Below are 144,179 nucleotides of genomic sequence, written 5' to 3'. Positions count from 1 at the left end.
ACGGAGAACAGAGGCTTACTCCCGGTTAGTGAGCAATTAGCCGTGGACTACCGTGGATAGCGACCGTAACATTACAGTTTTTAATTATATAATTTTACAAGACTCTTGAGATCGACCATTTTGTTACACAGTTTTAGGTAAAAGCCACCCACAGCTGAATTGTAAACCCTTACCAAAACAATCACGTTACATACCAAGTAATACCATGGTTTGCAGACGTAAAATGACTATTTGTAAAATTAAATCTCCACACTTGATCATTATTCATGATCCTAAGAACAACAAACTATCTGCATAATTCTACACAATTGTAGGTAAAAGTGGGTTAGCAGAGGCCTATATCTGTGCACTGGGCATATACTATAGCTACAACAGAAAACTTTGCTTTTGAACTCTCGTAGCAGATACATCCACAAATAATCAGGCATACTTAAAGGTTGTGATTCTGAAGTGCCAGATTGTCCCAACAAAGTGGAACTGCACCATCTTTCTGGAGTAACCGTCTTGAAAATCCGACATTGGTTGTGGTTGTACTGCTGAGGAATAGTGGTAAAAATACATTTTAACCACTGATTCTTCAATTCGTCTGCCCAAAGTCCAAACAAAGATTTTTTGCTTTCACAGTGAAGAAAACTGCATCTTCTCGACATGGCGACAACACTAACCCAACTCATCCTGGCCTCGGCTATGACTAAGTTTGTTTGAGGGCGGCCAATGTAGCCCTTAGGTGGGCATTATGCATATATGTTATATAGTGACATAGATACTTTTTTATGGAAGAAATGGCTGGACTACAATCCAGCCTTTCTTGTAGTTCTTGAGCAGTGTTGTCTGTGGGAGAGTATAAATCAATTTTGTGTGGACTTTGTGCTTTGAAATTTTGCAGACCTTTTCACATGCACAAAGAGCTATGTTACACACTAAAGGAAAGGTAAAATCCCAAAAAGCATAGTAGGGCCTCTTTAATAGCAGTTAGTATTTCAGTCTGGTTTGACTATGTTTTTTTTTTTTAACATATTTTTATTTTATTTTACAATACATGTACAATACAGGATTTTCAGAAAAAAAGAAAGAAAACACACCCTCCCTAGTCCCTACCCCAACAAGAGAGCCATAAAGGTATATTCACACCCACTGAAAAAAAATAATAATAATAAAAAAAAAACACATTCTTAGTATTACTCAAGAGTCATTCCATTCTGTTCTAGAAAATGAAGGAACGAGTCCCAGATCCTGTAAAATATGTGCTTTTTTTGTTTGATTGAGTAAGTCAGTCTTTCCATTGCTATACAAGAAGACAATTCTTTGATCCAGAGTGATAAAGATGGACAACAAGTACTTTTCCAGTGTATGGCAATCAGGCGTTTCGCTTGCAATAAACACAGATTTATAAGCTTCTGTTCATGTATTTTCAAAAATAAGGCAGGTGGAAGTAGACCAAGAATACAAATTTTGGGGCAAACAGGGATTTCTTTAGCAATTATTTTAGATAATACACCGATTACTTCTTTCCAAAAGGATTGTAAGTGCTCACATTGCCAGATGCAATGAAATAATGTTCCTTTATGAGTTGTACATTTTCCACAGATATCTGGGATATTTGGATTGAATCTATTCAACTTTTCAGGTGTTATGTATGTTCTCATTATCCAATTATATTGGATCATTTTAAAACGAGTATTGATCGATAATGTTTGTGCTTGGAGACAGGCTTTTCCCCATTCATTTTCTGTAACATCCATTTGGAGATCATCAATCCAAGCCAGCCTTTTATGATTTGTTGATTCTTTAGAAGCATTAACAAATTGGCTGTATATCATAGGGTTTGACTATGTTTGCACAGTATTAGAGTGTTGAAACGCTTAAACACTTTACTATGAAACAATATGTTTTTATCTATGTGTGACCCTCAAGCTTCATCAGAGACATGTGAAAGGTGTCAGTAAAATATACATTCTCTCAAGCACTCTCTTAAGCAAGGCAGTGACACAGACTTGTGAATGTCACACAATTTTAAAAAGAATATCGCGCACCCGGTCCCCAATCGGCCTGATGAGGCGCGCGAGGGATAAAGGCGTCCGGTGACGATGGTTCGAGAGAGAGAGAATTACGGGCATGTCCGTCATGTGTGTGTTTGTGTCTTCTTTTAAGTTTATCATTAAATTATGATTTATGTTGACAAGCCGGTTCTCGCCTCCTCCTTGCCCATCATTAACTGTTTTACAAATATCTAGTAAAGTCACCCACATTTCCATCACACAAAACAATTTTGTTAAAATAATTACTTTTGTTTTATTAGCCTGTGCTTTGCCCTGGCGTCTGTGACAGTCATATTTTAAAGAAGCCACATCTGCAAGATAATCATTACTAAATTGCAAATAATCTTGGTGGATTGTGAGGATGTGCATTTCAACCCCACTGCATATCCTAATAAACATGTATGTCATACAAAAGATCCTGTCATGTTTTGACTCATTTGCAGCATATATATCACTCTGTCAGTGCAAAAAGTTCTTTCTTGCTCTCTCAGTAGTTTTGCTTGGTCTATATTACAGAGAGATTAATTTGTAAGATTATCTCACCAGAAAATACCCTGCAAGGCTTAAAAGCAAAGGCCTTCATGTCTGACAAGCTATTTCAGTGTGATTATCAGGAAGATTTTGACGCTATATACCACTTTGCAGCGTGGCTTCTTGTTGTGACATGTTTTGAGTCCTTCAGCCATCAAAGAAGGGAAATGACTAGGGAGACTGCATGCTCAATGCTAAGAGCATATTTATGTTTGAAGAATTCTTTCTATTATCTGATAAGAATATCTGATATGAACAGTCAAAATAGGGTTTTAGTGCAATATGTTTTACTGTTCTGCCAATACATTTTGTGAAAGCCTCAATTGCTAGAAGATGGACATTTTTACATATTCTAGTTTTACCCTCATCAGTATAGATCAGTACTGGACCCCCCTGCAGTTGCAATTGCAAAGACACCAATTTGTTCTGCAAGTATACAGTGCATACACTAATAACACTATTCTTGATGTGCTAAATACAGTCATGAGATCTTTACATCAATCATATAATGTTCTATGGTAAAGTATTTTTATTTGATTTTACAGGGACTTGTGAGTTAAGATCTAGATGGGCAGGGGAGGATCTGAGCAAGAAGACTAGAGGATGTGAACACAATCAATAACAAAGAGTCCTGGAATCTACGTCTTTTGTCCCAGGCCCTGTTATGAACTCAAAGCTTGGACAGCCCTGCGCGAGGCCACTACTGTGGCCACCTGTGAACCACAATTATCGCTAATTCTTGCACACATGCAAGCACATGCACACACACATACAGACTGGACCAATTAAGCATCCTGCACTCACCTCCATTCAGCCAGCACTAACAGCTTTGCGGTGATGGCAGGACGGACTCCCTCCCTTCCCTCTCACTCATCTATAATGACCCTCTGAGCAATGTGCATGTGTGTTTGTGTATGAGCTGAGAGGCATTAAAAGGGTTGCCAAGTAATTACCTAAACAACACATTCACCGCCCTACTCACTTAACAGACCTTGACAGAACTTGTGTTTGAAGTCAAGATTCATCCCAAAAGAATGTACCAATGTACAGCTCTGAAAAAAAAAGATCAGTTCCCCTTCTGTCACTCACTCAACCTCGTGTTGATGTAGTGACACTAGGAGTCTCTCTTGATAGCCTTGGTTGCCTCTGAACTTGAGAAAAAGCCAATGAAAAATTTGGCGAACAGACGCAAATGCCAGAGGAGGACGCAATATGGCTGTTCATTCAGATTTTTTCTTCGGAGCCGAGCGGTTGTTTGTTCAGCAAGCTGACGTTTCCACTACTGCTCGACTCACCTCTGCAGAGCTTTGCTGTTGGATCTTACAGCGCGTTACCAGCGGCTTTTCTCTTCTCTACCTGCCAGTGCAGTCTATTCCCCTGGGTGCTTGACAGTGCTTCTAAAAGAGCAAATAACCCCTAAAAGATTATTTTCTCTAAAAGAGTACACATTGGCGTTGAACGTCTTTTTAAAGATGGGTCTTTTTAAAAAGGCCTTTCCGCCTTTGTGTAGTTCATGAATTCAGCAGATATATCTCCGCTTCTGAAATTGTTTAAAATTGCCATTTTTGTTTTATTCTTAAAGTACTGACAACATTTCGCTAAAATTCTCAAAATAAAATATTGTCATTTAGAGCATTTATTTTCAGAAAATGACTTAAATATCATCATTGATCCTCCATCTGATCATCTAATCGTTAGATGGAGACCTAGCCACATTGTCTCGCACCCAGGCCCGGACTGGCCATTGGGAGCACCGGGACAATTCCCGCTGGCCTGGCGACTAAGTTGGCCTGCTGCCAGCCAGCGTTTTTTTAAATTTATTTATTTTTGTAATTTTTTTTATTATTATTATTTTATATTACTACCTTTACCAGTGATCATATTTGAATTCGTCATTCAAAACAATTATTATTAATATTAATAACAAGAAAAAAAAAAAATCTTGAATCTGTTAGTCTTGACTGGCATGGCTACGATTCGACTTTACGCCTCAGACAAACGGTTAAACAGAAAATGCGAGCAGCACCCAATGATGGAGAGAAAACGGCCAGGTGGAGCAGAGAGGGAAAGGACAAAAAAAAAGAAAGCACTCCAAGAAGAAGCAGCAAAATGTTGCAAAATTACTGACCTGTTCAGGGCTTCAAGTGCAGGTCAGTTTCATCTGTAAATACTGTACTTTTTTCTTCATTAACTTAGTATTGAACTGCTATCAAATGTAAGCGGTAGGGCCTGTCTAACGTTACATTCGTGGAGAAATCAAAACAAATGAGTGCACACAGAAAACTCACAGAAGAAATGTACTGAGGTAAAAATTCTAATTGTTGTTTTTTTTATTTATAACATATGATTTAGTTTAACATAACACAACTAAGAGAGCTGTTTTGCTGAATATTATCACGACTGAAAATGTTACATTGAATTTATTGTTCAATAAACAAGTAGCGTAGTTAATATTTATTATTAAGTTACTTACAATTTAGACACAAACCATATTAAATGTTTTTGTTCTATTTCACCGACTAAAATAGTTCCAAAGGAAAGCTACAGCAGCGCGGTGTTTTGAACGAATCTTTTGTATGAATGACTCACTAATTAAGACGGTCACTTGCTGCCACCTATTGTCGGTTTAGTTTAATGTTTAAGTATTGCATTTTTTTTAATATTCAAACATTTATTTAAAACATCAATCTCATAACATTATTTATTGCAGTGCACATTTTTTTAATTTGATGGGTAATAGCCCTATAGTGTCTTATTATTATAACTGAATTTATTGATCAAATGTAAGAATTTGACATGAAAGACGATGCATACATTTAATAAGATAATACAAATTTCCTTTTTTTATATACACTTATGAGTGAGAAGTAGAGAGGTAGAAACAGCTTTGGACTTCTAGAGTAAATGCTTGTATGTACGTTATGTGCAGACCCATTTGATATTAGGACTGCTTTACTTATAGGTTGGTTGTTTATGTTTTTATGTTATGGTCATACTGTGAAATAAATGTAATTTAGGGGGGAAAAAAACAAGGTTGTCCATGTTTCTAAATTTTATTTGGGTGCATAGGATGGCCTGGATGGGTGTAGGATTTCCCGACCTGAAATTGTGTCCCAGTCCGGCCCTGCTCGCACCCACTGTGAAATTTGGTGGAGGATCGGTGATGATCAAGGGGTGCTTCAGCAAGGCTGGGATTTGGCAGATTCGTCTTTGTAAGGGACGTATGAATTAAGCCATATACATGGCTGGAAGAAAACTTGCTTCCTTTTGCTGTGATAATGTTCCCCAACTCTGAGGATTGTTTTTTTTTACAGCAGGAAAATTCTCTATTCCACACAGAAAGGTCAATCAATGTGTGGATGGAGGACCACCGGATCAAGACCCTGTCATGGCCAGCCCAATCTCCAGACCTGAACCTCATTGAAAACCTCTGGAATGTGATCAAGAGGAAGATGGATGGTCACAAGCCATCAAACAAAGCCGAGCTGATTGAATTTTTGCGCCAGGAGTGGCATAAGATCACCCGTTTATGTGAAAGACTGGTAGAGAGTATGCCAAGATGCATGAAAGCCGTGATTGAAAATCAGGGTTATTCCACAAAATATTGATTTCTGAACTCTTCCTAAGTTACAACATTAGTATATTGTGTTGTTTAAAAATGAATATGAACTTGTTTTCTTGTTGTCAGAAAACACTGCATCTTTTTTGTTATTTTGACCAGTTGTCATTGTCTGCAAATTAATGCTCTAAATGACAATATTTTTATTTGGAATTTGGAAGAAATGTTGTCAGTACCTTATAGAATTAAAGAAAAATTTAAATTTTTCTGAAACACATACCTTTAAATAGTAAATCCAGAGAAACTGATAATTTTGCAGTGGTCTCTTAATTTTATCCAGACCTGTATATTTGAAATATGAAATATTTAGTTAATTCCTAGATTTCGTTATATAAACTAGTGTCTTTTATAGTTTATAAGTTTATTTTTAGTATAAATGTATATGTCTAATTTAATGTTGTTACCCTAATTGTTTAATGTCATCTGAATTAATTTATATAATCTAATTGCTTTATATTTAAAATTATTTTCGGTGTAGTTAGCAACTATTTGTTAGTAACTTGTAGTGTAACGAACAATGAGTAGCTTGATTGTAGTTAATTTGAAGTTATGAGTAGCTTGTAACTAAGGAAGCTACATTTTCAAAGTAGCTTCCCCAACACTTGTAGTCTGCATCACCATGTCGTAACATTAAGAGGCGTAGATCAAACAGCTAACTATGCCCAAAAAAAAATTTTAAATGAGTCTTTTTTAGATATCACATCAAAGATTTTGAGTGGGATTTGCAGCCTGTTTTTAAGACCGTGTAGCGTCTGAGCTTTAACCCCACCTCTATAGAAGAAGGCCAATGTCTGTTTCCAATTAATAGTGGAGGCTAGAAAAGAGCCTTTTAAAAGGGCCTGAGCATGTTTAGATGTTTACATTTTAGCCCTTCCCTTCAGGGCGCAGGCAGCTTGGATGCTGGGCTGAAGAAAAAACAAAAAAACAGCAAGGCGTTACCAGCGTCTTGCGCCACCCACTGAGCCCCTGATCCTATCAAACACAAACACAGGCCAAAGTGGTTTACTCAATAACACAGGCATGCCATAACCCTCTGCCTGCACAACCAGGTCATTTCAAGACAATCCTGTTTTATCTGTTTAATTTAAGTTAGCTGTTTGGAATCGTAAAGCAAAATTCCTGTTCTGATATGGTTAGAAATGTATTTTGGTAACCCTTTACCTTTACAATAAGGTTCTATTTGTTAACATTAATTTGTGCATTAGGTATCATGAGCTAATGAACAATACTTTTTCATTGCATTTATTAATCTTAGTTAATGGTAATTTATCGAAGAAGAAAAAAAACTATAATTCATTATATGTTCATGTTAATTCAAAATGCATTAACTAATGTTAACATATATAACTTTTAATGATTTATTTTATTGTATATTTTTATAAATTAACATTAACCAAGATTAATAAATGCTGTAAAATTATTGTTCATGGCATGTTAAATAATGTAGTTCACGAACAGTACCTTAGTGTAAAGTGCAACCAATTTTTGAAATACCCTCTAAACTTTAGAAACATCTCTATCGGAAGGAAATCATACACATTATTATCTTGGGTTTCAAAGTTGTATGATTCATGTAAAAATGTCCATAGATATGTTTTTTTTAAATATGTCATTGGTTATGAAAACAATTTAAAAGACATGCATATTGTCCTATATTAGGATTTAGCAGTAATGTCTTGCCTTCGTTCTGGAAAAAGAGATCTGGACAGTCTCCGGCCTGCTTCAAAAGCGCTCACACTGACCCCATTATAGGCGTATAAATGTGGATGCTTAAATCAGAGCTGGTCTGTATTCACATGTCATTGCCAATTCCTTCTATGGACTGTGAAAGGGACCATGAAGCTGTAATCTAGAGTTTATGTGTGTGTGCATGTGCTGTGTCAGTCACAGGCTCAGTGAATAAATCCAGAGCACAGTCTACCTCGGGTACTCGGGGTGGCTTGAGACTTGCCAGTGCCACCAGTTCTTGGAGAAAACAAATAATGTTAGATTCATAACTCTTTCTAGGTTTAAATATATTTTCCCACCTTCGCTTACCTATCTACATTGATTTGTAGAGATAATGTTTCTATCATGTATGCACGTATGTGAAATCATTGTTGTTTGTTAAAGTGTGTGTGCATAAAAGAACACAAAAAGAATAGAGGATGACAGAAAAAGAGTGTTAATGTTCATACATGTTAAACATGATAAAGAGTTCTTTCACAATTCAGGTCAGTATATTTTGCCCTAAATGTGTTTTCAGATGTAGAATGGTAATACCGTCTGGACCAAGGTTCCCCTTTGAAAACTCTTCTTTGGATTCCTGGATGACAACTGGTCCTGAATGTACTGATAAAGCGTAATCTGTTGTACTTCTCCCTGGGCCACCCAATTTATGTATTTTCTTATCTAACAAGAATGATAATTATATGATACTGGTCTCTGTCACAGATGAAGTCAAAGGAAGAACTTTAAATTATTAAAAAAGAGATGCTTGAAAGAAACATAGAGAATAGACAGATTGGATGATTTGATTAGAGACTAAACAAATGAGCTTGTTGTCCTCATTTACAGAGATGGGCCATGAAACATACAGTAACAGAGAACACTAATATTACTAAATTAAAGATGACTTATTCCTTTCTAATCTTTCCCTAATGGTAAGTGCTTATGTGGTTTAAAATATATATATATATATATATATATATAGTTATGTCGATCTCCATTATGACTGGTTGATTTGTGAGGCTGTCCATCCAGAAACTTGAAATAGAATTGGATTATTAATTTTCTTCATTCAGATAAATACACTATACACAGTGGTAACAATTGATTAAATGAATTGGTTCAATTGTTACCTTAAGTTGCTATTTCTACTTGATCTAACCCATGACATTAGTTTTGTTGGTGTGATATTAAATAATATTTTTTTCATGGATTAAAACCAGTTAATTTAGATGTTGCCACATGAAGCAGGTTAGGTTAACGTTGTGCAGTTGATACCTCAAGCAGCTATTTCTATATACCTGCTCTGACCCATAATAATAACTTTCATTGGTGTAACACAAATGTATTCAGGTTTATTAAGAAATGTTAATCATTTTTGTTTATTTCAATAAAACCTTGATTTAATAAAAGCTTGTTTTGTTATTAGAGTTTGGTGTCAGTGAAATATTACAACCTTTCTCTGAATTAGAAGGTAAAAGGAATGGAGTTTTTGAATTTGTTCTCAAAATACTTCTGTCATTTTATATCTGTACATCTCTCTTGGTTATTCCTTACTTTTCTGCCTCAAATCCACTCTCTGCTTGGAGCCCGGCGGGGACTAAGAAGACAATTTGTTAGTGGTCTGGCCTCCCAACCCTGAACGGCAGAGCTGCTTGCTTTGAAGTTGCTTTGAGAATCACATGCAATTACTTGCGATATAAACCATGTTCTTCTAAAGCACTCAACCCAAGATGAACACATCCTTCCTCCCTCTCTCGCTCTCGCTCTCTCTCTCTCTCTCTCTCTCTCTCTCTACACACACACACACACACACACACACACACACACACACACACACACACACACACACTGTGGGCTTAACATTTTCTCAAGAATTATGAACCGGAGGGAGAGTAGACAACTTGCCAAATACTGTGAATTCAAAAGCATATACAGTAATAAGGGAAAGAGATTTAGAGTTTGTTTGAATCACACCTTAAGAACATCTCACCTATTCCCTGCAACACTTGCAGGTAAAATCATATTGGTTGATTTTTTTAATTATAATTGTTTTATTTGCGATAAATGTTCAATTTGACATTTCCATTATTAAAATTATACTTCATAATATCACAGATATATATTTTACTGGTGATTAAAATCCTACTCATGACCAAAGTAAAGTTATGCACACTGATAGTACAAATCAGTGTTATTATGATATAGAAGAGGTGGTTTGTTTTGTTAAATACCTCCTTGGGATTCAGGACGCTCTGTCCAATGAGACAGTAAAAAGAGAGCCACATCCTTACGAGATCTGTTTACACCGGGATCAATGTTCATCAGCAGCCCACTTCAGTGGTTTCTGGAGTACTGAAATAGTTTGTACCTCAATGGCTCAATTTTGCTAGTTGGTATTTTTTGAGTAACTGAGCTGTTGAATAATGAGGTTATGAATAATAATTTAATGATGATTCGGTCATCATTATTTGCTCACCCTTGTGTCACTTTAAACCCATATCCATAGATTGTCCTTATACGGAACACTAAAGGATTTACATTAAAGAATATTGTGATCTCTGATTTTCACATAGTTGCAGTTGATTGTGATACTAAAAAGTAGTCTATTTAGCTTGTGCATCACTTTGCAAGTCTTCTGAAGGCATATAATATATTTAGGTGAGAAGCTCGTTCACAATGGCTGTCAGGCAAGCACTTGCAGAACTGGTGAACAGTTTTGTTTTCACAAGGTTTCCATAAGAGCCAAGCTTCTCTCATACAAGTACACAGGAGAGGAATGGTGGATGTTAAGATTTTCACTCTAAAACAACTTAAATTTCAGGTTGTTTCTCATTGTGTGCCTTCAGAAGACTAACCAGGGAACACAACATTCTTTAAATCATTTATTTTTGAGTAAATTATGACAGAATGTTCATTTTTGTGTGAACTATTCCTTTAAGATTGATTAAAAAGAGAGTGATTGCTGTGAGTTTTTCTTGCTCTTTTGGCAGGCTAATCAGTGCACATGTGCACAAATGCACTCAAAGAAACATATATACCCACCTAGTAACCTTATATATTCAACGTCACTACAACATAGCTCTCAAAGCAGATGGCACTTCCTGAAAAAAGTAGCTTATCCCTTAGTCCTCCTTTTTGCACTCTTATCTTTGAGGAAAAGTTCCTCTGACCCCTGACCAGACTCAGACCTCTATCAGCCAGGGTCATGTTTCCTCACCTTATATCTTTGTGCATCTTGCTGATTCAAGAAAGAAATACAAGTGCGGTCTGCCAATCTATTGTTGCTGTTTTGACTATAGTGCAACACTGGATTTTGTGTTTTTAGGCAGAGAGGAGCAAATCAGGCCATAAAAATAACTCACGATTGCAGACTGCATGATGACAGAAATGCAGGATATTTTTGGAACATAGGGCATTGATTATGACTTCATTTAGTTTTGAGCCAAGGTAAAAAAAAAGAAAAAAAGGCCTTAAAAAATGTAAAATGTCTTGTAGCAAACGCTCTTCTCTAACATAATCACTGGGGTAGCAATTTCAGAATGGGAGGTCAGGGAGTGTAAGGAACAAAAAATCTGTCAAACAGTCCCTATAGCAGTGTATGAGTGGAGATTAAAAGCTCTGCCAGAGAGGACCTGTGGGTGTCTTCTCAGTTCCTCGACAGTGAGACAAAGTATGTGTAGCTACTCAGCCCGGGAGAACAAGTGTGTTTGTGTATGGAACTGAATCCCTTATCTCCAGCCTGTACTGACGCCATAGTCTTCCTGTCTCAAATCTCTGCCATTGATTTACTCTTCTCTCTGCCTCTCCACCTCTCGCTCTCTCTCATCTAGTTCAGTTCACTCTGAGGAGCCCTGGCCCCTGGCACCAGTTTTCTCCCACTTCCGCTCTCTCTCTCTCTCCATGTCTGCCCTTGTCTCTCTCTCGTAGAGATTAGATATAGTCTTTATATCCACTGACGTAAAAACTGGGTGGCACAGATGCACTCAAAATCTATTATGTTGACAGGACACACCTGTCTCTGGTTATGCAGGTTCACTGATGAACACAAACACTTGTAATCTTCATATCTTGCTGTCTATGTTTGTACATCTCTGTCTCGGTTTCTCTCTTTAAACAAAACAACATATGTACATATGTAATTACTGTGTTATTGCAATAATTTAGTATTGAGATGACGAGGCACAAGATAACCTCATTTGCATTGACTGTGCTACACAAATGCCATGAGTGAAGTGCATGCTAAGTGAAGTACACTTTTTGTTTACTTGAATAAGTGAGAGTATGAGCACTATCTCTCAGTCTAGAACTTTATGGCGTGCTCGGTCGGCGCCAGGCATTCTGAGACGACTAGACTATACTACAATCAGCTGCAACACAAAGTGGCCTGATCTCACTGAGTTTCTCTCCCTTTCCTCTGTTTTTAGCCTACTTCCTTCCTTGGTTTCTCAAATATTCTCCTTTCACTCTCAGAAGCTACAGTAACAACTGGCATGTTTAAAAGACACAACAAAATGAGTGGAATGGAAACAATATTTGCATTTCTCCTCACATGCTATCTACAGTATGTTCAGCCCCTTTCCCTAATTCAGTCCTACTTTCCCTCTATGAACTTTCTTAATAAGAACTCTTAAGACCGATACTCTACATATGTACGTGAACACAGACGCGAGAGCTTCGCCATCGCATTGCCAATGCTCAATCCGGCTGAACATCCTTCATGTGCGTTCTTGCGTTAATATAACAGGAACAAATCACAGAACTCAAGGAAGCGAAAGAGTTACCTTCAAACTTCTGTCCTATTAAACTGGATGTGTTTAAGTAAGGTAAGGTCCTAAATTGACTTTAAATTAATTGTTCAGCAATATTCTCTTCCAACTATTGCACTGCCATGAGAGTAGAGTTGAAATAGATAACTCACCCTAGAATCTCACAATAGCGGCCCTTGCGGCAATGATGAGAATGCAACACATTGTTGTGTAAAGTTATGAATTGCGGTTTGACACATTTCAGAATGCAGCAGCGCATGAAATCGAACTTGCTTTGCAAGATGCGTCTGTGTTCGCATACTTGCGCAGAGTATGTTTCGGCCCTTATGGTGGTTTGCACACCGGAGGAGACTTTTCCCTTTAGTATTCGAACACACAAAAGTTACCCTTGTAGTGACATCATCTAGGGTCGACCATTTTTCTTCTGACTTAGTTTGCATATGCGATTCAATAGCAACAACAACTATTTTCATGCCAGAGCAAAGCACAAGTGGGCATCTGTGGCTGTATCCTCGCAACCAGTGTGCATGCTACAAATAGTAAACCTATAAGCTAAACTACATTTATGAGTAGCCAGGTGGTAGCTTCACTAGTTTTGAAATCAAGTAGCTTTTCAGTAGCAAATCTATATTTTTGACTAGGTAGTGGCGTAGCATTGAGAAAAGCTACATACTACATCATGCCTTGTACACAGTGTTTTGAAACAAAACTTAAGATGTCCGATCACAAATTATTTCGCTCTTCTGAGTCAGTTCTTTGAAATTAATTGGTCACACATGATAGGAAAGCGGTCTGAATCAGTTTGCGATTCAATCTGAATGACTCGGAAAGCTTGCGCTCCCGCTGCTGAAACATTTGTGCACACTCTCACATGCCAATAAGCTCACTGAGTATTTTATAACGTGGTAAATAAAGATGATGCTGGTCGCAGTTGATCTACACTCGATTGAAACAAAACCTGCAAATGTGTCCTATCGTCCTATGCCAGTGATGATGAAGGTCTTATAAATTTCAACATGTTTGCAGCTTGCAAACGACTTCTGTAAATATATTTTCCAACCAAAAGAGTAACAAAACACGTATTAGCCTACACGAAAACATATAGAAAAAATTCCATGGCATTACCATGTTTTTTGGCATGTACCATAACCTGGACACAATGGTAGGCTATATGAATATGGTAATCATATAGTGAAGTACCATGGTATTTTTTTAATTACCTTGAAGCACCATGTAAATAAAATAGTATGTGAATATGATAATCAGATATAAATTTACCATGGTAGTAACATGGTATTTTCTGAAGTGCTTTGAAGCACCATTCAAATACTGAATGGTACATAAATATGGTAGTTGTATTTCAAAGTACCATGGTATTACCATCTGATACCATCAGAAATCACATTGTTATTGCCCAGATGTACTCACACACACACACACACACACACACACACACACACACATGTTGTGTTTCCATGTTTTATGGGGACTTTCCATAGACATAATGGTTTTTATACTGTACAAACTTTATATTCTATCCCATAAACCTAACCCTACCCCTAAACCTAACCCTCACAGAAAACATTCTGCATTTTTACATTTTCAAAAACATAATTTAGTATGATTTATAAGCTGTTTTCCTCATGGGGACCAACAAAATGTCCCCACAAGGTCAAACATTTCGGGTTTTACTATCCTTATGGGGACATTTGGTCCCCACAAAGTGATAAATACACGCTCACACATACACACACACACACACACACACACACACACACACACACACACACACACACACACACAATACATTTGGCCTCTGATCAGAAGCTTCCAGTGCATACAGAAATACACCAGTTAGACACAGAATTACGGGATATATCCCCCTTTTTGCAAGAAATTACCAAATACCATCCCCTTTGTAAAAAACACCATCCCCTTTTACAATCCCCTTTAGATTTAAGTGTGTTATGTATTAGGCTACGTGGAACTAATCATGCCAGTAAAATATTTAATTCTCTACGTTTGATAAATAACAGAATTTAAATATTGGCGATTAGCCAACCAGAATTAGATTTTGAGATGTTTGGGGTTGCCAGATTTCAAAAGGTGAAATCCCCCAATCAGATATTTACACTTAAACAGTTTGGAAATATTCTGCCAGTGTGATGCTTTAGTTGTGCAATTGGGCAATCTTGAGCGCGCAAACTCTCCATCCATTGCAAAAAGGCACCAGATTTCTGAAAACACCGGCAAAGAGGTATGTCGGAGTTTAGCAAGGATGGGCTGACTTGTCCTTCTCAGTGTTCACAAAAAACTTACACCACTGAAAGTAATACAAGTTTTCAAACGTTTCGCGGACTTGCAGAAATGGCAATGAGTACAGTTAGAGGAAATCTTTTCTCTATCTTTAAAAAGAAGAGAACAGAACAGAGGGGTTACCAGGATATCATGTTTGGGGGGGCATTTGGCTTGTTTGGGGGGGCAACATAAACAATTGAAAAAATCGGCGCAAAATTAAGCTATACTACACACAATCTGTTTTAGTGCATATCTTTTTCTAAGCCAGGAACCCAGAGATAGGCACAGGACCCTTATTAGACTACAGGGCTTAAACTGGATTTTTGTTGTGTCAGACCTTACTCATCTGCTAGCGATGGAAAAATATGCACAAAACAATCCACTTTTAAACTGTAATTTATCATTAGATGCAGAGGCGTTTCCAGCATTGAAGGACATCCGGGGCTTAGCCCAGACAATTTTATTTTCACACTAGCAACCACTTCCCTGTAGTCCAAAGCTGGTGAGAGGGTATTATTTGAGTTTTGCTCTGGCTGGGCCTGTTTCTACAGTTCCTAAATCTTCCACTCTAGTACTATCCTCAACATCCTCTCTCCTCCCTGAATCATCTGTGATGCAAAAGAACAGATACAGCACATAACTTATTGCAAATCAGCTTCAAACAACTAATTCATCAAGTGCTACATATGTCAAATTGTAGACCAATACCATTGAAGAAAATGTATTGGGAAGAGCAGATCAGTGGGATTGCCCTTAGATCTATCATGATTCTTGAATTTTCATGTACATTAACATAAAGTCATCACAAAAGAGTTATATTATAGTGAGTAAAGTGAGGTAAAAAAATATTGAATATAAATAATTTATATTTTTTGACATAAATAGTCAAAATGATGTATAAGATCCTAAGTTAAAGCAATACATGAATGACTTTAGTCTAAGTTCATTGACACACTATGGCATCGAACTGTATATAATTCTCATCATCTCTATGAGAATAATTCATCTGTCAAAATCCTTTCATTAGGATCATTGAGATAAACAATGTTTCACTTTTAACTTTCTCTAAAGTTAAGTGACTTATTACCAGTTTCCATGCCTGATTCTGGCACAGCTGCTGCTCCTCAGTCTGTCTTTGCTACACTCTACACAACCATTTAATCAAATCAAAGTGTATATTTCCTACAAACTAATATCACAAAACAAGTCATACATACATTTTATGTTAATGCTTATTGGTTAACCTTAGCGAAAACAACACCTGATAAACAAGAAAAGTACGCTCCGAACGAGGCTCAAACCATGGTGTCCAGTGTGAAAGGTGACTGCGTTAACTCAGAGCTACCAAGCCACTAGATTAATGCCAAAGCACAATGAAATAAGGCAACTTATGATTTCGGGGGTTTCCATAGGCTTTTGTCCGGTTTCATATTTGTCAGTCAACTATTCAAAATACATTCGGGGCTACACTCAAAACAACAGATGGACAGATTATTTCTCATATTCTCAGGGGAGGCAGAGCTTATCCTAGGGCAGGCACTGCCTCCCCCAGCCTCCCCCTAGACACGCCCCTGGAACAGAAGGTAAGATATTGCTATGACAAATGTGCAAACAATTGTGAAATAAAAGACAAATAAAAATTGTGATTCAAAAATTGTCAGATTTCGCCCATAAAATGCTTTTGTGTGAAGAACAACTTTTTGCACCACTGTTTAAGCATCCTTCATATAAACAGACCAAACTTCCCCTAATAGTTCAGTTATTGTAACAGTTATTCTTTCATGATCATAATATGGATTTTATTCACAAAATTAATGTATATTATGGCCATGTTTAAGGGTCAGTGACATGAGACTCTTTTTTTTCTCCAGATCTATTAAACTAAAACTACATATTGCAATACAAATACAATTCACACTAAACATTTACTTGAATACACCTCTTGAGCATATTTTGAATTTTTTAATTCAAAGTCATATTGATATTTTTTTCTGAGGCTTAAAGCAAAATAAAGCAGAGTTTTTATATGGGAATGTGCTAATTAAATAGTTTAGTTTGGTTTGTAGAGGTAGTTAAAATAAAATTTAAAAATAGTGATTTTAAAGGTTGAACACATTGGTTTGTATAAGTAACACGTCTAAATATGAATTTACTTGTTTGTTTGTTTTTGTATTTTTTTTACGTGCACATATGTTTTGCACCTACTGTATACTTACACTGTATTGCACTAAACCGGAATATACTGTACCATGACGCCATCATATGTCATATGTCACTGTTGTAGCCGTTTTATGAACCAAACACATTTGAGACTTGTGTTAAACTTTCTAGATGTCATGGTTTATTTTTCAATTATTAGTTTTATTTGTATTTATGATCCAATTTGTATTGGTATTTTTCCACCTGTTGTCGAAGAGTGATATTTACGTCACTGCAAAAGGGGCTGGTGATTATATAAGAGGTTGTTATATAAGATTTCGATCACTTTGTTATTTTGATTATATTTTCGTTTCATTTGAAGTATAATTTGAATTTAGAAATATATGTTTTGCGTGTTTCAATAAATGAATAAAATTTTTAAAGCAAGAAAAGTGAAGTGACCCACTTGCACCTAGACTTAGTGCATACTTGCACGAAAATACCAAAACTTCATTGTCATGTCCACCGACTATGTTCATGTGACGTATCGCTTAGTGCTATTAGAATTGGGTCCACGGACTTTACACAGAGAGATTACATGCTCAGCCTATTTTAAACATGCAGCAGATGCTGAAATCAGTGGAAAACATGCTGAAATGCACTATAAACCAATTTATCATATTTATAATAGATTTCAATTACCCACTGTCAAACATTTGAATATTTATGTCTGTTATCCCATGAAAAATTTTATGTATAGTAATCCAGAAATAACTTTATTTTTTGTAAAGTCACACAGTACAGATGCGATGAAAACTAAAATAGTGTCACCCATTAAAGACAGGCAGCATATCTGCTCACCTCTCACACAAACACACGTGAAACAGGTGATACTCTTTGATACTTTGTTGGTTTTGTGTTATTTCTGTTAAGGACATTTTAAAATGAGTGCAATACTATGAGTAGCAGGCCAGCAGCTACAAGTTTGTTTACTCATGGTATCTGTCGACTCTGCATTTCTCAATGCATTGAGCATCAAACTAATTGACCAATCACATGTTGCACCACATCTCATAATCCCTCTTTTCTCAAAAAGTACTTACCCTAGAGTAGGAGCAAAAAAGTCCCTCTAAAGTGCCTCTACATGGCAAGGAGGAATCATAGTTTCTCATGTGCGAATACAACGAAAAGTACTAATTTGTAAAGTACTCAAAACTGGCTTTAGTTCCTGCAGTGGGAAAGGGCCTTTTCTGTACTATGTTCAAATGTTCTAATGTGGATTTCTGTCTTGATGTTCTTTTTATGAATTTGGGATAACAAAGATTTGCTCTTTTTGTTGCATTTCATGCTTTCTGTATGGTGAACAATGCCTCACAGCTGATGCTTTAAAGAATAGAATATTCCAGAGGGTGTTAAGTTTCTCATAAACAAATAATCATTTAGAGGGATTGTTCACCAAAAAAAGAAGATCTGTAATAATTCACTCATCTTCTTGTTGTTCCAAACACAAAAGGTCACATGTGGAGATAAGCCCTTAGTCACCATTCATCTTTGTTGTATGGAAGAAGAAAAAAGTTTGAGATGATGTTAACAATTTACAACTCCCTTTGTGTTACACGGAAGAAAGAACGTAATTTAGGGTTGGAGCAACATTTTTGAGTGAACTATCCCTTTCATTCAAGTCATGGAAAAACAGGGTTTTAAATAAGAGTGTTTTGGTAATTATCTTTCAAAACTGTTATTTACAGTGCCATTTCCAAAGGCGAAGACAATTTCCATCATGCTCTGCTGTTGTTAAGGATATTACATAGTGCTTTCATATGTGAACACTCCTGCCACGTAGATGCATCTATCTCATTTACACAGCAGACATTAATTTAGGGCTCTGGCTGTCTCCAAGTCTTAACCATAAATGAGGTTTTGCTTGCCGAAACTCTGTTTAGATTGCCCGAACCTTCCACTGGAGGCAGATTACACTGGTAATGTCTATCTGTAGCTATGACTTCCTGCTACCATAGACCACACCACTAGACACAAATCAGGTCAACAATACCATGTCCTGACAAAAATGTAAAGCAACATTATAACATCTTTACAATGTCTAATGCATGAACAGATTTACAGACAAAATATAAACTCAACTCAACTCATCCCATTCCTACTAAGCACAACTCAAGCCCATCTTAACTTAACTTGTCTCAACTAAACTATGGTTTACTTTGTTCTATTAACACTTAGACATTTCTGTAGTATTCTTGGAGTTAGTATCATCCATTACAAATGTACTGATGTTTGGAGTGTGAAACCAATAGACCTGACTGCCCCCCTTTCTCAACACTGTCTCCCCTCTTTCCCAAAGATCCATTAGGAATAAGGGGCTTGATGACATGTTGTTCCTGTTGGGTCTTGCTAGACCCCATCAACAGGACCATGGCTGTCCATACTGGGTTATTTTAGAAGGTGATTTGGTGCTGGTCTCTCTGTCTCTGCTCCAAAACTCTGCTGATAGATTATCTAGGAGACTTAATGAGAGTAGCTGCTATCATTAGCCTGACGCCAGGCTAAAACAGTTATCATAACTCCGTCTAATACTTGAAGGGAGGATTCTGCCTTTGCTAACAGGCACCAAATGTTTGCCATTCTAAATGTTTATTATGTGTACTAAGTATTATTCACCATAGTCACCAATATCACTGGGATTTTATCACACATTAAATAATCATTAGACCAACGAGAAATAATGTTTTATATGAAACATTACAGGAAAAATAATGGTGCCAAATCTACTGATAATTTATAATTATAAATTCATACTTGACTTCATACAATAATTTTAAATATGTTTTTTTCTTTAGGGCTGTCTTGAAAATAATTTAGTCAGCTTGAAAATTGTATGACTAAACACTGCTCTGCTCTGGGAGGTGAAAAATACTGAGACCAACATTTGAAATCTCACTTTTACATCAAAGTTATAGGCTAAACTAAACATTTGTTGTAATTTTATTGTCTAGACTGTTGTTATGTTGTTTTCTGTTATCCACCTTTCCTGTTGCTCCTCCTACTCTCCTCTCGCAGATACTGATGACTGCCACCTGTTTCTAACTGCACTCTTGATCCCCTTACCAGGTTAAATGCCCAAAAGACCTCTTACTCGGAAACCCAGAGATTTGCCTCCAAATGAGTGTTTCGTTCTTCTGCCCAAGATGGTGTTAAATTGTGTTGCTTTGTGCCACCTGAATTGTCAGTGTTGTGCTGTGCGCCTCGTTGACTCGTTGCTTTATTTCATCACGTTTATCATTGAATGAATGAGCTTTACGCCATGGACTGTACTTGATTTGGAGGTGGAGGTCCGTCATGGCCTGGGTCGGTGTGTCACAGCATCATCGGACTGAGCTTGTTGTCATTGTAGGCAATCTCAATGCTGTGCGTTACAGGGAAGACATCCTCCTCCCTCATGTGGTACCCTTCCTGCAGGCTCATCCTGACATGACCCTCCAGTATGACAATGCCACCAGCCATACTGCTCATTCTGTGCTTGATTTCCAGCAAGACAGTAATGTCAGTGTTCTGCCATGGCCAGCGACAAGCCTGGATCTCAATCCCATTGAGCACATCTGGGACCTGTTGGATCGGAGGGTGAGGGCTAGGGCCATTCCCCCCAGAAATGTCTGGGAACTTGCAAGTGCCTTCGTGAAATAGTGTGGTAACATCTCACAGCAGCAAATAGATTTTGAGTGAGAACTGACACTGAAAAATTTAAAAACAATCACAAATCTTGACATCAGCAGCCTACTTAGCGATCATGATTTCCAGTTTGATTACACTTTCTACCACCCTCTAGAGCTCTGTGCATACATAAAGCACTAGGAAGTGTAAATGAGCTTGAAATCATGATTGCCAAGGAGACTGCTATGGCAAGAGGTACAATACAAAGAATTTGTATTTTAGTGTATTCTCACCCAAAATCGATTAGAGTCATATTAATTACTTTTTAAAAACCTTAATTTGTGTTCAGCAGAAGTCTACTCTACATCAGGACTCTACAATGCCAGCGTTTTACTTGCATTTGCGTCTGAAAACTGTTTGAGAATGCAGAAAATTATTTGTGCGCACGATGCGAGTAACAGCTGAGCCAAAGTTATGAACTTATTATTGCAGCCTACCATCAGAATTAAAACTCTGGCTGCAAGCGGCCCGGGATTTACATAACAACTATGTTCGCTGCCCTTTTCTGCATATCGCGGTGCCATTTTGTGTTCCGTTTTGCATAACGCGGTGGCTCATTTTAGCTTATCGCGGCCCATTCGGCCATTCGCTTGGTTCTCCTGATGGCCAGTCCACTCCTTATTGGCCCCAAAGTGCGTCGGCCCACCGGGAAAATGACCGGTATGCCAGATTATCAGTCCAGCCCTGATTATAATTCAATGATTTATGGGAACGTGCATTGCATAACCTTTGCATTGGCTGTATGTGTAGACATATATAAGTAGGGGGTTTCAAGGTTAAAAGGTTGGGAACCACTGGTCTGGAAAAACAGTATATGTAGAATTGCTTCTTTGTGGTAGTTTATGTCATATAAAATATATTAACAATGTATAACTCCCTGGAGTCATGGGGTTGAATCCATGGCGTGCTGAGTGACTCCAGCCAGGTCTCCTAAGCAACCAAATTGGCCTAGTTGCTAGGGAGGGTAGAGTCACATGGGGTAACCTCCACATGGTCATGATTAGGGGTTCTTAGGGGCATGTGGTAAATTGGAGAGTAGCATGAGCCTCCACATGCGGAGTCTCCACGGTGTCATGCACAACGAGCCACATGATCAAATGTGTGGATTGACCTGGATCTCAGAAGCAACTGAGACTTGTTCTCCACCACCCGGATTGAGGTGAGTAACCGCGCCACCATGAGGACCTTGTAAGCAGTGGGAACTGGGCATTCCAAATTGGGAGAAAAGGGGATAAAAAAACAAACAAACAAAAAAACATTGTATAACTTTCATGAATAACCTATTAAGCATTATTGTATTATACAACAGTTAATAGACAGTTAAAACAGAAAATAAAGTAGGCTAATGTATTTATGAATGTATTTTTATGTCTTTTAATTTGAAAGATATAAATGTTGATGAACAAGCTACTAATCTGATAAAATGTGGCCTCCCTACAGTATATGTTTGTTAATGGCAAATGTAAGAATAAAGTGTCATCAGTTTATTAGTGGCTTAAGGAGATCAATCAGGACTGGTGTAGTTTGGTGCGGCCTGTAAGGTTAATTTAAGAACTTGAAAAAGATTTATCAGAGGAGACGCATGTGAAGAATCTTTTGTTAATGTATTCTGTAGTCATTTTAATGGATTCATGCTCTGTTGTGATACATTACCAGTTTTATTAACCTGAACACCGACTGTGCCACTAAATATCGCTAAGCGCAACATAGAGGTACATGTTGCTCCTTTAAGGGTTCAGAAACTTGATACTGTGTTTGCGCAACAATCAGCGCGGCTCGCAGCCGCCAAAGTGTCTAGACGAGCACATGATGGGAATCAACCAATGGCTCCACGGCTCTCCTCAGGGACCCGTGTGTGTGTGTGTTTGTGTGTGTGTGAGTGAGTGGAGTGAGTTAGTTAGTGAGTGTGTGGATCTGAAGAATAGAGTTAAACGGCGAAAGAAACAATCGAAGAATCCCATTAATCTCGCCCGAAACACGGAACTAAAGGAGCGGAAACCTCAAGTCATACCAGGTCCGTCTATCCTCTTGGAATGGCCACTTTTCCGTTGCAACACAATAATTTTCTTCCGCGGGAAGCATGTGGAATGTGAATACAAGGATTATACGGAGATCCATTCATGTGCTCAGCGTCATTAAACTGCTGCAGAGGGTTTGTTAGAGGGGGAAAACGAGTTGAGCTGCATAAAATGTCTGTTTCGGAGACCACATGCGAAAAGCTTTATTCTTTTTGAATATTGCACATTTCGCGTAGTCCAAACGTAAGCCGATTAATAAAGATTCTCATGTTGAAGGGGAATGTTTGCAAACTTGATGCACTGCTTCTTACATATTGCACTATTACCATTGCAGTCATCCCTTTGCTACAGTGTTGATACATTTTAGCCCCGGAGTCTAATGTTGGGCTTTGCTCAGGCTTTGCGCCGCTGTGCATGTAAGCACAGATCATTGATGTCGGACAGAGAGCGCAGGAGTGGTCGGAGTCTCCACGGGTCTGACCAAACATAGGGAAAAAACGAATGAAAACTGTTTAAACTGTCGTATGTTCAGGACGAGACGCACGGGTCTGGTTCGGCGACTCTGGAGAAGCCGTTTGCTTACCGCAGGTAAAGAGTGGGACGATGGAGGTCCGGACGAACGGAGTGACAGCAACCCGGAGAAAATCCCCAGAACGGAATACGCACCGGGAACCACTGGGGCCTTTTGCAGCAGACTTGTAGAGGAAAGTGGAGAGCCGGGGGTCCTTGTTGACCATGAGCGGCGTGGAAGCCCCCTGAGCGAGGACAGGACGGTGACATGCTGTTTGTTTAAAGACTTCCCTAGCGGTATTAGACGTACTTGTCTTGTGGACCATAGAAACCACAACAACTGTGCTGCGGAACGGGAAAGTGGTGCCGTGACCGAGCAAGAGCTGAAGAAGTGCACTTATGCGTTCCTGAAAAAGATGAAAGAGAAGTCTCTGAATGTTTTACTGGAGGCAGTGGAGTCTCAATGTGGGATGCCGAGTGTATGTGTTCTGGCATCACAGACTGAGGTGCGGGTTGGAGGTCAGCTGGTGTCTCCACAGTACCTGCTGTGTAGGCTGTTCCGCTGGCCCGACCTGCGGCTCTCCTCTCTCCTCAAGCCACTCTGTCATTGTCAGAGCTTCAAAGCAGAAGACAATCAGACACTCTGCTGCTGCAACCCCTATCATTACAGTCGCATCTGTGGACCAGTTAAGGATGGTAAGGAAAAGTATTTTGTTTGGTGTGAACGGCCCCTATAAGGCTTTTATTAACATTTTACTTATTTGTCTGAGTTTCAAGGAATATTCTGGGTTCAATACAAGTTAAGTTTAATTTACAGATTTTGTGGCATAATGTTGAAAATCACCAAAAAATTTATTTCAATTCATTTTCTTTAAAAACAAATTTTTGGTTAAAGTGAGGCACTTACTATGGAAGTGAATGGGGCCAATTTTTGGAGGGTTTAATGGCAGAAATCTGAAGCTTATAATTTTTTAAAAGAAATTACATGAATATTATTTGAGCTGTTAAGTTGTTTATAACTTTTGCAGTCATTTTGGGGTTTGTTGACATTTCATCGTCATGGCAACAAAGTTGTTAAATTGGCTCTAACTTTACACAGAAAAAGTTAGTAAGTGATGTTATCACACTAAAATCGTATTTCATATTGTTTACATCTTGTGGCTATACTTATAAAACAGTGAGTATTTTAACGTTTACGGATTGGCCCCATTTACTTCCATTGTAACTGCCTCATTGAAACACTGTTTTGATTTTTTTAAAGTAAAGGAGGGACGAGACTAAATTAATGTGGTAATCAATATTATGTCAAATACTATCTTCATTTATGGTTACGGTTATGATCGGAGCATAAATGTTCTTGATTGTTGTTTGCTGTGTAATTGAAGTGCACTATTGTTTCTTAGCTGCATCAAGTAACCAACAAAATGAAGTCTTTGTACTAGTATACATGTGATTTGACTTGAAGCGTGGGTGAATTTACTTAATGATGGGGAGGGGAGTTGGACAGTGATACTCCTGTTCAGGAAGTGGAAATATCCCTCTGGGATTCCCTCTGGGATTCTCAATTGCTCAGCTCCCTCCCTATTCACAAGAACATTACCCTGACATTGTGTTCATATGAACAACTCCAGCTTACGAACAGAATTGATTGTACAATTTGTGTTTTTAAGTTAATAATGTACTGTCTTTCCAAAAATATTTGAAGGCTGTTGTTCTCTACTGTTTTTGAACATTTTCCCCACTGTGAGGATGAGATGAGCCTGGTTTAGTGACAGCAAACCATAAAGCTAAAGAAATTTGTAAAGTCTTCATTTAATTTACTAATGTAGCTTTTAACATAATTAATTTCTCCTTAGTCTTTGTGTTTTACCGTGAAATTCTTATTCACAGTTTCAGCTAAATGTATTGTGTAATCATGTGAACAGGTTAATTTTGATTGGATTCCATGCATGGTTGACAAATGATTTCCATACCACACTGGGAACATTCCTATTTGCTGTAAATATTGCCAGACAAACTGTCTCAGTATAAGATCTATAGGTATACAGTTGAAGTCAGAAGTTTACATACATTTAGGTTGAAGTCATAAAAACGGTTTTTTTTTTTTCAACCACTCCACAGATTTCATATTAGCAAACTATAGTTTTGGCAAGTCATTAAGCACATCAACTGTTTATTTACAGTTAAAAATTATTTACAGACAGATTGTTTCACTTTTAATCGACTATATCAAATTTCCAGAAAATTATGTCAAGCCTTTAAACAATTAGCTTCTGTAAGGAGTTGTACTGATTTGGATGTGTACCTGTGGATGTATTTTAAGGCTTACCTTATAACTCAGTGCATCTTTGCTTGACATCATGGGAAAATCAAAAGAAATCAGCCAAGAAAACCCTAAGAAAACATTGTGGACCTCCACAAGTATAGTTTATCCTTAGGAGCAATTTCCAAAGAAGTTGTACAAATAATTGTATGCAAGTATAAACATCAGGGGACCACACAGCCATCATACCGCTCAGGATGGAAACACATTCTGTCTCCTAGAGATGAACGTAGTTTGGTACAGATCAATCCCAGAACAACTGCAAAGGACCTTGTGAAGATGCTGGAGGAAATGGTAGACAAGTATCTATATCCACAGTAAAATAAATCCTGTATCGAGATAATCTGAAATGCTACTCACCAAGGAAGAAGCCACTGCTCCAAAACCACCATAAAAAAGCCAGAATATAGTTTGCAAGTGCACACGGAGACAAAGATCTTACTTTTTGGAGAAATCTCCTCTGGTCTAATGAAACAAAAATTGAACTGTTTGGCCATAATGACCATCGTTATGTTTGGAAGTAAACGGTGAGGCTTGCAAGCCGAAGAACATCATCCCAACAATGAAGTATGGGGGTGGCAGCATCATGTTGTGGGGGTACTTTGCTGCAGGAGGGACTGGTGCACTTCACAAAATAGATGGCATCACGAGGAAGGAAATGTATGTGATATATTGAAGCAACATCTCAAGACATCAGCCAGGAAGTTAAAGCTTGGTCGCAGTTGGGTCTTCCAAATGGACAATGACCCCAAGCATACCTCCAAAGTTATGGCAAAATGGCTTAAGATCAACAAAGTCAAGGTATTGGAGTGGCCATCACAAAGCCCCATCCTCAATTCGGTAAAACATTTGTGGGCAGAACTGAAAAAGCATGTGCGAGCAAGGAGGTGTACAAACCTGACACCGTTACACCAGTTCTGTCTGGAGGAATGGGAAAAAATTCCAGCCACTTATTGTGAGAAGCTTGTTGAAGGCTACCCAAAACATTTGACCCAAGTTAAACAATTTAAATGCAATGGTACCAAATATTAACAAAGTGTATGTAAACTTCTGACCCACTGGGAATGTGATGAAAGAAATAAAAGCTGAAATAAATCATTCTCTCTACCATTATTCTGACATTTCACATTCTTAATATAAAGTAGTGATCCTAACTGACCTAAAACAGAGAATGTTTTCTACGATTACATTTTAGGAATTGTGAAAAACTGAAAAGATAAACTTCTGACTTCAGCTGTATGTGTGGTCAAATGATCATGTAGGCATGGATAGTCAGAGATGTGTTCAGTTTAGAGGGATGCTCATTCAAAAAAGCCAAAGTTGTGACCCAAGTCTCTCTATTTTCAGACACGCCCCCTCCTCCTTACTCCCATCTCTCTCCCTTATCAGAAAACAAGCCGCTGAGTAAGTAATACAGTTTTCTTCAGTTTAAACAAGCATCTGTTGATTTGTAATGCTTCTAAAAAAATTACCTACCTTGATGTGAAGTATGATGTTTAATCCCTTTGTTTAATTACTGTTTTATCCTGACAGTCCCTTTCTGAAACCTTTTGTGTCATCTGTGCATGTCGTGTTGTTGGAATGCAGTTAAATAGAAAAAAACTAAACATTTTCATCTGCCTATTTCTTGCAGATTCTTCCTTCCTGATACTGCCTTACACAGAAACTGAGGCAACGCATTCAATCAGTGGAATGTCACAAGACTATTTAGGTTGGTGAAATCTTCAGCAAATTAGTGCATTAAAAGTGTAATAAGTACATTCAGTCAGTGGTGAATTCTCAGGACCAGCAAAGCCTTCTCTGCTGGCCTAACATGACAAATAAATATTTTTAATTCTATCATTCTCAATCACTTTTTTGCATATGTGTTTTTAATCACTTTCCACTCTTAATTAATCTACAAACAAATAGAGAAAAACAAAGTTTATCCAGTCAGAATTTATTCCTTGATGCTTACAAGCAACGCGAGACAACTCTTTCACAAATTACATGGCCGAAGCAGTGTGTGAGTCTGAGCTCCACCCCGTCAGGCCTTCAGAATTTCCACAAAATCCCTCAGCAGTGCAAATGAATGAGCAACTAAAGTCAGTGTGTCAGATTCATCAGCCAATCAGATTGATTTATATGTTCTTGGTGGGTGTGGTTTTTAGGATATATCCCAGTCGAGGCCTTCTAGCTGGCCTTGAGTGACGCAATCACGCTTTAAGTGATGTACGTAATTTGAAAGTGAAGAGCATGAGATCTTGTTGACAAGTCGGCTGTCATCACCATTGAGAAAGAGATCCTTATGGACTGATTTAAAATCCACGGCCTGCCACTGCATTCAGTAACTACTAAGACTGATTGCTTGATATAATAATATAATTATTTAATGTTGTATGTATACTTTTAGGGATAGTTCACCCCAAAATGGAAAGACTATCATAATTTACTTCCCCAAATGTTGTTTTTAAACTTGTATGACTTTCTTTTTTCCATGGAACGCAATAAGAGATGTTAGACATTATGTTATTCTCAGTCGCCATTCACTTTTTTTGCATCTGTTTTCCATAAAATAAATATGATTGGTAACTGAGACTTTCATTCTGCATAACATTACTCTTTTTATGTTCCACAGACTAAAGAAAGTCATACAGGTTTGGCACAACATGAGGGTGAGAACATGATGATGAGTTAAGTACATTTTTGAGAGCTGCTAATCAATCACTACGTTTTCATGGCCACCAGAAAGTGGCTTATTGTGAGAAAGCAGTGTTTCCATTTACATACTTTGTACAAGTGGTGTACACTTTACGGCCATATACATGCAGCTCATTCAGTAAGCAGCTTTCTTCACAGCAACATAATTTCCCTGCAACCTTTGTTGTCCAGCGTGATATGCAGTGGAATTGCCCTGCAATAGTGGGGTTTGCCCTCTTACTTAAAACTCAAAAAATTCCCCAGTTTGCGAGTGCATTTGCAAACGTGAGTGATCGTCAATATTTTACATTGGTGTGTGTATATGGGTATAGTTTATATTGTATGTGATTTTCCCTCTGTAGCCCCAGAAATGTTTAATTCTTTCCACTGTTTTGGCTTGTTATTGGGCTCCATCCTATGACATTATTTCTCCGGTCTGTTCAAATGTGCACTTATGTGTTTACTTGGCCACATAAGCCAAGTTCTCCGGGAGAAACCTGGGTATGATAACCGCTTTCTCTTAATCACTTAAACAGCTTAAGGAAATTGCTGTTCTCCTTTACATTACATTTCAGAATGCCATTTTCTTCAAAACCCTGGTATAAACTGTTTTCTTAAAGGTGCAGTATTTTAAGATTCAGAAACCCTTGTTATTAATGACACTTGTGGCTGTTATATAAACTGCAGCCAGCTACCCTTTACTCCTGCACACACACTATAGGGACATGACATAACATACAAAGAGTCTGAACGTGATTCACTGGCATAATGCTGACAGATGAGGTAGCATAATTAAAATTACACCGTTATGATTGTATCACAAAAAACTTTGATACTAAACTAAAACTACTTTTTCTAGCATAGCATACTGATACACATAAACATCTACATACTACCGAACTATACCTGACAGTTTACTGTTGCACTGTTATGTTGCACTATTGTATGTTTTGTATGTCATATATTGTACTACGAATAAAAACCAGTATGTTTGCTTACTTTTATCCTGTATACCTGACTTTTAGTGTAAAGAGAAGGTTGTTGAAATTATTTGAAAGAAATCCCCTGCCGATGTTCACTCTAGTTTTCCCTCGATCATGTTCCCGCTTAGCCAGACTGGATTCAGTAGATGAATGTTTTTTGTTTTTATTATTGTTTTTTTTTTTTTTGGGCTTACTCTGAGTATGTGTAGGAGTCGGTGTTGTGCTGGGATCCGGACGTTTGCTGGATTCCATCTCTAAGATAACATTACCTAGTGTTGCAGACTGTTTTCGCTGTTGAATAGCGGATGAGAAGCTATTACTGTCTGAGGCAAGGCTCTCGGGAGTGTGCATAAACGTCACATCCTTTGGATTTTCCCGGCAAAAGCGACCCGCTCCTATCCCATGAAAATCAGTCTACAGGCTATAATAGGCAACCTAGGAAGTCCGGGAAGGGCACATTTTTTAAGTTGCGTTATAAGCCGTTCACACATTGGCAAAAAAAGGTGAATATTACATGTAAATTGTTACATTTTGCACCTTTAAGTGCATGTAAACGTGGTCAATATATCATGTTCAGTGAGTTATTAAAGGCTTATCCGTGTATTCGTATTTTTCTGTAAGCATTGGTCAGCAAAGCATTCCTCTCTCTACTGCAAATACTTAACAAACCTCAGAAAACATAAGAAGTCTCAGTGCTTATTTTAAGATTTTTAAACTATAAACATGTTGCCTAAGAGCAGGCATTTATTTTGTCATACTCTTTCCTTCTTTCTCTTGTTCATTTAGTCCTATTATGAAGCCAAATGCTTTTTGGGGGGTCTGGAGACTGACAGACATACAGTATGTTACTTGCTCTCTCTCTCTCTCTCTCTCTCTCTCTCTCTCTCTCTCTCTCTCGTTTATAGCATTTTTTTCTGTTGTGCTGAATACATGGATTATACTTCCTTCTGAGGATTCCAAGTTTCCATTTTTGACTGTTTGAATATTGTGCAGCAGATATCTAGAAGTGCTGTATGAAAATAGATTAAATAATATCATCTACCAGTGTTTCAGCACAGAGTTGAAACTCTCTGTAAATTAGATTATGAGCAACAATGGGCAGTTTTGTCAGGATGCTGACTGGGGACTCAGAGCGTCCTGCTCTCTTATCTGCTATGTCTCCCAGCACTGCAGTGATTACCGCAGTGCTGAAAAGCATTTAGAAGTCAGAAGACGGGGAACAAGATCCTCTTTTGGTGTGTCACATACATTCTTGCCTTCATTATATTCATGTTGTTGCTTCCTGCTGAGTTTTGCAATGCAGACCCTGGCACAGCCAGCAAGTCACATTTTAAAATAAGCTTTAAATTACAGGCATCGCTGTGGCTTTCCTTCTTCCTGACAGAGCACAGGCCAACACGCAATTTAACTAATGAAGTCCTGACTATCTTTGCAGAGATACTTTACAGATGTCGACAAAGAATTACTCTATAAATTGCTGGAAAATTAGTTGCTCCTGTTTCTGGAGGAACACTCATTCAAGGTGTTTAAGTTCTCGTTAATTTTGGCTGATTTGATGTAATGTGTTTATGTGGAAATTGTGTTTGTTCCTATCTATAGGAACTCTATGGATATTTGTCTCGTTAGTGTTGTGACAGAAACAAATCATTTTGCTTTCTCATCCTGACATGGGCTGTTAGTTTAATTTTAGATGGGGATCAATATGCAGTATATTCTCTCACTACAAATTCATCATTCAGATGAATGAGCTACTAAATGACTTCCAAAAAGTACTTCAAAGAATCATGATATGCTTACCCAGCCATACTGTAGATAAGGAATTGCACTGACTGCTGCCAGACTACTATGTTTTATATTTATATTTATGCATTTGGCAGATGCTTTTATCCAAAGCGACTTACAGTGTACTTATTACAGGGACAATCCCCCCAGAGCAACCTGGAGTTAAGTGCCTTGCTCAAGGACACAATGGTGGTGGCTGTGGGGATCGAACCAGTGACCTTCTAATTACCAGTTATGTGCTTTAGCCCACTACACCACCACCACTCCAATTTTATTACAATAAAAATGAAACACTAGGGTTATTTTGAAATATTCCTTTAGATGCACATTTAAAGTTGGCTTACATTTGGAACCAAGCAATTTCAAGTAGTGCTATTGTTGTAGAATTGTGAAAATATTGGAAGTGATTTAGAGTTTTCTGGCAGTTCTCATTGTGGCATTTTCATTATCACCCCTCTACGCTCCCTTAACCACTCGCTGGCTCAGTGGAAGGGTCTAATATGTGGACGGAGATCTAATATTTGGCACAGCAGGACAGCCACGACTCCATCCTCTCCTCCCCCCTCTAATTTTGTGGTGTTGGACTAGGCACACAAGTACCAAGAATGCTTTAGCAGGCATTAACAACTGTGCATGCATCACATTGCTTATAAGTAACATTGAAAACAAGATAGGTAAAGTTGTTCACGACAAACATTAATGTTGGCTTGGCAAAGCCTTGTCTGAAAGCTTAAACTAGTTTTAAAAGTTTTAAGTTAAATTATTATACAGACATTACAGTAAGACAAACGGCAAACTAGCTAGATAAACCAACATACTCTCACTGCGAAATCGTCCAGATTCGTACAACTTTTCTAAATTTGGCTAATTCGTATGATATCGTGTGACTGCACTCATTTGAAATCCTACGAATTGCGTCGCTAGACATCTGTGGCAGGGCGGAGGGTGGGGCCGGGTGGTGATTATACACACCCAGTCCCTTATCAGGCTAATCAAGCCTCCGAGAGGGATTAAGGCCAACCGCGGAAGATGGTGCAGGAGAGAGAATTTGTTTACGGGCATGTCCGTCGTTTGTGTCTTTAGTTAAAATTTCGAATTAAACTATTATTTATATTGTCTCCTCTTCGCCCGTTTATATCCCTTAACACTCCTGATAAGGGACCGAGTGTGTATAATCACCACCTGGCCCCACCCTCCGCTCTGCCACAATCGTTTCCATCTAATACCCAACAATTTCTTCAGTCACACACAACAGCTTCCTATCATGTTGACACACTCTACTGATTGGTTAAGTTTAGATAAGGGGTTTGTGTAAGGGCATAATATTAATAAGTTTGTCCTTAATGCCTTGTGTGCGAAACTCGCGCTTACATCCGCATTAGACATCCTGGAATTTGCACATGAAGTCATATGAGTTTATGTGAACAACATTGTGCGAAACCATACGAAATAGCCAACTCGTAAATTATGTACGACTCGGGTTGGATAAACCATCAGATAGATAGTTTGGATAGAGAGAGAGAGAAAGAGAGAGAGCAACTTAGGGTGTGTTCACACTTGGCAGGCTTGGTTCGATTAAAACAAACTCTGGTGCGATTGCTTTGTTAGTGCGGTTCATTTGAACAAATATGAACGCTGTCACCCGAACCTTGGTGCACACTAAACAAGCGAACCGAGACCTCCTGAAAAGTGGGTCTCGGTCCGCTTCCAAACGAACTCTGGTATGGTTCGATTGATATATGAAAGCAACATGGACCAAAGAAGTCTAAACCGACCAAAAACAGGAAGTAATTTGCCTAATACTGACCTCAAGCATGTAATGTTTCCCATTACATTTTGGTACTGGCGTCGGAACCGCTCGTCAGCTGTCCTTGCAGCATATCTTTGTTTGTGTGTACAACTGAGGAATTCCTGGTTTTGTTTTTTGACTCCTTTACACATTTTATTAACTCTGCGATTTTTCTCAGCTGGTAAAAATACCACCATAAATACATATATACATCCAATGAGTGCATTTCGCCAGCATTGTTTTGGATGATTGGTAAGTTCCGTCAAAAAATATATGTCATAAAAGATGTACAATCAGGTTGTGAATTTTTCCTGATGCCTTTGGTTTTGTACCGTTAGGTTCGGTGTTAAAAATGCCAGTCTGAACGCTAAACGAACCAGGACTAAATTTATCATTTTCATTTTTGGTCCAGACCAAGAGGACCAAGAGACCCAAACTACAAGTGTGAACACACCCTTAAACACATTAAAAGTGTGGGTTTGTTTACATTAAAAAATTTTACAGTTGCAGTTTGAATTACCAAGCATTCCATTGGCCCTTTCAGACATTCCATTATTGTAGGTTTATGGGATTTATCAAATTTTTATCATCTGCTGTGCAAAGAAAAGTAAGGTCGTTCAGTTTCAAAAGACACAGCACACTATTCTAGAACAGACTGAAGGTCTGCCAAGTTTGGTGGATATAGATTGAAAGCTCTAGGAGGAGTTAGTTTTAGAAATGTTGATCTTTGTACTGGGATTTTGAAAAAAATTGTCAAGCCAACATTAGTACGCAAGTAGAGTGTGACATTTCCTGCAATTGATCACAATTTTACCATTGTTTTCAGAATTTAACTTGCAAGGATTTGTTTTGCTTGTGATTAGTTCAAGATTTGTTTGAAGGATTCAAATAATGGAGACAGTTAAATATAAGACTTTTACATTCTTAACTGCATTTTTTGATGCCTTCTTGGTAGGTTTGTGCATTGTTTTTCCATCGTTTTGATTTTAAATCTAGAAAGAGACTAAAATGTATGGAAATTTCTATGGAAATTATCTTATTCTCCTTGACTCTGCTATCTCTCCCTCTTTCCCATGCCTGTGTTGATTTGTGTGTATTTGGAACCACACACTAAGTCTATGACGGGAGAATCAGAGATAACGATTGTGTATTTCAGAACCCCTCCTTAAACAAAACTTACTTCATTAACAGTGTGTCCTCTGCAATCTGATTGGGCCAGAGAGGGTTGAGACTGAGCAGAATGGAGGCACAGGCCCAGGGCTTTAGATCCTCTCTCTCAATAGGGCCTGTGAAGCAAAATAATGCCATCAGTCTGTGTTTGAGTTAATCAGATTGGATAGACTGGCGGCTGGGGGGTCAGGGGGTCGCGGGCCTTCACCGAGTGGTCAGAGAGCTGAATGCTGGCCCTCGGAGGGGGAGAGGGGGCCCAGAGGGAGGAATGCTAGGGCAAGAGTGGGGGGTGTTAGAGTCAGAGATGACAGATTTGGGCCGGTTAGTGGGGGTCGTTGCTTCTTCAGTTTCAAATCCTCTTCTGATAGAATCTAATCGAGATTTCGACAATACATGGGCTCTCTGTAATATTAAAAACATTATTTGTCATGACAGCATATTAGTGTAGAAATAAGTGTGGAAATACTTAGGAACACTATTTTTGGGACTTTAGAGGCTTTCAGAACTGCACATTCTGATGTTACTCTACAATAAACTGTTTTACATTGCTTATTATGAAGGAGTTTTCACAACATCTTATCGCATTTTTTGTGCTGACTTTTTTAACCAGTGAAGAAAAAAAATACTGCAGCTAGAAACTCATTTGTTGAGGAGGGAAAAAAATTGTTAAAGGTATACTTTACCCAAAAATGAAAATTCGGTCATCGTCATGTTGTTCCAAACCTGTATGACTTTCTTTCTTCTGTAGAACACAAAAGGAAATGCTGTGCAGTATGTTAGTCTCAGTCACTATTCACTTTTCACTTTTTTTCTTCCATATTTTGAGAGTGAATGGTGACTGAGGCCATGCCAAATAGTGTGAAAGTGGCCTGAGGCTGTCATTCTGCCTGCAATTTTGTTTTGTGTTCCATGGAAAAAAGATATAGTCATATTGATTTAGAACAACATCAGCGTTATGAAATGATAACAGAATTTTCATTTTTGGGTGAACTTTCCCTTTAAAATCTAGTTTTCTGCTGTGTTTTCTGTGCTATGGTATCCTTTAATGAAATTCAAGTTTCTTTCATTGTGTTTTCTCTCCTCAGATGCGAATATGTCTCCCTCCTCCCTGGCACAGAATCACTGGTGTAACGTGGCATACTGGGAACTTCGCACACGCGTGGGCCGTCTGTACCCAGTGCACGATGCCTCGCTTAGCATCTTCTTTGACCTACCTCAGGGTACAGGCTTATGCTTGGGCCTGCTCCCACTCTCTCCTCGCTCCACCTCCGTGCAGCGTGCCCGTGGCAAGATCGGACATGGCATCCTCCTCAGCAAAGAGCCAGATGGAGTTTGGGCCTACAATCGTAGTCAGCACCCTATTTTTGTGAATTCACCCACTCTGGAGCATCAGCCCTACATGAGTTTGACTGTGAGGAGAGTCATGCCAGGGTACTCCATTAAGGTTTTTGACTATGAGAAGTCATGCCAAATTCAACATCCCAGGGATTTGGCACACCATGAAGGGCCATACGACCCAAACAGTGTGAGGATCAGTTTTGCCAAGGGCTGGGGACCGTGCTACTCAAGACAGTTTATTACATCATGTCCGTGCTGGTTGGAGATTTTGCTCAACAAACACAGATAGCGTACACACACACACAAACAAATGCAAACACATACTGTACTCTTACCACATCCTGCACACACTCACTACATACACTCACAACCCCAAATGTAATCTATCTAAATTTAATATAAAGTTTTATATAAAAGTATTATATGGAATACTTGTAAATACTGAGTCATTTTTACAGCATAATTATTTATGTATGGTGCAATGTCTTTATGGATGGACAGAGGAAATAAAAACAAATGAAATGCACTTTGGATTTCTGTGTGTTGTAATGTGCCATTTTTACTATAGAGTTTCCTTTTGAACTTAGTTTTAGTAAATAATTGTAATATTTTCAATAACCACAGGATACATCTCTTAGGCTAATTAATAATTAGGTATTTTTGAAATGTTTGATGTTTATACTGTATGTGGAAAACTATAGAAAATAGCATATAATAACTATAATAATATGTATAAACAGGAAATCTGTGTATAGGTGTGTTGTCTGTTTGTTGCTGGGCTGCCGGATGAGGGTTGATTTAATTTCAACTCAGTAGATAAATCTAACCTTTTAATTAAGTTTCATCCTTATTATCAGTGCTCATCAAAATGATCACTAATTTACCATTAGATCTCTTAACTTTGATAACAGATTTGTTGTTTAGCTGACTTTTCATAAATACATTTGTATTATATGTATATGCCAAATGGAGAAAACCACAGTAAAATATTGGAAACACTATACAGTAAGGTTGCAGTTGTTAATATTAGTTAATGGCATTAGTTATCATAAACTAACAACAATACTTTAATAGCACTTATTAATATTAGTTAATGTTAATTTCAACATATAATACATAAAAAAAAAATCTAAGTTGTATCAAGGATAGTTAATGCATTATTACCTGTTATGAACTAACAATAAACAATTGTATTTAAATTAGGGCTGTCAATCGCTAAAAAATTTTAATCTAATTATTTACATGGTGTCCTGATTAATTAATCGCATATACAAATATTTGCTGAAAAAAGCCCCTCATATAACAATATCTCAATATATAATGATTATACATATTTATATCTGTATAAATATTTTAGGGCTGACGATTTAACACGTTAATTCAGTGCGATTAATTTTACAAAAAATAACGCTTTAAAAAATTAACGCCATTAATCGGAATGCCCCTGGACCGTAATAAGGAAGATTCCTGAGGAATGCAAGCTTGTAGTACCACCTGTTTACTCCAGAGGGCAGTAAGTGAAATTTCAGCTGTATGAGCAACGCGCAGTTTATACAGTGAAGAAAACAACATGCCGCAACGGCACATTTTATGTTTATGACGCAACGCACCCGAGACGTCTGACGTAGGTGTAAATTCACGGGCCCTTAAACAAGCCCTCATAATAAATCTCGAACTGATTGACAAATTCACTTGTAAAATGGATTGTTGTGAACTGTGCCAATGATTGACTTATGATCAATAATATGGTAGTAAACAATATATTGTATTCTAAAGCCGTAAAATTAATTGCACTGAATTAACGTGTTAAATCGACAGCCCTAATTTGAATGAATTAACATGAACTAAGATGAACCTATTGTAAAGTGTTACCAACATATTTTACATGTCAAGCTTCTGAGGTTGACATTTGGATAAAAATAATTTGTAAGTTCTCAATTGCTCAAAGTTCAAGTACTCAATTTTCCAGTGGAATATAGAATTTGTTACTCTACCATCTCAAAAATATCAGATAGTTTCCACAGAATACAACTTTTTAATTCCATTGTTGTAAGAACACCTTCATTGTGCTCACACATTACATTGAAGTTCAGATCTCTGCCTCTCCAACGTTGCAATGCACAACTGTTCTCTGTGGGTTCCGGGGAAACTTTCTTTTAGTGCCGTTGTTTGTTCTAGAGGGAGACCGCGTAGTGGCTAGCTTACTCAGCAGTCTGCCTGGCCCCACCTCATCCCTTTTAAAACAGGACTTCCAGAAAGCAACATAGACATTATCCCTGCGCCATGCTGCCCCGGCCGCCCAGCTCCAGACACGTTCTTCAGCCCTGTGAATGCCATATTATGACTGTGGAGACAGAGAAGAAAAAATGGCACCTTTGAACATTTGTATCTGTGCAGAGAAACGGAAAAATAAATAATTCAGGAAAAGGCCCCTGTGAATGGGCGCATTTGCATTTAGTAGGTTTTTCTCCCCAAGAGCTGATGCTGCTGTTTAGGGAGGCTTTGAATAGAATGTATTTATGCCTAATTTTTCACAGTTATCATGGTTCAGCAATTTACAGTGCAATCACTAACAAATAATACATGTTTTTATAGTCTGTTCTCCTATATAAGACTAAGCATGAATTTTTGCAGTTGTTTATTTCTAATTCATCTTATTTGTCACATTGTAGAAGCAGAATGGCTCTCAGCTGTGTTTCTGCATGAGGTTTCTTACTAGCTGTGATGTTTTTAACTCCATGGTGGGCTGACCTCACAGTGAACTGGAGTTTTGAGTGGTGATTTTGGCTCAGCCAATGCAGCTCTAATTAACCAAACCAGATCGTACCAGTTTGGGATTCATTTGAGCATTTGCAAAGAATAATCTAAAATATTTGCCCTTTTATATATGCAAACTAGTTTATATTCCTAAAGAATGTTTGGTCTACCATTCTATCATATAAGAAAGGGCTCATGGAAAAAACGGTAATTTCATTTAAAATATAAAAAAGTAAAAGAAAGAAAGAAGAGAGACAGACAATCATTGAATAACTTTAGGGAACTTTTGGAAAGTTCAGCTGATCTACCATATCGCCATACTTTTTAAAATGCCATCAACAACGTGCAGGTCTGTAAAATTAGTATTGCTTAGAAAAAAACTTTTGATTAAGACTCTGTGTACAACTGGTCTAAAACTTTGTTCTGTAGGTTTCAAAGGATCAACCTATGGGACAATAGGCCCTTAGGGAGAGAACTAAAGCATAATACACCAACAAATGGAAAATGGTGCCATAGTGATATGCAAGACATTTAATTACAGTACATATCACAGATGATTCATTTTTTCCTTATGGCCCCTTTTCCTCTTAATTCCCATACAGTCTCAAAAATGTGAAGCACGGTTGATGAAATAAGAGGAGACAGCAACATAGATCATTCTGTCATCAGGTAATTATCTAAATATAATATTCAGACGTTATTGTCTTAAACCGTTTTTTCTCCATTTAAATCTCTCACCAGTCAATACAACTATTTGATTATTTAAAGAACATGTATCTAAGAATGTAATGTGCCTATGTCTGTGATCTATAAGTTTATGTGTGTGTAGTGTCCATGGCGTGTAGACATATTGCTGTTTATTCCTAATCCTGTCTCTGTTTTTTTTCTTTAAGCACTATGTCTGTCAGCCACTGTAGTAATTATAGTGAGACTGAAAGCCTGGCTCAGGACAGCCCTCTCCTTAAACATCCTTCAGACACAACATTGCTAGACCCAGATCCTGGAACCATTTCCTACCCTTTCGCTTCTTTCAAAATCTCTCCTTCTTTCTTTTTGCTCTCATCCTATATCGTTCTTTACTTTATTTTCTTCCATGATTGTCTTCTTTCTCTGTCCTTCTATATGCAGACTGTTTTCTACCCTCTTTTAAATTTCAAAAGCATTTGAAATTATCATTGGATAAGCATCTGTCTAGGGAGGCAGTTTCTTTTTGTGGCTATTTTGCTTCCGAGTAAATATTATTTGACTTTGCTTCATCATAGCATTTTGAATTATTGCTTTTTTTATATGCTTGCAGGGTCATATAATTATATTTGTTAAAAATGCAGTACAAACTGTGTACTTTATGAATGAGTGAGCCACTGAAGACTGTTCAGCTTTTCCTGTCGATAGCTCTGCAGCAGTCAATATGGTCCCCATAGAGCCAGACACAATTCTGCTGTTCAGCTCCAGCATTTATCAGACATGGCTTCAGACAGGCCACAGTGATACATAAAGACAATCCATTTCTCATTTTATTCCTGATAGCCATAAAAATAAAATAAAAAACACTCAAATTTAAAAGCTCACCATTTACTAATTCTGTGGACTAATTGCCAAAAATGTGTCTATTTTTTTTAAAACCTACCTCCTCCCCAATTAAACAGAAAAGACTCAAATTATTCATAAATAATATTGTATATGTTTACAATATTTTGATGAATAGAATTTTTTTTATAATTTTCTTTTCTTCTCCTAACTTTGTAAGCATGCAATTCTGGTTCTGTTCACTCCATCTCCTTCCAAAAAGTCTTATTTTATTCCTTTAGATGGCAGCAAGCACTAGAAGAATTTTTCCTCTACACAGTTCCTCCACAAAATGAAGATCTGAAATGTAGGTGGCATGCATTTCAGACCTCACAGATGTGCTTGTCCATAGACATTCAGTCTATTTTTCAGTTCATGCACCACCCCCTTTATTTCATAGAACATCTCAGCCTCTGAGTGGACTAGAAGCTCAATCTAGCTGTCATTAGAAAGCTGAGATCCTCCCCTTTTATCAGTAGTCGATTTCTGTCGATTTGTTAAGTATGCTTTTCCTGCTGGACTGCATATTTTGTTCTGGACATCTAAGATATAACATTGGATTATTCTCTCAAGCAAGCTCACAGACAAGTAAAAAATAAATGTTTAGAAAACTGCATATAACATATAAAGTTTTTTTTTAGCTATTTGGGGCTTACAGCAGCAGTAATTGGCACAAGAAAGAGATGCTTGTATTTTATGTCTTACAAATATCATATTTCACTTTGTGATTCTTTTGAAAATCTTTCAAACTGTGGTAATACGGCAATTAAATAATCTGTGCATTGAGAATGAGAACTTTCAATTGATTTATGATTTGTCCATTTAAGTGCTATTTGAAAGAGTTCTATAGTCATTTAAATATTTCTACCACGTGACCTCTAGGTGGCGCTGATTTGTGACTTGAATGTTCTCAGGCCTTATTTTGTTATTTTATGTAATAAAAATGCAGAAGTGATGGTTCTTTATAAAACATTTAGATTTGAAACTTTCAAACGATACCCATATGTCTTATGTACGTGGAGACATGAACATGTAAGCTTAAATTTTTCATGGCATAGCGCCCCCTTTTGGACCCACTGGTGGATCCACAGAGTTTAAGAGGTTTTAACTGTAATAATCCTTTTAAAGTTTAATGTTCATCACATAATCTTTGCTGTCTTTTTTTTTAATTAGTTACGAACTGACTGAACTTGTCCATCATTCTCTGTGAACACGTGAACAACATTCTCTCAAAATATTTCTGCAGGGTTAGATAATTCAACATAATTCAATACAAGTCAAATGAGTTCTGTCAAGGACTTATGGGTTACACAGTGCCAGTACGATGTTAGATGAAAGTCTCTTATGACTGCAAATATTGTACCTGCTTCTCTTGTGCTATGTTCCATGATTGTAACTATTTTGAGCTTAAATATGTAAGGCTATCTTACAAATTAAAATTTTATTTGGTTTACATTTTCATTACATGAAAATTACATTGTGAATTATAATGTATGAAGATTTGTAATACATTCTTTTTCAATGAAATGTAGTGTTAAGATGCACTCTACCCCCAGCAAATACTCTTTCTCTCTCTTACTTCCTCTCTCTTTCTCTCTATTTTCTCACATTTGCTCTCACTCTCTCTCTCTCCACAATAGGATCAGATTTTCTCGAGTCTCCAGGAGGGCAGTCGGCCGGCAGACGTACTGGCTCCACACCAGACTGGGCATCCATACACAGCCAGACATTTTCTCATCTGTTTTACTTTCACTAGCCTCAGCTAAACATGCTTGTTGCTACAGTACCAAACATTCTCACATATAGCCTACATACAGTATATATATATATATATATATATACCTTATTTGGGATTTGGATTGGGCATCCATCCACACAATGCTAATTTATGAAGATATGAGTGTCAATATGAAGGGTAAAACATACATAAACAAACATACGAGGTACACGGTGCCAGGGTTTGAGAGTGTGGCCTCACTGGACAGAAACTGCCTTGGACTAGTTTGAACCACAAATTGTTGTCCTTGAAATGGGATAATAATCCTCAAAAACGACCACATAAAAAACCCTAGAAATTCAATTTTTCATAAAATGAACTAACATAAATAAGTTTTTACATGAATTCATGACTTAATAATGAGCTTCATTCTACAAAACACAATACATTATGCATGAAATACATTAATCTGTATCATTTTGTCAATACATGTTGTGAAAGTGAATCTTAAACATCATTCTTCTCACCTCTTTGTATCTCTCATCATCGTCTACATAATCATCATCTCCCTCAATGAAACCAGAGAGGAGAGCATTCCTTCTTAAAATGGCTCCCCATTCCTCTTTCTCATCCTGTCCTGTTATTGAAGCAGTATTTCAGTCCTGTCATAGAGTCCCTCATGGGTAAAGTGTCATAACTACTTAAATGGAGGGCAAGGCCTTTATTAGATTTTATTCTGTCTTCAATTGTCAGTACTTGCTGCCACCTAGTGGTGTCTTTACAAAACACATGTCAGTAACAACCTTTTGAATGGAACAGGACAGTCCTCTGGCATAACAATTTGGCTACCAGCCACGCAGCAATTCAATAATTTCCTGGAAGCAAGGGCGTAGATTCTAATATTCAAAATCAAACCAATAATCAAAACAAGCAAGTAACCCCCCCCCACCCCCACCCTTGCCTGGAAGACACATTAGATGTGAACGTTCACTGGAGCCAAGCAAACTCAGATGTTTTCCTTTGCCGTTTCTGCTTCCATTCATGAGGAGTTGGAGCTCAGCCCAAATAGCTGTGTGATACATTAGTGATTTATAACTGTGCTGTATTGTTTAATCTCTTAAATTATACTAGCAGGCACTGGAAATGTTTCCACGGTTTTTTAAACGCTGCCTAACCATGATGAATACAGTGCTTGGAGCCTTTTGCCTGATACATAAGTTGAACTACACTTTGTAATCAAATGGTTTGTCAGCAGTTTCCTTGGGTTTGAACTTTGAAATGATAGACAACTGATACTAGAAAGTAAATACATATGTTAGCCCAACATGCGTGTAGTTTTTATGCAAGAATGCATTCACTGAAAAATGGAAATTCTCTTATGATCTACTAACCCTCATGCATTCCAGTTGTGTATGACTTTCTCTCTTTTGCAGAAAACATATTCATATTTTTACACGTATATTTAAGCTGTGTTGGTCCATATGTAACGGTGTTCAAAATTACTGACAAATTCATAATAAGATTGGGACATCTCGCCATTGGTTGTTGCACCAGCATATTTGCATTTATTTGCATAGTTTACATAGTGGGGTGGTGCTATGTGATCCACAGCAGAGCTTCATATCTCTCGCTGTTGATGACTGAGCAACACTGAGCCACTGTATTTTACCAGCCTTTGGTTGTTTGTCCCAGGTCCAATAAAAGAGAAAGCCTTGAGTGACCATCCACCTGCTCTCAGAATGATTCTCTACACACACACCCAGTCACACATACAATGCAAGTGAATGTTTATCAGGCCTTTGAAGCTCTTAAAAGCAGATAAAGGCAGCATAAAAGTAATCCATATGACTCCAGGGGTTTAATCAATGTCCTCTGAATTGATCCAGTTACCAAAAGATAACTCCTTTTTCACTGTACATCTTGCCACTGCAATCTCTAAGTACCATCATGATTTCATGCTTGATTACACTTCCTAGTGCTTAACATATGCACAGAGCACTAGATGTTGCTGTAGGTAGTGTATTCGAGTCATGTATGGATTACATTTATGCTGCCTAAAAATGCCTTTTGGACCGTCAAACAGCAGCAGCATCATGGCACACATTTGATTTCATTGTATAGACAAACAGAGCTTAAATGTGCTTATATCTTCATTTTGGTTCTCCTAAAGAGGGAAAGACAATCATATCTGGGATGGTTTAAAGGTGAGTAAATCAAGAGAATTTTCATTTTTGGGTGAAATAATAATTTAACTAATGTTAACGAATGAAACCTTATTGTAAAGTGTTACCATAAACACTATATTTGAACACTAAGTAACTGTACATTTTTAGACCAATCAGCAGAAAAGTTTTAGAGGTGAATTGTATTACTTGCATTTGCTTCTCGAAATAAGGGCTTATGCTTAGTGATCACACTGTTTTGTGTAAGGTTCAGAGACTGTACTGTTCAGACCACATGTTTTCTCAAGTTATATTTTTAAAGACTGTTATTTCCTCTTAAGAATATTTGGAGTTCTTGGAATACACAAAAGTGTTTAATTAAGTATTAAAGGACGCTTGTAAAGCTGCCCTTGCTTTTCAAACCCCACCCAACAGAAGCGGAGCTCAGCCGAGTGCTGCATCCACTCACACTGAACTCACTCTGACAGGAGTTGCCGAAAACACTGCCGATTATTTAAGTGGTTGGGATTTGTTCATCATTTATATTTACCCTGAACTGAACGCTCTACAAAATGGATAACCAAAATAAATAAATATATTAATGAATAAAAAAATAAAAAAAAACATTTAAAAATGAATTTAGATGTGAATTTCCGCGAACGAGCTTCTAAAGAAAGTCTTCGCCACCAGGTGTCACTGAACATTTACAAGCTCGTGTATCCCTAACCTCCCCTGTGTTTCCTTATTCCTGGCAAAAGTAAGATTTAAACAAATGGTGACTTTGCTTTGCCTTTTACCAAACTGTGCTGTTTAAACTAGGCCAACATAACTGTAAATAAATCTGAAAATAAAAAACAAATAAATAAATACATAAATTTAGTTGTGGGCAAATGGATACTGTTTAAGACTTTGGGATTGGGTTTGGGGGACTGGTCTAAATCTTATGAATTTAGCTCACTACGTTTAAATAGTTCACACTTTTGAATTCATAATATGTAGCTACACCATTAAAAAAATAACTCAAATCAATTTAATGGAAATTTGTCACAACTGACATCTTAAAAACAGACTGAAATATTTGTTTTAAATAATGTTCTTAGGAAGTAAGAAATAAGAAGTAAAATACGCTTAACATTTTTCTTAAGTTAGAAAATTAGCAGAAAATAGTAGTTATGAAGAATTCTAGTCTTCAGTATGTGAATCTGGCCCCAATCTGTACTATTTATGTTGGGGCAGGCTAAAGAAAAATGACTTTTGTTTTTCAATCTTTTTCGTATCTTCAACTCTGCCTAACTTAAATGACAGGCCAAGACAGCATAGCACAGTGGCTTCATCACCATTTATGGTTTGCAAATCTATGTTAGATTTTAGTCAGCAAATGCTGACCCATGTCATTATGCTCTCATTATTTGTAACACTCAGTTGGCTCTTCAGTGTGACTCATGTGTGCTTAGACCAGCACGCATCACACTCAGCACAAAAGAGGAGTCATATCTGCAAGCCTTGAGCACACATCAGCACATAAATCATGATAATCCACACATGGGTGTAGAGTATGACCCATCAGACACAAAATATATGCTCTCCATGCTGATTCTGTAAGCTTTTAGTCCCATTACTCACACAGGTAGTAATATACACATGGTGAGTCACTACACGTTTTGCAACACAGCACACTACTACAATAAAATAAATCCAGAGTATCATATTACGTAACCCTAGGGCAGTGGTGGATTTAGGCTTGGGCGACATGGCATCTTGTTGAAGCGGGTTTTGCTCAGGGTACCATACAAGCTAGAACCAATACTGCCATGGAGCAGTGACGCCTGCAGCTGTGTGTACCATGAGCGCTCCAGCTGACATGAGAAATATTTACTCTCAGAATATGTCACCAATCATGAAACGTGTCCTGTATTACAGCTCACTGTTTTAAAAAACGAGCAATGCCCAATCTGTAAATGAATAATTCTTCACAGTATGCAAAATAAATCATATATTTTGCCTCTTCTTTTTTGTCTTCTCGTTCCAACAATGCATTTTACATAGACACGACAAATGCTGCAGCATTTGTTGATAATTGAATATGAAAAATATTGAAATGTTTTCCGTCGTGATGCATACAAGGGCTGTTGAAATAGATGGCTCTTAGTTTCTCTGTGGAAAGTTTGCAGATAAGAGATGAGCAGATAAGAGATGGGGGCATGGCAGTGACTGAGCTGTGACATGTTTAACTGACAAGATCTTCCTGAAGTCAATATTTTATAGGTGAGTGTGTTTGTGCATGCATGTTTGACAGGAGGGTTCAATTTTGGAACTGTCTGACTCTGTGGACAGATTGATGGATTTAGAAGAACAGAAATTTTCTGCCAGGAATTTTCATGTGGTTGACGTATGATGGCTTTCAACACTACACCATACTTATGTTCACCATAAAACCTGTCATATCACAACCAATGGAGCTGCAAATTTCTCAGGTTGACTCGTAAACACACACACACACACACACACACATGTTGTGTTTCCATGTTTTATGGGGACTTTCCATAGACATAATGGTTTTTATACTGTACAAACTTTATATTCTATCCCCTAAACCTAACTCTACCCCTAAACCTAACCCTCACAGAAAACTTTTTGCATTTTTACCTTTTCAAAAAACATAATTTAGTATGATTTATAAGCTGTTTTCCTCATGGGGACTGACAAAATGTCCCCACAAGGTCAAAAATTTCGGGTTTTACTATCCTTATGGGGACATTTGGTCCCCACAAAGTGATAAATACACGCTCACACACACACACACACACACACACACACACACACACACACACATGTTGTGTTTCCATGTTTTATGAGGACTTTCCATAGACATAGTGGTTTTTATACTGTACAAACTTTATATTCTATCCCCTAAACCTAACCTTACCCCTAAACCTAACCCTCACAGAAAACTTTCTGCATTTTTACATTTTCAAAAAACATAATTTAGTATGATTTATAAGCTGTTTTCCTCATGGGGACCGACAAAATGTCCCCACAAGGTCAAAAATTTCGGGTTTTACTATCCTTATGGGGACATTTGGTCCCCACAAAGTGATAAATACACGCTCACACACACACACACACACACACACACACACACACACACACACACACACACACACACACACACACAAAAATGCATAATATATATATATACAGTGGGTACGGAAAGTATTCAGACCCCCTTAAATTTTTCACTCTTTGTTATATTGCAGCCATTTGCTAAAATCATTTAAGTTCATTTTTTTTCCTCATTATTGTACACACAGCACCCCATATTGACAGAAAAACACAGAATTGTTGACATTTTTGCACATTTATTAAAAAAGAAAAACTGAAATATCACATGGTCCTAAGTATTCAGACCCTTTGCTGTGACACTCATATATTTAACTCAGGTGCTGTCCATTTCTTCTGATCATCCTTGAGATGGTTCTACACCTTCAATTGAGTCCAGCTGTGTTTGATTATACAACACATTCTCACACCCCCAACTCGTCACATATGGACGCTAGGGCAGGACCCCTTGGCGTCGCTTATTGACGCGCCGGGTGTACCTTTGGCGTCCGGTTTTGAAACATAAAAAACCAGTTGGAGGGCCATTGTAGCCTATTCCTTTTTATTTTTATTGATTGCGGTCTCGACTCTCGACCCATTCGCGGCGCGAGCTTACCCGAGACGTGACATTTCAACGCTACACGCTCCGGTTCGGAGATATGTAGAACAGCGTCATTTTACGACGTGTCCGGGATTTTAAACATCAAAAAACAGTTGGAGGGCCATTGTAGCCTATTCCTTTTGATTGTTATTTATCGCGGCCTCGACTCTCCACCCATTCGTGGCATGAGCTTACCCGAGACGTGACATTTCAACGCTACACGCTCCGGTTCGGAGATACATAGAAGTCTATCGGACTACCCTGCGCGTCGAAAAATGACGCCAAAGGTATACCCGGCGCGTCAATATGTGACGAAACTGCCCGAAGCGTCCGTATGTGACGAGTCGGGGTGAGAATGTGTTGGATTATACTGATTGGACTTGATTAGGAAAGCCACACACCTGTCTATATAAGCTCACAGTGCATGTCAGAGCAAATGAGAATCATGAGGTCAAAGGAACTGCCTGAAGAGCTCAGAGACAGAATTGTGGCAAGGCACAGATCTGGCCAAGGTTTCAAAAACATTTCTGCTGCCCTTAAGGTTCATAAGAGCACAGTGGCCTCCATAATCCTTAAATGGAAGACGTGTGGGACGACCAGAACCCTTCCTAGAGCTGTCCGTCCGGCCAAACTGAGCTATCGGGGGAGAAGAGCCTTGGTGAGAGAGGTGAAGAAGAACCCAAAGATCACTGTGGCTGAGCTCCAGAGATGCAGTTGGGAGATGGGAGAAAGTTGTAGTAAGTCAACCATCACTGCAGCCATCCACCAGTCGGGGCTTTATGGCAGAGTGGCCCGACGGAAGCCTCTCCTCAGTGCAAGACACATGAAAGCCTGCATGGAGTTTGCTAAAAAACACCCGAAGGACTCAAGATGGTGATAAATAAGATTCTCTGGTCTGATGAGACCAAGATAGAACTTTTTGGCCTTAATTCTAAGCGGTATGTGTGGAGAAAACCAGGCACTGCTCATCACCTGTCCAATACAGTCTCAACAGTGAAGCATGGTGGTGGCAGCATCATGCTGTGGGGGTGTTTTTCAGCTGCAGGGACAGGACGACTGGTTGCAATCGAGGGAAAGATGAATGTGGCCAAGTACAGGGATATCCTGGACAAAAACCTTCTCCAGAGTGCTCTGGACCTCAGACTGGGCCGAAGGTTCACCTTCCAACAAGACAATGACCCTAAGCACACCGCTAAAATAACGAAGGAGTGGCTTCACAACAACTCCGTGACTGTTCTTGAATGGCCCAGCCAGAGCCCTGACTTAAACCCAATTGAGCATCTCTGGAGAGACCTGAAAATGGCTGTCCACCAACGTTTACCATCCAACCTGACAGAACTGGAGAGGATCTGCAAGGAGGAATGGCAGAGGATACCCAAATCCAGATGTGAAAAACGTGTTGCATCTTTCCCAAAAAGACTCATGGCTGTATTAGATCAAAAGGGTGCTTCTACTAAATACTGAACAAAGGGTCTGAATACTTAGGACCATGTGATATTTCAGTTTTTCTTTTCTAATAAATGTGCAAAAATGTCAACAATTCTGTGTTTTTCTGTCAATATGGGGTGCTGTGTGTACAATAATGAGGAAAAAAATGAACTTAAATGATTTTAGCAAATGGCTGCAATCTAACAAAGAGTGAAAAATGTAAGGGGTCTGAATACTTTCCGTACCCACTGTATATATATATATATATATATATATATATATATATATACACTAAAATTACTATAAACTAACCCTAACCCACACCCTAACAGAAAACGTTTTGCATTATTATAATTTTAAAAATCATTATTTAATTTAGGCATGAAGTGTTTTTCCAAATTAGGTCATCCCAAAATGTCCCCAAAGGGAGGTTTTGTCCGCTTTTGCTCACTTCTGGGTACAAATTTGTCCCCAAACTATAACTAAGTACACAGGTATAATGTTTTTTATACAGAGCTAATAATATTTTCTATTCCCTCAACCTAAATCTCACAGAAACCTTTTTGCATTTTTACATGTTCATTAAAATATTATCATGGTTACATTTAGAATGTCACGTGGAAGTTCGTCCTTCGTTTTCGAAGAAGACCAGCTTTCGTCAACATCGTAGGGTAGGGTAGGGGAGGGGAAGAGAAGGGAAGATATGTTCATTGATCAGCAACATTGTGTCGTTAGTAACAAGTGTCCGACCAGCCCAATGCATGCTCTGAATATCCGGTTGCAGTGGGGGCAAACCGGAAGTGGTGCAGCAGCAGTGGCAATTGGGATTCGGGTTCCTCCTTTTCTTTTTTGTCGTTTTTCTTTGGCTACAGCAATCCGACTGGCTTCGAAGTTGGTGGCTCCTGATTTTACAGCAGTCCTCCAGGCGTTGCGATCCTTCCCAGTTGTTGGGGTCAATCCCAAAATCCTTGAGTGTTGTCTTCAGCGTATCCTTGTAACGTCTCTTTTGTCCGCAGCGTGATCGAGCTCCATTCTCCAGTTCTCCATAGAAGATGCGCTTCTTTGGTAATCGCTTGTCCGACATGTGTGTGACGTATCCACTCAAGCGCAGCAGAATTTGTTTCATTGACACTGGGTAGATTCGTTCTCTCCAAGACTTCAGTGTCTTCAGGATTCTGTCCTGCCACGTGATGTTGAGGATGCGCCGCAGGCAGTTGAGATGGAAGTGGTTCAGTTTCCTGGCGTGTCGTTGATAGACGGTCCACGTTTCCGAGCCATACAGCATGGAGGACAGGACGACGGCCTTGTACATCCGTAACTTCACAGACAAGTTAATTCCACGCCGATTCCAAACAGATGAGCGTAAGCATCCGAAATTGCAGCTGGCTTTTGAGATTCGGGAAATAACTTCATCGTCGATCAACACGTGTCGAGAGACGGTGCTTCCAAGATAGGTACATTTCTCGACGGCACATAGAACTTGATTGTTGATGCTCAATACCGGTTCTATGTAGGGTGTGCCTGGAGCAGGTTGATGCATCACAACTGTCTTTTCTGTACTGATTGCTAGTCCGAAGTTGTCACAGGCGGCGGAGAACAAGTCCAAACTTCTATGCATATCCATCGCGGTGGTGGCATTAAGAGCACAATCGTCGGCAAAGAGCATCTCACGCACATGTTCAAAGGAGACCTTTGTCACTGTTTGAAGCCTTCGCAGGTTGAACAGTTTCCTATCTGTGTGGTAACGGAGTTTGATGCCGGGGTTCTCATCTTTGTAGGCGTCCCACAACATTGCGGAGAAAACGAGACTGAAGAGCGTTGGGGCAAGAACACATCCTTGTTTAACTCCAGTGGTGACAGGAAAGGGTTCCGAAGCGACACCATTGTCGATAACGCAAGATAAGAGAGATGGAAAACTCTTGGCTGCTGAAGAAAGCAGAGGAAATCCAAGGCTTCGCCGATCACGGAGAAATGAAAAAATTCTTCAATTCAATCAGGGCTCTCTACGGACCTCAAGCGGTGGGCACTTCTCCTCTTCTCAGCACCGATCGATCCACTAAAAATCGCAGATACTACAGCGATGGGTCGAACACTTTCAAAGCGTGTTAAACCGACCATCGGCTATCAACCAGGAAGTACTGGACAGGCTGCCGCAGGTCGAAACCAACGATGCTTTGGATCTGCTCCTCTCCCTGGAGGAAACTCAGAAGGCAGTCAGACAATTGTCAAACAGAAAGGCGCCAGGATCGGATGCGATTCCGCCGGAGATATATAATAATGGACGCAGGGCCAAATTCCTCAGGATTTCAAAGACGCAACCATCGTCCATCTAAATCCAGCTCCTCTGGCGATTGACTCAGGACGCAGGGCCAAATTCCTCAGGATTTAGAATGTCACACACACACACACACACACGCACACACACATGTTGGTGCTGCTATACATATGAGGACTCTCCATAGACATAATGATTTTTATACTGTATGAATTATAGATTCAATCCCCTAACCCTAAACTAACCCTTACAAAAACTTTCTGCAAACTTTTGTTTTTCTATCAGGTACAATTGTTCAAGCAAAGCAATATTACAAATTATGGGTATATAAAGTCCTGCTAAGCATACCTTATTGATGTAACAATTTTTCCAGCATACCAAAGACAGCAAGCCAAATATTTTTACCTTTATTTAATTAATACATTATTTGATAATGCTAAAATGATAAAGTTTTTAATGCAAATATTAACTTCATGATTTTCACATAATTGGCAGTCTGAAACTAATGTTGGTGTTCTGCTGAGCTGCTCTGATCAACTTTTCAGCATCACTAATGATGAAGCCAGAATCGTTGCTATCACCCACCTGTCCTGAGCACATGGGAGCAGTAAACACTACTGATCAGACATAAGCTTCATCTTATCACTCTAACACATGTCCTCCACTGAGACATTGTTCAGCACCCTCATACCCTCTATCCCACCTTGTTCCTCCCCAGGGTCTCTTGAGTCCAGGCATCCACAATACCCTCATCAACCATCAGATTGTATAGAGACATTACTCATTCACACAGTCGTGCCTTTTGTGAGAGGCAATTCTTCAGACAAACACTTCCATGCACACGCTCACACACATATACCCCAAATCCCCCCAATTCTCTCTTAGTCCCATCTGCCCCCTGCCCCCACACACTCTCAACTACAATCTCCCCCAGGCCCTGGACTTCATCCCTTTCTACACACACAAACATACATCCACACACCCCAAAACCAGCTGTCCCTAGGCTGAAGCCCCTGAGGGAATAAACAGGTGCTGAATTTGTGCTGGCCACTGCAGTCAGGCAGGGTACGCATAACCTCCATCCTGCCACATGCTACTGCACATATACATGACAAACATGAACACACACACACACACACACACACACACAGGAACACATGTTGGTTGTCCTATCATTACAAGGACTTTCCATTGGTGTAATGGTTTTTGTACTGAGCTAATGATATTTTCTGTCACCAAAACCTAACCCTCACAGATGTTCATCAAAATATAATTTTATATGTATATTTAGCCATTTACACCAAAAAAACAAGGTATGTTTCCTAAGGTATGTCACGCTGTGCAGAGAGGGCTAATATTTTTATACATCAGTTTAGATATTGACCATAATCATGTGGGAGGACCACATGCTGTAAATGTATCTGTATTTAAAAATACATAAAAATTATATTGATTTAACCTTATTTACATTTGTAAAAAAGGTGTAAGAAAGCGAGAGAGAGATAGAGAGAGAGAGAGAGATTATGATTTTCTCATAAACCTGCACAACTCTTACTTAGTTCTTCAATGTAAAACATGTTTTTAGATGGTCACTGTGAGCTTTAGGATCTGCTGCTGAGTATTGTGAAGAATCAAAAAACTATTATGCTCGGTCTGATAAAAATAAATCGAATCAAGTCGCGTGGTGCCATGCAGGGGTCGGACGTGTGAATGACAAGCTCTGCACACTTTGCTAGTTTTTAGTTATTTTTATGACTTAAACCAGTAAGATTGAAAACACCCTGCAACATAACTGTTATATATTAAGATTTTTCTAGAATAGATTTATATCTATATAGTCCCTCATTTCATCTGTTGTTGATTGCTCAATTGAAAACATATTAGTCTCAGATCACACCCTGGTGAGTTTAGAGGTGTTGCCACATATGGAGAAAAATAAATCATATAGTTGGCTCTTTAATGTATCCCTTTTGCAAAATCTTGATTTCCAACAAATGTTAAAGGCTTAAATCAATGTTTATATGGAGACCAACTATTCCTCAGAATCCTTTGTGGCCGTGACCTGGGAGGCACTTAAGGCAATTCTTAGGGGTCGGATCATATGGAGTATGCCCCATTCATCAAAAACTTGTGAAGTTGGAAGGGAATATTAAAAGTGCAGGGGCAGAGCTGAAGCGCCGAATGTTGTCTGATGGGCTCAGAGAATTGACCTGATTGAAATACAGATATAATACTATTTTGTCACAGAAAGTCGAGTTTTGGCTGTTCAGGGCAAGACAGTCATGCTTTGAGTCGGGGACAAAGTAGGGAAGCTTTTGGCTACATATTTTTTGTAGTGTAAGATTATATATGTAGAAGAATTGAAACAACATATATCTGGATCTAGGAAAAAAACAGCCTTTCAGTGTGGAATGTGTCAACATCTTAAATCACAGGCCTTCACAAAAAAACCCACCCAGTTAAAGCAGACTTCTCTTTTGTAAGGTTACAAGTACCATCAGATTTTCACAACACTTTAGCCTTGCTAGATAATGCTGTAAACCACTTTGAACTGTGGTAACGTTTGCACCTGACAAATTAAGGATTATAGACTGATGGAACTCTTTAAAATCTGTGTAGTGATGTGCAATCACCTATGATTGATAAATATAATCTTTAATTTTGTATGATTGATCTCATTCTACTATGAATGGTAACTATAAGGTTTAACTTAATGAAATGCAATGATGTGTAAAACCAATATGATTTTGTAACCAGAGATTTTCATATTTTATTACCTACATGTATAATATCCATAAAAAACTTTTCATGTTTAGTATGTAAACATTTATTTGTGTATGAAGAAAAATCTGATGACAATGAATTTCATGTCTCTTGTACCATTTGCAAGATATAATGCTCATGATTAAATATGCACTATTTTTAAGCGGGAAATGTTTAAGAGTCTGAAACAAAGGACCATAACTCAACTGTCGGAAAAGACGGCCCAGTTGAACATGTGACTCTGAAAATTCACTTCTGATTGGCGCAGGACAACTTTGAGGGATGCGGCCAATTTCAGTTAAAATAGTTCCAAACAGGAAGAACATGCTCTCTTGCTATCTTCCTCTTGACTCTGCTCTCTGAACACTCTTCCTCCGTGTTTGCTCTTCCAACCACAGCACTGCATCTCGCTGGAACCAAACTCATGCCATGTGAGATACAAGGGAGCTCGGGATTCGAGGTCCCGCTAAAGCTCATCACTCTCTACGGTTCAAAAACCCATGAGAAGGCCTCGCTTCACATCTGACGTTACTATTCATACAGACAATAAATTCAGTCAAAAAGAGATCGTAACATCGATGGAACAAACTTTTGACCAAGCGCCAAGAACCTTTCTGAACCTTTCAGCGAACACAAGGAAACACCACAAAGACAAGCAAGTATATCTCCAAAATTGTTCTCAAAGTGCTGGAGACAACATTGTCTCAAAGAAGGATGAAATGTTTCTTAAGGCATTGTCGATAGACTCTGTAGAGTTCATCTTCACTGTACTGATTTACAATAACTGATTACAGTTATTTCACACGCTGTCACTACTCACCAACCTGTTTCATCATGTATATATGTGTTAGATTAAATGTATGTTTAGAATAGCAATAAAGTTTGTCTGTATTCAAAGATGATTTGACTGTGGTATATTAAATATATGGTTTCTAAAAGATTTAGCTTCAACGCTGTACCTGAATACGCGTGATATTATTCTCAATAAGCCATGAGAATAATACCACTCCAATATGTGAATTAATCATAATTCACTTATTAAAGCTAATTCCTTACAGTAGAAATTGTGAGCTGATACAACTAGACACAGTGTATTTCAATGGTGGAGAATCTATTAAAACAAATAATCTATTTATTTGACCTTCAGCTCTCACTGGATCGCTTGGCAGTCGAGTGTGAAGCGGCTGGGATGAAGATTAGCACCTCGAAATCTGAGGCCATGGCTCTCAGCAGGAATCCGATGGAGTGCGTACTCCAGGTAGGGAAGGAGGTATTGCCCCAAGTGAAGGAGTTCAAGTACCTCGGGGTCTTGTTCACGAGTGAGGGACAATGGAGCGGAGGTTTGCCGGAGAATCGGGCAGCGGGGCGGTATTGCACTCGCTCTATCGCGACTGTTAGTCACGTAAAAGAGAGCTGAGCCGAAGGCAAAGCTCTCGATCTACCGGTCAATTTTTGTTCCTACCTCACCTATGGTCATGAAGGCTGGGTCATGACCGAAAGAACTAGGTCACGAAGTACAAGCTGACCTAAATGGGTTTCCTCAGAAGGGTGGCGGCTTCTCCCTTAGAGATAGGGTGAGGAGCTCAGTCATCCGTGAGGAGCTCGGAGTAGAGCCGCTGCTCCTTTGCGTCGAAAGGAGTCAGTTGAGGTGGTTTGGGCATCTGGTAAGGATGCCCCCTGGCCGCCTCCCTAGGGAGGTGTTTCAGGCATGTCCAGCTGGGAGGAGGCCTCTGGGAAGACCCAGGATTAGGTGGAGAGATTACGTCTCCACACTGGCCTGGGAACGCCTCGGGGTCCCCCAGTCAGAGCTGGTTAATGTGGCTCGGGATAGGGAAGTTTGGGGGCCCCCTGCTGGAGCAGCTGCCCCCGCGACCCGACTTCGGATAAGCGGTTGAAGATGGATGGAAGGATGGATCTATTTATTTGTCATTTATCTAATTTATAATGGTTGTCGAACGCCACTAATTCCGTTATACATTTCCTTACCTAATAAGGAAAGTTTAATTTATTTCATAGCTCACACATTTCGAGACCCTAAATTCCCTACTAAATTTAGCATGCGTGCTAATTACCCTACATATAATGATGGTAAAATATGTGCAAAATACCCATTTAACTGACCCGTCCACGTCTCTAAATTATATATGTAATACCCAACAGTAGAGAGAGTCTTTTTCTACCATTCCCTCAGTGAAATCTGCTGGTGGTAAAATATTTACCTTGGCCATTGATATTAATAATGCTTTTAAATAATTCTATCTTGGTCTTTATAGTTCCACGTCCTCGCCTACTGCTGACGATATTAGAAACTTTGTGGAACCATTAAATCTCCCTAAACTGATGACTGAGAAAAAACATTGTTTTGATTCTGATATATCCTTAGAGGAGTTTGATGAGGTAATTAAGGCCTTGCCTACAGGCGCCAGGGCCAGATGGCTTTGCCGCTGAATTTTTTACATCTTATGATACAGAACTGGCTCCACTTTTGTTTGAAAATTATACACAACCATGACACAAGCCTGGATCAGTCTGATTCTTAAAAAGCATAATGTTTCAACCAAGTGTAAGAGTTACCATCCAATTTACCTGATCCAGCTAGATGTAAAAATGTTGTCACAAATTCTGGCTAACCAATTAAGTAAAGTTATGACATCTCTTATACATATAGATCAGTTGGGGTTTATTCAGGGCTGAAGCTCTTCTGAAAACATCAGGCGTCTCATCAATATCATGTGGTCAGTGGCGAATGGTAAGACTCCGGTTGTTGCCATCTAATTTGACATTTCAAAAGGCATTTGATATGGTAGAATGGGATTATCGTTTTAATTAGTTACTTTATAGACACTCGGTAGCGGCGGTACAAACAAATGGTTTAATTTAAGATTATTTTACTTTACTAAGATTGAATAGGGTCCCTGTTATTGTTCTGTCTTTTTTGTTCTGTCTATTATTCATCTCTGACCCCATTAGATCTATGCCATGCCTCCACAGAATTACTAATTAATTTTCTAAGTTCTCGGGATACTTAGTAACTAAGTATTGGTGTAATTGGTGTAAATCCAAAGCTTTGGCTCTGACAACGTACTGACCAGTAATGTATTTTCAGCCAGGCGTCTTCCAGTGGTCCAAACAGGGCATTTGGGCATTTTATTCCCAGCAAAATTGTGTGATTTATTTAGTGTTAATTTCGACCCTTTAATAAAAAGGTTTTCGATTGATGTGGGCTAGTAGGCTTCATTACATTTATCTATGACTGTGAAGGTTAATGTTATTTAAATGAATTGTATTCCAAAATTTAACTACCTGTTACAATCTCTCCCTGTAGATGTCCCCTCTCTTATTTCAAGCAATATGATAGTATAGAGAAGTCCTTCATTAGGAATGGTAAACATCCCAGATTACATTTCATTAAGTTCCATAGGCCGATTGAAAAAGGTGGGCCAGGCCTACCCAAGATTTAGTTTTATTATTATGTATTCGTTCTCAGACATTTGGCTCATTAGTCCCTTCCACCGCCCCTCCCTGGTTTTGTATTGAACAGGAAGTTCTTGCCCCTGTTTCACCATTGCAAAGCCTTTCTATCAAACTAATCAGAGAAGTTAAGTTACACCCCGGTATCTCGCATTTGCACTCAGTATGGACAAAAGTGTCAAGAGTGTTTAATTCAGACATTTATTTAAATAAAGTATAGGCTTGGTCTTAAAGACTGCTGGTGATCCCAATCAGAATATGGGGATACAACCCATGTTTTTTGGTGGTGTGTCATGATACAAGAATTATGGTTGAGAGTCCAGAGTTTTATGGGTGACGTATTTGGTACTCAAATCTAATTTTGCCGGGGAGGGGCAGTAGAGGGACACATGTTTGTTTAAATGTGTGTGTTGTAGCCTTTATGTTTTTGAATGTATACGTTTTATGTTTATATATATATATATATATATATATATATATATATATATATATATATATATATATACTGTATATACAGTGCATCCGGAAAGTATTCACAGCGCTTAACTTTTTCCACATTTTGTTATGTTACAGCCTTATTCCTGTAACGAACCCTGCCCCTTCGGTTCACCCTGAGCCCGCTAACGTGCATGCTCGTTCGGAGCCCGTGAGCTTTCACGCTCGTTCTCATGCCTCGAGATCTCCGGCTCGCACACAATCTCTCCCCCCGGGCTCATATACCCGCTCCCAATCGCCAGAGTATTGAATACACCTGCACTCGCCTCAATCGCCCCTTCATTCGTTTCACCTGCACCGCTCGTTTGTTCCCCTATTTATATCACAGCACATTCGTTTCACACCCGTTGGTTATTGTCTAGTTACCCCTTCACTTTGCCAGCACTAGTGTTCCCCTAGCTCCCCCTTGTTTATTCTATTCGTAGATATTCACTGCTTTCGATATCGTATCCCCCGGCTTAGACCCCTTGCTTTCCGTGACCACTCTAAAGTTTTGCCCTTTTGTCTTATCCTGATTCCCCGGCTCTCGACTTCACATTCCTCGACCTTTCTCCCCTCTGGATTTTCCCCACTGTACCTTCGCCTGCTTTTTACTTATTAAAACAGTATCTTGACTTACATTGTGACTGTCTCGTCATATGTGTGTTTGGGTTACAGAATAACCAACCTCACCGCAGGCAGTCACAATGGAAAACGCCGAGGATTTCAACAGCTCATTAGAGCGGATGTACACGGCACTTTCCGCCCAGGGAGCTACGGTCGGCCACCACGACCAAGCACTCACGGCTCAAGGACAGCAGATACAGGAGATCCTGCAGATGGTACGTGCGATTTCTGATCAAGTTTTGCCTGTTCCACCTGTACCTGTCCCTGTGTCCGTTGAAGTCCCCTCTGTGTTTCCCAGCGCCGCTAGCTTTCAAACCCCCGAGCGGTTTGACGGTTCATCGGACGCTTGTCAGGGGTTTTTGATGCAATGCTCTGTATACATGACATATCACCCCCTGTTACAAACTGACTGTGAGAAAGTGCACTTTATGATCTCCTTGCTCTCGGGCAAAGCACGGCAATGGGCTACCGCATTATGGGCCGCGGAAAGCCCTCTTTTATCATCGTACAGCCAATTTTTCACCAAATTGCCGTGGTCTTTAATCACCCGGCAGCTGGCCGAGATGTCGGCAGCCACCTCATGTTTTTAAAGCAGGCGTCGTGCACAGTCGCCGCCTACGCACTTGACTTTCGCACCCTTGCCGCGGGTAGTGGGTGGAGCGACCCTGCTCTGTTGACTGTATACCGCCTGGGGTTGAATGACCGACTCCAGATGGAATTAGCGTGCCGTGGAGAGTCACTGTCACTCGAGGACTATATTCAGCTCTCCATTACTATTGACAACCTGCTTCGGGACCGTGCTCTTCGGAGCCCCCCTGTCGTTCACGAGCCGTCAACGGCTCGCAACCCACCTAGACCAACTCCAGAGCGCTCTTCCCCAGCTGAACCCATGCAGCTTGGCCGCGCCCCTCTGACCCAGGCGGAGCGAACCAGACGGATGACGCTGAACCTCTGCTTGTACTGCGGCAACCCAGGGCACCGCGTTGATTCCTGCCAGCTCTGCCCACAGCGTGCTCTCTCTAGAAGCCAGGTGAGAATGTCTGTCTTCCTCAACATTACCCAGAAGCAAGTCTGCCTCCCAGTAACATTGAGTTTTAACGATGTCTCTTTTTTCTACCCCAGCCCTAGTTGATTCCGGGGCAGCGGGAAACTTTTTTAGACGATGGCTTGGTCCAGGAGCTGTCCATCCCTCTCTGTCCGGTCGTGCCACCCCTCAGAGTCAACTCTCTGGATGGGGCACCCCCTCAGATCGGGTCTCATCACCCTCCGGACCATGCCATTGTCCCTCCAAGTGGGCCTTTTCCACACGGAGGTAATCCAGTTTTTTATTGTGCACTCCCCTAGAGACCCTGTGGTTTTGGGCCACCCCTGGTTAGCGCTCCATGACCCCCACATTTCCTGGCGCACGGGGGAGTTGTTGCGCTGGACTAACCACTGCTTATCCCACTGTATTTCCCTCCCTGTGTCCTCCACCTCGGTAGAGAGCCCCGAAGTGGAATCCTCTGTTACCATCCTGCCTGAATACTCTGCGTTTGCGGACGTGTTTGCAAAGACTCAGGTTAGTCTTCCCCCCCACCGTAGTGTGGACTGCACCATTGAGCTCCTTCCAGGGGCCCCACTCCCCAAAAGCCGCGCCTACCCCCTAACATTACCAGAAACCAAGGCCATGGAGGATTATATCGACGAAGCACTCAAGCTGGGCATCATCCGGCCGTCCACCTCCCCGGTGGTGTCCGGTTTTTTCTTCGTCGGCAAAAAGGATGCCGGACTTCGCCCCTGCATCGATTACCGGGCCCTGAACAAGGCCACCCTGAAGTTCGCCTACCCCCTACCTCTCATCCAACCGTCCCTCGAGCAGGTCAGTAAGGCGAAGGCCTTCACGAAGCTCGACCTCAGGAATGCGTACAACCTCGTGCGCATCCGCAAAGGGGACGAGTGGAAGACGGCGTTCATCACCACTAGGGGGCACTATGAGTATCTGGTGATGCCGTACGGCCTCGCCAACACCCCTTCAGTGTTCCAGTCGTTCATGAACGACGTCTTCCGAGACATGCTAGACCTCTTTCTCATCGTCTACATCGACGACCTGCTGATCTACACCGCCACGCACTCTGAGCACACCGTCCATGTCTCTAGGGTGCTGCAGAGACTACGAGAGCACGATCTGTTTGTAAAGGCTGAAAAGTGTGCCTTTCACCGCCCCTCCGTCTCATTCTTGGGCTATGTTCTGTCAGCAGGAACCATGGAGATGGAGACCGACAAGGTGGCTGCGGTTCTGTCCTGGCCCGAACTGACCACACTCAAGGAACTCCAGCGGTTCTTGGGCTTCGCCAATTACTACCGGCGTTTTATTAAGGACTTCGGCAAAATCGCCGCACCCCTCACATCCCTCACACAGGGCAACCCTAAGTTTCTCACCTGGAACGCACCCGCCCAGCAAGCCTTCCAGGCCCTCAAGAAGGCCTTCACGACCGCACCGGTCCTTCAACAGCCTGACCCCACTCTCCCGTTCATGGTGGAGGTAGATGCCTCCGAGGTAGGGGTGGGAGCTGTACTCTCCCAACCCCACGGGACTCCTGCCAAGTTTAACCCATGTGCGTTCTATTCCCACAAGCTGTCCCCCCCCGAAGTGATCTACGACGTTGGGAATAGAGAGCTGCTGGCCATCAAGCTGGCCCTGGAGGAGTGGCGCCATTGGCTGGAGGGCTCGAGGTTCCCCTTTGTCGTCTTCACCGATCACAAGAACCTCGAGTACCTCCGAGCAGCCAAGAGATTAAACCCTCGACAGGCCAGGTGGGCAATGTTCTTTACACGGTTCAATTTCACCGTAACCTTTCGTCCAGGCTCCCAGAACCTCAAGGCAGATGCCCTGTCTCGCCTGTTCGACCGGGGCTCTGAGACCCCCGAGTCAGAAACCATCCTCCCCACATCGTGCGTCGTAGCACCCGGTCCAGTGGGAGCTGACGGAAGCCATCCTACAAGCTCAAGACGAGGAGCCCGCCTCCTCAGACTCCCCCAACAGAGTATATGTCCCTACTGCCATTCGCCCCCAGCTCATGCAGTGGGTACACACCTCACTTTGTTCTGGCCACCCGGGGATTACCCGGTCCACCCAGCTACTCGCTAGGAGATATTGGTGGCCCTCACTCAAAGACGACATTTCTGACTTTGTCCTCTCTTGTCCGGTTTGTGCCCAGTCCAAAACGCCCCGTCACCTTTCAGCAGGCCTCCTCCAGCCGTTGCCAGTGCCTGACCGTCCATGGTCCCACATAGCCATGGACTTCATCACGGACTTGCCCCCTTCCGAAGGCTGGACGGAGATCCTTTTGGTCATTGACCGGTTCTCCAAGATGTGCCGTCTCATCCCCCTGCCCGGGTTGCCCAACGCTACACAGCTGGCCGACCTGGTGATCACCCACGTTTTCCGTAACTTCGGCATCAGGAGATCACCTCTGATCGGGGTACCCAGTTCACATCACGCTTCTGGCGAGCTTTCAGCGACAGGCTGGGTATCCAACTCAACTTCTCCTCAGGATACCACCCTCAGACCAATGGCCAAACAGAGCGCCTCAACCAAGAGGTAGGCAGGTACCTGAGGGCCTACTGCGCCCAAAACCAGGGCAGCTGGCACACCTACCTCCCCTGGGGCCGAGTACGCCCAGAACAGTCTGATCAGCTCATCCACACACCTCACCCCCTTCCAGTGCGTCCTGGGCTAACAGCCACCTGTATTCCCGTGGGAAGCTAACCCCAGTGACGTTCCGGCGGTGGATGCCTGGGCCCAGAGAAGTGCCCAGGTCTGGAGAGCCACCCATGACCGGATACAATGCTCTGTCCAAACCCAGAAGGCCAAGGCAGACCGCCGACGCCATCCTGCCCCCCTGTTCCATCCGGGCCAAAGGGTTTGGCTCTCCACCCGCGACATCCGCCTCCGGCTCCCGTGCAAGAAGTTAAGTCCCAAATACATCGGTCCCTTCAAAATTATGTCACGTATTAACCCTGTCACATACAAGTTACTTTCACCACCCCGCTACAAAATTTGTCCTGTGTTTCATGTGTCCCTTCTCAAACCAGTGCACTACAGCCCCATGTTCCCACCCACGGCAGCCCAAACACCCCCTCCACCACTCGATGTCGGTGGTCAGCCTGCCTATACAGTCCGGGCTATACTTGACTCCCGACGTCGGGGAGGCGAGCTGCAGTACCTGGTCGACTGGGAGGGTTACGGACCTGAGGAGCAGTCGTGGGTGCGATCGAGAGATGTCTTGGACCCAGCTCTTAAACTGGACTACCACCGCCAGCATCCCGATCGCCCCGCACCACTTCCTAGAGGTCGCGCTCCTCGCAACCAAGCGCGGCCGTCAGGAGCTGTCCGTAGCAGAGGGGGGAGTACTGTAACAAACCCTGCCCCTTCGGTTCACCCCGAGCCCGCTAACGTGCATGCTCGTTCGGAGCCCGCGAGCTTTCACGCTCGTTCTCATGCCTCGAGATCTCCGGCTCGCACGCAATCTCTCCCCCCGGGCTCATATACCCGCTCCCAATCGCCAGAGTATTGAATACACCTGCACTCGCCTCAATCACCCCTTCATTTGTTTCACCTGCACCGCTCGTTTGTTCCCCTATTTATATCACAGCACATTCGTTTCACACCCGTTGGTTATTGTCTAGTTACCCCTTCACTTTGCCAGCACTAGTGTTCCCCTAGCTCCCCTTGTTTATTCTATTCAGTAGATATTCACTGCTTTCGATATCGTGATCCCCGGCTTAGACCCCTTGCTTTCCGTGACCACTCTAAAGTTTTGCCCTTTTGTCTTATCCTGATTCCCCGGCTCTCGACTTCGCATTCCTCGACCTTTCTCCCCTCTGGATTTTCCCCACTGTACCTTCGCCTGCTTTTTACTTATTAAAACAGTATCTTGACTTACATTGTGACTGTCTCGTCATATGTGTGTGTGTTTGGGTTACAATTCCAAAATAGATTAAATTCATTATGTTCCTCAAAATTCTACAAACAATACCCCATAATGACAATGTGAAAGGAGTTTGTTTGAAATCAGTCTGGGCTCTGGCTGGGCCACTCAAAGACATTCACAGAGTTGTCCCGTAGCCTCTCCTTTGTTATTTTGGCTGTGTGCTTAGGGTCGTTGTCCTGTTGGAAGATGAACCTTCGCCCCAATCTGAGGTCCAGAGGTTTTCATCAAGGATGTCTCGTATTTCATCTTTCCCTCAATCCTGACTAGTCTCCCAGTTCCTGCCGCTGAAAAACATCCCCACAGCATGATGCTGCCACCACCATGCTTCACTGTAGGTATGGTATTGGCCAGGTGATGAGCAGTGCCTGGTTTCCTCCAGAAATGACACTTGCCATTCAGGCCAAATAGTTCAACCTTTGTTTCATCAGACCGGAATATTTTGTTTCTCATGGTCTGAGAGTTATTCAGGTGCCTTTTGGCAAAATCCAGGCAGGCTGTCATGAGCCTTTTACTGAGGAGGGGCTTCCATTTGGCCACTCTACCATACAGGCCTGATTGGTGGAGTGCCGCAGAGATGGTTGTTCTTCTTGAAGGTTCTCCTCTCTCCACAGAGAAATGCTGGAGCTGTGTCAGAGTGACCATCGGGTTCTTGGTCACCTCCCTGACTAAGGCCCTTCTCCCCCGATTGCTCAGTTTGGTCGGGCGGCCAGCTCTAGGAAAAGTCCTGGTGGTTCCAAACTTCTTCCATTTACGGATGATGGAGGCCACTGTGCTCATTGAGACCTTCAATGCTGCTGAAATTGCTGTACCTTCCCCAGATCTGTGCCTCGATACAATCCTGTCTCGGAGGACCACAGACAATTCCTTGGACTTCATGGCTTGGTTTGTGCTCTGACATGCACTGTTAACTGTGGGACCTTATACAGACAAGTGTGTGCCTTTCCAAATCATGTCCAATCAACTGAATTTACCACAGGTGGACTCCAATCAAGTTGTAGAAACATCTCAAGGATGATCAGTGGATGCACCTGAGCTCAATTTTGAGTGTCATGGCAAAGGCTGTGAATACTTATGTACATGTGATTTTTTTATTTTTTTTTATTTGCAAAGATTTCAAACAAACTTCTTTCAAGTTGTCATTATGGGGTATTGTTTGTAGAATTTTGAGGAAAATAATGAATTTAATCAATTTTGGAATAAGGCTGTAAGATAACAAAATGTAGAAAAAGTGAAGCGCTGTGAATATTTTCCGAATGCACTGTATATATATATATATATATATATATATATATATATATATATATATATATATATATATACCACAGTTAGTTCCGGTCCTCGAATCTGATTGGATGAGAGACGTTCCATGAGCACTGATGGAGTGTCAACATCAGCACTCAGAGGCTTTACTGTGTGTAACACACTGTGTTGATGCTGTTCTAAACTAAAGTGTATCTGTAAGGAGTTACTGGCTTTATTTCTGAAATTACATATGTTAGCCAGCAGGTGGTAGTAAAATATATATTTTTGTGTGTAATATGAGCCAGTTGGTGACGTAAAGTGAATCTGTTAGTCATTGTTTATTTTAATGTTCAGGGTGAATGGTTGTAAGTTATATAGAGTGATTCCAAATATTCTGTTATTTATTAATGTTTTAATATGTTATATGGAATCAATAAAATTGTTAATAAAAAAGCAAACAAAAAAAATATGAATCTAATCTGAGTAGTGCAGGCCCTTATTTTTCATGTTGTATGTAACAGCTGGCCCTTGGCTGCACACGCTTCTGTTGACACTTCTGACATAACCTCCCATTGGCATATGTTCATGTTCATGTGTGTGCGCTTCTGTTATTGGTCAATAATCATAATATACTGAGAAGAAAATAAATATCAGTCAAAAGTCATGTTAAAAAAGTCTTACATCAAAATAACACATAATTCCATCTTTATCAGGCTTGTGTTTATTAAAAATTACCTAAAATGTTCCCTCTACAATGTTCAGCCCTACCATGTACTAGCTAACCTTTAACACAATAAAGTGCATCAAAGTCTCTTACATAAAAAAAATAGCTGGTGGTCATTACCTTTACGAAAAACAAAAAACGTTTTTGAGTGTTTCTTCTATAGCAGGCAAATGCATAATTGCATGTCATTGTCTTGCCTGCAGAACTCTGGGTTACGAGGCACTTACAATGGAAGTGAATGGGGCCAATCCATAAACGTTAAAATACTCACTGTTTCAAAAGTATAGCCACAAGACATAAACAATATGTGTGTTAACATGATTTTAGTGTGATGAAATCCCTTACTAACCTTTTCTGTAAAGATATAGCCAATTTTACAACTTCGTTACCATAACGACGTAATGTCAACAACCCCTAAAACCCCAAAACAACTGTAAAAATGACGATTTAAAAAACTTTACAGCTCAAATAATACAAAAGTTTTTAACAGAAGAATTATTGTAAATGCTTTTATAAAATTATAAGATTCAAATTTTTGCCTTTAAACCCTCAAAATAATTGGCTCATTCACTTCCATTGTAAGTGCCTCACTGTAACCTCAATTTTTATTTCTTTATAAGAAAAGGAGAGGCATGTGAAAATTAATTGTTATGGTAATCAACATTATGCCACAAATGCTGCTGATTTAGCTTAATTTGTACTGAACCCGGAATAGTCCTTTAACATAGTTAACAACATTAGTTAACACGAACTTACCATGAACAATACTTTTACAGCATTTATTAATCTTGGTTAATGTTAATTTCAACATATAGTGATACTATAGCAAAATAGTAAATAAAAAGTTGTATATGTTAACGTTATTTAATTCACTATTAACTAACATTAACTACCAATGAACAATTGTATTTTTTTTTATTACATTAACAAAGATTTATAAATGCTGTAAACAATATATTGTTCAGTGTTAGCTCTTGAATGGAATCTAAATGTAAAGTTCGACAACAAATAGGAACAGCAATCCTGCGAGTTTTCAGAGCTGATATTTGCATTAAAGGCAGACTTCTTAACAATACGTCACAGAGAGCCGCAGCACACAGCACAGCGGAGGGCTTTAAACTCGGCTAAACCTAACTTTTAACCCATCGAAATGTGACAGCACAAAATGTACGCTATATTACAAAAAGAAAAATTGAGTCAAATCCTCGCTTGAGAGTATCTGTTTTCTTATCCCGAAAATTGCGGTCCAGACGTGTTGGAAGGGACTATGTTTCTGTGCGGAGTGATATGAATGGCCCTTTGGTTGTAATGCGGCACGCGCGCTATGCATGATGAGCTCGAGAGACAGACGGAGCTTAACCGACTGAGCGCTGAACTTGAGACTGTGTCTCAGTCACGGCTCAAGTCCTTCTCCCGTTTCCGAATTTTGTTATCGAGCTCTAAACGTTTTTATTCTGCTTTAATATCCTTGGATTACACTGAAGATAAAAGTGTCCCAAGTTTCTCTCCGAGTTGCGTGAGAGATTGCGCGCGAGAGGAGGAACGTTCAACTGAATCCAACATGTCAATTTTACCGTTCACTCCGCCGATTGTGAAGAGGCTGCTGGGCTGGAAGAAGGGAGAGCAGAACGGACAGGAGGAGAAGTGGTGCGAAAAGGCCGTCAAGAGTCTGGTGAAGAAGCTGAAGAAGACGGGACAGCTGGACGAGCTGGAGAAAGCCATCACAACTCAGAGTGTCAACACCAAGTGTATCACTATACCACGGTGAGTGCGGTTAAAAACATGCCATCACTCACAAGGTGAATCCACCTTACTGGTGGAAACATCGCTTTGTTGTTTAGTTGTGCTGTTACTGTCGTGCTTTTGGCAGAAGTAACCCAGATCGGACTGACGGATCTCAGACGGAAGCAGAAAATCCTTCAAACAAACAACGCAGTGAAGTTTAAGAAATCAGAAGAGCCCAATCAATATGAAACCAACTATAAGAGCCAGTGATGTTGTTTCCTGCATAGTTCATAATTCAAACCGCTTCTCCATCCAACCCGTGTGTGTTTTTCTGCTTGTGTTGCATTATTGAGATATGACACTGGGACTCTCCTGCCGCAAGTTGATTTATTGTAACGTTATGCTCTCCCGTGGTTTTATAAGTACACATTTGCCTTTTCTGGGTTGTCATTTACTGTCTGATAAGGTTGTATAACACGACCTTAATCTGGGATGCGCTGTAGCTGCTGTATCTGGGGTAAACGGTGTGTAATTAATTTGATTCGGGCTTTTTATTTTGGAAGCAGGCTGTTCGGATCTGTTATTCTTCATAAGCGTGTGTGATGGAGGTTCTTGTTAGAAGTAGCTTTTTTTCCCCACTCAGTTTTGCAATGACTGGTTAAACTTGTTATGTCACAGACTGCTGCTGGCCAACTGCTCACAGTCCTGCACATACGAGCCTCTGCAGTTCAGCTTTAGGGCACATGAACGAATTGTGCTGGCCCAAAAAATCTCAGCACTTCAGTTGATGATCAAAGATCCAACATCTTAGTTGTCTACCTGACACTTGATTTTGAAGACTCTCTTGCAGGCTTGACTGAGCTTCTGTCCTAGTTTTTGGTAAATGCTGCTATTTGGTAATATTTGAGAAAATATTGGTACATTTTTCTCAGACAGACTTGCCTGAGGAGGATATGAATGGTACATACAGATGATTTTTTCATTTCCATACACACAGAAGTCTGTACGTTACAGAGTAACTGAGAAATTAACTTGTATTGCATGTCAACTCAATAGATTCTAGACCTATTCACATACATTAATGACTGTCAGACCCCAAGGTCTCCTTTCAAATGCTGTGAATTAGGGCTGGACAATATGGCTACAAAAAATTATATCTCAAAATGTTTCAGCCTATTGACAATATTTGATAGGCCTATATACACTCACCTAAAGGATTATTAGGAACACCTGTTCAATTTCTCATTAATGCAATTATCTAATCAACCAATCACATGGCAGTTGCTTCAATGCATTTAGGGGTGTGGTCCTGGTCAAGACAATCTCCTGAACTCCAAACTGAATGTCAGAATGGGAAAGAAAGGTGATTTAAGCAATTTTGAGCGTGGCATGGTTGTTGGTGCCAGAAGGGCCGGTCTGAGTATTTCACAGTCTGCTCAGTTACTGGGATTTTCACGCACAACCATTTCTAGGGTTTACAAAGAATGGTGTGAAAAGGAAAAACATCCAGTATGCGGCAGTCCTGTGGGCTGAAAATGCCTTGTTGATGCTAGAGGTCAGAGGAGAATGGGCCGACTGATTCAAGCTGATAGAAGAGCAACTTTTCCTGAAATAACCACTCGTTACAACCGAGGTATGCAGCAAAGCATTTGTGAAGCCACAACACGCACAACCTTGAGGCGGATGGGCTACAACAGCAGAAGACCCCACCGGGTACCACTCATCTCCACTACAAATAGGAAAAAGAGGCTACAATTTGCAAGAGCTCACCAAAATTGGACAGTTGAAGACTGGAAAAATGTTGCCTGGTCTGATGAGTCTCGATTTCTGTTGAGACATTCAGATGGTAGAGTCAGAATTTGGCGTTAACAGAATGAGAACATGGATCCATCATGCCTTGTTACCACTGTGCAGGCTGGTGGTGGTGGTGTAATGGTGTGGGGGATGTTTTCTTGGCACACTTTAGGCCCCTTAGTGCCAATTGGGCATCGCTTAAATGCCACGGCCTACCTGAGCATTGTTTCTGACCATGTCCATCCCTTTATGGCCACCATGTACCCATCCTCTGATGGCTACTTCCAGCAGGATAATGCACCATGTCACAAAGCTCGAATCATTTCAAATTGGTTTCTTGAACATGACAATGAGTTCACTGTACTAAAATGGCCCCCACAGTCACCAGATCTCAACCCAATAGAGCATCTTTGGGATGTGGTGGAATGGGAGCTTCGTGCCCTGGATGTGCATCCCACAAATCTCCATCAACTGCAAGATGCTATCCTATCAACATTTCTAAAGAATGCTTTCAGCACCTTGTTGAATCAATGCCACGTAGAATTAAGGCAGTTCTGAAGGCGAAAGGGGGTCAAACACAGTATTAGTATGGTGTTCCTAATAATCCTTTAGGTGAGTGTATCTCGACAATTATGTATTTGGTCTAAAATGGCTCAAATGTGATTTTGCTTTTAAATCAGATAATTTAATCTAGACAGCCATTTTAGACAAGTAAATTCTATATTTTAAAGCCATTTAATAAAAATGTATACACAAATAATAAAGGCATGTTTGCCCACAGTTTTTTACTAACTGAACACAAGGGAGAATGATATTTAATAATTTTCATCGACATGCAGTTTTATATTTATATTCAATACACATGTAAGCTTGATTAGTATTGATATATTTTTACTAAAACATTTTTGTGTATGAACAAACTGCAAAAACTTCACCCATGTTTTGGAACCCAGCTGAATATTGCATAATACTAAAATATTATTGGGGGACTTAGTCAAGTTTATTATTATAATATAAAACTGAATTATCATTATTATTTTGAGGATTAATAAACACTCACTGAGTACTTCATAAGGTACACCTGTACACCTACTTATTCATGCAATTATCTAATCAGCAAATCGTGTGGCAGCATTGCAGTGGATAAAATCACACGGATATGGGTCAGGAGCTTCAGTTAATGTTCACATCAACCATGAGAATGGGGAAAAATGTAATCTCAGTGATGTTGACTGTGGTTTGATTGTTGGTTCCAGACGGGCTGGTTTGAGTATTTCTGTTTCTCCTGATCTCCTGAGATTTTCACACTCAACAATTGCATTGAGTGTATTTCTGTCCTATTTACTTAACCTTGGAGCTTATATTTTGACACTGAAAGTGCTGTTTATTTGACAGTTTACAATGTTCTGCATCTGGTGAAATACTGTCATCTCCTTTTCTGTAGATTTGTATAATAACTTGTAGAGGTTACTAATGTTTGGAATTGCGTAAATGCTTGAACCTGCAGTACTTTGATTTCACAATGCACTTGAACTGCTCTGAGAGTTCTGAAAAAATCATGAGCCCCATGTGTGCACAGATCAGTGCATCACCGGATTATTCTGAAGCTCACACAGACCACGTATATCTGTCTTTATTTAATTGCTGCCTTTTGCAGTTTAATAATCACATATGACCATTTTGCCATTTTGATGTCACTTTGATCATAGTGCAGCACTGGTGGATCGTGAAATGAGTCTACTGAAGCTCTTTATGAAACTTAAAGTTTTCAATTCTAAAATTTCAATTCTCTCATCATTTACTCACCCATATGCCATCCCAGATGTGTATGACCTTCTTTCCTATGCTAAACACAAATTAAGATTTTTATAAAAATATTTCAGCACTGTAGGTCCTCACAATGCAAGTGAATAACTACCGAAAATGTTAAGCTCCATAAATCACATAAAGGCAGAATAAACATAATCCAAACGAATCCAGTGGTTAAATCCATGTCTTCAGAAGTCATATGATAATTGTGGGTGAGAAACAGATCAATATTTGAATCACTTTACAATCAATCTCCACTTTCTTCTTTTGTTTTTGGCGTTTCACATTCTTCGTGCATATCGACACCTAGGCAGGGAGAAGAATTTATAGAAAAAACTTAAATATTGATTTGTATCTCACTCACATTTATCATATAGAGTCTTATGGATTACTTTTCAGCTACCTTTATGTAATTTTTGGTGCTTAAAAATGTTGGTACTGGTTCACTTGCATTGTTTGGCCCTACAGAGCTGAAATATTCTTCTAAAAATCTCAGTTTATGTTCAGCAGAAGAAAGAAAGTCATTCACATCTGGTATGGCATAAGGGGTGAGTAAATGATGAGAGAATTTTTATTTTTGGGTGAACTGTCCCATTAATGACTAAATAAAAAGCACAATATATACTCAATATTGTGAAATACACAATATTGGTTAATTTTATATTGTCAGCAATATAATCTCGATTATATTGTGAATATTCTATATATATCGCCCTGCCCTAATGTGACTGCAAGGGTCACAAAATCTCAACTCTTTAATCTTTAGCTTTATAAATAAAGGTAGATGTTGGTGGTTAAAACAGGAGCAATAGTCTACACAGAATGACTAAAGTATGATGGGAACCTTATCAGAGAGATTATTCATGTGTTTTGACACATTTGGGTTGTATGACGAAATTTACAGTATTTCCTAAATTGAGTTGCCTGACTAATTGTAATTACAAACTAGAAGGTTCAGTAATTACGATCACATCACTTACATATATTTCACAGTTTTATAAATAGACTCAGAGTCCCTTGGAGTATTCCTTCCCAAGCTTGAAGTTTGCATAATTGTGTGGTGTTTGAGAGCCGAGCAGATGCGGTCGAAGCCTTCAGCGCTGTTGCTTTGGTTGTTGTTTCCAAACAACAGATAGCTCAGTGAAAGCAGGGCATCCAGCCAGAGATCAGGCTGACTCACCCTTGGCTTGAAGAAAGAGAGAGTCTGAGCCTGTGGCTTTGTGGTGTGACACACTAGTTCTCCACTGGTGAAGCTCTGTGGTGACAAAGATATAGTATTTGAAGACTCAGTTCTTGTTTAATTCAGATTGGCTTGATGTGAATGGGGATTAAATGCAAAACTGTCATAAAAGTGAGTATAATAAAGCAATAATCCAAAAGAGGCCATGCGCTACAGTCATTTTGCCACAAGTAAGGGGTATTCTCAGGGTAGGCATAAAACAGCTTTCACTGAATGGTGGCCACAGCAACATGAAAAATACTAGAGATGCACTGATGCATCAGACAAACATCGGCAGTAGGGCCGGTTATGAAATTTGGCTGATGATTAATTATCAAACAAATAATTACGATTATGATGATTAAAGTCAGTATGGAGAAGAACCATGACAGGGATCATGTAGTAAAAATTTGTAATAGTTGACTTCAGAGTATGTTTTAGCATAGTTTTTTTGTGTGCTTTTTTCAGTGCATATTATGTGTGTTTTTATTGAAACATAAATAAAAAAAAAACATGCTTTTTATTGGATCGTAAACTGAAAAAATTGTTTTTGGTTTAAACTTGAGTCTTTTTTGCTTTCCATGTTGCTGGAGTAGTCACCTGAATCAGCAAGGTGTCTTTACTCCAGTGCAGGGCTCTATTCCTGGCCAGGTCTGCCGACAGGAGCCTTCATATCTGTGAGGCAAAGCTCTGCCTCACCCTGCTGGAGGATCCAGATTCCTCACTCACTGCTGCAGGCTCCCAGACACACTCAATTCAACTTGCTTCAGGCCACAAAATCATGTCCTGCCCGCACATGCAGCTAACACTGGATGCCTGTCCCAGCCTGTAAGAGATTGAGAAAGAGAGAGAGTGAAAAAGAAATATGAGTGTAAATGCTGATATGATTTGAGTGGAATTGAACATGGAGTTCAAAAGAAAAAATGGGAAAGCGGAGATGGAAGACAGATTAAAATCAGCCAAGGCAGGATACGAAAAATGTAATTATTCCATAGTCACACTTCCTTCTCCTTACTTACACCTGTTGAAGCCCCATCAGTCTCCACATCGACTTCCTGAGAGGATGTCTGCTTCACATGTGTATCTGTGCCGTGTCTGAATTCTGAGATGCCTGTTATATCTCAACCCACTGTCTTTGTTTGCTTTTGCACTCTCCTAACAATGCCTTCAAAGACATCTGAACTGTGAATAAATCCTGTGGCCCATTGTGTGGGCGCATTGAAACTTTTCCTAAACATGTCGTCTATCATCAAAAAGATTGCATGCCCTGCCATTTATTTATTATTGTTGGTTTTTAAAACCGAAAGTGTCTGTGCTTTGAAGAGATGTCTGGCTTTGAGTCTGACATCCTGAAACTCTATACAGTATAGGCACTTTGATAAACCTTGGAGATTGGATGTCATTGGCTTGTAATTGATGTGCCGAAGGTTGTTTTATTATGACCAGGATAATGCCTTCAAAGCGCTGTGCGTCTGAGGGAAGTGAATCTGTCTGATGATTCAGAGTATTGTGTGGCAGCTGATCGAAAAGAGTGAAAGACAGCGTGACAGAATTTCACAACCCTTTGAAATGATGGCTGAAACTAACAGTAGAGAGATACTGTGTTAGTGACAGACACCATTTGCCTCAGACCTGTCATAGTTGTTTTTACAGGCACTTTGATACAAATCATATTACAGCATTTAGATGCCTTACCCAGGGCCACAATGGTGATGGGTCAAGATTAGGAGTACGATATTGGTATTGTCGATTGAATAGCCGCTAATATGACCACTTTGGCAGTTTCACACCTGAATGTTTGGAGTCACACCGGTTGATCTCAAGACAACCAATGATTGATCTTGTTAACAGGTCAAAAGGGAAAGGGAGTAGAAATAGAGACTACACAAATAACGAGAATCTTAAAGATAACTTTTTATTTCCTTATTTCGGCTCCCCCGTACACGTCAGAAACATAGGATGGCAGGGATAGACTCATTTATATTTTTGAGAAAAGCTCTACCTGATTGTATAGCGTAAGGTTTATGGGTGTGGTTAGGGTTGGTTTGGGTTATAGTTTCTTCTAAAAAAATATTTATGTATTACAATCATTCAGTGAAGACCTGTAATATACACTCACCTAAAGGATTATTAGGAACACCTGTTCAATTTCTCATTAATGCAATTATCTAATCAACCAATCACATGGCAGTTGCTTCAATGCATTTAGGGGTGTGGTCCTGGTCAAGACAGTCTCCTGAACTCCAAACTGAATGTCAGAATGGGAAAGAAAGGTGATTTAAGCAATTTTGAGCGTGGCATGGTTGTTGGTGCCAGAAGGGCCGGTCTGAGTATTTCACAATCTGCTCAGTTACTGGGATTTTCACGCACAACCATTTCTAGGGTTTACAAAGAATGGTGTGAAAAGGGAAAAACATCCAGTATGCAGCAGTCCTGTGGGCGAAAATGCCTTGTTGATGCTAGAGGTCAGAGGAGAATGGGCCGACTGATTCAAGCTGATAGAAGAGCAACTTTTCCTGAAATAACCACTCGTTACAACCGAGGTATGCAGCAAAGCATTTGTGAAGCCACAACACGCACGACCTTGAGGCGGATGGGCTACAACAGCAGAAGACCCCACCGGTACCACTCATCTCCACTACAAATAGGAAAAAGAGGCTACAATTTGCAAGAGCTCACCAAAATTGGACAGTTGAAGACTGGAAAAATGTTGCCTGGTCTGATGAGTCTCGATTTCTGTTGAGACATTCAGATGGTAGAGTCAGAATTTGGCGTTAACAGAATGAGAACATGGATCCATCATGCCTTGTTACCACTGTGCAGGCTGGTGGTGGTGTAATGGTGTGGGGATGTTTTCTTGGCACACTTTAGGCCCCTTAGTGCCAATTGGGCATCGTTTAAATGCCACGGCCTACCTGAGCATTGTTTCTGACCATGTCCATCCCTTTATGGCCACCATGTACCCATCCTCTGATGGCTACTTCCAGCAGGATAATGCACCATGTCACAAAGCTTGAATCATTTCAAATTGGTTTCTTGAACATGACAATGAATTCACTGTACTAAAATGGCCCCCACAGTCACCAGATCTCAACCCAATAGAGCATCTTTGGGATGTGGTGGAACGGGAGCTTCGTGCCCTGGATGTGCATCCCACAAATCTCCATCAACTGCAAGATGATATCCTATCAATATGGGCCAACATTTCTAAAGAATGCTTTCAGCACCTTGTTGAATCAATGCCACGTGGAATTAAGGCAGTTCTGAAGGCGAAAGGGGGTCAAACACAGTATTAGTATGGTGTTCCTAATAATCCTTTAGGTGAGTGTAGGTTATTTTATGTTGCAACTTTTACTCGAATACTTATACTGCTGTTAGAAACTTTAAGCACCATTTTCTCAATTTGTTTCTTTGTTCTTGTTTTATTACTGACTGTTTTTCCTTGTCTTGAATAATTACTTGAGAACTTGAAACAATGTTTGCCTAAAATCTGACTTCACTGACTACCTGTAGCGGCCTTCAGGACAGCCAATGGAACTGCACGCTCCTACATGGTAACTTCTCCAGGTCTATGCTCCAACTCACTCTCTGCAATCTATGAATGAGCAGCACCTGGTTGTCCCATCACAAAGAGGCTCAAAGTCTATTTCACGAATGTTCACTTTCTCTCTTCCACTGTGGTAAAATGAGGTTTAAACCTTCACACGATCTGCTGATACCATCTCAACATTCAAGAACCAGCTGAAAACACATCTGTCCACGAGGACTTAATCAATCCACAGTAATTGCACTTACTATTGAACTTAACTTGCACTTTCTGTACACACACACACACACACACACACACATTCTTCTGTCTCTTTCTTCTGCGCTAGCACCTAGACTACTCCAGCCACCTTGAGAGAGCTTGCCAGTACAACACTGTTGATGTTGTTGAACTTTGTATGACAAAAATAACATATAAGCAAATTAGTTTGCCTAGTATTTATTTTTAGTATCGAGAATTGTCAAATTTCACTGATGTAGGTACCAACTGTTGAAATTTTGGTAATGTCCCTCTCTAAAAATCTAGAGTTCTGGCAAACTAGCCACAAACTAGCGGCAAACCTGCCACAAATTTGCCACTCATTATTTTCACATGAAAATGAGCTTGTGATTCGCTGCATATGTTTGCCAGACGTTTGCAGCTCTTTAGCAGTAGTGGTGAACCTGCAGCATACCTCTGGAAAATTTACCGCAAGTTTGCTGCAAAGCTCATTTGCATGTGAAAATTATCAGTGGCGAATTTGCGGCAAGTTTTGCAGCAAATTTGCCATGAACTCTTGATTTTTGTAAGGGGTGACAATAGGGCTGAAACGTTTATTTGACTTTATCGACAACATCTTCAATAAAAAATTTCGACAAAAAGTTTCATTGTCGAATAGTCATTTGATCTCATTTAACTTTACATGAGATCATATGAAACTCTAATGATGATGCGAGAGAGGAGCACTGCAGCTTGCACCTGACTTAGGAGAGGAAGAATTACACCGATCACAGTCCAGATGCACTCTAAACTTTCACAGCTTCAGGTGAAGTAGATCACAATGTATGAAAGAATTATAATGTAAAAATACAAAGTAAATACAGAAGCACTGTCGTTGTGGAATTAGTGAAGCTGGAGCTGCCGCTCCGCTGAAGCAATACTTGCCTGTCGAGCGTCTTTATAGCAAACACTCCGACGTTACATCTTAAATGCATTTATATTTAATGCGTTATAGCTTTACTAAAGTTCAAATAATAAGGCAGCAGGTCATGTAAATAACTACAAACTCTGAAACTGGCATTTCTCTGTGTGGTCAGCACCTCTTCTATGAGTTGCGCGAATGTCCCGATCTGAGGAGGAGAGACTGAAACTGCATCCGGCTGAAACACACACTGTCGTGGGGATGCTCGTCCCTCTCATGGGCGCACGCTTAATGCAGCTAGATTATAATGTGTTGGCTCACGACTTATTGAATCATAATATGTCACTGTGCATTTCTTATCGTGAAGAAAACTGGCAATACGCAGCTTAATTAATACGAGAGAATTTGTTTTTTTGTGAGTTAAAGATGGATTGAAGTGAACAGAAAGGGGAGAGAGGAAGTCTTTGCCCCATTATACACTGCAACAAAATACATTTATAATTCGTTTTGGCTTATTTTCCAATAAAAATATGTAAAACTATTTTAAAACAATGTACTTTTTTTAGCAGCTATACTGAAGAAAAATTATTGTTGTATGAGAATGTTGAATATAATATTAAAAATACAAATATTTTAAAATGTCTAAAAATCCTTTAAAAGAAGCATTCACCTGAGAAGCAGCATATAAGATATTTAGACTTGATTTTAGAGAATAGATCTTGAATATAAGTATATTTTGTCTTTACTGCACTAACAGAATTATAACCAAGTGAAAAATACACTTGTATACAAAATACACTTAGTGTGTATTTAAGAAACATTCTCTTAAAGCAAGCCTAAATATCTTATATGTCGCTTCTCAAGTAAATCTTATTTTAAGGATATTTAGACAATCTTAAATGGAAAACAAGACAAAAACACTTGATAAAAATAGGATTTCTTGCAGTGAATTTCTTTACTGAATTAAACTTATAAAAAGTATTCTTTCCCCCTTTAATTCAGTGAATGTCATATAGAGGTATTTTTAAAAGATTATTTTTTTCCCCTCTTTATTGTTAGTAAGCACGTTTAATACAACCTTTTAAGTCGGGACACGAGCAGAATAATCGTTTAAGAGCTTATATATTAATCGATACAATAATCGCAGTATAGTCCAATAATTGTTCTAATAATCGTTAGTTTAATCGATTATCAAAATAATCGTTAGTTGCAGCCCTAGGTGACAACACTGTATACGATGCATGATAGATATTTCTATAATGGTAATTTGAAAAAAATTAAAGATCTCATTCCAGGGGGTTTGGCATATATGAACATGGCAATTGCACTTGGATCTGCACCAAAACAATCGTCCCAAGACCACCTCAATGATGTAGTCTCGGTCTGCTTTCAAGCAAACTCTGGAGAGGTTCACTTGTGGTGAGAATGCAGTCTGACCCAGCAGACAAATAAACTAACCGATATAACCATACCTGATGAATCTTTGGAGAAGAAATCTGAGGTTAGCCTGGTAATTTTTAATCAAAACGTGGATTTAGCCTTCTGTTGAATACTGGAAATCTTTTTGGTGACTAAGTTAAATGTAATTGCATGTTTAATAAAGGTGTCGTTAAATAATTCCTGAGGTAATTTTAGATCAATTTCTTCTCTATATTGAATAGCAGCAGAACAGACACAGGTGTTACACAGACAATGTTAGCAACTGTTTGAAAAAAAGAAAACCAAGAAAGCTCTCTCTGCTGTGTGTTTGTGTGTGTGAGAGAGTGTGTTTGCGTGCTCTGTGACCGTGAAAAAAGGCACATTTCAAATAACAAAAAAGTAACTAATAATGGATAATTATAAACACAATGAACATTTTACAGCTCATGTTCATCCGAATGATAGATAATGTTTATTTTTTAGCACGTATGATTGGAATGTGCATTCTGTACTGTGCGGTGGCGCTTTGCACATCTGTGACTTAAACGATACTCAAAAATGTGTACCAGCTGACACATTTTACAGCTATATAGTTTTAACCAGTTTATTGATCTACAGTAAGCTAAATCCTGGAACAGAACACAAACATTCAGACCAATGAGGGGACAGTTTGCTCACATCATTTTAATTAACCCAATAGAACTGTTCCCTGTTACAATGTATAATTTTTGAACTTATGTGTAAAATAAGGTCATTGGTAAACATTACTTGACGATATGTGGACAAAACATTCACGTATCGTCAAGTAATGTTTACCACAGGAACATAAGTTCAAAACCCCATTCTAAAAATACATAGTAAAATCCTGAGGGAACCCCATGGCGAATTAGAATTCCGGGTTTGCATACAAAATGACGTCACGTCTGAACAGTTCTTTTGTGGCTGTTTTGAAATGTTGCATTGTGAAAGCGAACCAATTTGTTTTGAAACAAATCAAACGAGCTACCTGTCTAAAGCAAACCCACTTGGTGATGAATGAAAATGTTAGCTCCCTTTTTGAATGATAAAGATTTTCTAAATAAACCACAAACTTTAATGTGCATTTTGAGTAAATACTGAGTTAAATGTACTGAGATAAGTGTTAATTAATTTTTTAGAAAGGTTGTGTATATCTCATTTGTCATTGTTAAATCTACTAGACATTGATCACTCATTGTGGGGTCAAACCGACAACCTTTCAGTTACCAGACCAGCTTTTCAACCATTTGGCCACACCACCCCAGATTTGTTCTGTTGCATTCAAAATTAGCTTATGTCCTTTTTGACTGAAAGTTTGTCTGTAGGTGTTTGGGAATTGACTGATTGTAGTGAAGGGTGAGGGTCAAAATCCCTTGGCTCTTCAGATATATCAATACATATATATATATATATATATATATATATATATATATATACATCCTTTTATATCAATATCTATCTGTATTCTGTTGCTTAACTTCTTTAATAAAGTGATGAATTAACTATATGCATGATCACATAATCAGTTCTATTTTCTTATGCATAATTGAAATATACTTTGAATCATATGAGTGTTGAATGTTAATTAGTCTCTTTTAGGAACATTCCAGAGTCTCTCTGTCCTGCACGTCGGCTGAAGGTCTTTTGGGGGATAAGCTTATTTGTGACGCTCTCCAGCCTCTCAGGGGAGGGGGTCAGGGGGAATGCGTTAAACATGTGTTCCAGATGTATTCTGTGTTTGATTGTTACCTTTCCATGACTAATTATATGGTTTAAAGTCCTATGTAATAATACCTGAATAGTAGAAGTGTGATTTTCTCTTATTATTTCTTTAGGGAAGAAATGTATGTTATTTCAACCCTCTCCTCTGCCCGAGGAGTGAATATTTTATCTCTCTGTTTTGGTTTAAATGGCCTGATAATGTGTGCTCTGGCTCTCTTGTGCCCAGAGAAGGACTGTCGTTCGTTAGAGTTTTGTGTGTGCGTTTGATCTTCTACCCAGTTTTTGAACCAGGGATGCACACCAGGCCGACTCGAAGATGCCCCGCGACCATCTGCGAGGTCACTTCAGACGTAAATCTCGGGCGCGGACGACAAGTGCGCTGATTAATGTTGATAGGCCATTTAACTATCTATATGTTGTGACTTTATGTTCTTTTAGCCAATCAGGAGTAAAATAATGGAATGTACGTCCTTGAAAATTGGTATAATTGATGTAAGATTTTGTGTAAGGTACGAGTTAGCTTTCGATCTCCTCGTGAGACTTTGACGCTGGCTCTACCAATTTCACTGCAAACTATTCTTCAGTAAATTTTGATTCTTTAATTGAATTTCTCGACTCCTGGTTTTCTTTCTCCATATCTGGTCCGGGTCATAACTGTTATACCCCTAACAGTTGTATGAGGGCTGAAGCACCCAAGAGTGTGCCAAGTCTGGATGCGGTTGTGATGAGGATCAGTGGCACAGTTTGTCATCTATGATTTTCTGTTCACACTGCCCCAACAAACTCAGTGTGAGTTTTGTGATTCTGAAAGTTTATGCACTCTGAAAATATATTCTGTATATGTACACACACTGTTTTTCTGTCTAAGCAAGGCTGTGAATTGAGAGTAAGTATATTGAGTATTTGTCTTGTATACTTATGTGCATCTCTATTGTGTGTGTATGTGTGTGTGTACATGTTTATGCTACATTGTGTGGACCAAATGTCTCCACAAGGATAGTAAAACCATATCACCTACCTTGTGGGGCCCATCCAGCGGTCCCAGCAAAGGAAATGGCTTGGTAAACATACCAAATGCTGTTTTTTTTATTTTTTATTTAAAAATGCTGAAAGGGTTAGGATTAGGGGATAGACATTATCGTTAGATCTGTATAAAATCCATAAAATGCATGAAAGTCTATAGAGAGTCCCCACAATGATATAATAACAAGTTTGTGTGTGTGTGTGTGTGTTTGAGGTGGGGTTAGTCAGCCCTCAGGAATGCTCTGGCTACCCAGGGGAGGGCGTGGGCCGCTTCTGAGTTTGTGGCTCCTGTCGGGGTTGAAGGTTTAGAAAAGCTGTGTGCCGCCTCCATATCTGTTGGAATAATAGACACTCTGTACAGCAGACAACAAGACTGCTTTGTGCTTCTCTGTCATCACTAACACTACCACTGACCCTCAGACTGCTTCTGACCACCGTGAGAAAATAGCCGTCAATCGTGAGCTCTGTCTGTGTGTGTGTTTTTAGAAGAGTGCCAGTATAGACGCAGGATGTTTTGAAGTTTGTCTGAGAGTTTTCAGAGACTTGCATTAAAGTCTGCCATAAAGTCGTACACTAACACTGATCCAAGTTAATTGCTGGGGTCTTTAATTTGAAGACAGAAGTTGATGAGCTGTGTTTTATCAGTAGCAGCTCTGTGGGCTTTGCTGACAGTAGCATGTTTATTCACATCTTTCATCTAATTGTTATGTTATATGAAAAGAGCAGCGTGCATAAAACTATAATAACTTGTGTAACCCATATAAATAAAACTCAATTGCTGGAGACATTTGGGCTTTGGTTGTGATATGAAAAGATACAAATATATAAAAAAATAAAATAAAAACAAAAATCCTGTTACTGGAACCCTGATCTTAGAACTCCAATCACAAGCATGACACAAATCGTCTTTAGATTGGAATGTGTGTGATATAGAAATCTCTGACTCTGCCAAGCAAAGATATTTAGCTCAGTGTACATGCTTGTTATATTATGTAAACATGTCTTTCATTCTTCAGTGTTCACATGACACCTGCTAGTTTAGTTCTGCATATCACACTACTGTTCCCAAGAGCTAGAAAATAGGCACAATTGTGTGCTTTGTTCTCTGAGCATTAAGTTTAGTTAGTTCTGGACAAGCAAATCATTTTTGATGCTATGGTTTTCAAAAACGTTTCGCATGAACTAGTTCTTTCACAGTTGTCTTCACACTATGTTTGCTTTGACACATCTGCTTCCTTTTACACATTTCACCAGCTTTCACTTTAGATAAGAGAGTACATGTGGAAAAGGGATGTGCAAAACAACGGTTATTGTGGTATGGACACATCTAGATCCACTTACCTTCACTATGACAAGCTCAGAGAGGAAAAATACAATGCATGAACACACATACATAGTCGCAAGCAGGGAAAAGTAATCTTTTAAATTTGCTGCCTGGCATTAGCATAATCAAAGACACAAACTCGTTTTGTTGCATATAGTGCAGGAATTAAAGATCAGATTTATATCTGTTTGTCAGAGACACGTCGATTTGGCCAAGTGTGAATTGAATGTGCTTATTCAGTCGGATAGCAATCTGATCAGTAAAAGCGCATGAAGTGACCAAGTGTAAATACCCCTTAACAGATGTATTTACACTACAAGGCCTTATGCGAAGATTTTATATTTTGACATGTAGGCTATACGATTTTTTGTCCTGTCTCAGGGCTTGACATTAAGGAACGTTGTGTGCTTCTATTCAGAATTGTTTTCCAGCAAGATGTGATACAATAATGTACCTACTTACATTAACATTGTTTTTCTTGGCAAATCAAATACTGAAACAGGTCATTAAAAGGATAGTCCACCCAGAAATTAAAATTCTGTAACGATTACACAACCTCATATTGTTCCATGCCCACAGAGGAGAGAAATTTAAATGAAATACAAAGGCAGACCCACCTGTCAATCGATTAAAATTTTTAATCGAATTAATTACATGGTGTCCCGATTAATTAATCGCATTTACAAATATTTGCTGAGAAAGCCCCACATATAACAATAAATCAATATATAATGATGAAATAATTATACAAAGTTTTCTTTAAATATTATATATAAAATTGTTTGCAGAGATCGCTCTTTTTAGGAGTAGGTGTAACAACATTTGCATGTCAAAATTAACAGGTTGAATTTCAGCAAAAATGTGTGCTGCTCTCTGTGCGCTCACTCTAGTCTAAACTTGATGTCCAATGAGCTGCTGCGAGAGAAGGAGCATCACTGATCAGTTGCACTGATTCTAAAATGACGATAGAAAGCGGGGGGAAAACATTTGTGCAATCCACCTCCAAATTTCATGCCCAATTTTTAATAAGTGAAACAGGCCTAGACTATATCACAAATAAAGCTATTTTTTTGTTATTGACTTTTGTCCTGTCGAACAAGTAAAATTCTCTTTCACTTGCCCCATTAATAATCCACTTGTCTCGGACAGATGACAAGCGTTAATGTCAAGCCCTCCTGTCTGTTTACATTCACTTAAGACATAACAAACTGTGTACTTTAATTCCCCACCAGACAGTGCAGTGCTACCCAAATAAACCTGTGGTATACTATCAGTGGATCACACAAGTCAATGGATTCACCTTACTTTGTTCAGTGGGTTTGCAAGGATTGGTTCATGCTGTGCATTTCAGTTGAGTAGAGCACTTTGATCCCTCTTTGGGAGTTTTTGGCTTTCCGTACAGCTCATAACTAAATAATAAGGCTTGAGTGTCTATGTAAAACAGTTAAAGGATGGGCAAGGAGGAGGCGAGAACCGGCTTGTCAACATAAATCATATTTATTAAAACTCAAAGCACAAACATAAACACACATGACGGACATGCCCGTAATTCTCTCTCCCTCGAACAATCGCCACCGGCCATCTTTATCCCTCGCGCGCCTCATCAGGCCGATTGGGGACCGGGCGTGCGATATTCCGGCCCCGCCCCCCTCCGCTCCACATTCCTCCCGGCGTTATCTCAGGCCGGGGTGCCACCGGCATGACGTACACCCCCCCATCCCTTGGGCGGGGTGTATCTCGCGTCCCGCGTGGTCATCCCCGCCTTCCTCGCCCTGGGAGGAGACAGGAGGGGAAAAACAACAACAAAATAGGCGAGGGAAAAGGCCAACACGGTGCGAAAGGGAGAGAGAGAGGAGAGAGAGAAAAAGCTCACTCACCGGTTCTCTGATGTACCGTCGCGTGGTCCTCGAACACTCCTCCACACTCAGGTGGACGACAGCCGCTCCAACCCCGGGCGAACCGGAGTGAAACCTTCGACCCCCAGCGGGTAGAACACGCCTCCGCTTTTCTGGCGGCAAATGGGGACCCTCCTCCGCCCCTGGCAGCGGCTCTACCGCTCTGGGCGGTCGGAGAGTTTCTTCCCTCCTCCCCTCGCGGACGGCGGTCTTCCCTCGACCCCTCCGCGTCTCTGGGGACGGCAGGGCACTCCTCCGCCCCCGGCAGCGGCTCCCTCGCTCCAGGCAGTCGGGGTATCCCGTCCCCACTTGCCCCGCGGACGACGGCCGTTCCCCGCATCCAGGCGGTCGGGCTACTCCGTCACCCGGCAGATGGCAGCGGCGCTCCCCAGGGTGGACGGCAGTGTCGAGGACTCTGCGACGGGCATCCCTCCTCCTTCCCGGCTTTCGGCACCAATGTAAAACAGTTAAAGGATGGGCAAGGAGGAGGCGAGAACCGGCGTGTCAACATAAATCATATTTAATAAAACTCAAAGCACAAAAATAAACACACATGACAGACATGCCCGTAATTCTCTCTCCCTCGAATAATCATCACCGGCCGCCTTTATCCCTCGCGCGCCTCATCAGGCCGATTGGGGACCGGGCGAGCGATATTCCGACCCGGCCCCGCCCCCCTCCGCTCCACAGTCTACAAGGAGGAGCTATTGTAATTAGAAGTTTGACAGGCAGACATGAGGACTTTTCTAAAATAAACAACAAAGTAAATGCACATAAATATGAATTGCTCATTGCATACATTGGAAGCCTTAACTTTACCTGAGCTAATCTGTTGTATAACAATGAGGAACAATTCCAAATTAAGAGCAAAATCAGAAATGAGTGTTGAGATGTAAGTCAGATGACCAGATATTTGGCTAGGTATTTATACAGATTTCCATATTCGATTCTAATTCACAAGCTCTCGATTTGATTTCGATTAAATTTTGATTAATTTGGTTATATTTACGGCTGGGCAATATGGCAAAAAATATTATCACAATATTATTTTTCATATCATTCGATATCGATATTTATCACGATATTCAAGCACATTTTCACATTGCAAAATTTTGAATTTCCAAAAAAAGAAGAGAAAACAAAATCCTAAACAGTCTAAATAGTCTTTACAAAACTGTGATGGGGGCCCAGACACCGCCAATGCAGGTGTGTCAGAGGGATCTTCTATGAAAATATTACAATATTTTATAGAGTTTATCAATTGAGTGCAGTTGGGTATGAATGTTATAAGATAATCTGTTCATTTTGAATCATAATGATATATATATATATTCATTATGATTCAAAATGAACAGATTATCTTATAACATTCATACCCAACTGCACTCAATTGATAAACTCTATAAAATATTGTAATATTTTCATAGAAGATCCCTATATATATATATATATATATATATATATATATATATATATATATATGTGTATGTATGTATGTATGTATGTATGTATATATATATATATATATATTATATATATTATATATATATATATATATATATATATATATTACATTAAAATTATTTTCATATTTCTTTACATACAGATATCCAAGTATGGGGACATAGAAGCCCTTGTGACTGAGGAATGATATACTGTATGGGGGTTCAGGGGTATCTCTTTTGAAAATGTAAACGTCGGAATGGACCATTTTTCTATTTTCATTAAAGTGAGAACGTCTAGGCTACAAACTAGTAATTGTTTTGTCTTTCATCCTTGTTAGAGTTGATGAAATCTGAATAATTTCACAAAATTAGAACAGAAATCTATTTGTTTATTATTAAAGGCTTGTCTAGCATGTCTAGATGTAGAACACTGGTTAAATATCGAAAATGACTCAAAAGCTTATCGTCGATATCATGGAGTTTTTTTATCGTGATAAATATTGATACCGTTTTATCGCCCTGCCCTAGTTATATTTCTGTTATAATGTCCTTTTGGCTTACAAATGAAAGCAGTTCTCTCCCAGCTAATTCTGTGAATTATACAGGTGACCTTTTTAACTAGGTACAATAAGAAAATATAAATGTTACTAATTATATATTAAATGGGGTTAGTTTTAATAGTTAATAGTTTATCATCATTTTGGTCACATTTTAGCCTTTTAAGAAAAAAATCAATATTTTTAATTAATAAATATAATATTATATTGTATACATTATATTTTGTTAAATTTGTATTGTTTAATTGCATAACTTGTACTGCATTTCTGTTAACTGCATCTTTAAAAAAAAAAAAGAGTATATCAACGAGAGAGACTCTAATGGCTTTATCTCATTTGTGCTATGCATGATTAGAATTAAATGTTTTTTGTTGTTGTTTATGATCAACAACTGACTGTAATGAGCAGAAAGGGTTTTAAAAGAGACATTATTCAATGACAAATGGGTTGCGTGTATCTCTTCTTTGGACACACGTTAAACGGCACAACTTTAATCTCAACACACAGTGAAAGGATCTCCCTGCTGAATACTCCACAACTATACTACACAATTCTTTCACTGGTGAGTGAAATCTATACATTTACCAGCCAGTAGTCAAATATTTCCGTTTTTAGTCGCATAGTGCAAAATTTGCTTGCAAATGCAAGTGATTTCCTCCCATTGTAGTGGAGGGTTGCGTGTAGAGAAAAAGATTGAACTTGAGATGTAATAATCGATGATCGCAATGCATCAGGAAAGCTATATTTTTACCCACCCCTACCAGATATATGATATGTTTTGGATTTACAACCACAATTGAAAGAGGCCCAAATAGCCTGCCAACAAATTTGACCTTGTGAATGTTTTTGTTGTTTACACAAATGCAACATGATCCAATTTGTACCAGATTTTATTGGTTGACATTGAGTACGTTTACATGCATAATCAAGCTCCAGCGGGTTTATAGTCGAGCTATACGTTTAATCTGTCTGTCCAGGTATACATGACACAATGTAATATTTCAAGGAAGTATGACAAATATGCCAGGTTAAATACACCTCTGTCTTTTGGGGCATGGATCCACTATGCATACAATGTATACTGCACATGCTGGATGAAGCCGAGCTAAAATCGCATTATGTAGGTCTGTTAGTCTGACTTTACAAAAATTGGACTGGTACAATTTCAGTCAAATTTGTATTCTACATAACAGGGTCCAAAATTAATGTTGTACCATGCCTGCCAATAGTGAATTTACTGGCTATAATTTTTGTACCTGTTCAGGAAAGTGTATTTTGCATTATTTCCTTAAAAATATTGCCCCAAAAGGTATTTGGAGGATTGAAAATGTATCAATGAGCATTATATAACAAAATATTAAACCAAGTATCATTATAATATTTCACAAAAATACATTTGTTTTAAATGACAATTGACAAGTGTCCAAATATTGTTTTTAAATTCCCCATAGCAGGTATTACGTTACATGCTCCAGCATCAAATACTAAAATTTTTTCAGGAGACCATGTGCATCTTTGTGATTTGATTGCTCCCCTCTTATAATGTCAGATAAAAAAAACAGCAAGGATCAGACTATAGTTTTTACATAGCAATTTATTGCACTATTTTGCATTTCCTATAAAAGTTACTGCAACTCTTTCATTTTCCATCTCACCAACCCCAGGTTTACACTTCTTTGGCATTCGGCAAGTGTGAATTTTAGACCCTGCTTCACCTGTCTGATGGCTGTAGTATTTCTGCTGGTATGGTTTAGTCGTCCATATTCTGCTCCCCTGCTGAGAACGGGCCCCTGTAACCACATCCAGCCTGCCAGTCACCTGCACATGAGACCCCTGCAGGGCTCTGTTTACTTAAGGAAGGGCTTAATGACTTTAGCAGAGAGAGGAAAACACCAAAACCTTTAAAAAAGAATACAGATTAAATTTGATATTTTGCCTACTCTCACATTATGAAATAAAGTTTGTATGCTAATATAAGCCTTGAGTACAGGCTTATATTAGCAAATGTACAGGTTTCCATAAGAGTTGGGTTTCCTTCAGACAAAAATCAATATTTTATGAAGTATTTTTACAATTAGATTTAATACTTTTATCAGCTGTCAGCTGTTATACTAGTAACAGTGTTATAACCAGCTGGTCCACTGTTGCTGCATGTGCAGACATACAAAAAATATATCTTTCCAAGCAACTTTAATGATCAGGTATGTATCTTTCATCATACAGCACAGTGTTGTATGGTATTAAGCCTGTTGTACTGCTGCGTGCCGTCTGGCTTTTAGCTGGGGGAAGGGGGCATAGCAGTGGTCTTAAAGTGTTTTTAAAGGGGGACTGTGGGGGCTGGGTTGGTGTATACGTATGTTCCTCAGACAGTCTGGTCTGACTTCATAGTTGCTTTTGTCCTCTCCTTTGCTCACTCAGCATCAAATTTGCATGAAACAGAGTTCACTGAGTTCAATTTCAATTTTAGACTCACTTAAAAAGTTTAAACAGATACACAAAACACACTGAAGTTTAAAGTTACTTTGCAAAAATGTTTGTCTTGCTGTGTTAATCAAATACATAATTCTGGATCTTGTACTTTATAATAGGCAAATAAAAAAACAAAACAAAAAAAGCTGTCGTTCAGCTTGGTCTGTCCATTTACAATTTGTGTTTTAACAAACCTTTGTTGAATAAAGAAATGGATTGAACAATCCTGAACAATAGGCCTGATGCTGGATTCCTTTTCACAAGTAGTCAAGTTTAGTGTGGTATGATTATGTTCTGTGGCAGGGTGTGTAAATGTCATGGTCAAGTCAAGGATGCCTGGGCTAGTTTAGAAATCACATATAGTGCAGCACATGACGTCTGTGTTTTTACCATCCAGTTTAGATCTGCCCAGCATGGGCAGCCTGTGTCAGACCTCTCTCTTCCTCCATACCCCCACTCTTTCTCGTCCTCACCCCTCCATGCTTAAATCTCACCCCTCTCTCTACTTAAGTGACAGCCGGCATGCGGATGGGGGGGTTGCTATACCCACCCTTCAGGGTGTGTGTGTGTCTATGTGCGTGTGTTTTTGTGTTAATGTTGGTTGGATCTGCCTCATTGCTGACCTAAATTGCCCTCTTCAGCTCAATCAATAGTTATTCAGAGCTTCCTTTTCACATGAGCACTGCCCACATGCCAGTAAACACAGACGCTCTACATTGAGCGGTGGAATGCAGGGGAATGTAATGGAACAGTGAAGAGCTTACAGTGGATACAATATTTACAGACTAATGCATCCAATGAATGCCAGACCCCAAGGACTGAGCTCATCACAAACTTTGCCATTTCACATTGATCTTGATTTGGGGTGTAACAGTTTAAATTTCTTATGGTTCGGTTTATATCACGATTTTAGGGTCACAGTTTTGCGTTCAGAATTTTTCTTTATTTTTATATAATAGTTTAATCATGGTAAAACCATAGTAACCACAAAATCAACATGGTTACTCTCATGGTTACAATGTATAGTAAAATCATGATATGAAAACTGCAGTATTACTGTTATTAAACCATCGTTAATTGCATCAAAACCATGAATTCTGCTCAGATGGCTACTGGTTCATGGTTACAAAATTACAATAGTAAAACCATGGTTCCCCGTCTGTCGCTCTCTTCGACGTTGTGTCGGAGAAGTGACACTAGGGGTCTCTCTTGAGCACCGAATATACCTCTGATCTATGAAAAAAGGCCAATGAGAAGTTGGCAGCCAGTATTTGCATACCCCGCCCCCGGACATATGGGTATAAAGGTGAGGAAATACAGCTCTCAGCCCACACGTCGAGCGCTCCGCAGGAGGCAGACGCCACCCGTCTCATGGACCCCCTCGAGGACCCGGAAGGCTCCCAGGCGCTCCTGAGACGGACGACCCAGAGCCCAAGACATTAGCTCCGGAGATGGTAAGACCACTCTGTCCCCCGGTGGAGGGCCGGGAGGAGAATCTTTCTTTGAATACTTTTCATTTGCAGCTCCCCTTAACCGGGGCAGCGGTACCCAAATTCTCAATAAAAGAGCTATTTCCTTTGTCTCTGGGTCATCTGGCCCGCAAATGCCATTCTCACGGCCAGATCTCAACAATCCCGGCACGATGGACGCGGTCCCAGATCCGACTTCAGCCCCACGACTGTTCCCCGGCCGGCCGGTTCTGACGAGTCCAGAGGACGCCATTACAAGACCTCCTCTTCAGTCACTAGCCTGCCCCCTGCCGGGTGTGCGGAGCAAGGTAAGTGCTTCGAGTCTTTTCTCAGCACCAGAGCCTCGGGACACGTTTTCGCCTCCCGACGGCGTACTACCTGCTCTGCCCCGCTGCGAAGCCCCACCGGGTACGTCAAAAATACTCGTCCCTTTGGTGCCCCTAGCACGGAGATTGGATGTGTGGCTCTCACTTCCCAAACCATCTCGCTGGCTGGCCCGGACCATCCGACTCGGTTACGCCAATTCAGTTTGCCAGGCCCCCGAACCCCTTCGCGGGCGTCCGCTTTACTGCAGTGCACGGCCAACATGTCAAACTCCTGCGTGCGGATATCGCTACTCTTCTACTCAAAGACACTAGAGCCTGTCCCTCCAACTGAAATGAAGAAGGGTTTCTACAGCCCTTAATTCATTGTACCCAAGAAAGGCGGCGGCTTACAACCGATCTTGGACCTGCGAGTTTTTAATCGAGCGCTGCTCAAACTCCCGTTCAAAATGCTCACGCACAAGTGTATCTTGACATGCGTCCAGCACCTAGATTGGTTTGCAGTGGTAAACCTGAAGGACGCATACTTCCACGTCTCAATTCTGCCGTGACACCAACCCTTCCTATGGTTCGCGTTCGACGGCCAGGCGTTGCAGTACAAAGTCCTCCCCTTCAGCATGTCTCTGTCCCCTCACGTCTTCACGAAAGTCACAGAGGCAGCTCTTGCCCCACTCTGAGAAGCCGGCATCCACATACTCAATTACCTTGACTACTGGCTCATACTGGCCCACTCCCAAGAGACAAGGTGCTCAGGCACCTCAGCCGCTTGGGGCTTCAGGTCAACCAAGAAAAGAGCAAGCTCACCCTGGTTCAGAGCATCTCCTTTCTCGGCATGGAGTTAGACTCAGTCTCAATGTCCGCACGTCTCACCAACGAGCGTGCACAGTCGGTGCTGAGATGCCTCGCCAAAATCAGGCCGGGCACAACGGTCCCTCTAAAACTCTTCCAGAGGCTCCTGGGGCATATATCATCCTCCACCGCAACCACGCCGCTGGGGTTGATGCATATGAGACCGCTTCAGCACTGGCTTCAGACTCGAGTCCCAAGACGAGCATGGTGCCGCGGCACGCACCGTGTGACAATCACCCCCGCCTGCATAAAAAACACTAAAACCCTGGACAGACCTCTGCTTTCTACGGGAAGGTGTGCCCCTGCAGCAGGTGTCCCGACGCATCCTGGTCACTAACGATGCCTCCAGATTGGGTTGGGGCGCCTTTGGAGAGGGGCCCCGCTGCGCTGGCATATCAATTGCCTAGAGTTGTTGACTGTTTTCTTTGCCCTGCGGATGTTTCTCCCGTTAATTCGAGACAAACATGTCCTTATCAGGTCAGACAGCACCACTGCGGTAGCGTACATAAATCGCCAAGGCGGCTTCAACTCCAACCACGTCACGACTCACCCGTCGTCTCCTCCTTTGGAGGAGCTGCTATCGCGGCTCACCACAACGCAGTAGATGGCAAGTCCTTTGGTAAGGCGCCCGGAGGTTAAATCCCTCCCGACCAAGCCTGTTCCCCTCCTGGGATCTCTCGGTAGTCCTTGCGGGCCTCCAGAGACCTCCCTTCGAGCCGCTAGAATCAGTTGGACTCAGGGCCCTCTCTTTCAAGACTGCCCTGCTGATCGCGTTCGCTTCCATCAAGAGGGTCGGGGACCTGCAAGCATTCTCTGTCAGCGACACTTGCCTGGAGTTTGGTCCGGTAGACACTCATGTGATCCTAAGACATGCCCAATGTTCCTACCACGCCCTTCAGAGACCAAGTAGTGAACCTGCAAGCGCTGCCCCGGGAGGTGGCAGACCCAGCCCCTTCGATGCTGTGTCCGGAACGTGCCTTGCGTACCTATCTGGACCGCACACAGAGCTTTAGAAATTCTGAGCAGCTCTTTGTATGTTTGGGGGACAGCGGAAATGAAACGCTGTCTCCAAACAGAGGCTTTCCCACTGGGTAGTAGACGCCATTTCAGTGGCCTATCACACCCAGGCAGTGTCTGAGCTCACTCAACGAGGAGCGTTGCGTCCTCATGGGCACTGGCCAGGGGTACCTCCCTAGCATACATTTGTAGAGCAGCGGGTTGGGCAACACCCAACACATTTAGGAGATATTACAGTCTCAGGGTCGAGTCAGTTTAATCCCGTGTTTTCTCATGTCCGAGCCAGTAGAACTCGGTAACACGCTGATGGGCTGGCTGGGTTAATCACTTGCATATAGCGCCCTTTCCCTCGGTTGAGGTAAAATTGTGCGTCTTTTTTTCCCAGGAGATTCCACATCTCAAATCACTGGTCGATTCCTCCCTAGCCCTCATGCGTTCAGCGGAGGAACTTGCTGACCCAATCCACTGCGGGTACTCAGTCTACTCTGTACTGGAATAGGTGCTCCGCAGGGTGAGGACTCCTACTCGGACTCCCCCTGTGTGTATTTTCCGCCATACGTTCCCCTTACGAGCGGACACGCGTTTTACTTGAGTACGTTTCGGCTGCCCCCCGGTCACCGTGTTGTAGCAACTCCCCCTCGCTGAGGCTGTATCTACCACTGCGCCACTTCCACGTGTCGCCTAAAAACACATGTGATGTATTCGCCACTTTACCTCCCCGCCGGGTAGGTGTGGTCTCCGCATGGTCTTTCCCCCTGAAAGAATAGGAAATTGGGTAAGACCCCCTTCCCTCAATGCATGTAAGTGCCCCGGCTGTCTATTGCTCTATGCAAGAAACATAGAGAGAAAAGAGGTCCGGCCAGGCTTGGCCCGTTCCCAGGTTGGCAAGCGTCGCCTTGTTCCCCTGTCTAGGGTAACCAGAAGGATTCCGACGACTTTTTTGGGGCATTGGGGAAGGGTACTTGCAGTCTGACACAGCTGGTCGTTTGGCACGTAAGAAATACCTGCCCGCTCCTGTGTCAGCAGAACACATACACGGCTCAGCGCATGGCGGATTTAAATTGGACCCCTAGTATCACTTCTCCGACACAACGTCGAAGAGAGCGACAGATGGGGAACGTCTAGTTACGGATGTAACCTCCGTTCCCTGATGGAGGGAATGAGACGTTGTGTCTTCCCGGTCACGTCGCTGAGCCGAACCGCTGTAGTGGCCAGAACCATTTCCGGCTCCTCAGAAAAATCCTGAATGAACTCTAGTATTTCCTCGCCTTTATACCCATATGTACGGGGGCGGGGTATGCAAATACTGGCTGCCAACTTCTCATTGGCCTTTTTTCATAGATCAGAGGTATATTCGGTGCTCAAGAGAGACCACTAGTGTCACTTCTCCGACACAATGTCTGTGTCCTCCACAATGGAGGTTACATCCATAACCTAGACGTTAATTTTCATCAGGTCCTTAACTAAAAAAAACTTTTCTCTAATTATTGAATCAAAATTTTTTAAATATTAATACCTGGGCTTTAATGCTACATGCATCAACATAAAGAGCAACATTCAGAATCTGTACATCACTATAAAAGGAATAACCTTGCTATAAAAATGGATACAAGTAGGGATGTTGTGATAAGATGTGGAAATCCCACATATGGCAATGAACACCCCAAGTGCTTTAGTTATAGTCATGTCTGCCAGAATTACCACTGAGTGCCTTAAAAATGGTAGAGAGTGTGTGGAGTTTCGGCTCATCTGCGGCTATTTCTTTCTCTGGTTGATATCGGCATAAATTATTAATCATGTATCGATGTATTACTATAACTGCATTTTAATGCCATTTAATCAAAGCACATTACTGATGCTTGCATGTGCGATAGATTACAGCCACGCAAGGAAAAAGGATGAACTCACGTGCGTGTTTTAAACCCTTGCTCGCGGCTAGCAATGTCAGCATACAATGCCTGCATGGTAAGTGTTTTTTGACCATCACTGTTGTAATTGACTGCAAAAAGTAAAGGTTTCCAGAAAGGAGAAATGCATGGGGCTTCTCTCTCAGTGAATCATTTTCTCCTCTTGCCATTTTCAACTAGAACTGTGATGTCATCAATTTGACCCACATGAAACACGACAGAGCTTGTTTATCTACAGAGCCATACAGGTGCATTAGCGGAGGTTGTAACTGCGCTGGTATGTTTGACTCTTTGTTTCTTTCACCAAACCTTGTGCTCCAGATGCATCATTAAACTTGAGGTGAACCGCGATGCCAATGCTTACCGAACCGTGGATGGCAAACTATACAGTTTGTTTTTTTACCGAGAAACGTTTCACCCCTAATATTGATTAAGATTACATTTTGATTTATTTAATTTTAGCTCCATCAGTTTTTGTTTGTATAGTTTCACAATCAAGCTAACTGGTGTATTCAGTTGTAACCTGTAGAGGAATCTGGATGTCAAGGGATCACAAACTAATTGATTTTCAATGAGAACTTATAAAGCTTTAATGATAGACCTACCTTGAGCTCAGAGGTTGTTCATCGATGGTATATGCTTCAGTTGAAGCCATCCATCTGCGTTATTTCAACTTCATCGTTTAAAAATCTTGTTTTTGACCCATGGCCCAGCACAGAAAGCTTCACCAATCAGAGAACCGTGGCCAACAAAACCCGCAAAATGTGCTTTAGAGCAACAGCCCACTCCCATGACGCACTGTGAATGACGTAATTGAGTTGTATCCCTTCACCCTTAAACTACTTATATATTTGTACATATCGGAATATTTTTCAATAAACGTAAAGTATATTGTTTCTATACATATTATCAGGAATATAGTTTTTTATATTCCCATAATTTTGTATTCAATGACATCATTCGCAATGCTTCATGGGATTGTAATCTGTGTGCTCATGAAAGACGGTAAGTACACAGCCTTGTACCTTTTGTCTTTTTGTCAAATTTTCAAATACTATTTAGCCTCAAAACAAAGTTTGTGATGTTTTGATTTACCTTGGAGCTGGTTGGTTTGGTTCATGGCTTACAACTCTTTTATAGATGAACTAATAAAAGTCTATGGGAAAAAGGAATGGGGAAAAATACTTCTGGAACCCTAACAGCTGAAAATGTGGGCAAGCACTGTTGTGCTCTATTGCATACTAATGACTAGAAATACTACTTGTGTTTTTCTGTGTGCTGTTAGATCTCGTGCTTGGTCGAAATTCTGTAGACCAGCACTACTCAACACGTGGCCAATCAATACCAAATGTGGATGAATTGTGAGGTGTTAATTTTCAAGAGTATTTACGCTAGTTCTCCGTATTGCTGAATCACAGAACAGTTAGAGAGGGAAACAAAATGCAAAAGTCTGTAAAAAAATACATCTTTGCATGGATGATGTTTCACTCATGTACTGTGTTCATAGAAGCAGTATATGCTCACACTGTCGCTCAAATTACTTGCATGCATGCTCTTAATTTCACTCATGACAGTGCAAGTCTGTGTCAAACCAGTTTGAATAGCTTTACAAAGATATAGGCTATGCTCATCACAAATCCTTAATATTGATTAGAGTTTGACCAACATGGATTTTTTAATGGATGATGCCTTTATGCAGAGAGCAGTTTGGCTCATGAAAAAGCCAAATAAGCCAATAATGGCTTACCGATATCACACAATATAATATAATGTTAAAAGACATGTACATAAATTGGCTAAAACATGAATTCACTTTTATTTGGCGTATTAGTCTTCCCATTTTTGTTGTTTGCACATAAAGAAATTTAAATACATTAGGAAGAGGAAATAACCATGGATGGCATGTACGCATTAGCACTCACATTTTCTCACAAAAAGACAGTCAAAATAAATGTATATGTGCACAGTCAATATGCCATTTACTTATAGCACACCGTGACGTGATGTGCTTTTACTTTGAAGTTGCTCTATCGCTCTCGTGCAGATCCAGCGAGAGCAGCAATCCATTCACCGCTTCCGGTTTACTAGGCCAGGGACACAGTTTTGATCCATACTATTATAACACGCGCTTCAGAGGAAGATATATGAGCGCTCACTGGGAAGAAAACTCTCGATTTATGGAAGTTTTGTGAATTAAATCTGTACAAACTAGATATCCGCATATTTGCAAATGATAAATAAATGGCTTGCTTAGTTAATAAAGTCTCTGCATATTAAGCTGGGATAGGAGAAATTATTGTAGTCTTGTCTGATTTTCAAATAAATTTTTGATTCACATATTCATTCACATTTATGCATTTGGCAGACGCTTTTATCCAAAGCGACTTACAGTGCACGTATTTCAGGGACAATCCCCCCGGAGCAACCTGGAGTTAAGTGCCTTGCTCAAGGACACAATGGTGGTGGCTGTGGGGATCGAACCAGCGACCTTCTGAAGACCAGTTTACCAGTCATGTGGTTTAGACCACTACACCACCACCACTTCAAATTGGTTCATGGCTAAGAATGGTTTTTATAAAGAAATCCTTATGGAAAAAATGAATGTGAAAAAAAAAAACATTTGAAACCTAGACCGCTGAAAAGGTGAGTGGACACTTTTACGCTTTTTTTTCCTTAGCAATCTGACTTATAATTTTGTCCTGTCAATTGATAAAATTGCAAAACAACAACAAAAATCCGATAGACTTACATTGAAGGAGGGACCCAAGCAATATTTAGGACCAGCTAGCAACCAGCAAGAAGAACCTAGCAACCGCATAGCAACACAAAAGCATTGTGACGATGCTTCTTTTGCACAGGCAAGCGTCACATTCATAAATGTACAAATCTAGTTTAAAGATAGTGTGGGTCTGATAAGGAAAGCTCATATATCGTGCTTTTAGTGGTGTGTAAGGGCTGAATAGGAGAGTGTTATGAATGGTATCTGTGACCTGGATTGCTCAAGGGGCTGGAGAGCTTTGCTGACCCAGTGCACACCTTCTTCACTCCTCTCTTTCTCTTGCGTCGGTGTACTGGCTTTTACGAGACCTCATCTGATCTTGAACATAAGTGTAGCATTATAGGAGACCGTTACACTGATAGACATCATAAAAAATTTTCACTTGCCTGAAAGCCTGTGAATGTTAAAGAAAAACTTGGTAGGCATTGAGAATGGGGTTTGTGTAAAAAATTATTTTGATATGATTGTGTGCTCCATTGTGTTTTTAGACTTAAAGAGTCTTCTTTGTCTGAGACTGGGCCGGTGAATAACACACTTCAAACATGAGAAGTTCACTTTGTGGTTACACTATACCAGTGTTTCCCACAGGATTTCGTGAGACTGTGGTGGGTAGACCTCAAACCCTCTAGGGGGGTCCAGGGACATGTTCACACATAATTTTTTTTACATTTTAAAGTTACATAGTGCACTTTGTGAGCGAAAGTAATAGGCTAGATCTATGAAGAACTTTGTGCTCTTGTAAACAGTTTTGTGCTCTAGAAGTAATTTAATCATAAACACATTGGTTCTATAGAAAATAATGGTGATGACATGGCGAAAAAGTCACACCCATTAAGCATGGTAAATTAGACAGAGTTTAACGCGGTTCAAAAACTGAACTGAATACTGATCTGCTGCCACTTTCTCTGCTGTCAAAATCACCTGCTGACCCTCCCTCAGACTCTGAATGTCTGTCCATCTATGAGAGTCAGCTGAGGCTGTCTCTCCCACTGTCTCTGCAGTCTCTTCTGCTACCTTTAGAAGCTGACTCTGCTACAAATAAACAAGTAATGTTAAAATTCCACTGTTACTCCAGTTTATTTCTTGACAAAAGCCTATGAATAATCGTTTGGCTATTGGCTTGCAATCTAACTATGCTAGCTATCCTAACTAGCTACCTCTGTAGCTGTTTCTTCCTCATCTGGTGGTGGATTTTGCCCTCTCTTCTTGAAATAATAAAACATGCTCATTATCTGAAAATCACGGGTAAAAACATTAAGCTTAAAACAGAAGCATTACTTCAACTTGATTAGTTAACATTACAAATAGCCTAACTTTACATGGTGATCCAACTTGCTCCTCAGATGCTGAAAATAGTTACATTGTCAGAGACGCTGGTAATAATGTTAACGTTATATAGTTAGCTAACATTAGCTAGCTGGATATAGCGTTACATATGTTTTAAATAGTTTTTCACGAGAAGCAGCTGGATATGTCAGCCAACATAAGCGAGGAGACTGACCTAATTTGGCTAACGTTAGATTAACGTTAATTATCAATGATAACTTCTGCAGTAACTTGATCTGTTTGCTGTCATACATTGATAATGATAAAATTTTGTTTGGACCAGTGGATAACTGCGGTGAATACTATAACGTTAGTTTACGTTACGTACTGACTGGGAGTGAGAGATGCTTTTTTCGAAGCAACGGCACAAAACACAACGTTAGAGATCTTTTATTTTGTTTTGAAAAGTGTCAAAATATTTTCAGTTCTGAAACTGGATTATGAAACTGTAGTGGGACAAATTAGTCAGCAGGCCACAACAGTCTAGGTAATTAATGGGAAACACTGTTATATGCTCTTGCTTGAGGCCTTAACCACATGAGAAAAAAAAATTTTTGTTGTTGTTTTTTGCCTGTAGTTTAAAAAAAAAAGAGCTCACATGTAAAGCTGGTAAACAGACCATGGGTACTGCAATTGTACTGTTCTTTCTCCCTCGCTATTTATCTCTCTCTCTCCATCTCATTATCGCTCTTTCATTTCTCTCTTCCTCTCTCCTGTCCCCATTAGCCTTGCGTATATCTGACTGGTGGGGCCTGTCAGTGTGAACCAAAGGAAGTGACTCTTTATTTATGGCTCTGCCCTGCCCAGCCTGTATGACCTTGTGTCACGAGCATAGGGTGAATTTCTTGTCCTAAATTCTGTGTTTATACTTCACATTTGATTGTGTGATGTCTTTTTCTCTCTCTCCTTGTCTCTTTTTTGCCCAAGCACTAACTCAAACACTCTCTCCATGGGGCGTCTGGATTTTACATCATTATTATTTTTTCCTCTCCCAATTTGCCTGTGAAGCGAAAGCTCTGCTATGAAAAATTAAAAGCATATTTAGCTGCCAGGAGAGCTGCCGAGGCCTCGGGCATGCCAGCCTTGTCTGGGATGGGCTCGGTGGGTGTAAAAGAGGAGAAGGGGGTTGGGGGCGTTGTAGGCAAAACAGACCTTGCTTTCCAGTTTCCACTCTCTGACAGACATGCATTAAAGAGCATTTGGGAATTGCATTATTTGGACCGCACTGCATTTGAATCTGCTGTTGCTTTTGTATGGCTACATGAGACAAAGTTGGGATGGCTGGAGAACAGCTGTTAATCATCAGTGTTAAACTAGAGCACTACACACATATTGTTTTAAAAGATCTTTTTTTGGACTTCCTCTTCCTCTTTCTGCTCCTCATTCATATCACGTGTGACATGTTACTGAAAGCACCACATGTACAGGAAATTGAGCCACTTTTACTTCATCTGCGGTCCCGGTCACACATAATACTTTAACGTTTTCCCTGTGAGGTTTTTAGCAATGAGTGTTTTATTGTAGTAATTTTGGATTTTATGCAATGTTTCTTACTATAAACCATAATAATAATATTTCCACTGTATTTCTGCATTTGATTTCATCTACTGAGGAGCTACTAAAGTTGCATCTGCTACAGTGATCATGTCTGAACATAATGACTTTTTTTTGTCTTTCTCTCTCAGATCACTAGATGGACGGTTGCAGGTATCTCATAGGAAAGGACTTCCTCATGTGATCTACTGTCGTCTATGGCGCTGGCCTGACCTGCAGTCTCACCATGAGCTCAGAGCAGTTGAACACTGTGAGTTTGCCTTCCACATGAAAAAGGACGAGGTGTGTGTCAATCCCTACCATTACCAGCGCGTCGAGACACCAGGTAACATACAGCTGCCAAAGATTGTTTTTACGTCAAACGCTAAAATCTGTCAGTATCATTCATTTAGACCACTGTTTCCCAACCAGGGTGCCATGTGAAAAATCCTTCAAACATTTGTAAAATCCAAAAATGCATATAACACATTTTAAAGAACACACTATCAACCATTTCTTAATAGTAACAAGTAATAATAATAATAATAATAATACTGCATTCAGCAGCTCATTGGACTCTTGATGCGTGCACAGTGAGCCAAGGAAGCGCGTTGCTATACCACGCCTCTGCAAGCGAGTGACTCGAATAAACAATTGCTCCTGTTTATGATCAACAAAGCTGTATGAATTGTAAGTGTGCGACTCTGGGGCGATCTACTTTTGCCTCTTCACATCGTTGTGCTCGCTCATATTACAGCACCTTTGACAACAAAGGCAGAAATAGCTAAAAGGTTTTTTGTAATGCTCCCTGAACTTTTGCCTGGTTGCCCACTAAAGCTAAGCATGGTTGAGCCTGGTCAGTACATGGATGGGAGAGCTCCTGGGGAAAACTAAGGTTGCTGCTGGAAGTGGTATTAGGGAGGCCAGCAGGGGGTGCTCACCCTGTGGTCTGTGTGAGTCCTAATGCCCCAGTATTGTGATGGGGACACTACACTGTACTAAATTTGTTTTTAAGTTTATCTTCATATGTATCTTCTCATATTACCTTTGTGAAATATTATCCAACATTTCTATATAAATTTAAATGTTTGCAATCTTCATTTGTCTTGTTGGTACCGGAGAAACGCAGTAATTTGTTTCCCAGTGTCTCCATCCAAAAGGGTGGCGGGAGCGTGTTTGATGATGTAATCGAATACTGTCTATATGGGCATGGTGACCGTGTGACATGAGCAGTGTATTCAGAGCAGAGTATGTTTATGTACAGTATGTCATATTGCAGTATGTATCATCGAGTGTGGAAAATGGTTGTGTCCAGTGGGGAGGAACAAAATATACGCCTTCTGGATTATAAAGTGCAAGTGGGCATGTGATTTCTTGAGTGGCATGGTGGTTCTAATAATAAACACATAAGAAGTCCTTAAAATATGGGGAAGACATAATTTATAATGATGTTGTATTTAAACATTCAATGTATACAGCATCAATATCAATATAAGACAATTATATGCAGTGTGTTGTTCTGGTTATGGTTCAAAACGTGAGTGTTTGGTGTAATAGGTAATTTTCTGTCTCACTCTTTCTCTCTCTCTCTCTCTCTCTCTCTCTCTCTCTCTCTCTGCAGTTCTTCCCCCAGTGCTGGTGCCTCGTCACACTGAAATCCCCAGCGAGTTTCCTCCTTTGGATGACTACAGTCACTCCATCCCAGAAAACACAATTTTCCCAGCAGGCATCGAGCCCCAGAGCAACTACATACCAGGTAGAAGCCAAATATACACTAATACAAGACAATTCATTTTAGAGTTTTATATAAATGCCAAGCAGCCTAGAACCCCTTGTGAAACATGAGAAATGCCAAACGAATCTCATCAGGGCTGCCACAAAGGTGCATGATCCCAAGTGTCGGTGTTTCTACATTTTTGTAAATGTTTTCCAGGCCTAATAGAACAAGTTTAGTCTGTATCTGTAGTCTACCTGCTCTGGTAGGCTGTGGGTGGATCTCTCTGGTGGCAGGATATGGACAGTGAGAGCAGCAGTCTAGTCCACTGGCCTCAATTCAGCCAGAGCGCTACACAGCATGAGAGAGAACAAATCACTGCTGGACATGAAACAGAGAGTACACTGAAAACAGTTAGACAAACAGACACTGTCTTATACATATACAGGGGTGGGCAATATGACCTAAATTCTATATCACGTTATGAGTCATTTTATTTAATTGTAACTGTATATATCACAGTATAGTGAGACTAAATAGTTTTTTCTAAAAAAAAATAATTTACATATTAAAACCATGTGGTAGGGGTGGGCGATATAAGCAAAAATGTGTTCTGTAAATATTTGGTTGATATATGACGATATAGCCTACGCATTTTGATGCAAAGTGATTCAAAATCTTTTGAATAAATAATAAAAGTTCCTATTTGATATCAATTGGTCTTTAAAGTAGCCTAATGGTAGACCTGTCATTTAGAGTTTGACCGATAGTGGGTTTTGCCAATACCGATAAATAAGATGGCAAAACAGGCTGATAGCTGATTAATCTCTGATTAATCTTTTATCAAATCTGTGAGTTTATAAAAATCAATTATATGAATGAAAAATTTTCACTTATTGTAAAATATTTTGCTTTAATAATTTATAATTAATATGCCCCCATGCGGATTAGTCTGTAACTATATGATTTGATATTGTGCTTTCCCTGACCATACTTCAATAAAGTACTCCCACACTGAGACCATCTTCAAAGCATTTGCCATCTGAAATTAACTAAAATATTAAAATATTTCAGGTCAAATGTGTTTGTTGTTCAGCAGTAACATAAAACATTCCCTTACAAATAGTTACTGGATGCTTAATCACTACTGACAATATTTTTTATTTATTGTCATATGAAAGATAAGAATGATTTACAAGGAACGAAGCAAGAAAAGTGATTTATATTTCAGATTTATATATTTTACTGTGTTCTTATGCTTCTTTTGCACATAACTATATCATAAGCTTGGACTGAAGTTTATTTTGTCAGAACAGAAAAGTTTTGAAAACGTTATCATCAAAATAATATAAAATGGTAAATGCGCTATTCCTGTGTGTGTGCATTCTCGCAATGTACTGTGCTCGCGCTTTGTCTTCTGAATCAAGTGGTCGGCTGAGCAAAAGTAAAAACTCAGACAGCATTTTCACACATGGTTGACATTAATGCAAATTTATGAATTCCTACTGATGATTAACTTATTTATGTGCTTAGCAACAAAACGTATTCAAAGCGCTCAGGTTTGTAACCTGACTGTATCAAATTGAATGCCCTTAACCTCCCGAAGATAAAAACGAGATCTGCACATTCGTAAGTAAAAAAATTTGTTTTATTAAAAATGGCAAAATAAGACAAAAGTTAAGTAGTTTCAATCCTTCACTTTGTAACATTGTTACTGTTACAAGGAGGGAGGTCACAGGAATAGGATCTAAGTGCAGCTTAAAAGTATAAATAAAATAAACAAAGTACAGATGAACGGGGTAAACACAGGAACAAAAGAAACATCCAATATGGGAAAACACAGGAACAAAGGAAACATTCACAAAGGGGACTGGTCGTACACAGGGGTCAAAACACATACAACAACTGACAAGGACTAAGCAAACAACAGGGCATTAAATACACACTGAATAGTGAGGGAATGGAACACAGGTGAGAACAATGGGGAACAGCTGGAAGTGATCAGAGCAGGGGATTGTGGGAAGTGTAGTCCATGGGGAATATATCCAGCAGGGCTGGACTGGGAAGAGAAATCGGCCTGGGATTTTACATGGGAACTGGCCCAAAAGGGGGGGTTGGGTGTCCTTTTCTGCATATCACAGCTCCGTTTTGTGGTCCGTTCTGCATAACACGGTGGCTCATTTTTTCTTATCGCAGCCGCACCACCGGCCCGCTCATTTCTCTCACTGGCCAGTCCGCCCATCGGCTCCAAAGTGCGACGGCCCACCGGGAAAATGCCTATGCAGTTCTCCAGTGCAAATATTTTTTATTAACAAAAGAATAATCAAACCACCTACTATAAAATTTTGGTTGTCTTAAATTATTATACCATGACTATTTGTAATAATAACATGTACTATATACATACCTCGGCTTTACTCGGTCAATGTTTTAAATTTGCTTCCAAAGTGTCCATCTCTCTGCATAGCCTAGTCATGTCGCATAACAAACTCCAGAGGAATCAGTGATTGTTTTTTATTTAACCCCTAGAGGGCGGTAATATACTGTAGAAACTATGAGTTAAAACTGTAGAACCCTCCAGCGCTGGCCACGAAGGAATAAAACAAACGCCAAAAAAATCGGAAAGTAGATTTTTAGTGCTGATAGTTAAAAAAACACAACTATCGCTGATTAATCAGTAAAACCAATATTGGTTGACCTCTACTACCAAATTAATTGCAGTGAAACAACTTTATCAATAAATAATTAATTATTAAAAATATTTTATCTGTTTTATATACTCTGCATCGTTTTTTTAATCCAAGCAAAAAATTAGGCTTCTCTCTAGTTGAACATAAGCGTTTGCTTTGATTCTGAAATAAACCTCTTAATCATGCATTTGTTTAGGACAGTGGTCACCAATTATATGACCCAGGCCCGGGTCTGGACCCCGGATTGGTTCCATCCGGACCACGAGCCATCATGACAGTGGTTGCCCAATTTCAACATTACTAAACTTTAAGTGAGCAGTGCGACAAAACAACAGAACTGTGTATACCGCAAGCGCTCCGGAGCATAGATAGCACTGATCTTTTAGCATTGTATCCTCACTGAACACACTTAATTTACTCCCACTCCGTACGCATTGCCTCTGCACAGGTCCGCATTAATGTGACTAGACATGAGGTGCTGAATAGTAGAGCTGTAGACGTGGTTATTTTATGACAGGAGACCGTATGCGAGACATACATTGAGCAGCAATATAGATGGATACAGTCATCTTTCATGAAAACACAGCAGAAAACGAGAATTCATCGTCATGTGACTCAGACGGTTCTGCTGGTTATATGTAAGTTTAATAATAGCAATGTAGATACATGTCATCAGACATTAGATAGCCTTCTAGGCTGTGCCTGGGGATCTATAGGTTTCCATAGAAACACATTTCTGTATTTTGACACCTCATTTGAGGGGAAAATTGTGAGTGGCAGTCTAAGCATTGTTTTGTATGTGAACGGATCGAATGGAATAAACATCAACCATTATGTTTGCTCCTCATAAGCACCTTTTTATTAGAAATGTGCAACAATAGGTAGGCATACGTTAAAAGATAACAAGTTTCTGAACATATTTTAGTTTAGCCTGGACTACCTGTAACTGCAGGCATTTTCCCCTCATCTTGCAATCACTTGTGCAGATGATTATAGGCAGACACGGGATGGGGATGCATTTCATCATGTCATTGCACTTCAACTTGAAGCACTTTTATAACTGTCGCCAATCATGTTCTTAAAGGAACGAACAGCAACCAGGTTAGATGTCTAAACATACAAAGATATTCTGATCATGTTGGAAATCACTAACTAGTGCCAGCGGGTGCTTTTTGTAAATGATTATGCATAGCATTAGAATTTCTATTATTTTTGAAGGACACTTTGCATATATTGGAGGTTCCTGTAGCATCTGTCATCTTTATCAATGTACATTTAAGCCACTTCGCACTTTCAGTGTAAAGCCATCGGCCACCACTCCCACTGACAAGTTTCCGAAGCTTAGGATGGCAGGGGAAGATGAATTAATATTCATGAGTGAATAACTGGACAATTCAGTAATATTCACAAGAAAAACCCTACCTGAATGTTCAGAGAAGCTGTGACCCAACCCCTAAACCAAACCCTTACACATCAGGTAGAGCTTTCCTCATTCATATGAATGAGACTTCCCTTACCTCCCTACTTTTCAGAAATCCGCCATCCACTGAATATCCTACAGAGACGTTTTGTAAATCACTTGAAAAGCAATTAGTCTCCTTCAGACCTACTGTGTCGAATTTATTAGTTATAGTCGATGTAAACGTAGAAAAAATGACACTTAGGATCATGCGACTTTGTGGCAGCCCTGATGACATTAATTTTGCATTTAGAAGCCAACCCCTTATACACACCCACATCCTTAGATGCACACACTTACAGGGTATATTTGAAGGACTCTGCCATAATACACAGACAAAATATGAAATTGAGACACAGGCATAAACAATCACCCATAAACAATAAACAGCCATTAATTTACCCTGTTAACAAGACCAGCTGAAACAGGATGCGGTTCCCATTGTGGTCAAGGCTGGTTTGGAGCTGATGTAGCTGATGGACCAGCATAGGTATGTTGTTCACCAGCAAAACCTTTACATACTGATTGACCAGTATGTTTTTTTTCAGGTAATGCTGGAAAACCATGGAAGGTTAAGCTAGACAAAAAGCCTTGTTGGAACACCAGCACACCAGCAACCCCAGCATTCAAAACAAAAATGTGCTGGTGACCAGCTATGCTGTTTTTCTTTTCCCCCAGCAGGGTATTTACACGTGGTAATGCCACCTACAGGCCTGTTTACTTTTCTGACCAGTAAACAAATGGACAGAAAATGGAAGAACATTGAATGGAAGAACTGGTCAGATCTGAATGGAAAAACACATTCCTATCATGTATGATAACATTTTGGACGTTTGACCGATGTTACATCAGAACTACATGTAACAATTTACATTGAACTCATTTAAAGACTGTTTCTGGCTACATAAGGAGAAGATTATCTCATAGAGTCTGTATGGAGTGGCTTTGGTTGGGATTAGTTCCATCTGAATGGTATTTGGTTTAGCGAGGCAGTCTGTTACTGTAATGGGGTGGTGGGTGTTGTTCCATATCCTGCTACTGAAACTCAACTGACCCCAGCTTTTCAAATCAGGTGTCTTAATCTGAAGAGGAAAAATAAACCCCTTGTGAGTCATGGTATTCGCTGCACCTGCTAGAGTTTGGCGGATATGATTGTGTATGTTGCAATTGTGCCTAATCCTTTATCCATCATCTAATGTTATTGTTTGTTTGTTTGTTTGTTTGTTTGTGTGTGTGTGTGTGTGTGTGTGTGTGTGTGTGTGTGTGTGTGTGTGTGTGTGTGTGTGTGTGTGTGTGTGTGTGTGTGTGTGTGTGTGTTTCAGAGACGCCCCCTCCAGGCTATATCAGTGAAGATGGAGAGACCAGCGATCATCAGATGAACCGCAGCATGGACACAGGTGATGCTACATAATACATAAGAGTAAACAATTCTTCCAACTACAGTAGGAACATAGTTAATTGGTCAAAATATAGGCTGTATGTTCGAACTGTATGGTTGCCTAGTAACATAGCAATTTGTTGAATCAATATACAATGTCGAGTCAAAACTAAGCTTTATCTGCAATTTACAATGCCTTCAAACATGGTTCAGTCAATCAGAATTTAGAGTTGGATGTATCTGCTTTAGACCGCATCTACACTTATCCAAACTAGTCCACACTTCATTCAATAACTCACTTTTCAGTTTCCTAACATCATTGTTTTCCAATGTATGTAGTTGGAGAGCTTTTTCAGAAGTCCTAGTTCTAGTGTGGATGAAATGTTGCAAAATCAATGTATTTTCAAACAAAAACGTATTAGTGTGTGCATAGTCTTAATGCGAGTTAAACTACAGAATTGTAGCATTGTTGAATTCTTGATTCTGATTGGTTGACACACATTCCTATCATATTGAAATCACTTCTCCATGTTCTTTGCAAAGTTAACAGACATAATCATACCATAAGTAAGTAGTCCAATCAGAATGTAGGGGTTGGAACTACCTGTTAATGTCGGAAATACCACATAATAATGGCTCTGGTGATTTCTTGATTGTTTGACACACATTCATAATCAATTAATTATTTTCTATAATTGCATGGCTGTGAAGTAGTTCAAGGATTTGTTGACAACATTACATTATACTTTATCATTTCGCCATGTTCCTCGTCCAAGTTTCGACTTAGTTAACAGACTTAAACGGTGGCATAAGGAAGTAGTTCTTCACTCAATATCTTGAGATAAACACACGTGCAAGTGGCAAGTTTGGTATTTGCCAAAATATTTACTAATGGACTTTTGAATGATTAAAAATGTAATCAAGAATGAATGCTGTGTTTTTCCTGTGTACATTGAACTCATTGATCTCTCCATTTCTTTACAGGGTCTCCAAACCTGTCACCAAACCCTGTGTCTCCTGCCCACAATAACTTGGGTAATTCTGACTTTTTGTGTGTGCACCTGAATGTGTCTATAAACGTTTTAGGGAAGTATAATCTGTCTCTGCTTTCAGTATGTTCCTTACTTGAGTACTTCTGTTAGTGTGTATGAGTTTTTGCACAAATGTGTTTCCAATCGCTCTCAGAGGAAATGGATTGTTGAATGGATTGTTTTTATGTCCCCAAAACAACTTGGACAAACACCGCCCACACTAAACATTCAGATAAACATCCTGTCAGTTACCATCTTAGCTAGGGAAGGCTTACCATTACTCTCTATCAGATTGCTCTTTTACAGACACAGCCCAGATCCCCAAGTGATTCTTTTCTTCTCCACAGCAGTGGTGTAGGTGTGTATGCATAAGTGACAGAGAGAAAAAGAGAAAGAAAGGCTCATGCCATAAGCCTGTAATTTTCTGTTGTTTTCTGTCCAAGTGAGGATGGTCTTTCCACAATTCAGCCTTTATTTCTGGGAATTAGCGTGTGCTGTTGACATCACTGTGTCAGTTCGCAGCCCACGTGCTCTCTGTCTCTTTGGGCAATCTTTATCCCACCCATTTGTATGTTTTTCTCTATATTTTTTCCCCCCGACTACCTCTTTCTGTGTATATTTTACCTCTCGGATTCTCTTCTTCTATTGTTTTTTTTTTTTTCACAGTCTATCTCTCTCCCTGTTTCTCAGATCTACAGCCTGTGACATACTGTGAACCAGCATTCTGGTGCTCTATTTCATACTATGAGCTGAACCAGAGAGTCGGTGAAACTTTCCATGCCTCCCAGCCCTCTTTAACAGTAGATGGATTCACAGACCCATCCAACTCTGAGCGCTTTTGCCTGGGCCTTCTGTCCAACGTCAACCGTAATGCTGCTGTGGAGCTCACGCGCAGACACATTGGTACACACACCATCAGCCTCAATCAATCATTCAATAGACAACAGTAGTGAAAGATCAAACTGTTTTCTGTCTTTCATCTCCAACTGTATAGTACCTGTGAAACTGGGCTTGTTTATTTATTATATCTTCGAAGTAATATTTTCTGCTACTTTAAGACTGAATGAAATTACTTAGCAAACTGATCTTGGTTTAAAATATTTAATCAAATTGTTCATAATTTTTTTTCAATTATCTTTTAAAGCATTTACTATTTTTCTCATTTGCACTCTTGTGACAACCTTGGTTTTTGCAGGCCGGGGTGTGCGTTTGTACTACATCGGGGGTGAAGTGTTTGCAGAGTGTCTGAGTGACAGCGCCATTTTTGTTCAGAGCCCCAACTGTAACCAGCGTTACGGCTGGCACCCTGCCACTGTCTGCAAGATTCCACCAGGTAAGAGACCCTGACAGATCCACAGAGAGTTAAAAAGTAGCTGTGGTGGAAATAGACATCCGTTTCAGCATGTTATTGTTTATTTATTTTTATTTTATTTGACCTTTTTTTCCACCCAGGCTGTAATCTGAAGATCTTTAATAATCAGGAGTTTGCAGCTCTGTTGGCCCAGTCTGTGAATCAAGGCTTTGAGGCCGTGTACCAGCTCACCCGCATGTGCACCATTCGCATGAGCTTCGTGAAGGGCTGGGGAGCCGAGTACAGGTACAGTGACTGCCATCACTTCCACCATATCTCTTTTTTCATCTCTCTTGGAATGTAGCCTTGTTTTGACTCGCTCAAAGATTTTTGCATTACTTGTGAAGTGGTTACCCAAAACCACAGAATCCACCATGCTTCCTGTTAAACCCTGATTCAGGCAAGAGTGAAGTGCCTATTGACTGAAAAATGACAAATGCTTCTTTTGTTTAGTTTACCTCTTTTACATTAGCATTTATTGTAATGCCTTAATATTATGAAAAAAATAGTTGTGATTTGAATATAATAGACAATAACAATAGCTTTAAAGGTGAAGGGTCCACCAGCTTAGCATGTCAGTTGTATAAACTGTTAGGTCTGCACTGGCAAATCATGCCACACCTAGCAAACTCACACATTCTGTACTTGTAGAAGTGTCAGAGTTTCCTGGTCTCAATCTTGCTCCCTCCTCTTGCTCTTGTGAGTAACTTCATTGTTTCATTGTTGAGCCAAGGCCCTAATCAGAAGCAGTTGTGGGTTTTAACCAAAAACATCTACAGAGAACGCATGAGAAGAGTGAGTGGAGACAGTGAGACTGGTGTGAGAGAGAATTTGACTGTGGTTTCCATACAGCTTGGCCTGTGGAGACAGTCTGAGCAAAGTCAGGTTTCAGCAGAAACCCACTCCCTTCCACTTACGCTCCGCCACATCTCCCCACCTCCAGCTCCCCCTCTTTAAGCGGTTAAACTCTTCCTGGTGCAATTTATAAATGATACATTTGAGCTGTTTATTATGAATCTACACTTTATTTTTCCCCATTAGGAATTTTCATTAAGCCAGCAAACATCATAACGTAGGACAGCACAGTGCCAGTGTCTTGAGCTCAACGTCATATATTCTTTTTTGTCTTTCACCTGAGCTGCCCCAGTTTCCTTGGTCAATAAATACAGTGCATTCAGAAAGGATTTAGACCCCTTAATTTTTCACATTTTGTTATGTCGCAGCCTTATGGTAAAAAGCTTTAAGCTTTAAGTACACACCATAGTCCATAATGTCAAAGCAAATATATTTTAAAAACTTTGCAAATTTATTCAAAAGAAAAACTGAAATGTCACATTGACATAATTATTCAGACCCTTTACTCAGTACTACGTTGAAGCACCTTTGGCAGCAATTACAGCCTAAAGTCTTTTTGGGTATGATGCAACAAGCTTTGTACACCTGGATTTGGGGATTTTCTGCCATTTTTCTGTAGATCCTCTTAAGCTCTGTCAGGTTTGATGGGAATCATCAGTGAACAGCTATTTTCAGGTCTCTCCAGATATGTTCGATTGGGTTCATGTCTGGGCTGTGACTGAGCCACTCAAGGACATTCGCAGAGTTGTCCCGTAGCTACTCTTGCATTGTCTTGGCTGTGTGCTTAGGGTCATTGTCCTGTTGGAAGGTGAACCTTCGGCACAGTCTGAGGTCCTGAGTGCTCTGGACCAGGTTTGCATTAAGGATATCTCTGTATTATGCTAAGTTCAGTTTCCTTCAACCATGACCAGACCCCCAGTCACTGTTGCTGAAAAACACCCACACAGCATGATGTTAACACCACTATGCTTCACCGTTGGAATGGTATTGCGCAGGTGATGAGCAGTGCCTGGTTTCCTCCAGACATAATGCTTGGAATTTAGGCAAAACAGTTCAATCTTCGTTTCATCAGACTAGAGAACCTAGTTTCTCACAGTCTGAGATTCCTTTAGGTGCTTTTTTTTTGTTGCTAAATCCAAGCAAGCTTTCATGTGTCTTGCACTGAGGAGAGGCTTCTGTCTGGCCACTCTGCCATATAGCCCAGATTGGTGGAGTGTTGCAGTGATGCTTGTCCTTCTGCAAGTTTTTCCCTTCTCCACACATGATCTCTGGAGCTCAACTAGAGTGGTACTTGGTCAACTCTTTTACCAAAGCCCTTCTCCCCTGATTGCGGTTTGGCCGGTTGTTCCATACTTCTTCCTTTTAAGAATTATGGAGTCCGCTGTGCTTTTGGGAACCTTCAATGCAGCTGAAATGTTTTTGTAGCCTTCCCCAGATTTGTGCCTTGACTTAATCTGAGCTATACAGGCAGTTTCTTTGACCTCATGGCTTGGTATTTATTCTGATATGCATTTTCAGCTGTTATACCTGATATAGACAGGTGTGTGCCTATTCACAACATGTCCAATCAATTGAATTTGTCACAGGTGGATTCCAATCAGTATAGAAACAACTTAAAGATGGTCCAGAGAAATGGGATGCACCTGAGCTAAATTTCAAGTGTCATAGCACAGGGTCTGAATAATTATGTCAATGTGACATTCAGTTTTTTCTTTTTAATACATTTGAAAAGTTATCAAAAGTCTGGTTTTTGCTTTGTCATTGCAGGATATGGATTGTAGACTGACGTGGGAAAAAACAATTTAAAGCATTTTAGCATAATTCTGCAACATAACAAATTGTGAAAAAAATTAAGCTGAATACTTACTAAATGCACTGTACACTAGACTTTAGAATCTTCCCGATTTAACATTTTAGCTTAAAGGAGTCATGACAATTTAATTATTTTCCCTGAAGTCTACTTATAGTGTTAGTAAAGTTTTTGTGCACCAAAAGGTAATAATGTAGTAATATATTTTCATTTTCCATCCTGTCTCTGGCCCTCTGTCTGAAACACTCACTTTAGACCTCAGCATCTCCTTTAAACTTCAATGTAAATGGCCACTGTTATGATTGGCTAACATCGTGCAGCCCCTCGAATACAGCCATTTATATTTGAAACTCAATCGGAAGAGAATGAACAAGTTCCACAACAATAAATAACTCAATTTCAGGGTTTACACATATCGCACATCTAACACATTGTATTTGAAATGTATCAAACTGTTCACTTAAGCACAGCAGCACCATAAACAATAAATATCAAACAGTCATGACATTTGAAACATTCATGAATGGAACTGGTTACTTGCGGTCGGGTCCAATAGTGTTTTTAACTGCCCCACCTTTCAATATCAGTTCCTTTGCAAAGCTTGAATCATATTGTGACTGGTTCACAAGCAATCCACACTGATATGAGCTGAAAATATGTGCTGAAATGAGTCGAACAAACGTACAGTCCATCCTGAAATATGCTGAAAATACATTATGCAATACACAATGACCCACACACATACTGTATTATCCTGCACTGATGCAATCAGGATCATTAAGCTTCAGTCACTATTGTTATTGTTATTAATGTTAATTAATGTTATTCCTTAGGTCATGACCACTTTAAATGATGTATCTGCCATTGTTCTCCCAAAATCTGACATACAAAAGTATTTTGGGTATTAAATGAAAGGCTGAACCCAGCCCGTACCCGACCCAACTGGTACTGTGAAACTTTAAATATTCTTTTTCACAGTAAGTGAATGGAAAAAGTAAATCCGGAGTTTAGGAAGAGCTTTTTTCCTTTACTTCCATGACTTCCACTACTTTTTTCTGCTTATGCTCTATTTCAGCAATGCCCTCGTGAACTGTCTGGGAACTCTTTGTAGACAGCTGCCTGAGACATTCATTGAAAAACGAATTTCATAGAGAGGCACAGTAAAACTATCAATAAACAACACTGCTAGATAACAACAACAGTGTGCAGCCACATCATTATTTCATAAAGCTGTAAGGAATATATGTATATTTAAAGTTATATAGAAAAACTTGATTGTGAGCAGAAAATGAGAACTGATCTTTTCTAAAATGACACTCCCTGTGCTTAAGTTCCTGTAACTCATGTAGGAGGTGGACTAAGATTTTAGGAGGAACTTGCACGTGTGTATGGGAGGAAAGATTATTAGAACTTCCAGTAAGTTGTGGAACGTGTACAGTGTGAGGTGTTGTGAATGAGGGTTCCGGGGGTAAGCCTACTCACGTGTGTGTGTGTGTGTGTGTGTGTGTGTGTGTGTGTGTGTGTGTGTGCGTGTGCGTGTGCGCGTACACGCAAGGCGGACTAAGACAGGGGCGTTGTGTCAACGTTGTGGAATGTAAGAAAAGTGTGTTTGGCTGCAAGTTCTGTCCCTGTGAGCTCATATCCCGACAAATCGGAACAAGAACTGGCCTGAATGGACATTTGCCTGTCATTCAAAGTAAAGTATGTTAGTGGATGATTTAACAATGATATAAATGTAAAAAAGAATACATTTTAAAACATCTTTAAATAATTAGTTTGAGAGAACCTTAATGTGTAATTATGTATAATCATACTGTGGCCCCCAAAATTATTTTGACACTTATGTCACACATAAAAATATATGTCGATCATTGCATTAGATAACAATATTTCAAACCACACAGCGTTTTAACACCTGTGCTTACTCTGCTAGGACACCTGTATGAACTTGAGGGTAATTGACTTTATACATCCACTAAACGTTGCTTTGGGACCAGTTGGTTCAAAGTAAAGCAAAACTTTAAAATGTGCATTCTTTATTTTGAGATAAGAGGTCAGTCTGTGACATTTAAAGAAATATTCCAGGTTCAATACAAGTTCAGCTCAATCGACAGCGTTTGTGGAATAATGTCGATTATCACAAAAAATTATTTGACTAATCCCTCCTTTTCTTTAAAAATGCATAAATCGAGGTTACAGTGAGTCACTTACAATTGAAGTGAATGTGGCCAATCTTTGGAGGGTTTAAAGACAGAAATGTTTTAAAACTACTTACAATAATTCTTTTGAATTATTTGAGCTATAAAGTTGTTTAAATTGTAATTTTTACAGTAATTTTAGGATTTTAGGGTTTGTTGACATTACATCATCATGGCTACAAAGATGTAAAATATGCAATAACTTTGAGATTAAAGCGATTTTATCACACTAAAATCATGTTAATGCATATTGTTTAAGTCTTGTGGCTATACTTTTGAAAGTTATGTGGGTCAAAATACATTTTTTGGTAATCAATATTATGCCAGAAATGCTGTCAATTGTGCTTAACTCATATTGAACCTGGAATATTCATTTAAATCCACATACATGGTCATAAATCTTTTCGCTATACAGATTCTCAGGTTCATCAAACTTTAATTTTGTTATGTAGCAAAAACACAAAACATCTAAACATATGCTTGTGTTTCTGCTCCCCTACATTTGCTCAAATATAAATTGAAGTGAATGGACTACAAAGTGAAAAAGAAGTGAAGATAGTTCTGAGGAAAGGGCTAGCATAATTTGCTTGCAGCTGCCACATGGTTTGATATTTTGTTATCTAATGTGTTCACATTGTGTCCAAATACTTTTTGGAGGCTTTTTCTGCTTTTCTTACCTCTTTCTTTGTTTTTATCTCTCTTCTTTGTATGCTGACAGGCGGCAGACAGTGACTAGCACCCCCTGCTGGATAGAACTGCACCTGAACGGTCCCTTGCAGTGGCTGGACAAAGTACTCACTCAGATGGGCTCCCCCTCTATCCGTTGCTCCAGTGTGTCATAGGAAAAACTCTCGCTGTCAAACAAGTAAAAAGTTCCTTCAGAAGTCAAAGGCTGAAGACCTTTATTCCAACCTGCCAACTGGGTCCCACAGCCTTCCTTCAGACTCAGTAGCACTTTCACATGCATTTGTCTATGTGCATATATTCTTCTTTTTAAATAGTGTTATTGTTAGCTTATGTGTTTTTATATATATTTTTTTTAAATGTTGCCATTTGTTATACATTTTCTTGTATAACATATAGCATGTGCATGTAAGATCTCTCTCTCCTACGTGATGCTGTTGTTAGGTACATTTTTACCATAACATGCATATTAGATGCTAGATTATTTTTAGAATTGTTTTTTTTTTTAAATACATTAAAAATGCTTTTGTTTCTAAAGTGAAGTTATGAGGCTTTTAAAATCCCAGTTAAATCCCTGTCTGTATTTTGTTCTTTGTTTTGGTTTTATCAAAATAATGGAAACTTGGCCCTTGTCATATATTTTATGTAGTACATATCAATATGACACAGTGCTTCTCCTCTCTCATGAGAATGAAACAGGATGTCTTTGAATCCTGGTCAACTCTTCAAAGCATTTAATGTCCCTGTCTTTTTGGTAGCAGTGTGTGCAAACACTTATGCCCAAATTACTTTTAGACAGTCACACATTACATTAGCTATTGAGTGAGAACACTTTTTTACAATTCTCTGCAGAGAATACAAAAAGGCAAACTTTATTATCTTCAAATGTGCACATTATGGTTTATGTAAAACTTGTGTTTTCTATGCTAATATATCTATGTTTGTTTAAATGTTTGGGGGTTTTGTACAGGTTTTGAGCTATGAGCCTCAGTTTCCTCCTACAGCAGAGGTCCAGTTGTATTGTTTTACATCTCACATAATGGAACCATGCTACGCGTGTGTCTTTAAGTATGTGTGCAGTTTCCGTTGCAACCATCCTCTGTGCGTACATGCATGTGTGTGATTCTGTAGTCTCTGCTCTACATACAAGTATAATTTTGTCTATAGTGAAACCTCCGTTTCTTTCTCTGCACAGTGTCAGTGGTTTCTGTATGTTTTAAGTGAATTAATGTGAAATTAATACGGAGTTTAAGGATTTTTAACATTTGCATGTTTTGTAGATGTCATTGTTCTTGGATGAGGAACTCAAACAAGCTATGCAGATTGAGTGATATGTTTTGCAGCTGTTCTACATCAATTTATCAGCTTTGGAAAAGGAAAAGAAATTCTTAAAAGTTTTGTTAGATTTAGAAAAATCTTCAATGGGCATTACATATTTTACACTTCAGATCATATAATGTTTGCGTTTAATTATTTTATGTTGTGCAGAGTTTTGAAGGTTCATTACAAAAGTTGAGACTGTTCTGTTTGTGTACATCTGTGCATCTGCATGCATATCTGCAGCTCCTAATGTCCTCTTTAAATCCTCCAGAAATTATACTGAATGAGTGTGCCTTTGCATCAACTCACACAGCACAGTGTGTACATAGTATATTAGAGAATTCTACACAGGCAGTTATGCATATTGTTAAGTGAAAGGGTTGTGATCTTTTCTGTGCTAAACTTGTAAATATGTCTGATATTTTGATGATGCATGCCTATTTCCTAAAGTTCATGCAATTTGTACTGTAGACTCCATTTTGCTACCAAATATTTTTTAAGAAAAGGGACGGGCAAAGAAAATGCTCTCACCTCCATGTTTGTAATCACTTAAAGGGGGCAGTACTGCTGGCAGGTTTTTTGTAAGGTTAACCCTGTATTTTGTCAGATGCTCATACGATATGGAGAAGGGCTTTAAGAAGGGAAATGTTTTGTCATAATGGGCTTTGTGAAAGCCAGATCCTGTACAGTACTTTGTTAGCAGTTCTTTTTGGTGCGCTTGTAACAAGGAGCAAGCTCTTTACATGCCTTTTTGAAATTTAAAGGTGTTCGTATGAAGGTAAAATAGTGTCTAAATGATTTTACATTTCATATAAGATTTGTGAAAGTGTAAATCAAAATAAATTGCATACAGAATGTTTGGTAATGATGTAAATCAAGTTGAAAGCATTAGGAAAATATATTAGCAATACTTACACGCTTTACATAAGTAATTCATGTGTTGTGAATCTGAAATTTCTTATTAACACAAAGTAAATTTGCATGTATTATTCTGACTTTTTTTCGAACTTACACTTTTGCCACTGTTTTTGTGCCTAAACATGTCCAAAAACATTGCAAACCTGCAATCAGCAGCATGTAAGCAAAGAGAGTTTTGCAAGTGCATGTGGGAATATATTCCAGAAATAATATGATATACACTGTTCCGTCTTCCCTTTTGTTGCGCTCACACTTTTGGCATGAATTTCTCACTGGATAGTTTTCAGTGAGAAGGCAGGTCTACCTGCTTCTAGTAACCAATCAAATGAGGTTTTCTGTGACCAGTTTACTCTGACCTGATTGGTTTAATAATATGACTGACAGCTTCTTCATAAGGCACAGCATCATTCCTCTGGGTATCCTCTCTTAAATATTAAACAGAAATATTAATACATGCACGACTTAATTATAGTTACCATTAATTATCATTGGCAAGGCATTTTGGTGAATAGATGGAATTAGCTGGTATCATAGAACTCATGCTAGAAAACAAATGAAGTGAGCCTTATAAAACAAAACTCTGTGAACAGATAGTTTACTTATACATTTTGTTTTTAGAATGAGTTCATTGATACCAGCAAGTTCCATCCATCCATGCATTAGCCTTGCCAATGATAATTAAAAGTAAATATAATAAATAAACGGTGTCTGCTTAACTGTATTCTCACAATAAATGTGTATGTATTAATATTTCTGCTTTATATTTAAGAGAGGAGAAATATCCAGAGGAACGATGCAGAGCCATATGAAGAAGAAGCTCTCTGTCGCGATATTAAACCAATCAGGTCAGAATAAACTGGTCAAGGAAAACCTCATTTGATTGGTTACTAGAAGCAGGAAGACCTGCCTTCCCCCACGTGCTTGCAAAACTATCCAGTGAGAAATTCATGCCAAAAGTGTGAGCGCAACAAAAGGGAAGACGGAACAGTGTATATCAGATTATTTCTGGAATATATTTATGCCACAAACACAAGTCATTTACACTTCTGCAGTAGTTTATTTTACACATACACACTGATTCTACACTGTCAGTCCGTTTAGCTGTTTATGATACCCTTTCTTTGCTTAAATATTGCTTAAATATTTTGGCCATGTTTAAGAGTACAAACAGTTGCAAAAAGTCTGAAGAATGCACGCCAAATTTACTTTGTGTTAATACGAAATTACAGATTAACAACACATGAATTACACTTATTTTAATAAGCAAAGCATTAAAATATTGCTAATATTTGTTTCTTGTGCTTGCAAATTGATTTACACCTTCACAAAACGTTCTGTGCGCTTGCCATTTGATTGACTCTTTTACAAATCTTACACTGTGCATGCAAATCATTTAGGCACTATTTTACCTTCATATGTTCTAATGTGTTGTAAAGGAGTCATGAAGTTTAGAAAGTAGCTGTTAGGTGCATCATGAACTTCAAAGACATTAGAAAAGATGTATGACATCTGTGAGCATAAATGTCCATAAGGAATGTTGTGTGATTTAAAAGCTCTGAAACTTTACTTTGATAAAGTTAGTGTGTTATTGTATGACTAGGATTGTTTGACATGTATTTATAACATCTTCATGTCATCTGGCAAGGACAACATAGAAGGTACTGATATTATTCAGGAAATGATTTATTGTCTATCTAAGCAAACATTAACTGTTTTCTTTGAGAGGAAAAAATCAAATCTCATTTTCTCAACAAATTGTTGAATCTATTTTAAGTAATGTGCATTCATTGTGCTTGTGTTAACCTTTCACATTCAGTGACTTTGTGGCCTAGTGGTGATTGTTGTGCTTGACATTTGTTAGATTTATTCTTTGTATAAGTATATAATCTTTATTATTTCTCTCCATCCTTAAAGTTTGTCAAGAGAAGAAAATTATTGTTTGCTATTATTGTACTTTTAATAAATATGTCATAGAAAATGTCTTGTTAACCTGAAATTATTTTTAATATTGGTCTGATTTTTTAGGCCTAAAAATGTCTTGTTGCATTACAAGTTGTGACCTGGGATTCCAGTCATTTTCTACTTCTTGACAATGCCGTTTTGTTCCCCGCTATGTGCATTAAATGTAACCCTACCCGGGCCAGTGAACTGGTACACACTTTTTTCCCTTGCTGAAATATGAAAGCCGTTTTTGTTCAATGGACCCTAAGGGCAGGGAGGCTCTCGAATTTTTCTGAACTAACATATACACTCATCCAAACTTTGACATTGTTATGAGTGACTTTCTGACACTGAAGTATTCCAGGTGTGTGTTAACTTGACGTCTGAGTGGATCACCTGGTTCATTTTCAATTGGATATATGATGCACTGACACAAAACCTCTTGATCCTCAGTCTTAGTCATCGTAATCTTTCCTTAAACACTCTTGTAAATAACTATGAATAGAGCTTAATACAAAGCTATAGATCATTTAAGGCAAATATTGCTACACTAATTCAACATGCAGCACATCTAGTCCTCTGTCTTTGATGGATCAGACACCAGACTGGGAGTTTAGCCTGTTAAACACTCAACCCAGCTCTGCTGCTGAAAAATTAAAGCTGAGGTTACTAACACAGAGACTTTTAAATATTTTACAACGTCTCAAATGTACAGTTCTGTAGGATATTGAGTCGAGATCTGTTTCAGGTTTAAGAGGGAGCTGAATTTATTCTCTTCTATGTTTTGTTTCCCCAATTTTAAGTGTAATTCAGACTGATGTGAGAGTCCTGTTCCATCGCAATGGCGCCCTCTGTGGGTAGAAGAGTCCATTCACAATGTCATTATACGGTATACACATCCTGACGGGGAGATGGATGTGTCTGGCCCCCAGAGTTTGTTTGTGCTGTTGAATCACCGTTTTTGATCGTTTAAAGGTTTCTGATGTCTTTCATTCAACCGAAAACCTAATACCTGGTCGGTCTTTCTTGCTGAGCAAAACGTGATGAGTGTTTGTGGGCTCCACCTACTGTAGTTGTATTTAATTATAGTTCTGGTATGTGTGCCTCACATGCAGCTTGAGATAAGGGACGAAACATGTTTTAAATCTTAGTTTTTATTTTACTAAATTAATTTGAAATTGATATATTTGTAGAAAAGGTCTCAGCTAACGAACCATGTAAGGGAACATTTTTTTATTTTATTTGTTTTTCTGAAAATGGACATTTATTCACTTCATGACTTACATCGCATTGTCATTTGTGTCGACTCCATCAGGCACTCTAAAAAGCATGATATTTTAATTGTATCCATCCAACAAGAGTGTTAAGTCTTTAATTCTCTAATAATGATGTTCAGCATAGAGTTGTGCAGTTTGTAAGTTTCAGAAACCCTTGTTATTAATGACACCTCTGGAAGTTAAACGAACTGCAGCAGCTACCTGTTGCTCGTGCTGGCACTTGCGCTCGTGCTCTGTAGGGACGCAAGCATCGACCAAAACAATGATGTACAAAGCGTCTGAACGTGATTGACCGGCTTCATACTGGCAGATGAGGTAGCATAATTAAAATTACACAGATATGAATGCTTTACTACAAACTTGTAGACTGTATATTGTATTTGAATCTCCAGTGCAGGAACAGGGCTAAAACAACGTCTGGATATAGGTCTGACTATGTAGAAGACTATAGTTTGAAGTAATCACTTTTCTTTGCATTATACTTTGACTGCATTTATACGATAGCCTATGTCTGCTATTAGCTAGCTAGCCAGCTTTATCAATAGCTGTTAGCTAAATTTGGTGGATGATGACAGTAGCTGTTTATAAAATAGTCTGTACATCAAGGGCGAGTCTAGCCCCTTTTTAGGGGTGCTTCAGCACCCCAAAAAAGGAGCTCAGCACCCCTAAAACTTGGAGTAAGAAATGTTGTTATTCTAAAATTTTTGTTCGTCTTTGACAAGGTTAAATAATGTCCAAAACATACTCCGTAGTTTGTGGTTTAAAATGTATGTGTTAACGATGAAAATGAAAACACCCCCGCTTAGCAAATGGTATCATCCTCTTCTCTTCTTCTACTTCTCCTCTGTACCTGCACCGCTCAGCCAATAGGGCTGTTTTGCAATCTTTTTTGCGGGCAAAAATGGGTTTGGGCGGGTGGATAAAAATTGGGCTGTTTCGGATCAGTTCGGCGGGTTTTTGTACCCGAAACAACGGTACTTCAGATCCTTCTTTCGGCGACTCTCTGTTCAGTAGCCTACTCTCTCTCACTCACACACACACACACACACACTCTACAGGTCTGGCTGACGTGCCCCCTAAACTCACAACAGACACTCCCTCCCTTCAGCTCACGTCACGCATGGATAGGCTAAGTCTAAGGTCGATGTACTTTTGCGTCCATTCCTTTTTCCTTTTTTAACTCCTAATTGAATAATGAAAAACATGCTTTCTTCTTTATTCGTTTTTAGACTGGTGAAACGATATTCACAAACTTATTTTCCTTATATAGGCCTACAATGCTTAGATATTTAACTTCACATATAAAAAAGAAAGCCAAAAACAAAAACATTTCAAAAACTGTAAAATGTTAAGTTATATAAAAATAAATTATTTTATGATACACATATTACTGTCTTAAGTGAACTCATTTATAAACGCCATTAATAATTGTCATTATTATTATTAGCCTAAAAATCACCCACAGCCTAAATCACCTCTCTGTATTGTTCCAGAGACATGGCTCTTCTCATTCAGCACTGCTGGGAAAATATAATTTCCTGGTTTGGCCTTAGAATACCAGTAAAATTGACATTTTCCATATTAATTTGTGAATATTTGAAATGTTTAATAAAGGGGCAAAAGTCATAAACAATACGTCAAGATTTATTTTTTATTTATTATATAAAAATAAATATTTATTATATATTTATTTTATTTATTATACTAATATATATATATATATATATATATATATATATATATATATATGTATATATTTTAACTGCAGCATTTGCAGTTCAAATTCAAATTTTGGTGTTCAACTTTGCGTTTTAAAAATACAACAACCGTTAATTTTTGATTACAGGTTAAAAAAGGAAAAATGAATGGACGCAAAGTACACGGACCAATGGATAATTTTAAAACTTGTTAATGATTATCATGTGTTTAAATGAGAAACCATAGCGAGAAACAAGCCAATACAAATTTGGGCGTTTTTTTTTTGTGCATTCTCGCGGTTTTTGACGAGGTTTTGGGCTGGAAAACCTTGCTGGCATCTGGCAACCCTGCGCTCAGCACGACCGTCATCCAGCGTGAAACATGCAGGGTGAGAACTATGGAGTTAGAATCATGCCAAAACCTCACACACACACACACACACACAAAACGTGTTTTACTCACACCCAACGATTCACAAACAAACTCAGTGTGGTTTGCAAATACAAAACATCACTCACAAACTAATGCATTTTGTTCTGCAAATAAAAAACGTACCTATCAAACAAATACAGTATGTTTTACATATACATAGAAACATATTTCTTCAATGACAAAAATATCCTCCAAGTACAAACTAAAATCTTTCAAGTACAAAAACAAATTCTACAAGTACGAAAAACTGTCACGTGAATTTTTGGCACTAATTTTCCACCTTGCTGATCCACACACAAATGCCTTCAGATCCACACACATGCTAGTAAATTGTCATGTAATTTGCACTCCACAACATCAGGTGGCGCTGTTACCGATTTGCTTGGCGCCGCCACGGACATGGAAAGAGAAGAGAAGAAGAAACATTAGCGTGGGTAGGGTGTTTTGAACACGATGAGTGGCCAACAGGTGACTTTGCAGTCGTTGCTGGTGAAAAATCAAATCTTAACTAACTAAACTCCAGAATGCAGCCAGTTTGGTTCTCTTTAATCTTTTTTTTTGTCGTCTTTTTGACACCTTCAAAACCTTTTATTTCAACATTTTCCCCGATCTGACCACGTTGCATTGTCTCCTGGGTTGTTTGTTGTCAGTTAAACAAAGTTATTGTATTTTTTGGTTGTTCCAACCCCCCAGATGTTTTAAGATTGTATCCACACTACAATAAAAATAATACAATCTACCTGTCTTTGGTTTGAACATTCATTATGATATTAAGAGAGCTGAAAGTCCGCTGCTAACACTGTTTGAGGAAAGCTATGCTTCCTGCTGGTCTGATTTGATTAAACAGAGAAAAATCAAACATGAGACAACCTCACTGATTCTGAAATATTTATTTGGTTTTAGTGTGAAAATAAATGATAGGCCTATACTGTAACATCTCTTACAAACCAGTTATTAGCAGGGGCACTATTCTGTAAATAAGTGTTCTTTTTGTTACCCAAATGTATGTAGAGAATGTGAGAGTGTATTTGTGCTACAATTGCATTGAATCAGGTCCTTTGCTGAGTACGTTTTATTGTAAGCCTAGTAAGTGCTGGACATCCTGCACAGTAAGTAGGTAGATGTCTGAGCCATGTGATTGGGAGTGTCCCAGGGGATTTATGGCTACCCTTAGTGCTGCCATTTGCTCATCACTCAGTACATCGCCCATCTCAGAAACAGTGACACCATGGTGTGGCTCTTCAGGCAGACCATTGTCCTCCCAGTCCAAATGTGGTAGGAACAATCCCTGAAAAGACATGTAAAGTGTTTATGTAGAGCAGTGGTTTTCAAACATTTTTACATCAAGGACCCGGACCACATTTGATAACATTTTGAAACAAACTCCAGAAATACACAATATTTATTCTGAGACTGAATAACTTTACTTTCTGTCAATGTTCAAATTAATGTCAATGGGATGCATTTTTGGTGAAATTTATAAAGAAATTTGTGGAAAAAGTCTATTTCTAGAAAAAGTCAGAATTAAAAAGTTGTGTGTGTGTGTGTATATATATATATATATATACACACACAGGAAGTTCAAGGGGGTCTTATATATATATATAAGACCCCCTTGAACCTCCCTCAAGTTTATTCTTAAAACTGATTGAATATACTTTAATTCAATTAAAATCTTCGCACATACTTAGCGCACTTTGGCTGTTTCTGCTTACACTTTAACCTCCTGTAGTATTTATAACTGTTCCATGAACATATTAGCACCAAATATCTCCACATCTTTTCACGTGAATTAGCGCGAGCAGCGTCGCTAAAAAAAGCTAATTGCGCTAATGACATTTGCGCTAATGACATTTCAACTCCTATAAACTCTTAACAATTAAAGCCTCCCGTTACTTTATTTCAGTGACTTAACATGACTCCTCAGATGGTGCTTAAACAAATGTGTGTGGCCTGAGGTGGTCTTCACTTCAAAATTCCACCTAAAGATCAAGACGTATCAAGTGTAACATTATATGTGACCATAGTATAGTTTCATTTAGTTAAGTTAGAAACAAAATGAAAAATTAGCCTAATCGGTGTAAGCTAGGTTAGCTCCTGCGGTACCATAAGCTACACACATATAAATATGTATATATATATCTCACCCTACCCACGACAGACATTCCTGGAGTTTAGTTAGTTAAGATTTGATTTTTCACCAGCAACGACAGCAAAGTCACCTGTTGGCCACTCATCGTGTTCAAAACACCATACCCACGCTAACGTTTCTTCTTCTCTTCTCTTTCCATGTCCGTGGCGGCGCCAAGCAAATCGGTAACAGCGCCACCTGATGTTGTGGAGTGCAAATTACATGACAATTTACTAGCATGTGTGTGGATCTGAAGGCATTTGTGTGTGGATCAGCAAGGCGGAAAATTAGTGCCAAAAATTCACGTGACAGTTTTTGTACTTGAAAGATTTTAGTTTGTATTTGGAGGATATTTTTGTCATTGAAGAAATACGTTTCTATGTATATGTAAAACATACTGTATTTGTTTGATAGGTACGTTTTTTATTTGCAGAACAAAATGCATTAGTTTGTGAGTGATGTTTTGTATTTGCAAACCACACTGAGTTTGTTTGTGAATCGTTGGGTGTGAGTAAAACACGTTTTGTGTGTGTGTGTGTGTGTGTGTGTGAGGTTTTGGCATGATTCTAACTCCATAACTTTCAGCTCTCTTAATATCATAATGAATGTTCAAACCAAAGACATGTAGATTGTATTATTTTTATTGTAGTGTGGATACAATCTTAAAACATCTGGGGGGTTGGAACAACCAAAAAAAATACAATAACTTTGTTTAACTGACAACAAACAACCCAGGAGACAATGCAACGTGGTCAGATCGGGGAAAATGTTGAAATAAAAGGTTTTGAAGGTGTCAAAAAGACGACAAAAAAAAGATTAAAGAGAACCAAACTGGCTGCATTCTGGAGTTTAGTTAGTTAACATTTGATTTTTCACCAGCTACGACTGCAAACTCACCTGTTGGCCACTCATCGTGTTCAAAACACCCTACCCACGCTAATGTTTCTTCTTCTCTTCTCTTTCCATGTCCGTGGCAGCGCCAAGCAAATCGGTAACAGCGCCACCTGATGTTGTGGAGTGCAAATTACATGACAATTTACTAGCATGTGTGTGGATCTGAAGGCATTTGTGTGTGGATCAGCAAGCTGGAAAATTAGTGCCAAAAATTCACGTGACAGTTTTTCGTACTTGTAGAATTTGTTTTTGTACTTGAAAGATTTTAGTTTGTACTTGGAGGATATTTTTGTCATTGAAGAAATATGTTTCTATGTATATGTAAAACTGTTAGATAATTTTGTCATCCAATGTATTTAATTTATTTATTGATCTGCAATCCCCGTCTCGATACGGCTCAGCTGAGGGAAGAAAAGAAATGACACAGAGACTCCATGGTATCAAATCTCCTCTTCAACGTTTATTGTCTCAACACTCTGTTTTATGGTCCAGAAAACTGATTCTAAAAAAAAAATGATTCTAACTCCATAGAGAACCCGTTCTGTAGTGTTGTGAATCAACTAAGTTCCTCCAAAGCTGTGTCTCACACTTCTTTCCTTTTACCTAGAGTTGCTCCGATTCCGAAACCATATCGGTGAGTACTGGAGTCAGTATCCTGAATCACCATGGTACACCTATAATAAGTGTTTATTTTAGTCCAGCGGGTCGCCGCCGCTGTGGAGTAGCACAGGACCTGGGTGACTCGTCCATAGTCATAAACACAGAGAAGTAGCGCTGGTTACAATGTTCTTCCGAAAGACGCTTGCAGTTCAGTTTATTAACTGCTAGAGCGTGAAACAAAAACAGCAGCGCGACAATAAACTGCATACTTGTGTAGTGCGTACGTGTGTCTCTGTTGTTAAAGTTTATCGTTAATTTGATACTCATTTTAACAATCGGGAGTCATGTAAACATGACATCACGTGCGTCTTTTCTGCAGTCGTCATGGAAACATGAAGCCCTGGCGTTTGGACCAAAGTAAAACAAACATATCACTGTATACCACCAGTATGTGTGAAAACACTCACTGTGGCTTTTTAAATGAATTGTTATTCATTCCTAGATTTATATCTGTTATTTTTCAATTGTGGCTGACTATCAAACTAGACAATAAAAGAAAGTTTAATGTTTTTCTTTTGCTGTATTTATTCATTCCTCACACACAGAGGATTTAACCTGAACCAGGCTTAACTTCTGAACTCCTAGCATTTCTCTCTCTCTCTCTCTCTCTCTCTCTCTCTCTCTCTCTCTCTCTCTCTCTCTCTCTCTCTCTCTCTCTGTGTGTGGCCTGCCAGTGAGCAATGGACATACGACAGTTCTTTAAAAGAGAAAAGACAGATACAGGTGAGAGACTAGGGACAGTCCATAATGACCTCTGTCTTGTTTTTTGTTTGTTCTTCTGAAAAGTGTTAAGCTAAAGTAACTGATAATGCAAACCAGCTATCTGTTGTTGTATCAAATTACTTATCTAGGCAGTGGTCCCCTGCTTTTATTTTTTTTTATTTATTTCAAACCCTCAATGGAGAATACAGCTTCTCTTGTGAAAGGAATTTGTGTTTCTAAGCCCAATAATAATAATAATAATATTTAAGACATTTAAAATGGCACGCCTCTGTGTGCCTTTTGATCATATCCTTGGAATCTGTAAATAGTCTCCATGACATTTTTGTGACATGACAAACTGACCTCATCTCTCCTGCCTACAATATATTTGTGTATGATTGTCAGTGCCAAGGGAAAGAGAGGGAGATGGAGAAGGACAAAGGGAAAGGGAGAGCATGCAGGAAGAACCAGGTGAGGAAACAACAACAATAAATTGACATATAGTGAATAGTGGCAAGCAAAACAGTAACTACTCATACTCCTATACTAACTTATTGGCATTAAGTAGCCTATATTACATTTACTTTTTGTAACATTATTTTACACCACGTTTTCATAATAAAGGAGGAGGAAAACAACAGGGAGAGTCCATAAGGGATGAGCGGGAATTGAATGGTGAAAGAAATGAAGAGACAGGTGGAGTGCAACATAGAGACCACCAAGCCAAAGCAGCAGAGACAGAAGAGAGCTGTTCAGACTTAGGGGATAAGGACACTGGTCCTACACAGTTAATACCCTCTCAATACCCTCATACTCAGTTTGGCACACAAAAAAGTGCCTTTCAAGAACTATTTTTTGTAATTAATTTACAGAAGATGAATTACATTTTGTTGTCCAAGTACCTGTTACTTTGTTCAATGACAATAAAGTTGAATCTAATCTAACCAATCTGATGACTGTTGATACAAAAGGAGGCACATGGAGTTAACGGTCAGGAAAACCAGCTGAGTGAAGAAGGTTTTGTGTTTGTTACAGGGGGCTGTCTGTGTGAACTCTCACAATTAAGCTGGTGCTCTGAAAAGGTCTAAAAAAAAAAAAGAAAAGAAAATAAATCTGGATTTTGGAGTTAGTTGAACCAATGTTAAAATGATAAAGTAATTTTTCAATAGACATATTTTTTATTTTTGTGTGAAAAGAGGGTGGGTGGTGGCAGTGGGGCTCATTGGGTGCTCAGCACCCCTAAAGCTCTGACCCTAGAATCGCCCCTGCTGTACATTATAAATATGTTGACACAATTCAGTATTGATGTGACTCCATCACAACTGTCATTTTGAGGTATCGATGCGCTATTGTTTTATAATAATAGAATGTATATATGTTACATTACACTTATGACTGTGTCTTTTTGCATTATCTTGAACATTGTCTAGCATTCAACTCATGTGTTATTGTAGTTTACCTTCATGAATAATTACAGATTAACATTGTTTATGACTGTGCAGGCAAGATCAAGTTAGCTAAAATTACAGCACTATATTTCACATGCTTTGCAGTTGTGTAAGCTTACCTGTCCAATAAGAAGAACGCCAATTCAGGGTCGGTTTTGATCCCCAAAACCAAACAAAGGTCAAATGCCCTGCCAATGTTCACTCTAGTTTTTGTTTGACCACGATCACGTTCCCACTTAGCCAGACGGGATTCAGTTGATAAATGTTTTTTTGGGCTTACTCTGAGTATGTGTAGGAGTCGGTGTTGTGCTGGGAGCCGGACGTTTGCTGGATTCCATCTCTAAGATAACATTACCTAGTGTTGTAGACTGTTGTCGCTGTTGAATAGCGGATGAGAAGCTATTACTGTCTGAGGCAAAGCTCTCGGAATTGCGCATATACGTCACATCCTTTGGATTTTCCCGGCAAAAGCGACCTGCTCCCTTCATTTTTTCAAGTTGCGTAACAAGCCGTTCACGCATTGGCAAAAATATATATACACTCACCTAAAGGATTATTAGGAACACCTGTTCAATTTCTCATTAATGCAATTATCTAATCAACCAATCACATGGCAGTTGCTTCAATGCATTTAGGGGTGTGGTCCTGGTCAAGACAATCTCCTGAACTCCAAACTGAATGTCAGAATGGGAAAGAAAGGTGATTTAAGCAAAATTGAGTGTGGCATGGTTGTTGGTGCCAGACGGGCCGGTCTGAGTATTTCACAATCTGCTCAGTTACTGGGATTTTCACGCACAACCATTTCTAGGGTTTACAAAGAATGGTGTGAAAAGGGAAAAACATCCAGTATGCGGCAGTCCTGTGGGCGAAAATGCCTTGTTGATGCTAGAGGTCAGAGGAGAATGGGCCGACTGATTCAAGCTGATAGAAGAGCAACTTTGCCTGAAATAACCACTCGTTACAACCGAGGTATGCAGCAAAGCATTTGTGAAGCCACAACACGCACAACCTTGAGGCGGATGGGCTACAACAGCAGAAGACCCCACCGGGTACCACTCATCTCCACTACAAATAGGAAAAAGAGGCTACAATTTGCAAGAGCCCACCAAAATTGGACAGTTGAAGACTGGAAAAATGTTGCCTGGTCTGATGAGTCTCGATTTCTGTTGAGACATTCAGATGGTAGAGTCAGAATTTGGCGTTAACAGAATGAGAACATGGATCCATCATGCCTTGTTACCACTGTGCAGGCTGGTGGTGGTGGTGTAATGGTGTGGGGGATGTTTTCTTGGCACACTTTAGGCCCCTTAGTGCCAATTGGGCATCGTTTAAATGCCACGGCCTACTTGAGCATTGTTTCTGACCATGTCCATCCCTTTATGGCCACCATGTACCCATCCTCTGATGGCTACTTCCAGCAGGATAATGCACCATGTCACAAAGCTCGAATCATTTCAAATTGGTTTCTTGAACATGACAATGAGTTCACTGTACTAAAATGGCCCCCACAGTCACCAGATCTCAACCCAATAGAGCATCTTTGGGATGTGGTGGAACGGGAGCTTCGTGCCCTGGATGTGCATCCCACAAATCTCCATCAACTGCAAGATGCTATCCAATCAATATGGGCCAACATTTCTAAAGAATGCTTTCAGCTCCTTGTTGAATCAATGCCACGTAGAATTAAGACAGTTCTGAAGGCGAAAGGGGGTCAAGCACAGTATTAGTATGGTGTTCCTAATAATTCTTTAGGTGAGTGTATATATTTTATTTTTTCAAAGATTTTTTATGAAAAACATGAAAATTGTTACATATTGAAATTATTTAAAAATGGAAGTAATAAATGCCCTCAGTATACACATTTCCTTTAGATATAACTTTTTCAGTATTTATTTATGAATTTCTTGATTTTTAAAATTTCTTGAATTTGTGTACGTACTGTAGGCCATGTTTTGAACCTTATCTCAAGAATCAGTGAGCTAATCAGATGAACAAACAACTGCTCTTTGCTCTTTACTCTCTCTCTCTCTCTCTCTCTCTCTCTCTCTCTCTTCTCTCTCATACATTTGTATTGCTAAAGCATTTGTATCTTAGCTGCGTACAATTTTAATAACATTAATAGTACAAATGACAATTAAACATACAAGACATGCAAGATGTGGCGCAACAGACAAAGATGACCGTCAATCTTATGTTTACATAGAAAGACAATTGAAGAACAGTGTGGCCAAATGTATACAAGTCAAGTCATTTTTATTTGCATAGCGCTTTTCTCAACACACATTGTTTCAATGCAGCTTTACATAAAATTATGCTGTTAAAGAAAATGAAGCTGTACAAACTTCTGTTTTAACCTGTACACTAGCGTATGCCCCCTCTACGCTACTCCCTCTTAGGAAACAAGGAAAGAATGCAAGGAAACTCAGGGTGCTTCTCAATTGGTAGGCTGCAGCTTAGTTAGGCTGGATATCTTGGCTGCACATTATCATGCACCATGTCTTAATTGTGAGGACCCTTAGAAGGCAGCATCATTTCGCAGGCTTCATTCGCCATATTTTGGAGGATACATCAAGTGCATCCTTTATTGCCTTCAATCACCCAAAATCCCTTGCACATGCGCACTTACTAGACCGTCTCATTCTAGTGCTGCATGCTGAGGAGGAGCCTAGCCGACAGCTTCAGACTGGTCTAGGTAGGGCTCAGCCTAACTATGCGACAGCCATCCGATTGAGAAGCACTCTCAGTGAGGATGGAGGGAGTATAGTACTGAGAAGCGCACAGTGTCTGCGCATGTGCCTGGAATTTTTTGCACTAATTAGTGGGTCCACAAGGTCACAACACTCACAGTTAGGCCATCGCTTTCACGAAGTAGTTCAAGAAGAACTACATAAACGGCAGTGAACAACAGGAGACGAAGGTGGAAACAAAAACTGTGGATGTGCATGTTAAGTGTGTGTGAAGGGGTCAGGAGATACCAGCATTTGTAAAACTTGAGTCTGAAAGACTGTACAGACATCTTTAAGTGTCTAAAGACCGGAAACGAGTCCACTATTACAGAGGAGTCATAGTGCCATGTGTCAACTGTATGAATTCACGCACATGGTGAATTCACCTACATTGAAAGACTAGAGAGTTTGACTATACGCATATGCTTGGGAATGGGTCAAAACTGAAGTATACTTTGGGCTCTATTGCTTATATAGTACTTTATCATCACTGGACTGTGAAGGTGTCCTTATATCTCTTGATGAAAGACTGACAGTGAAGGTAAACTGAACAGATGACTCCGCTAAACTCTCTCTCATCCGTCTGACAGCCGTTGACAGACACTACCTTTGTTCGTAAACAAATTAATCTTCTTTAAGGTCACCATTAGTTGTAGTACTTTGGTTTGTGTCTCTTTCCACCCTTACGTGATGAGCGCAGGAGAGGCTTTCAGATTCTCCAACCATCAGCATTCCGCTCAGGTGACTCATACACCTGATTGCCGCGCTACGCGCTGCTGAATCACAGCTGTCTCTGGACAGGAGAGGAGACAGGGCTGAGCTTCTCCAACTGGTGCACACTGGAACTCTGCCAATAGGCACTGCGTATCTATGCTACTGGCCAGCATTTCTCCTTTCAAGCCTTCTGTCGGTGACAGTCTCTTTCTATCCTTAAAATTTTTTAACACCTGTTCTTTTAAGGCCTCGGATCGGTCTCTAGAAAGCTGAGCCTCAGCAAAGCAAAAATGATCAGTTGCACATGTATTAGTCTAGACATGTTAGAGAGATGTAGGCATATTTACTGTTAAAAAAATGGCTTAGCACAACAAAATTGAGGGTAACTCACAGAACTGATTCTAAATGTTCTGATGTTTCAGGTGGTGTTCAGCTTCATTCTTGTCTTGCCCCATTTGGTACCCTAGACAAGACCTCTGAGACTTTGGGAGCAGCATTTTCACATTTTATTGAGTATATTACATTATGTAGCACTGAAGGAATAGTTCACCCAAAAATAAAAATCATCTCATCATTTACATATCCCAGATGTGTATGACTTTCTTCTGTAGAACACAAATAAAGATTTTTAGAAGATTATCTCAGCTCTGTCAATGCAAGTGAATGGTGGCCATAACTTTGAAGGTCCAAAAAGCACATCAAGGCAGAATAAAAGTAATCCATATGACTCCAGTGGTTAAACCTATATCTTTAGAATCTAAATAAGTGTGGGAAAGAAACAGATTAATATATTTAAGTCCTTTTTTACAATATATTCTCCACTTTGCCCAGTAGGTGGCAATATTCACAAAGAATGTGAATTGCCAAAAACAAAAGAAGATTGTGAAAGTGGAGATTTATAGTAAAAATGACTTAAATATTTATCTGTTTCTCACCCTCACCTATCAAATTGCTTCTAACACCATAGATTAAACCACTGGAGTAGTATGGATTACTTTTATGCTGCCTTTATGTGCTTTTTGGAGCTTCAAAGTTCTGGCAGCCAATCACTTGCATTGTATGGCCCTACAGAGCTGAGATATTTTCTTAACTTGTGTTCAGCAGATGAAAGAAAGTCATGAGATGGCATGAGAGTGAGTAAATGATGATAGACTTTTCATTTTTGGGTGAATTATCTTTTAATGTAACGTAGACTTCAATATGTCTCCCAAAAACTTTTTTACATGACACAACACTAGTTGAAGTTTCTCAGAATTGCCTGCTGTGTCTGCATGGCAGGCTCTAAGGGGGCCCCTTGCCCTCATCCTCCACTGGATTCAGACAGAATTGTTCCCACAAAGATTGCATCCTGGTACCGGCACAGTGTCGGTTTCATGGTACAGTGATGGTATCAGATGGTAATACCACAGTACTTACAATACCATAGTATTTACATGGTACTCCAAGGCACAAAGAGTGTATTTTACATGAACTGGATTTGATAGCGAATCTTTCATTTTAAAATTCAGTTCTGTCAATGCATTTCTCTCAGCACCCAACATGTGAAAAAGTCTCTCTCTCTCTCTCCTTCTCCATTTCTCTCTCAAAGTCATTCATTCGCTACCAGTTCACCACTTTCAATATTCCCATCTGATTTTCACTAATATTAGTAGCACTTGACTATGAAAGAAATCACCTCCCTGTTACACACACTGAAAATCTTGCAGTTTTAGTTGTAGTCCAGCAGCTGTCAGACTCCTGATTAATGGCTGCTCAATCCCTGCCCAATGAAGAGTAGCCATTTGAGTGGGACAAAAATCAAGACAGCGACCCATTACTAATAACATTCTACTTGAGCAATCTATTGAGCGCACAGACCACTAGTGGTTAGTGGACTGGCTGATGACCATATGTGAGGCAGGACAGCAAGTTAATAATCTAACCTTTTAGCCTGACCATTCATATCCATTTGCACTGTATACATTGACCTCGGTCATTTACTGCAGTACCTTGTTTGATTGTAGTAGAGCTGAAGTCATGGACTTATTTAGGTCTTGTCTCAAAACCACTCAGTATTACATGCACATGGACATGATATCACTATCTTAGTTTAGCTTTTGCAATGGCCTGTGGTCTTTGACACTTTGTAGTTCCTCAGTGCATTTGATTATTTAAGAATGGTCCAGCTCTTCAACTTCAACAGCAGTATACCTCCATGTAAAAACAGGCAGAGTTTGGAGGGGTAAGCAAATTTGTCTCAGTAACTCACCTTGGTCTATTCATTAGATGTACATTTACAACAATGATAGTTTTCCCATGAAATCTGAATGCATAGTTTGTTACTGTATCTTCTATATCTTTTAGAGTACAAATCTATGGTTACTGCATGAGTGTAAACACACCAAACTATAAAGTTTGTTCCAAGACAAAGCTAAAACAGTAATTTTACTACATGAATTCACGTTGTCCTTAAACATTTTTAAATAAAGGACAACATAATTAAAGGAATAGTTCAATCAAAAATGACATTTCTCTCATTTACTCACCCTTATGCTGTCTCAAAATCGCACATAATTTTGGTCATGTTTGTTCGTCGTCTTAGCTTTGGAGACCTTGGTGATGTGTGGACTTAATGTAGTCAGATGGATTTCAATCAAAGCAACAGTTGTTGATGTGTAGAGAAAGGCAAAATCATTTCTTCACTTTTCTGTTATTAACTCACCAAATGTTGACAGCAAAGTCTTGAGCCAATTTGTTAATACCAAATGTGTGTGGTATCTCTCTGTCAAACCAGTTTAGCTGCAGAGAGGAGAGGAACAGCATCTGGATACTAATGAAGCCCTGCGTAGCTGATTCTGCTCTAATTCTCTGCCGAGTACTGTTGTAATGTTATGTTGTCCCCTTCAGTGTCAGTGTCGCACAGACGTTCTTATGTTCTCTTGGTCAAAAGAACAAAAAACAGGCCAAATCTATCTATCAATCCACACACACACAAACTCTGATGAGCCAAAACATTATAACCACCTGATTAATATACTGTTGGTCCTCCAAAACAGCGCCGACCCACTGTCCCCTCTCCTGTATAACGACACCAATAATTGTATTGCTGCTTTGCCCTCAGCTTGGGCATAGCCTGGGCTAGTCACTAGCCCATCAAACATCTTGATAGGGAAAGTCTAGATTTAAGCACAAAGTGTCAGATATTAACACACACACACACACACACAATTCCTTTTAAGTCAATGAGGTTTCAGTGGGGTGTCCACAAACTTTTGGTCACATAGTGTATACAATATACCGTTAAATTAAAACGGACAGTCAGATGTCTGTGATTTGCAAGGGTTTACTTACTTATCTGTGTAGTTTACATCACGTGTCAAACCACATTTTTCATGGGCTTAAAATATGTAATGTTTGTTTTTAACTACACATTACACCAGTTTGCACCCCTTATTCAAATTATGAGAAATTATGAAACTTTTGACATTGTACAAAATTATTGAGTGTGGGATGACTTTAGCCTAGCTGAATTGTCACTGATTCAATGTAGTGGAACTGTGATGTTTATGGTAACATGGAGGGCACATCAAAAAACAAAAGACAGAAATCCTACCTGAGGCGTTTCTGGACTCAAAATCCACCATATGCCAGTAAAATGCCCAAGTAGTGACAAAGATGCCAGTGCCCATTCCATGTCCTCCTGGGTGACAGGTCTTTTGATTTCAGCTGAAATAATAGTATAAAATGAGTAATAGTAATTGAGATCTTTTCAAATGAAAAGTTCTAAACTTAACAGCCTTTTGTCAGCACTATTAATTTATAGCACACCTTTAAGCTAAGCTTTTAAAAATTCACAGTGTACACTACAGCCTCTGGGCTCATGATTCAGAAAAGATGAATCACTGACTGGACATCTAAGATTTCTGTAAGGAGATAAAGCTTAGGATCATGATTTTTCAGTAGTACTACAGCATACCGTGAGTGTATGTTTGCACCGTTTGATAAATACGATTAATCTTCACATAATACAATGGCTTTAAACACATAACGTTAAGCAAATAATTCAAATTAATTGCAAATGAAATACTAACCTCATGCTGTGGATGGTTTCATCTCAGATAACCTTGTGGCTGCAATTTATTGCTAACAAAGCTAGTTATTGCTAATGTCTAACTCACCTCAATCAAGTAAATCCTCTTTTTCATGGATGCCTGGACTCTACCCTTGATTATACCACCTGGGAGAACAGCTATACTAATCAGTCTATTGGAGTTGAAAGAATTTAGACAATTTGAAACCCACAATGGTGCCTCACTACAGGAGGAAGTGATTGTGAAAAGGTTCACAGGTTCCGTCATTGTTGTTTGCTTATGGGATCTGAAGGAGCGTCTGGGCCCGGAAATGGCTATGCACAGATAGCAAACTATAGTTTGGCAAGTCGTTTAGGACATCTACTTTGTGCATGAAACAAGAAATTTTTCCAACAATTGTTTCCAGACAGATTGTTTCACTTTTAATTGACTATATTACAATTCCAGTGTGTCAGATGTTTACATACACTAAGTTAACTGTGCCTTTAAGCAGCTTGAAAAATTCCAGAAAATGATTTCAAGCCTTTAAACATTTAGCCAATTAGGATAATTGGCTATTTGGGTCAATTGGAGGTGTACCTGTGGATGTATTTTAAGGCCTACCTTCAAACTCCGTGCCTCTTTGCTTGACATCATGGGAAAATCAAAAGAAATCAGCCAAGATCTCTAAAATCATCTTTGGGAGCAATTTTCAAACACCTGAAAGTACCACGTTCATCTGTACAAACAATAGTACGCAAGTATAAACACCATGGCACAGCCATCATACCGCTCTGGAAGGAAACACATTCTGTCTCCTAGAGATGAACATAGTTTGGTGCAAATCAATCCCAGAACAACAATAAAGGACCTTGTGAAGATACTGGAGGAAACAAGTAGACAAGTATCTATATCTACAGTAAAACAAGTCCTTTATTGACACAACCTTTAAGGCTGCTCCAAAACTGGCATAAAAAACTCCAAAACTGGCATAAAAAACCCAGACTACAGTTTGCATGTGCACATGTGGACAAAGATCTTACATTTTGGTGAAATGTCCTCAGGTTTTATGAATCTATAATGACCATCATTATGTTTTAAGGAAAAATGGTGAGGCTTGCAAGCTGAAGAACACCATCCCAACCATGAAGCATGGGGGTGGCAGCATCATGTTGTGGGGTGCTTTGCTGCAGGAGGGACTGGTGCAGTTCTCAAAATATATGGCATCACGAGTATGGGATCAATTCCATGCCACATATATTTGCAAAAATATAAAGTATTGCAAAATAAAAAAGTTTTGCAAAACAAAAAAAGTATTGAGCAAACAAAAAAAAAATTTTTTAAACAAAAATTAAGTATCACAAACGGAAAATAAAGTATCGAGAGAAAAAAATACATTTTTGCAAACAAAAATAAAGAATTGCAAAATATAAATAAAATATAGCAAAAACCAAGATGTAATTAGGCCTAATTGCAAAAATCAATGACTGTTGTAAAATAATCTAAAGATCTTTTATCCTTTTTTATCTCTGCAACAGATTTTTAGGCAGCAATGATTTTGCCACACATCTTTTTCTTTGCAATGCCTACTAATTATTTTGCAATGCTCCTTTTAATCTGCATTTCCATCACGTGTGAGCTCGTGATACTGTTTTGCCTTTGCGCTTCACTTTTCTCTGCGTTTCACTTTATGGCACTGTTTTGACGTGGGGGTGGAGTCAGGGGATTGGGGCGTGTACAACGGGCTCAGTGATGCCTCTCTGGAAGTTACGTCATTAGCTTGAGACACGGATCAAACATCATGGCTGAGCACAGGCATGCAGGTGGATCTCAGGTATATAAAGTTGATTGTTTCCTTTTATTTAATTAGCATTAAATGTGTTTTAACAGCGTTTGCTTCAGATAAAGAAGTTAGAGATCAGTTAAAGCGGTGGATTTATTAGCCATACTCGCTAACATAGCCAGCATCTGCAGTTTTTTCTCTCTCAATTGATTGATTCTTATGTTTATTTTATAGATTATAATTGTCTATACCATAGTATGTTGTCTTCTAAAAAAAATTTAAACATATTTAGATGTAACATTATCACTGTTAAAGGAAGACAATAAATAGATAACAAATAAAAAGTTAAACGATCGTAACAAAGGTGCATGTGTTCTGTCTTTAAAAATAAAGTTTTGAAATATAAAATGTTCACATCGCTATTCTTTATACAGCTATGTGGCATGGGGGGCGTGGTTGTGTGTCAGTCTGCGGGAGAGAGAGCGGTAAGGCTTGTCACCTGGTTTGTAATTATCTCTAACACCTGTGTCTTGTTGTAGTGATACGGAGAGAGACATTTAATGGGACGCCAAGTGTCGAGAGGGAGAGAGAGAGTGGATCCAGAAAGCTCCACAGACTGAGTGTGATTTTGTATTGTTTTGTTTATGTTTACATTTCTACGGCGGTGACCGTCGTATGTTCGTGAAAGAAATTAAAGTGCTGATTTCAAACCTGCTTCGCTGTCTCCTCCATTGCTCAACGAACCTGTTCACAAGCTACTTTAAGTTCTTACAATGCTCACAGTAAATGTACGTGTATCTAGGTCATCTCGTGTAATGATTTGCCATGTCACATTTAGCAGAGAGAATATCCAGATGTTGTGACGAATCTTATTAGTGTTCTGACTCAAAGCCATTGTTGCCAACTTAGCGACTTTGTCGCTATTTTTAGCGACTTTTCAGACCCCTTTAGCGACATTTTTTCAAAAAAGCGACTAGCGACAAATCTAGCGACTTTTTGGACAAACCTTAGCAACTTTCCAAATTCCAAATATCGTCAGTACTGCAAGCGTGAGGTCTTACTTCCCCGCGGCGTCTGCTCTGTTCAGTGAGCGGATGAGAGGAGCAGCACATTCCGTTGACTGCACGCCAGCGGACATAGACATGAATGAGCTGCGCATGTGCACGCTGTGTTAGCAGGAACCAATCAGTGATCACATAGCAGCTGCCTTCTCCTTTGTTTTAATTCAAAACATTTAATTTCACCGTTTTTTCTTGGCATGCGCTTATATTCACTACTAATCAGAGTTTTAATTCATTCCGGTTCGGTTTCTGAACTCTCCAACTTCAGATCATATATTTACAGACTCTATACATTTTACTTATCCAAACACAACAATAAACCTTCTTCAAACTCATAAACATGTAACGTTAGCTAAGTTCCGTTCCGTTGTCTAACAGAAAATATGTAATTGAGAACCGTTTTACTGGACATTCGGCTATATACTTATATAAAAACAGTATGAGCACGGTTTAGGGGAGATAACCGTTATTATAAACTGAATTAGGCTACAGTACCGACAAATTAGGCAGAATGCAAATACGACGCGATGACGTCATTAATATGCTAATGACGCATGACGTCATCTGGCGACATTTAGCTACTTTTCGAGCAGGTTTTAGCTACTTTCCATTGAAAATAGTTGGCAACACTGCTCAAAGCTTCGGTCATATTCACGCAGCTCAGGGTCAGCAGCAACAACAACAGCTTTCTCCTGCTGTTTCTCTGCCTCGAGTAGAGCAGGATATAACCAGGTTATCAGCACCTACTCTTAAGAATCAGTCTGTTAAATTTGTTTTGCTTTTGCACAATTAACATTATAATGTTCTTGTTTGTAGATCGTTTCCTGGGACGCTTATTTGTTACGATCGTTTAACTTTTTATTTGTAATCTATTTATTGTCTCCTTAACAGTGATAATGTAACATCTATTTATATATTTTTAAATATGGAGTTTACATTTTTTTAGAAGACAACATACTATGGTATAGACAATTATAATCTATAAAGTAAACATAAGAATCAATCAATAGTCCAATCAATTGAGAGAGAATAAACTGCAGATGCTGGCTATGTTAGCGAGAATGGCTAATAAATCCACCGCTTTAACTGATCTCTAACTTCTTTAACTGAAGCAAACGCTGTTAAAGCACATTTAATGCTAATTAAATAAAAGGAAAAAAATCAACTTTTATTTATTTTTTATTGAACACCAAGAACAGAACAAAAAACAGAATGTACATCTACAATGGCATTGGTAAGTACAGGTAAATGAGTATTAAGCAAGGCACATATCAGTTAAAATAAAATAAAATAAATAAATAAATGTATAAAATAAAAATACAAATACAGAGGGGTCTCTTTATTCCTCTTTTAAGAGCTCAAGGTCTCTTATTATTCCAGCCAATTTCTGGGCCTTTTTACTTTTCATACAGTCCAACGCTGGAAAGAAATTACAAATCAATTCTCTTTTAAATACAGAAAAATAAGGTTTCGTCTTCATACATTTGGACTTATGAATGAAAAATTTGCCCAATATCAACATTACATTAATAAGAAATTCATTTATTTTCTCGTCCAACAGCACTCCAAACATAACATGTTTCCTAGCAAAAGTGGGCAGTGAGTGAATCTTGGATTCCAACCAATAAGACATATTTTCCCAAAAAGTATTTGAAGAAAAACAAGAAAAAAAAAAGATGATCAGTTGTCTCTGTCAATTTGACAAAAAGTACAGGCATTTTCTTCAAAATTAAACCGTTGTCTTAAAAATTCACTTGACGGGTATACCCCATTGACTATTTTAAAATGAATTTCCTTAAACAATCAACTTTATATACCTGAGATCCACCTGCATGCCTGTGCTCAGCCATGATGTTTGATCCGTGTCTCAAGCTAATGACGTAACTTCCAGAGAGGCATCACTGAGCCCGTTGTACACGCCCCAATCCCCTGACTCCACCCCCACGTCAAAACAGTGCCATAAAGTGAAACGCAGAGAAAAGTGAAGCGCAAAGGCAAAACGGTATCACGAGCTCACACGTGATGGAAATGCAGATTAAAAGGAGCATTGCAAAATAATTAGTAGGCATTGCAAAGAAAAAGATGTGTGGCAAAATCATTGCTGCCTAAAAATCTGTTGCAGAGATAAAAAAGGATAAAAGATCTTTAGATTATTTTACAACAGTCATTGATTTTTGCAATTAATTACATCTTGGTTTTTGCTATATTTTATTTATATTTTGCAATTCTTTATTGCAAAACTTTCTTTTTTTCTCTCGATACTTTATTTTACGTTTGTGATACTTAATTTTTGTTTAATTTTTTTTTTTTGTTTGCTCAATACTTTTTTTGTTTTGCAAAACTTTATTTTATTTTGCAATATTTTATATTTTTGCAAATATATGTGGCATGGAATTGATTCTATACACGAGGAAGGAAAATTAATTGGATATATTGAAGCAACATCTCAAGACATCAGCCAAGATGTTAAAGCTTGGTTGCAAATGGGTCCTCCAATGACCCCAAGTTATGGCAAAATGGCTTAAGGACAACAAAGTCAAGGTATCGTAGTGTACATCACAAGGCCCCATCCTCAATCTGACAGAAAATGTGTGGGCAGAACTGAAAAAGTGTGTGCGCGATCAAGGAAGCCTTCAAACCTGACTCTGTTACACCAGTTCTGTCTGGAGGAATGGGCCAAAATACCAGCAACTTATTGTGAGAAACTTGGGGAAATCTACCCAAAACATTTGACCCAAGTTAAAAAATGTAAAGGCAATGCTACCAAATACTAACAAAGTGTATGTAAACTTCTGACCCACTGGGAAAGAAATAAAAGCTGAAATAAATAATTCTCTCTACTGTTATTCTGACGTTTCACACTCTTAAAATAAAGTAGTGATACTAACTGCACAACATCACCGTGCAGCTGGGTCAAACTACAGTTTCGCCTTCCAAAACAGTCAGAAATCTAGGGGTAACCATTGATGATGAGCTAAATTTCACAGACCACATCTCAAAGACGGCAAGATCATGTAGATTTACACTCTACGATATCAGGAAGTTAAGACCTTTCCTCTCTGTACATGCCAAACAACTGCTCGTTCAGTCACTTGTCATAACTAGACTGGACTACTGTAACGCTCTCATTGCAGGCCTTCCTGCATGTGCTATTAGACCTCTGCAAATGATCCAGAATGCAGCAGCACGTCTGGTCTTTAATGAACCAAAGAGAGCACCTTACACCACTCTTTGTCTCTCTCCACTGGCTGCCGGTTCATGCACGTATTCAATTCAAGGCCCTGATGCTGACATATAAAACAGTCACTGGGTCTGCTCCAGCATACCTAAAAACATTTATGCAGAGCTACGTTCCCACCAGAAGCCTGCGGTCGGCTAAGGAACGTCGCCTTGTTTTACCAAAACAAAGAGGCACCAAAACACTTTCCCGGACTTTCAGTTTCATCATACCACGGTGGTGGAATGACCTTCCCAACTCAATCCGTGAAGCTGATTCACTCTCTATCTTCAAAAAGCTTTTTGTTGCACTTCAATTGGTTTTGAATACTATTCTGATGATAGTGAAACTTTGTAGTATGGCACTTTTCGTACCACTGTCTCCTTAAGATGATTCGCTTATGTTTTCCTCTTTTGTAAGTCGCTTTGGATAAAAGCGTCTGCCAAATGAATAAATGTAAATGTAATGTAAATGTAACTGACCTAAGAAAAAAATATTTTCTGCTACTAAATGCCATGAATTGTGAAAAACTGAGTTTAACTATATTTGGCTAAGGTGTATGTAAACTTCTGACTTCAGCTGTATGTAGGTCTGTAATGCAAGCGGTAAAATGTATAATATTTCAAAAGATGTGTTTTTTAAATGTGACACATCTTTTGTAAATGTGTCTTGATATCATAACATTGCAGGGTCGGAGTAAAAGTGATCACAAAAATAAGTGTCAATAAAGTCATAATCAGCCACTGATGTCATGATTTGAGTGAAAGTGATTAAAACACACAGTTGAAGTGCCTCTATTGTTCATTTCACCTGAAAACTGCAGGGAATTGTACCTGGAGACACGTATAACAAGTTTTGCACAAATTTATATAGAGTCATGTTTTCACTATGAGACAAGGTTGCATTGATTGGTAATGATATGGAATAATTATGCAGATTTAATAGCTCAAAACAAATTGCAGATGTTTCTGGATCTGAAAATGTGTACATATGTAAAGTATTTATGTATAATTTTACCTTTAACAAAAGAGAAAATATTGGCAGGTATGCCTTTATCTCGTTCTCCCTCTGACATCCCTCTTGCTCACATTTGTTTTTAGATTTAATATTTTAGCACATATTTATAATGTAAATATAAGGTACAAGAATGTTTGTGTAGTCAAAGCTATATTATTTGTATTTATTTAGTGTTCTACGTGTTAATTTCTATGTGCATTAAGGAAAAAGAGGGACAGAGACGGAGAGAGTTTTGTCTCATTTAAACATTAATATGGTGTTAATTACGCCCATAATGTCCCCCTGCTAGCTACACCATGTTTCTGGCTAATTGAATATATGAGTTGAAAATGTCTAAAAGCCTGTAACTGATTTAATTAATGCAGTTTATGCTTTAAGCATTCCTTGTTAAAATATATCTCTGTGTATGTGTGTTCAGGTGTGTGGGTGTGTGTAAGTTTGTTAATCCTCCTGTCAATGATCAGTGTTTGTCTTGATTTCTGGCAGCTGGCAGCCAACTGGAAACACATCAGTTCTTCCAGGAGGGAGAGAGAGATGCTAGGGAATTGCCCCAGCATCTCTCATTATGGATCTTTCTCTCTTTCTCGCCTGCAGGTCCATCACACGCATTCACACACATACTGAGCCATCACAGATTTGTGGCAGCCTTCTCGTCTTATTCAAATTGGTCTCGGCAGGAAAATGGGTTCATGATGATGGGGGTAATAACAGTGGAGAAAACAGAGCGTCTTCAGCTTCAAACACCATTTAATTTGGAGATTAAGCTAATAAAAAGCCATTAAGGCCAATGCCTTGCTGTTGTAGCAGGCCAAACCGATGCACAGTAATTCCTTCTCATTTAACGGAAATGAGCTATAAAAGATTAGGACTGGGCATGTTATTCTTTTTATGTTTATATGTTTCCCAAGGTTTATGGAAAAGAATAATCAGTCTGTTTTAATGTGTTGCCTTTTTTTTTTCTCTACTGTTGTTTTGTAAAATAGCAAAAATTTGTTAGAATTATGCACAAGTTTTAATCAAATTTGCAGTCAAAATGATTAGCTACAATGTCTGATATTATTTAGCTCTAATTACAAGCAGATGGTGTCTTTATCTGCACTTAGGGCGCATGAGTCTTGGAAATGCTGCATGCACAAGAATAATTAAGAAGTTGAGTTAAGCTGTTTTTTTCCCCTGGTCTACTTTTGTGTGCTTTAATAGTCAGACTCAGCATCCTAATGTTAATTAGTGCTAATTTGATAATTTGATTACATTTATTCCTTTAAATCCGAGCGATCTCTGTCGTTGTTCTCTCTTAATGTTCCAGTGTGCTTTATTGGCATAACAAATAGTGGTATGTTTGTATTGCTGCTGCAGTAGTTGTAGCTCTCTCTCTCTCTCTCTCTCTCTCTCTTGATTTCTTTTTCTTTGATTTGTTTAAGCACAATTGCATT

General features: G+C 39.4%; 2 protein-coding genes across 3 annotated transcripts; both read left to right on the top strand.

Annotated features, from left to right (window-relative positions):
• The first annotated feature begins 22,720 nt into the window (after positions 1-22,720).
• Positions 22,721-36,409, top strand: LOC127658919 (mothers against decapentaplegic homolog 6-like). Its single transcript, XM_052148494.1, has 4 exons — positions 22,721-24,052; positions 27,027-27,083; positions 27,313-27,390; positions 35,168-36,409. The coding sequence occupies exons 1-4, from the start codon at positions 23,371-23,373 to the stop codon at positions 35,707-35,709; spliced, it is 1,359 nt and encodes a 452-aa protein (XP_052004454.1). The 5' UTR covers positions 22,721-23,370; the 3' UTR covers positions 35,710-36,409.
• A 30,199-nt stretch (positions 36,410-66,608) lies between these two features.
• On the top strand, positions 66,609-118,968 carry LOC127617156 (mothers against decapentaplegic homolog 3-like). Of its 2 annotated transcripts, none has more exons than XM_052089073.1 (9): positions 66,609-67,063; positions 99,741-99,934; positions 101,210-101,344; positions 106,774-106,848; positions 107,814-107,864; positions 108,551-108,763; positions 109,056-109,193; positions 109,313-109,457; positions 114,793-118,968. In XM_052089073.1, the coding sequence occupies exons 1-9, from the start codon at positions 66,624-66,626 to the stop codon at positions 114,914-114,916; spliced, it is 1,515 nt and encodes a 504-aa protein (XP_051945033.1). In that variant the 5' UTR covers positions 66,609-66,623; the 3' UTR covers positions 114,917-118,968. The 2 variants fall into 2 exon arrangements, with proteins under 2 accessions (XP_051945033.1, XP_051945042.1); XM_052089082.1 differs by lacking the exon at positions 66,609-67,063 and adding an exon at positions 81,014-81,131.
• Positions 118,969-144,179: the final 25,211 nt, after the last annotated feature.

This window comes from Xyrauchen texanus, chromosome 2 (assembly GCF_025860055.1).
Source record: "Xyrauchen texanus isolate HMW12.3.18 chromosome 2, RBS_HiC_50CHRs, whole genome shotgun sequence".
Lineage (NCBI taxonomy): Eukaryota > Metazoa > Chordata > Actinopteri > Cypriniformes > Catostomidae > Xyrauchen > Xyrauchen texanus.
The sequence above is the reverse complement of the archived record's forward strand: the minus strand, read 5'-3'. Positions and strand labels throughout refer to the sequence as shown.

Excerpts from the sequence above, each read along its gene's own strand:
- LOC127658919 (XM_052148494.1), top strand. The coding sequence starts at position 23,371 with ATGTTCAGGACGAGACGCACGGGTCTGGTTCGGCGACTCTGGAGAAGC. Across the intron at positions 27,084-27,312 it reads ATCAGAAAACAAGCCGCTGA|ATTCTTCCTTCCTGATACTG; the intron begins GTAAGTAATACA and ends TATTTCTTGCAG. Across the intron at positions 27,391-35,167 it reads AATGTCACAAGACTATTTAG|ATGCGAATATGTCTCCCTCC; the intron begins GTTGGTGAAATC and ends TTCTCTCCTCAG.
- LOC127617156 (XM_052089073.1), top strand. The coding sequence starts at position 66,624 with ATGCATGATGAGCTCGAGAGACAGACGGAGCTTAACCGACTGAGCGCT. Across the intron at positions 106,849-107,813 it reads GAACCGCAGCATGGACACAG|GGTCTCCAAACCTGTCACCA; the intron begins GTGATGCTACAT and ends ATTTCTTTACAG. Across the intron at positions 108,764-109,055 it reads GCTCACGCGCAGACACATTG|GCCGGGGTGTGCGTTTGTAC; the intron begins GTACACACACCA and ends TGGTTTTTGCAG.